At 47.9% G+C, this 144,179-nt stretch overlaps 1 protein-coding gene and 1 pseudogene across 1 annotated transcript; one reads left to right on the top strand and one right to left on the bottom strand.

Annotated features, from left to right (window-relative positions):
• Positions 1 to 18,147: 18,147 nt before the first annotated feature.
• On the bottom strand, positions 18,148 to 18,638 carry LOC115931449 (large ribosomal subunit protein uL23-like; annotated as a pseudogene).
• Positions 18,639 to 35,087: 16,449 nt separating this feature from the next.
• PARD6G (par-6 family cell polarity regulator gamma) lies at positions 35,088 to 130,789 on the top strand. The gene is made up of 3 exons (XM_019014244.4): positions 35,088 to 35,331; positions 84,846 to 85,068; positions 127,449 to 130,789. The coding sequence occupies exons 1-3, from the start codon at positions 35,260 to 35,262 to the stop codon at positions 128,282 to 128,284; spliced, it is 1,131 nt and encodes a 376-aa protein (XP_018869789.1). The 5' UTR covers positions 35,088 to 35,259; the 3' UTR covers positions 128,285 to 130,789.
• The last annotated feature ends 13,390 nt before the right edge of the window (positions 130,790 to 144,179 follow it).

Below are 144,179 nucleotides of genomic sequence, written 5' to 3'. Positions count from 1 at the left end.
GCCACTCACACGGCCACAGAACAGTGGCCCAGACCACCTGAGGTCCAGCCCGAGCCAGTGAAGTCAGGGCCTCCCCTCGCCCCAAGATCCAGGGATCTCACCTGCCCCCCATCCAGCCAGGCACCAGGGTGCGGACTCACACCTTCTGACACAGCCCCTCAGACCGCGGGTGGAAGCCTCTCTGTCCTTTCCTGCCGTGTGGGCAGAAGTCATCACTGCCCTGACAGGACAAAGGAGAGAGTGGGGCTCTCAGAGGGACTGCCACCCTTCTGCCTGAAGGGACAGCCACCTTCCCCCTCAAAAGATGGCGACCTTCTCCCCCAGGAGACAGCTGCCTTCTCCCCCAGGGGATGGCCACCTTCTCCCCCAAGGGATGGACGCCTTCTCCCCCAGGGGACGGCCACCTTCTCCCCCAGGGGACGGCCACCTTCTCCCACAGGGGATGGCCACCTTCTCCCCCAAGGGACGGACGCCTTCTCCCCCAGGGGACGGCCGCCTTCTCCTCCAAGGGATGGCCGCCTTCTCCCCCAAGGGACGGCCGCCTTCTCCCCCAGGGGATGGCCACCTTCTCCCCCAGGGGATGGCCGCCTTCTCCCCCAAGGGACGGACGCCTTCTCCCCCAAGGGATGGCCACCTTCTCCCCCAGGGGATGGCCACCTTCTCCCCCAGGGGATGGCCACCTTCCCCCTCAAGGGATGGCCACCTTCTCCCCCAAGGGATGGCCACCTTCTCCCCCAGGGGATGGCCGCCTTCTCCCTCAAGAGATGGCCACCTTCCCCCTCAAGAGACGGCCACCTTCTTCCCCAAGGGACGGCCACCTTCTCTCCCAGGGGATGGCCACCTTCTCCCCCAAGGGATGGCCACCTTCTCCCCCAGGGGATGGCCGCCTTTTCCCCTGAAGGAGTCAGGAGAGGGGGTGGCTCCAGGAGTTAGAGGCAGCAGTGCTGTTGCCCGGGACACCTTCTCCAAGGGTGTGTGTGTTTGGGGGGAAGCTGGGAACGCTATTTGTACAGCAGTGCTTCTGTGGGAACGCGTGTTTCCAGTTCCAAAAAGCCAACCAAATGTTCAGAACCTCCCCCTGGGCTGGTTGGTGTGATTGAGACTGGTCGCTCCAGTCTGCACCTGTCTGTGGTGACGGCCACCCTTCTCGTCGGCCCCTCCGTGGTCCCGGCCCCAGCCCTGGGTCGAGGGAAGGCTGGGGAGGAGCAGGGACAGACGGGCAGGCACCAGGACTGCTGCGTGAATGTCACCTGTGGTCACAGCCGACGCCCGGCGGGCCTGGGCATGGAGTCAGGACCGGAAAGCGAGGCCGGCAGCAGCACCAGTTCCTCAGCAAGGACCCCGCTGCCGACTGGGCACGGGCACTCCAAGGGGACGCCTGGCACATGCCGGGATCCACGCGCGGAACAATTTAGAGAGGCGGCGTCGTGCGCTGCGGGTGAAGCGGCAGAGGACGAGAGACGCTGTGGCTTAGTGCCTGAATCCCACGGTTTCTTGGCACAAACAATTCCTAACAAGTGTAGGTGTTTATCCCAGTCACACTGCACACAGCTCCTCATTTTCACCATTAGGGAAAGGTCAGGATCTCACACCGATAAGGCACAGGGAGGTTGCGGGAGCCCTTGGGTCTCCGGGGATGGTTCCTCCAGCGTCAAGGTTGGCGGCCAACCCCGGGCCCCTTTCTGAGTGGCAGTGTCTTATCCTCGCAAGTCTGCGTCTCAGCCAGCGGGTTGAGCTGACTGGGGAATCCTCTTTCTACAGTCCCTCGACGGCATCCACCTGTGTCTGGCTCTCCTGGAGGTCGGCGCGCCTGGCTCGTGACATCGTCCCTCCTTGGAACCCCCAACACGGTTGGTCTAATCAAGTTTGGGCGTTCCAGACATTTTGGCAGACATCCGAGCTTACAAACTGTGATAACATATCCACGTTACACCCATAAGCTACACTCCTAACAGGAAGGACCCGGGGTCTACCCCACGTCAGACCTGCCCGCGCGCGATGGCAGGCCGAGAACAACCGTTTACTTCCGTTCCCTCCCCTCCAGTGTCTCAGGGCACCCACCAGCCCCAGCACGGTTCTCTCCGACGTGCGGTGCAGCAGCCTGAAGCATGCAGAGGCACGGGCGGGCGCTGTTCCCACCCCCACGATGTCCTTCGGGGGCGGCTGAGCCCCGCCGTCACCACGAGGAGCTCCGGGCGTTGGCGGAGCCTAAGGGAGGCAGGGCCGGCTCTGCATGGGGGCCGTGGAAAGAGGCCACCGCGCTTGTCTCCGCTGAAGGCCCAGGCGACTCGTCCTGCTCTCCGGAGTCGGCCCTCGGCCTGGCTACGCTCTCCCGCGGACCCCACCAGGGCAACGTCAGCTGGGTCCTCTCTGAGCTGTGCAGAGAGGACCCTCTTTAGAATAAACCGGCGGCCTCCTGACATTGCAGGGCAAAGGCTGATAGCAGTCGGCCCTTTCTGACCTGGAAGTGGGACTGACCCGGCCCCCAGTCCCCCACCCTGTCGTCAGCAGCAGAGGTGCTCACACAGGCACACGTCTGTGATGTGGCCGATCTGCCTCTGGAGCTCGTGGAAAGCCGGGTGCCTGGAGCGGGTCTGAGGCTCCTGGCTCTGGGAGTCTGGATGGACTTTAAACTCTTCAGGACTGTGATCCAAGCACCGCAGCCATGGGTGGCAGAGCTCACAGCGAAAACGGACTTAAACTGCTCTGCAGAATTAAGTTTGAATCATTACCTACAAACTCAGAAACGCGGCTGTCACGTGGGCAACTCTGGGCTTCTAGCAGCTAAAAATCATTTCCACCAAATGATCCGTCAGCCGCGGCGGCTCTAGGCCGGAGGAGGGCTGTTTCCTGCCTCCCTCCCGCCCCACCAGCGTCTAATCAGATTACCCAGCATCCTCGGGAGGCTGGCCTGCCCTCAGCCGCTGGGAAAACAATTTATTTGGAAAGAATTTGCTGAGGTCTTGTCACTGCTCAGGGGAGGTTCCCAGGAGCCCTTTGGCCTTGGGGCGCAGTGGAGATTTTGGCTTCAGGATTGTCTCAAAATGGCTGAGCAGGTGTCTGGGCCTCGCTCCCTCTCCCTCGTACCTCTCCGGCTCAGGCACTTGTATCAGCACCTTTCAACTTTGTCCACCTCAAGCGCAGGAACAGAAGCTGTTGCCTGTGCCCTGTGGGGCTGGTCCAGGCCTCCCCAGGCACCGGCCAGCACCTGCGTTTCCATGAAAGGTCACACCGACCACCCACACTCGCAACCCAAGCCTGGCCGGGCCGTCTGCAGCATTTCTCAGCCAAAATAGAAATCGGGTGACACCAACGTGACCACGGCAAGAGCGAGCTGGAGCGGAGCCTCCAGTAGCCATGACTAACAGACATGGCTCTCAAACACACGCACACCTTCCAAAAACGCCAGGCTGGCCTCACATGACCAGGGGCCTCACCAAGTGCAGTGGGTCCCTGTGTGTCAGGGAGGCTGCCCAGAGCGGTGGCTGCTCCTGTCTTAGCCTCAACCTGTGCCCAGGGCCCTGTGGATGGATCCGCGTGGGGCGGTGGTGTTCCAGGTCCGCGTGGGGCGGCGGTGTTCCAGGTCCGCGTGGGGCGGCAGTGTTCCAGGTCCGCGTGGGGTGGTGGTGTTCCAGGCCACAACGGAAGGAGGTGGGGCCACAGATGACTGTCCTGGGTCTCTGGCTGCTGAGCCTGCAGGTGTGACCACTGAGAGGAGAGCTCCTGCTCCTTCCAGCCCTGGGGTCTTCGCTCTCATTGCCAGGATGAAAGTGTGAAAGACGTGACTGGGGCGGGCACCGTTGTCTTTCCTACTCACAGAAAGGCGGCTCCTCCCGAAGGTGCTTGCGCTGACCTGAGCGTACTCCAAACAGGGGCTGAGACGTGGGGACTGACGATAAAACGCCCCTGGCTCACAACAACCTCATCTTGCCAGAAACACGCGTTCTCCTCTATGACAGCCAAAACCCAAAGTTTCACTTTAAACATTTTTCCAAGCAGAGGTTTTCTGGGGTATGAAACCTCTAGGGGCTGTTTTGTGGTCTCTGGGCTTTGCCGAGGGCCGGGGTGGCACCGTTTTGTTGACTTAGGTCGGACGTGGCTGCCTGAGTCTGCATGGATCCTCCAGCTGGAACAGCATCTGCCCTGGCTGGTTTGGGGCCACTGCCCCTGAGCGTTCCCGAGAGGTCCCTGAGAGCTCCTGCATTGTCTCGGGGGTTCAGTGCGCAGTTTGAAGGCAGCACCCTACTTTTACACTGCTTTTGACTTTTTTCCTCCATGAATTGAACACTTACTGTCTCTGAAACCTTGAAATCGGCTCCTTTGTCTCCAGGAAGCATAAGTCAGTCATGTAAAACTTTGCCCCAAGCTTTCAATCGCTTTTAAATAACAATCGAAATGTCACTGGATCAGCTCTTGCCTCCCGTGAAGCTCTCACTCCTCCCGCCTCAGAACGCAGCCGGTCTGTTCCCTCCCGTCTCAGAGTCACACACCCGACAATGAAGTCAGCTCTGGAGATGCTGGCAGGGGCCCCAACCGAGAGTGGCAGCAGCGGGCATTGCAGCAGGCTTGACGGCCTGTTGGGTGTCCAGGATTTATGGCCACATTATTTTTACCATCTCCTTTTGCCGTGAGACCCGGCAGAGCAGTCCCAGAGTAACACTTGGCGGGGCTCGGCTCTGCGGAGATGCGGCCACCGGGCTCCCTCTGCGTCCCTCGAGGCTGTGACCACTCCCGCTCCTGCCTGACTTTGGGACCACTGGGTGTCACATCCAACGTCTCATTTCCGTAACATTTGGAAAGGTAACAGGCAAGACATGAAGACTAAGGTTTTCGAGGTTAGCCCTCCAATCTCCCTAAGGCTCCCTGGAGAGGCTGGACACCCTGTATTATCTGATCAGCACGAGGGAGTGAACCTTAAAATGGGGCAGCTCCCGTCACACCGGCTCCCTGCCTTCTGTCCAGCAGTTCCCAGCCCTGTCTGGGCACAGCACTGGCGCCCACACAGAGGATGAGGAGGGCTCATCAGAGGTCTTCTCCACACGGCACGAGGCGGCGTCCCCGGGCCATGGCTCCTGTCTGTAGCAATGCGCCCTGCATCCCTTCACACAGCAAGCCCTGCAGGTGCACAGCGGCCAGTGGGCTGGGAGGGTCTTCCTCCAGAGTCCTGAAACAGTGGAGATAATGTGGCATTTTGGCATTTGGGGACACGCTTAATCTTTGGTTTCTGTTTATTTGCCAAGAACCTGTTGCACACCTGTGAAGCCCAGGTCCTGATGGGGGGAGAACAAGGCAGGGGCCCCCATTGCCCCCCTTGCAGGGATGGGCTCAGAGGTGCAGTCGGTGAAGCCTAAGTGAGGGTGGGAGCAAGTGTGGGAGCCGGAGGGATCTGGGGTGACAGAGCCTTTGCCAAACAAAGAGGGAAGGAGGGCCCTGCCGAGCACGGAGCATGGGGTGTGTAGGTAGGGAGGGTCCCGGGTGGGCCTGGGAGGCCAGCCGACCCCCAGGAGAGCGTCAGAGCAGAGGCCAGTGTGGGCAGACACAGGCCCTGAAGAGAGAGGTGGGTGGAGGATGAGGCCTTGCCTCTGAGTGAGAAGCCAAAGGGTGGGACCCACAGCTCTCCGGGCAAGAGGAGCCAGGAACAGGGCAGAGCTCGTAGCCTGATGCAGGCTGGGAGCCATGCAGGGCAGTAAAATTCCCCAGTGAGGAGCTGGGATGTGTTCTGCTTGGGAGGCAGGATTTCCTCGACACACAGATGTTAGGCAAAGAAGGGAATGGGGAGCCCAGGACTGCAGCCTCCATCTCTCTCCTCAGGGGCAGGTACCCTGTGTGGGTACCCACTTGGCTCCCCCAGTGGGGCCCCTCAGGTGCCACGGTGATGCCCCATGGCCCACATCAGCCGCCTCCTCACAGGAATCCCGCAGCACCAGCCTCCTCTGCATCAGCAAGGCAGGCCCAGGCTCCAGTGGGGGCTTTGCAGAGGACATGTCCACCAGTCCCACTCCACAGAGCCAACCCTAGCCCACTCACTGCCCTGCTGGGCCTGCTGCCTGCCACCTTACAATGTGTTCTGGGGGCAAAACTCAATAGTTACCAACAGACCCGCATTTCCTGGCGATTCTTGCCTTTAAAACCCTGATGTTACTTTCCAAAAGTAAATGGTTTAAACAGGCTCACAATTATTAATGATTTACTATGCTGGCTTGGAAAAATTAGCAGGACGTCTCTTGTCCAGCGGCGACACAGAACTAGACACACATGGCTCTCAGCTGCAGCTGAGTGGGGCCGGGTGAGTCTCTGAGTGGCCTTCGACCCACTTAGTGCCCACCCCCTTTCTTGCTTGTAGTTCTCAAGAACCACTGCAGATTCTTGCTGGGAACGCAGCATCCTGAGAGAGGGGGGAGCTGACCTGGCAGCCGGGCTCTGTTCCTGTCCCCCATAGAGCAGGTATGCTGTGGGACCGCAGCCAAAGCAGGGTATCCAGAAGCACTGCGGCCCAGGCAGAGCAGGTGTCCTGTGGTCCCACAGCCCAGGCAGAGCATGTGTCCTGCAATACTGAAGCCTGGTGCATGCTGTCCCCTCGGTGTGGACTCAGAGCAGCACCTTCTGGATCTCTCTGCTGCAGTGCAACATGGGGCACATGCAGACGAGGCCCGTCCTGCCCTGGGCTGCTTTCCTGAGCCTGGGGACCAGCTTGCCGCCAACCCTGTGAGCCTGGGGACCAGCTTGCCATCAACCCTGTGAGCCTGGGGGGCCAGCTTGCCGTGAACCCTTTGAGCCTGGGGGGCCAGCTTGCCATCAACCCTGTGAGCCTGGGGACCAGCTTGCCATCAACGCTGTGAGCCTGGGGGGCCAGCTTGCCGTGAACCCCGTGAGTCTGGGGGACCGGCTTGCCACCAACCCCGTGAGCCTGGGGGCCAGCTTGCCGCCAACCCCGTGAGCCTGGGGGACCAGCTTGCCGTGAACCCCGTGAGCCTGGGGGACCAGCTTGCCGTGAACCCCGTGAGCCTGGGCGACCAGCTTGCCGTGAACCCCGTGAGCCTGGGGGACCAGCTTGCCGTGAACCTCGTGAGCCTGGGGGTCAGCTTGCCATGAACCCCGTGAGCCTGGGGGCCAGCTTGCCTTGAACCCTATGAGCCTGGGGGACCAGCTTGCCGTGAACCCTGGGCTTCTGCTCTCCCTTGCTGCCTGTCTGGGTAATCAGGTTGCTCCTCCTAGCTTGTGTGAGTGCTCTACCTCGCCCAGCTCAGGCAAACACTCTGATCCCCACGTGTGTGAGCTGCACGGTGTTTCGAGCCCTCTCCTGAGGCTGGTACCAGTGCACTGTGAGCCCGCTTCACAGAGCTCACGGACAACAGCTTTGCCTTGAAATCCAAGCTGAACGCATGGCACAGAATGTGGAGCCCGTGACCTCAGCAATCAAGCCGTGAGGGCCTTGCAGGGAGGCAGCCGGCTCATAGTCCTCGGGTGGCGTCACCTTTGTCATTTGAAAAGTCAGCAGCAGGTGCTTTTTTATTCTTTCATGATCAGTTGACCAGTAGTCAGGCTAAGCATGGATCGCAGGACCAGCCTTCCTGAGTTCTCTCTGACGTGGGACTCAGCCCAGATGTGACCTCCTGGGGAGCTCCTTTCTGCTCTCCCAGCCCACCCCTAGAAACAAGAATCTCTTTTGTTTGAAGTACTTTCTCTCTTCTGCACTGACCTTTATCTTGGTGTTTGAGGAGTCAGTTACTTGTGCTGTGCCTGGAGGTTTTGATGCTGGAGAGCAGGAAGTGCATCTGTTTCATCTCTGCACCTCAGTGTACCCGGGAGTCAGAGGGGCTCAGTGTGTCTGTTGAGTGAACAGCAGGATGAGTGGATGAATGAATGGATGGACGGGTGGGTGGGTAGATGGATGGGTGGGTGGGTTGGTGGATGGACGGGTGGGTGAGTAGATGAGTGGGTAGGCAGATGGGTAGATGGGTGATTGGGTGGATGGATGGATGGGTAGTTGGTTGGATGGGTGGGTGAATGGATGAGTGAGTAGGCAGATGGGTAGGTGGGTGGATGGGTGGATGGATGGATGGGTGGGTGAATGGATGAGTGAGTAGGCAGATGGGTAGATGGGTGATTGGGTGGGTGGATGGATGGGTAGTTGGATGGATGGATGGATGGATGGATGGGTGGGTGAATGGATGAGTGAGTAGGCAGATGGGTAGGTGGGTGGATGGGTGGGTGGAGGGATGAGTGGGTGGTTAGATAAATGGGTGGGTGGGTGGATGGGTGGATGGTTGAGTAGACGGGTAGGTGGCTGGATGGGTGAATGGATGAATGGATGGATGGGTGGGTAGATGGGTGGATGGTGAAACTCGGGGGCTATTCCCTTGGGATAGGTAGCTCTGGTGAGGACAGGGGTGTGGGCAGCAGGGTGGCCATGCTCTAGCTGAGGCCTCTTGGGAGGATAAGACCCCTGTTATAATTCACTCATTTAGGATAGAACATGACTGCGTAGAGCACCCCTGGAATTTTACCCAGCCCCTGGGTTCTCTGCCCTCCTTCTAGATGTTGTGAATAATTTGGGAGCTTGGCACTTCCCTGGCAGGGCCATCGCCACCTTCAGCGTTGCCCAGTTCACACTGAGTGAGCCGTCCCAGGATCAGGGCAACACAGTTGCCAACGGACCCGTGGGCGTGTGGTGGGAGGCTGATCTCCGCTGTGTCCCATCAGAGGGCACCTGCAGAGGGTCCAAGGGTGGCCACATCTGGCCCAGCTCCACAGGCGCAGTTCCTGGGCCTCATCCCTAAGGGTGAGGGTCTAGATTGCCCTGAGGAGACTCAGGTTAACCAGGTGCCAGCCAAGCTACGGAGCAGCTGAGCAGCAGTGGACACGTCTCCCTGAGAAGCCAGCAGCTTGCACCGGGTTTGAGCTGAGGCCCAATTCTCACCGGCCACGTTCCCAGGCTCTGGGTTCGGGGCTGCAGAGCTGCAGAACCGTGCAGTCCTTTTAAGTGTGAATGTTTTCACCTTCCTGTTTCACCTCACCAGGGAATGAGGCCATGCCCCCACCCGCTTTCCTCTGACTTCTTTTCAGGGAGCTGATTCAGGGGAGCCTGGATACCAGAGCCTCGGGGGCCAGGGGGTGCCAAGCCAGAGTCCCCACGAGATGCAGAGGAAAAGGCAATGCCAGGAGGCGTCCCTGATGAATGGGTAGCTTAGTTTCGGATCACTGGAGGCTCAGGGCCATAGTGAATAATTCAGCATCCTAAATAAAACATGAGAAAGTTTAGATGAACCAGCATTTTCCATTCTTTTTTTCAACAAAAACTGCGTGACAATATTGAACCAGGATGTCATCCGAGGGCCACACGGCCCCTTCCTGGGTTCTCTCCCCAAAGGCAGAGGCTGCTCCTGAGCCTTGGGCCATAGGAATTCAGGGCATCCCACTCCCAGAGGGCTGTGAAACAGTTGGACACCTCACTGCATGCTTGGGCTGGAGCGGTGTCGCAAGAACAGAGATTGTTGCAACCCAACAACGTGCCGGGAAACCCAAACCACAGGTTCCCCCGTTCCTCCAGGACACCCAACAACATGCCAGGAAACCCAAACCACAGGTTCCCCCGTTCCTCCAGGACACCCAACAACGTGCCAGGAAACCCAAACCACAGGTTCCCCCGTTCCTCCAGGACACCCAACAACGCGCCAGGAAACCCAAACCACAGGTTCCCCCGTTCCTCCAGGACACCCAACAACGCACCAGGAAACCCAAACCACAGGTTCCTCCTGTTCCTCCAGGACACCCAACAATGCACCAGGAAACCCAAACCACAGGTTCCTCCAGGACACCCAACAACGCGCCAGGAAACCCAAACCACAGGTTCCTCCAGGACACCCGACAACGCACCGGGAAACCCAAACCACAGGTTCCTCCAGGACACCCAACAACGCGCCGGGAAACCCAAACCACAGGTTCCTCCTGTTCCTCCAGGACACCCAACAACGCACCGGGAAACCCAAACCACAGGTTCCTCCAGGACACCCAACAATGTGCCAGGAAACCCAAACCACAGGTTCCTCCTGTTCCTCCAGGACACCCAACAATGCACCAGGAAACCCAAACCACAGATTCCTCCAGGACACCCAACAACGCGCCAGGAAACCCAAACCACAGGTTCCTCCGTTCCTCCAGGACACCCAACAATGCACCGGGAAACCCAAACCACAGGTTCCTCCATTCCTCCAGGACACCCAACAACGCACCAGGAAACCCAAACCACAGGTTCCTCCAGTTCCTCCAGGACATCAAACAACGCGCCGGGAAACCCAAACCACAGGTTCCTCCTGTTCCTCCAGGACACCAAACAATGCACCAGGAAACCCAAACCACAGGTTCCTCCTGTTCCTCCGGGACACAGGAGGCCACGCCCACCACGGGGGAGGCGCCGGGGTCTCTCAGTGACACGGGAGCTCTTCGTCCACAAGGGCAGGCACCTCAGAGCCACCTGAGTTTCAGGACGTCCCTGTTCCATTGCAGAACCCATGGGTGGCCCTCGAGCCCGGCTCTGGCCTGGTCCTACCGAACCCCTGGGTGTCCAAGGGCTCTTCACAGACAGACACACCCTCAACCCACCAGGCGTGGGCAGGCTGGGAGACGCACAAGAAGCTTTGGAAGCTGGACTTCAATTCGTCTTTTCTCATTCAACACGAAGACGTCACTCATCCGCAGGACGGACCCTGCCTCCCAGGCCTGGACCGCAGTCACTGGGATTGGATGTTCCAGTTAAAAATACAACTTTAGAAGCACCTCATTTGAGCTGGCCTTGAGAACAACAAAATAGTCTCACACAGAAACTCCAGGACCACTCGCAGCTAGCACCAGTACATGCCGTTCTCGTCCTCTAACAGCAAAAGGTTTGTTAAAAAAAAGAGTCTGCACTTTCCAACAAAAGCCAAGGGCACCTGTCACTGTGCAACCATCAAAGGGAAGGTGGATGCATCCCTCATTATGCGCTGGCCCTCAGAGTCTGCTCCGTTTTATTTGTGAACCACGTATCAAAAGCCCACTGGTTCTCCAGTGTTGAAGGCAGGAATTCAAGAATGCAGCTCAACGGGTCTGCCCACTGCTGGCCAGGAAGCTGGCTCCGAGCTGCCTTTGAGGACGCACCTGCCGCTGGCCGAGCTCCACGGGGCTCTGAGGTCTGATCTCGCAGCAGATGGAAGAGTGGAAGGAACATCGGAAAGACAGGCGCTGCCTCCTGGGATTGCAGCTGGAGAATGCTCCATGCCGTGGAGGCCGCGTTGGAGGCCCAGGTGGCCTTTATAATTGATGGTGGATGAGAAGACTGGGCCGCGGGTGGCATGTAGGCACCTGGCACACACGTCGTCTTTGACCTGCTTTTAAAGCACATTCCCGTGTGTCGTGAACAACGCTGTCCCCGGCGTCTGCTCATCCAGAGGTGCGAGGTGCTTCTGCCGGTTTCTCCTCCGCTGGGGATGCAGGCCGGGACTTTGCTGCTCTTTCACTTGTTTAAAGTTTTCATTGTCCTTCTTCATCCGGAGCCCGCGTTCTGCTCTCCATGTGTCTTCCAGCGTGATTAGCGAGCTGTGGGAATGGGGGTAGTTTTTCTTCCAAGCTCCCACTCCCTGGGAACTGCAGGAACCCTACAGACGGCTGGAGATGCAGGAGGCTCTGCTCTTGCAGTGAGGTGGATCCCCAGCCGGGATTGCCATTTAGGGTGAGATGGAAGAGGGGAGCCACGCTCCACGTCCCCTCTGAGGGGCCCAGCCACTGGCCGACTTGCCCACCTGGCCAGAGGCACCTGCCCAGCCTTGTTCCTCTCCAGCCCCGCAGAGCTCAGGCCCAGCATCCCCATAACTGGACAGGGTGATGGGACTCCCAGCAACCGCAGGCACTCATCGCCAGAGGGGGACCAGCTCCTTCAGGCCTCTCCCTGCTGGACGGGGCCGCACTGGGCCAGATCCAGCTCCTTCAGGCCTCTCCCTGCTGGACGGGGCCGCACTGGGCCGGATCCAGCTCCTTCAGGCCTCTCCCTGCTGGACGGGGCTGCACTGGGCCAGATCCAGCTCCTGTGGGGCCCCACGAGGCTCCTGGCTCCAGCTCCTGCTGGCTGTCCATCATCCCGGCCTGGCCACATGTTCCTGCTCCGATTTCTCTGAGCCCAGCTCTTTCTCACCCTGGGCCTGTGTCCTGGCTCATCCCCCTGCCAGGAATCAGCCTCCCCCGCTCCTGGTATAGGGGTACAGCATGGCCATTCCCCCACGCTCCAGGGCTCAGTTCAAGGCCTCTCTGAAGAGAGGCCATCCTGTCTCCCACACTGTGTGCTCACTTGGGTCCCCCAGCAAGAGCTCTGAGGACAGGGGCCAGTCTGACTTGTCGACGCTGTGGTCCCAGCACCAGCCCGGTCTTTCCATGGAGGCTCCCACAAATGCCTGTCAGATCAATCAGTCAATTGGCCTGGAGCCTGGGAGTAAGGCAGGGGCATCCCACCTGAGCCGATCAGGGGAGCCGGCACCTAGCCCTTGTAAGGGCTCCATCCTGGGACTTGAGATCTGTCTGTGGGTGCAGGTGGCGGGAGGCGTGTGGGGTGGTGGGGGTCACTGACCAGCCACCTAGAAAGTAACAGAGGGGCAAGAGCTAGCCGGGGCATGGAGTAGATAGATAGCTAGACATGAACAGGAGGGGGAAGCTCCTGGAAAAGGGAAAGTCTGGGAAGCCTCACCTGGAGGTACCACCAAAAATTCACATATTAGTAGCATCTCTAGTGCTGGAGTGGATGGGCACTTGTCAATTGTGGGTAGGTGGGAGAAGAGGTACCTAGGCAGAAAGAAACACCCTAGAACTCCTCTGAAGATGCCCCAATCATCATTCATTCTGCAATAAAAATGTCATACATCTACTCTAACAGAGCCCACTATCCTGTGTCTTTCCCAGAAATAGGGAACAGTTAATTGGAAACCATAAGAAATGATATGCGTGTAGATGAAAACTTTACAACTTACACAAATAATCACTCAAAATCATCCTTACACTAAAAATGCAAAACTGTACCATTTCTAGAAGAAACTGTAGAAGAAAAGCTATGTGCCTTTGGGTTTGGTAATGAATTTTAACAAATGACACAAAACGTTGATATACACAGAAAAAATGACAATGTGGATTTCTTAATATTTAAAGTTTATACTCTGGAAGAGACCTTGTTAAGAGAACAAAAAGACAAGCCACATATTGAAGAAAATATTTGCAAAATACAGATCTGAGAAAGAATTTGTATTCAAAATATATAAAAAAAATCTTTAAACAATAAGTTAAACAACCCAATTGAAAATCCCACAGATCTGAACAGAACCTCACCAAAGAAGATCTACAGATGGCAAGTAAACATACAAAAAGATGCTCAACATACTAGAGAACCGAAAACCACAATGAGATAGCACAGCTGGTGTATAGCTCTTAGAACTGCTAAACTCTTTACAAAATGACAAATTGCTGGAGGAAAAACAAGAACTCTTTTCATTGCCGGTGGAACACAGTGCATAAGACCAAAATATGCCACCCCAAAATATAATGGTAGGAAACCAGAATATGCCACCACAAAATATGTCCCTTTGGCTTAAGAATTATTCCAAGCTGATTATTTTGAAAAAAAAAAATGCTAACAAAGGAAGTTGTGAAAACAGAGTAGAAGTTACACTTGTGTAAGGAAAACTTACATCTATAAAGGAAATCCCCATTTAAAAGCTACCTCTCTGGACACCAAGAAGAGAAGGATAGCTAAATCACTACAGAGTCTTATCAATGGAGAATGCGTGGACTTCAGTCTGTATAACATCCTTACCCTTGTCTACTGTGCTTTTGCTGGCTAACTCCCGACTCACCACTGCACCTCAAATCTTCTTTCTTTAAGTTGAAGATAGCATTTATGCTTGAATTGAAAGCCACCTGTTGGAGATTTACTCATTTTTCCCTGAGTAGCTCCCATGTATCCATAAGGTGTACGTGTTTTTAAACTTTTCTGTTTTTCTCATTTTAATCTGTCAGTTTTTACAGAGGGTCCCATCTAAGAATTCCAAAAACATAGAACATTTTTTTCCTCCCCATTACAAATTGGGCAGTTTTTTTAAACAAGTCTCACCTTACAATCCAAAAATCACATTCCTAAGTATTTTGACAACTACTTTGATGTTATTTCCAAACAAAAGCTACCATGCAATTATTTACAAAAGCCCTATTCATAATGACTAAAGGAAAAAAAAGGAATCAGAAAGTCTTACAATAGATGACTGTGTGGGACTCCACTCAGACATCAAAAGTTGTTATAAAGATTATTTAAATGCAAACACCTGAGATACTGAAGATAAAGGAAGAAATCTTACCAGAACTTACTTTATCCAATTAAAGCAGAACTCCCAGAAAAATACAACTGCCCTTAACCCCATCCAAGGAGTTTCTTGCAAATTCGGCTGCCGTGGAGACAGCGTACTCTTTCCCATTAGCAATGATAAATGAAAATGAAATCCTAAGCTCCCGACTGACTGAACAGACCCAGTCTTGGCTGAGGGGAGCCCAGAGTAACTTTGAAAACTGAGTTCTCAGCTTTGCTAGCATGGGATGATGGGGGTCAGATACACATCATTATACCCCCTCCTTTGCTAACCATGATGAGGCTTTCTTCCCTAAGGATTTAACAGAAACCAGCCCTTTCAAAGGCTCCACCACTGATATCAACCTCTCCTTTCTTGCCTGATAAGAGACCACCCATGACGGAGAGATTCTGGCCAGCATATAGAGGATGCACAGAGCGAGTTTTCATGTCCTCGGCTTCACCTGTTAATGTCAGATGGCTGAAAACTCCACCCTGGGATCATGCTAACACTGCCATTTTCTGTACATGGGACCCATGAAGAAGCAACAAACCCAATTGCACATGCATGCATTTCTCCTTCCATAAAAATTCGTGACTCCTCCTAGAGCTTATTAAATAAATGTATTTGGCCATTCCACTCAGCATAAATTACTATTTCCTTTACCTCCTCTTTGAAGCATCTGTTTCTGGCTTCTGGCTGGAGGCTGTGCTTCCCAGCCTGTCAGAAGGACAACCCTTCAGGCGCAACCCTTTATAGGAAATAAATCTCTCATTGGGTGTGGTGGTTCATGCCTGTAAACCCAACACTTTGGGAGGCCGAGGCAGGTGGATCACCTGAGGTCAGGAGTTTCAGACCAGCCTGGCCAACATGATGAAACCCTGTCTCTACTAAAAATACAAAAAAATTAGCCAGGTGTGGTGGTGGACATCTGTAATCCCAGCTAATCAGGAGATTGAGGCAGAAGAATCGCTTGAACCCAGGAGGTGGAGGTTGCAGTGAACCAAGATCACACCATTGCACTCCAGCCTGGGCAACAGGAGTGAAACTCTGTCTCAAAAAAATAAAAATAAAAATAAACATAAAAATGAAGAAATGTCTCCTTTCCAAATTTATGAACCTCATCATTCTTCCTTTGATAGCATTAAAAGGTTCAAAAAGATCTTTCCATACTCTCCCACAGAAGCCCTAGAAATTGTCATTTTGTTAATCATTTTGGATGCCTGGGAACTTGTAATCCAATGAGTAGAAAGTTTGGTACCCCATTTATGGCTGTCAACCTGCCAGTTATCAGGAGTTTGTATAAGCCTAAATCTGAAAGGATCTCATCCCATTAGGACCCTTGTCTCCTTTTCTGTTGCCTTTGCCCACTGGCTCTGGCAACAGGGGTCTTTCTTTCTCCTTGGCTATCTTTGGATATGGGGGCTCCATCTTCTGTGCCACCTTAGGGAATGCCTTTTGCATGCATGGCTAAGTCATTAAAAAGCCTTCAGTTTCAGTAACATTTTGAGTGAGGACTCTCTGAAGCTGGGTTGGAATCTCAGGCTTCTTTGTCTGGAAGGTAACTCTTGGGCTACAAGTTTCTTATCCTAGCTTTGGTTTTGAGGCCTCTCTGTTCTCCTCTTGGGTTGGAAGTTATTCCTGGCTTTTTGTTTCAAGGTGTCTCTGTGATCTTGAACTTGCTCCTTTCATGGGAACTTCTCAGTTGAGTAAATTCTCCCTTCTCACACCTCTGCTATGTGTTCCACCAATATGGAACTAATTCTACTTCCTTTCCTGTTTGCATGATTTTACTAAGAATTATTTAGAAATTTAATCGCTCCTTTGAGAACATTTTTATCTTCCAAATTGCCTCCTTTTAGACTTTTCCTTTCCCAGTTGAGTCTCTCAACTCCCTGTCATCACTGAAACTTTAGGCACCCCACTCCATGCCTTGGAGGCTCTCCATGCTCTCAGTGTGCTCAAGAATCTGCAAAAGCAAACACCTGGGGCTGAAAAATAAAATAGAAAAAATTTTATTTCTCAGCCTCCGTAAGATTGTATGTCCAAACAAAAGAAAATCTTAAAAATCTCCAAAAATATTGGTGAGAAAAAAGCTTTGGCCCTCATATGAAGAAGATAAAAACTTGTTCCATTTTCCAGATACACAGTTATAATACAAATATAAAATGGGGCAAAGACAAAAACCAAGTCTTCTATATAAACTAGTGAATTTTGTATTATTGTAATAACATTAGTCAGGGTTCTCCAGAAAGGCAGAATCAATAGGATATATGTAGATAGATAGATGAGAGAAGACTCATTAGGGGAATTGGTTCACATAATTATGGAGGCTGAGAAGTTACACAATAGCCTGTCTCCAAGTTGGAGAACCAGGAAAGTTGGCAGCGTGGCTCACTCCAGATATAAAGGACTCAGAATCAGGGAAGCCAATGGTGAAACTCCGATTTGGAGGCCTAAGGTCTGAGACCCTGAAGTTCTGATGTCAAGGGCAGGAGAAGAAGGATGTTTCCGTTTCAGAAGGAGATAGTTCACCTTTCCTCTTCCTTTTTGTTCTATCTGGGCTCTCAACCAATAGGATGGTGCCTGTATTCATCCATTTTTATACAGCGATGAAGAAATACCTGAGTCTGAGCAATTTATAAAGAACAAAGAGGTTTAATGGGCTGACAGTTCCACGTGGCTGCAGGGGCCTCACAATCATGGCAGAGGGGAAGCAAAGACATCCTTCTTCACACGGCAGCAACAAGGAGGTTTAATGGGCTGACAGTTCCATGTGGCTGCAGGGGCCTCACAATCATGGCAGAGGGGAAGCAAAGACGTCCTTCTTCACATGGCAGCAACAAGGAGGTTTAATGGGCTGACAGTTCCACGTGGCTGCAGGGGCCTCACAATCATGGCAGAGGGGAAGCAAAGACGTCCTTCTTCACACGGCAGCAACAAGGAGAAGTGCTGAGCCAAAGGGGAAAAGCCCCTTATAAAACCATCGGATCATGAGAACTCACTCACTGTCATGAGAACAGCATGGCAGTAACCACCACCATGATTCAATCACCTCCCACCGGGTCCCTCCCATGACATGTAGGGATTATAGGAACTACAATTCAAGATGAGATCTGGGTGGGGACACAGGCAAACCATATCAGTGCCCATCCACACTGGGTCAGGGTTATCTCAGTGTCTTCCAGAAACACCCTCACAGATATGCCCAGAAATTGTTTTTGACCAGCTATGTGTGTCCCTTAATCCAGTCCAGTAGATGTCTAGAATTAACCATCGGAATATTTATGCCTGATTCATGGCTGAAATTTCAGGATGAAAGCTATGAAATCTCTATTTGTGTTTGTATATCTATTAATGTATGTAATGTATATGTGATATTTTCTTAACTCCGGATAGCATTGCAAAATTCATTTATAAAATCCTCTAAAAGTGCTCTATTCTAACTTGGCTTGGAAAAAAATAAGTATTTATAAATAAATATTCGCCAAACTCCTAGAAATATAGGAACTGATCAAATGTTTTTTAAATTAACACGATTTGGATAAAACTTAGTTAAATAAGATTAATATAATATTTTGGTGTAATAAAACAACTATGTCTTCAAAGTTATCACTATTGAATATAAAACAAACATAAATTCCTATTCTGCTTGAGTTCTAGTCAAATAAGCTAATATTATACTTACTAGAAATGTAAAATCTTAGAGCTTATAGATTTGGTTCTAATTAATTTGTCATTCTTATGAAAAACATCATTTTTTTATGGTGAAAAGATACATATATATTTAGAGTTAGCCAGCTGGACTCAGTTTAGATGATCCCAATTTTGTTGCAACATCCAAAGCATCATAATCAGGAGCCAGTAGAACATAAGCCTTCTTCTCTTTATCAGGACAAATCAGGGTGGTGACCTTGGCCACATCACTGTCATAGAGCTTCTTCACAGCCTGTTTGATCTGGTGCTTGTTGGCTTTAACATCCACAATGAACACAAGTGTGTTGTTTTCTTCTGTCTTCTTCATGGCCGACTCAGCGGTCAGCAGAAACTTGATGATAGCATAGTGGTCAAGCTTGTTTCTCCTGGGGGTGCTCTTCCAAGGATATTTGGGCTGCCTCCGGAGTCGCAGTGTCTTGGGCCACCTGAAGGTGAGTGACATGCGGATCTTCTTTTTTGCGTGTGGCTGTGGACACCTTTCAACACTGCCTTCTTGACCTTTAAAACCTTCACTTTAGCTTTGGCTTTAGGAGGGGCAGGAACTTCCTTCTTCACTTTCGGTGCCATCTTGTGAAAAGCGAAAAACATTATTTCAAAAATAGTTTGTTTACAGTAAATCTGCCTAATAGTAGTTTCCAAAGTACTTTTGGTAATTTTTAACCTTAAAGTTAAGCTAAGTAAAAGATTTGCATTAAATATCTAGACCATTTATAAATAAGATACAATACTAAAACATTAATTACTGAACATAAATGATTCAAGTTTATATAATTTTGCCTTGCTATTTTTACAGAGAGACTAAAGATATTTTGGCCCGTTAATAAACATCTTTTTTTCTGCCACACTGAGAAATTGTACTATGAGGAAACACACCCCTCTAGATGTTGGGAGATGGTATATTCATACATTTTCTAACCTGCTATAGAATGGTAATATATGACAGTTTATAACTCTCTACTTCCTAGTCTTCTCTGGAAAATAAAAGATTACTAAGTATTAAAATTATAATCAATATATGTAAAGAAAACTACTAGAAATAATAGAATAACTAGAAACAACTCTATGCAAAGCATGCAAGAAAAGTAGGGCATGTTTTGCAAGTAAAGTAGGATGTATTTTTTATAAGGAAAACCATACATAAGATACAAATAAAAAGAGATACCTAACCATCCCTGTGTTATATTTGTATGGGTACAATGTTATGTTTTCAGAAATTATATAAAATTCCTGGAAATTTGTCAATGTCCTCCTTATCCATGCTATGTGCCAGTATAGAGTAATGAGTCATAATTCCAATTATTATTTTAAATGTTGTGCCAGGCGCAGTGGCTCATGCCTGTAATCCCAGCACTTTGGGAGGCTGAGGCGGGTGGATCACAAGGTCAGGACATCCAGACCATCCTGGCTAACCTGGTGAATCCCCATCTGTACTAAAAATACAAAAAATTAGCCAGGCGTGGTGGCAGGCGCCTGTAGCCCCAGGTACTCGGGAGGCTGAGGCAGGAGAATGGCGTGAACCCGGGAGGTGGAGTTTGCAGCGAGCCGAGATCGCGCCACTGCACCCAAGCCTGGGCGACAGAATGAGACTCTGTCTCTAAATAAATAAATAAATGTTGTGTGCCACAGAAAAAATCGAATATCCTTGTCAGCTGTGGTATAATGAACTCTCATCAGATCTTTCATCACAGCCATTTCATACTCTTTGTCATTTAGATATTATTTCCCCCGATGCTTTCCTGAAAGCTCCTGCAATCAGCTACAAGTCAGAATGTTCGTCTCCAACACAGGACTCCCTCTGAGACTCACAGAAAAGACTATGACAGGTACTCTGGTTATAGGCTTCTGATGATATTGCTTAAATAACTTTAAGACCATACACTTGACTCAGTGAAGGTCTCCAGAAGTCTGGTTGAGAAACTGATGGGTTCATGACACTGCTAACCCAAGATCCAAAAAGACTGGAATTGATTACATGGCACTGAATGAACTGATGAAAATTGATTGTAATTTTATAGCTTTTTGGAGCATTGCTGGTTCTTTAATGTTCTAGTTTCTGGATTTAAGAAATCTCTTTCTCTTAATCTAACTGTAACTTACAACAAGTTAGTAGATTATATTTTTGTAAACAGAAATGAAGCATTTATCTTTTTTCCCTGCCTGATTTTTCCAGAATTTTGAAATCCTTACTGAATACTCTTATTTTCACGATGATATAGTTGTTAGCAAAAGTCCAATAAGAATTTATTCGCCTTATAACAGGACAAAATTGGAAATTTTGGTTATATTATCAAGGTTTGTACTGGAATATCATATTTAGGAAGTGTACCTAAGATCAGTTATGACCAGCAATTTTAAGGAAGTAAGGTTGACTTTCATGGAGACAATGCTTACAAAGCGCTGTGAGAAATGGGAAAGTTCTTCCTCAAAGATTATGAAGTCACAACTATCCACTGTTTTTATGTGTGTGTGTGTGTGTGTGTGTGTGTGTGTATTCCAAATCACTTGTCCTAGCTTGCTCCAGCATGCCTGGACAGAACTAGACAAGCCCCAGCCCATAGAACTAGACAAGCCCCATGCCATTCCTTATTTGGAGATGCTTCTTTAACTATCCCTGGGCAACTTCCTTTCCTTTCTTTCTTCTACTCCCCTTACCTAATTAAGAAAGTTTTAAACTCTAAGCCGACTGGGTAAAGTGTAAAATGTGAGGTCCTATTCCAGCCAATGGAACCTGGACACAGCACTAGGGTAGACACATCAGGTTATGAGTAACTCTGTCTCCTTTGTTTGGTGTGCTCTTATGACTGGACAGCTATTGAGTAGCACCCTTTCTGCAGAAAGTAAAGCTCGCCTCGCTAAGAGATCATTTGTTCCCATATTAATTCTTTTTTTTTTTTTTTTTTTGGAACACCAAAAACTTCATTCCCAACAGCACTCCGAGAAAAGCCAGCCTGATACCTAGATTACAGGGTTCACAGCCTTACAGCTTAGTAAAGAAGGTCATTTCCTAGTAGGCCCAGGAATTTAGGGATATTTGGGGGCCTCAAGAAGAGAGGAATTCACACAAAGCTATAAGGACTGCAGCTGAAATCTCATAGTATGTTCTTAGCTTGGCTTTTAGCCTGAATAAGGCCTTTAAAAGTCAAATCTGAGATTCTGTATGAAAACTTCCAGCAAAGAAACTTGAAAGCACCTACGTGGTCATCTCCTGTTCTTGCTGCACCTACATAAATAATCAAGCAAAATCTAAGAAAACTAGACTTATTTTTAAAACAAGAATAGTCTTACTTTGATTATGATCAAAAATGATGGTTACTACAGAGATAAATTTTACATTTCAATGGAAAACTATAACATGGCCGGGCATGGTGGCACACACCTATAATTCCAGCACTCTGGGAGGCCAGCAGTTCAAGACCAGCCGGAGCAACATGGTAAAACCCCGTCTCTACCAAAAATACAAAAATTAGATGGGCATGATGGCATGTGCCTGTAGTCCTAGCTAATCAGGAGGCTGAGGAGGGAGGATCGCTTGCACCCAGGAGGTAGAGGTTGCAGTGAGCTGAGATTGCACCTTTGCACTCCAGCCTGGGGGACAGAGCTAGACCCTGTCTCAAAAAAAATTTTTTTAAAGGAAAACTATAGCCATTGTGGGTTATCAGATTCTAGTCTTGTTTCTTGTTTCTGGGCTATTTTTACCTCTTTGTAAACTGGATCCTGCCATCTGCTGAATTTTGTCCCACAATGATACTTGTGGAACAAGAAGCCAAGTATTGTCTATTCTACTGATGTATCTATTGTCAGTTAATTTGAAGGTCTCCAACCCTGGAACAAAGTTAGAAGAGGAAGGTTTTGCTCCCCAAAATGTATAACCAAATTGTGGTACATTCATGTAATGGAATGCTATTTAGTCATAGAAAGGAACAAGCTATCAACTCACACAAAGACATGAATGAATCTTGCATGCACATTGCTAAGTGGAAGAAAACAGTCTGAGGAGAATACACACAGTGTAATCTCATTTAATGAGACACTGGAGAAGGCAAACTACACGGATGGGAAGCCATTGGCTCCAATGGGGTGGGGGTTTGAAGCATTCCATATGATACTTTAATAGTGGGATACCTGCTACAATGCATTTGTCAAAATATGCAGAATTTTACAGCCAAATGGGTAAATCAAACTCTATTCAAACTAAATAAAATTACTCAGGATATGGACTATCCCAGGATAGAATACGTCATGTGAAAAAGAATTTATGCTATAAATGACCATGGTTTGGATGCGGTGTGTCCCTGCAAAAACTCATGTTGAAATGTGACCCCCAATGTGGCAGTGTTGGGTGGTGGGGCCTTGTGGAAGGTGATTGGGGACAGATCCCTCATGAATAGATTAATGTCCTCCATGGGGGTGAGTGAGTTCTGCTCTCACAGGAATGGATAATTCCTGCAGGAGTAGCTAGTTAAAAAGAGTCTGGCTTCCTTGGCTTCCCTCTTGCTTTCACTTTTGCTGTGATCTCTGGTGCACACCTTGCTCCCCTTCCACTTTCCACGATGAGGTGAAAAAGACTGAAGCCCCCCAGATGCAACTGCCCAATCTCAGACATTCCAGCCACCAGTATTGTGAGCCAAATGAACCTTTTTTACTTCTAAATTACCCAGCCTCAAGTATTCTGTTACAGAAGCACAAAATGGACTAAGACAAAAATGTAGGTAAAAACTCAGTGAAGGTGTAGGGAAAATGGTGTTGACCTAAGTCACTTTGAAAATGAATAGAATCTGTAGGCTGAAGGCAAATGAACTATACTTCATCATCGGATTCCATTTTATAAAGTTCTTTCCAACATAAAGAAGCAGTTGTTAACAATTGTAAAACCACATGTCTGTATCTGGAATAAAACAATGACTTACATAAGTCACAGATGGTGGGAGCCAGGTCTCTCACTGGTGAAGTGAGAGGTTACAAATTAGCAAGGTGAGAAGGCTAGAATGACTCATGTGATAGTAGATCAGAGGTGGAGACACTAACGTTGTAGGGAAAAGAAAGAGAGATCAGACTGTTACTGTGTCTGTGTAGAAAGGGAGGACATAAGAAATTCCATTTTGACTTGTACCATGAACAATTGCCTTGCTGAGATGCTGTTAATTTGTAACTTTGCCCCAGCCACTTTGCCCCAACTTTGAGCTCACAAAAACATGTGTTGTATGGAATCAAGGTTTAAGGGATCTAGAGCTGTGCAGGATGTGCCTTGCTAAAAAAATGTTTACAAGCAGATGCTTGGTAAAAGTCATCACCATTCTCTAGTCTCGATAAACCAGGGGCACAATGGAAAAGCCTCAGAGACCTCTGCCCTGGAAAGCCGGGTATTGTCCAAGGTTTCTCCCATGTGATAGTCTGAAATATGGCTTCGTGGGATGAGAAAGACCTGACTGTGCCCCAGCGCGACACCCATAAAGGGTCTGTGCTGACATGGGTTAGTAAAAGAGGAAAGCTTCTTGCAGTTGACCTAGAGGAAGGCCACTGTCTCCTGCCTGCCCCTGGGAACTGAATGTCTCGGTATAAAACCTGATTGTACATTGGTTCAATTCTGAGATAGGGGAGGTGAGACATGTTGGCAGCAATGCTGCCTTGTTATTATTTACTCCAATGAGATGTTTGGGCAGAGAGAAACATAAATCTGGCCTACATGCACATCCAGGCATAGTACCTCCCCTTGAACTGAATTATGACATAGATTCTTTTGCTCACATGTTTTATTGCTGACCTTCTCCTTATTATGACCCTGCTCTCCTTCCCCATTCCTCCTGCTGAGGTAATGAAACCCTAACCCTAATCCTAACCCTAACCCCTACCCCTACCCCTAACCCTACCCCTAACCCTAACCCTACCCCTAACCCTACCCCACCACTACCCCTAACCCTAACCCTACCCATACCGCTAACCCTACCCCTACCCCTACCCCTACCCTACCCCTACCCCTAACCCTAACCCTAAACCCTAAACCCTAACCCTAACCCGAACCCAAACCTGAACCCCACCCCGAACCCTAATCCTAACCCGAACCCTGACCCTAACCCGAACCCTAACCCCAACCCCTAACCCTAACCCTGACCCAAACCCAAACCCGAACCCAAACCCTAACCCTAATCTAATCTTTGCCAAGGCAAGAGACCGAGGACACAAGCTGTTCCACTCCAATAAAATATAAAACAAGAATAGTTATACCAGATATAGATCTTAGATATGATTATATATGAATATCATTAATCATTAGTTGATAGCAATTACTCTTTATTCCAATATTATAATAATCCTCCCTCTATAACCATAACCTAGGAAAAGCCAGGCCATTCAGAGATAGGGGCTGAGGGAACATAGTGAGAAGTGAACAGAAGACGAGTGCGAGCCTTCTGTCATGCCTGGACAGGGCCACCAGAGGGCTCCTTGGTCTAGTGGTGACACCAGCCTCTGGGATACAGTGGTCATGCTCCTAGTCCGCCTTCATGTTCCGTCTTGTACACCTGGCTCTGCCATTTAGTTAGCAGTAGCAAATTAGTGAAAGTACTAAAAGTCTCTGATAAGAAGAAATAATAATGTAAGCTGTTTCTCTCCTTCTCGTCTCTCTCTCTGCCTCGGCTGCCAGGCAGGGAAGGGCCCCCTGTCCAGTGGACACGTGACCCATGTGGCCTTACCTATCATTGGAGAAGGCTCACACTCCTTATCCTGCCCCTTTGTCTTGTATCCAATAAATATCAGCGAAGCCTGGCATTCAGTCTCCGCATCTCTGTGTCTTGGTGGTAGTGGTCCCCCAGGCCCAGCTGTCTTTTCTTTCATCTCTTTGTCTTGTATCTTTATTTCTACACTCTCTCATCTCCGCACACAGGGAGAAACCCACCGACCCTGTGGGGCTGGACCCTACAGTTAATATTTTCCCAAACCCAGTTGGGAATCCAAACTCTACCATTTAGCTCCTATTTTTAACACCTATCAGCTGAGACCTAAGCATCATCCCTGCCCTGACTCTTACCCTAACTGTAACTTCTAAGAATTTTTACCTGAACCCAGTCTGGAACCGGAGCCCTCACTCCAACATGGAATGAAAGGACATATTCACCTGAAAAGCACCGACCACCATTTCACCCTGGGTGTGACACAGGCTGCAGCCATGCTGCCTGCAGAGGAGCAGGAAGACAGGACTAACAGGGCTCCAAGGGAGCATCCACAGCTGTGACATCCACTGTCATTGCAATGGGAAATCAGGACAAGAAAAGAAAATCATGGCTGGGCACAGAGGCTCACACCTTTAACCCCAGCACCTTGGGAGGCTGAAGCAGGTGGATCAGTTGAGGTCAGGAGTTTGAGACCAGCCTGGTCAACAGGGTGTAACCTCCTCTCTACTAAAAATACAACAATGAGCTGGGCATGGTGGCACATGCCTGTAATCTCAGCTACTGGAGAAGCTGAGGTAGAAGAATTGCTTGAGCTAGGGAGGCAGAGGGTGCGGTGAGCCAAGATTGCGCCATTGCACTCCAGTTTGGGTCAAGAAGTGAGGATCTGTCTCAAAAAAAAGAAAAAAGAAAGAAAGAAAGAAGGAGAGAGAAAGAAAGAAAAGAAAGAAAATCATAATTGTGAAGATTATAAATTATATCCCTTTGTATGTTGGACTTAAGTACTCAAAACACAACCAAAGTGTTAAAGTCTTTTGTGGGTTTCTCCAAAGCCTCTTTATTGATTGATTGATTGATTGATTGATTGATGATTTGAGACAGGATCTCACTCTCTTGCCCAGGATGGAGCATCACGGTACCATCACAGCTCACTGCAGGTTGGACATTCTGTGCTCGGGCGATCCTCCCACTTCTGTTTCTTGAGTAGCTGGGACTAAATGCACATGCCACCATGCTCTGCTATTTTTTTTAAAAAAAAATTATATTATTATTATTTTTTCTGCAGAGACAGGGTCTCTCTATGTTGCCAAGGCTGGTCCGAAACTTCTGGGCTCAAGTGATCCTCCCACCCTGGCCTCTCAAAGTGCTGGGATCCAGGACCCCTCTTAAGGAGGCCTGACCCTAGCCACCATCCCTCCTTGGCAGAGCCTTCACAGGACATGAGATCACTCAGGCCAGCACACTTGCATGAGACCAGCTTCAGTTGGGAACTGGGTTTGGTCAGAAAGTCAAAGCGTTTGGTTCCTTTGTTGCTTTTAGCTCAAGTAGTCCCTGGGCTATTTGCTCACTGTCACTACCTATGCCTGCCACACATTAAGGACCCCAGTGCCACATTGATGAATAAGTTGAGAGTGTGTTTTGTGGTGGACGATGGGGTATTTGCTTTGTCAGAAACTGCTCCCAGTTTTTCCCTGCCCATTATGGGCACACTGAAATAAATCCTGGGGATCCCTAAGGGCCCCAGCAATGGAAAATGCTCTGCTGAACCATGGTACCTGGGCAGTTTATTAACATCTTCCACCCAAGAGCCCTCTAAATGAATGCACTACTGCCCCATATACTTCATGGGGTTTCTGTGTATGTATCAGATGAAGTTTTGCACATGAGAGCACGTCGTGACCTTAAAGCTCTTAGAGAAATGGAAGAAGTTATGACCCTAACTCCCCTCCTTTTCTATTCTAGGGGAAAAGGGCTGTGTCACAATACCCTCACCCCAGTCCCACTTTAATCTCCATCGGCCCTTCAGGCACACAAACCCGAATAAATACAATTAAGCAACTGCAATGTGCTTGCTGCATAAATGCAGTCTTAATACACATCCCACCTAATTACCACTGAATACCTGTGCTATCTAGAACTTGAGTCATTACAGTCTTTGCTGCCCTGCACATTGAAGTTCCACAGTCTCCAATCTGTCCTCTGTAAATCTTTTCATTCCAGAGGCATACCCATGGGGAACTTGAGAACACACGTGGCTTCAGTTACTAGTCTTGGATACAGCACAGCTAAAATGAAGCAGCTGAAAGCTCCAAACACACTCACTGTCCAGGCGGAAAGAATTCTCCTGGGCCGACAAGGCCACTCTGCTATCCCTAACCCACAGCTTCCGGCCCAGGGCCAAAGATCCACTGCTTGCCAATCCTAGGCCAACAGGCAGTGGCAAGGTGGGTGGCGGGTAATGGGTAGATCATCATTTCGACTTAGGTTCATTGGCCAGAGCTTGTTTGGGTTGTAACATCTAGCTGCAAGGAAGGCTGTGAGATGGACCTTGCTAAAATTGAGGAAGATGGAGATACTCCATTTCTAAAAAAGGGAGAAATGGATATCGGGGGAAATCACAGTATCCAACATACCACTCTAATCAGGAAAGTTCTATTTGCAGGTGTCTCTGAACACTGCCTCCCTCAAGGTCTTGAGACAGGCCCAGGAGAGCTGGACCCAGATCAATCCCTATCCTGCATCTCACAGTGAGTGGCATAGAGAAGCCTTCGGTAGACTTGGTGAATGCCTCCTACAGGTAAAGGGCCTTTATCCACAGAGGTCCCCACTACCCACATCTGCTGACCCTATCTCACATCAGGGGCCAACCAGCCAGAGGAAGTTCCTGCTTTCCTACTCATGTCTCACTAATTTCAAAGGGGACCAGGTCCAATGCCCACTCCCCACCCTCCACCCCCCTGCCCTGCACTCACATGACCTCCTTCAAAAGACCCCAACCCCCTTCAAAAGACCCTCAGACCTGGTTACCCCAGGCAGTGAGCCTATCCTTCCAACAACCTCACATATGTGAAGGCATGTGGGGCAAACATCACCCAGCCGTCAAATACACTCACAGAGCCCTCCTGTCCAAGGCACAGCTGGGGCTCATGCTGCCTGCTGACCCCCATGCCTCTCCCTTCAGCTCCCACTCACGTTCCTCCCTCAGAGCATCACTCTCCTGAGATGGCTCAGTGACCTCACTGTGAGAGGCAGTGCCACCACTTCACAGGATGACGGCCAAAGAAGGAGACAGGGCTTTAACAGCTGAGTGAGTAGTCGGCCAGCAAGTTTCTCCGTACTTTGCCAAGCAGGACAGCAGGGCACAAGGAACACCTGGGGTGGAGTCAGACCACGCCCACAGGGAGGCCACACCCACAGAGGAGAGGCCACGCCCACAGTGGAAGGCCACACCCACAGAGGAGAGGCCACGCCCACAGTGGACAGGCCACACCCACAGAGGAGAGGCCACACCCATCTCCAGCCCCATCCCCACCCCACCCCACGTGGGGCTATCAGAGTCACATCAAGAAGGGGTGCCTGGGATCCCCCATTCCTGCTAGTGGGAGTACAGCTTAGAACAATGTTTTTGAAGGCAATTCAGTGGTACATTTCAGAAATCAATGTGCCTTCTTTGTGATCCACCAATGCCACTTATAGGGGTTTATTCTACAGAAACAAAGAGGGACGGCTATAAAGATTATGAGAAATACAAAAGTAAGAAACCTGGACGAGTGTCCCTTAAAAAGAAAAATCAGAGATACAGAGATTAAATGCTAAACCTACGTCCTCAAGTTGCCATCCGATGGAGAAGACAAAAAGTAAGCAAGTCCCCCTCCCGAGAGTGAGAATGCAATGATAGAGCCACACACAGAGGAGCAGTCCTTGGACGGAAGCCCCAGGCCTGCAGGAGGAGGAGGAGTTAGCTAGGCAGAAAAGGGGACCAGAGGTCCAGCCAAAGAGGCTGCCTGCTCAAAGACAGGCCCTTGAGACCACCACACACAGAAAGGCCCCCGGGTCACTGGGAGGATCGGGGCCAGGCTGCAGATAGGAAAAGGCAAGTGGTGGGCTTCACAGACCACAGGGGACCAGCAGCCCTGACACCTGCCTGGAGGAGAGGGTCCACTCGAGGGACTGAGTGACCCCTGAGCTGCCTGAGGTGGGGCTGGGAGACAGGCAGTCCGGCAGGAAGAGAGTCCAGAGTGACCGTTCCTGGAGTAGGTGACTGAGCGATGATGTTTATGAAGGTGGAGACAGACGCCTCCTGAGAAGTTTGGGGAGAGAGGAGCAAGGTCAGAAGCGATGAGCTCTGTCTGCGTTGCACACGTTGAGTCTCGGTGACCAGTGACCCAAAAGAGTGCTTGAGACCATGTCCGAGAATCTGTGGATATGTGTTGGCAGGAAAGAGAAGAAGAGGACCTGGAATTCTAGGACTTTCTCACCCCTGGAGGTCACAGGGATGTTAGTGCTTAGCAGGGAGTGAAAGTCCAGGCACTCACTCTTGGCAGTAAAATTGGGAGATCAAGATCAACAAGAAGAAGATATCAGAAGGGCATGCAGAGGTACAGAGACTGGGACGTGAACCAGGAGACTGAGAGACTGGATCAAGGTCGTCTGAGGGAGCCCAGAGGGTTTCCCAGTTTGTCCTTGGGCCTGTTGGCATTATCTGGGGTTTCTGTGGAATGCTCTAGAACAATTAAATCAGGCACATATTGAGGACAGAGGGGACTACATATCAAGCTGGGTACGGTCTGAATCCAAGCCCGTCTTCCTTTGGGGCGAAGGATGGCTCCAGGAAGTTGCTTGTTCGCTGCCTTCTGTGTGATGCTGTTGGTTTTACAACTTGACTGATCAAGCAGCATCTTCCGGGAAGATTTCCCCACATATCTAAGAATAAGGAGTTGATGCATATCCATTTAGAGTGAATGAACTCTTCACGCCTAGCTTCAGGATTCTTGCTTTGGTTAAGACCTCAAGGCCAGAAGACATGAGTGCTTCCTTAATGTTTGTATTGCCAGGGCCCAGTACAGGCCGGCACCATGGCAGAATTTGATGAATCAGAGACATTATCTTGGAGATGGCTGTAAACTGGACCACCAAGAAACCATGCTGAAATAGACAAGAGGAAAAGCATGCGGTTTCATCTAATAGGAAATCAGTAGGGCCTGCAACTACTTTGAACCTCTGAAATGCTTTGGGAGTGTGCACCAGGAGATGAATCATGCTGATGAATGGATGCTGTGTGGCTGAAAACTGACCACGCTTTTCTGCCATAAAATCACATTCTGATACATTCACCAAGTCAGTGAAAAGCTTTACGGACTGACTCTTTTTAAAACAGATCCTGAGACTCTAATCCATGCTTAGTGTAATACTTGGAACAAAGACTGTGCTTCATGTTCTAGGTGCTTTTATTTGTATTTTGTAAAAGTGTCCCAGAGTTTTAATGCAAAGTCAGAGACAGCTGTGTAAGGTTTACCACCTGCCTTTTGTCTTCCACCTGGGGGTGGACATGCAGGTCACACCGCAAGCTGGTTGAGGAGAGAGCCCTTTGCACCAGTCTAGGGGATGCAACCAGGGCCACTTTGTAGGATGTGGGCAGATGGCTCTGGAATGCAGGGAATTCATTCTATTCTGGCCAGTGGTGCCATCTGCTGAAAGAGCTACTGGTAAGTCAGTTTGGGCATGAAGCTTCCATTGAGAGTCAAGATATTACTGCATCAAAAAGGCAGAAGAGGCCAGACACAGTGGCTCACACCTGTAATCCCAGCACTTTGGGAGGCCGAGGCGAGTGGATCACCTGAGGTCAGGAATTCGAGATCAGCATGGACAACATGGTGAAACCCTGTCTCTACTAAAAATGCAAAATTAGCCAGGCGTCGTGGCCCACGACTATAGTCCTAGCTATTTGGGAGGCTGAGGCAGGAGAATCGCTTGAACTCGGAAGGCGGAGGTTGCAGTGGGCCAAGATCGCGCCATTGCACCCCAGCCTGGGCAACAAGAATGAAACTCCATCTCAAAAATGAAAATTTTTAAAAAAGGCAGAAGAGGTCTCTTTGAGCAGGGGAAGAGTAAAGGGTAAAAAGAAGGGATGCCTTTAGATGAGAATCAGGTGATAATGAGGCATAACTACCCTGCCATTTCCTTATTTCAATCAAATATCAGTTCTTTGCCTGCCTCATCCGAAAATATATTAGAATGCATTGCAAATGCAACAGCCTGCTGTTTCAAATACTACAGCGATGCTTTCCTATTACCCAATGAAATTATCTTAGAGAATGTTTTCTTAGGACATATACATCAGTAACAAATGTTCAATCATAAAAGAGCCCGCTCTCATCATAAAAGAACCTGCTCTCATCTTTTTTTCAACAGGGTCTCGCTCTGCTATGCCCTGGAGTGCACTGGCATGATCACAGCTCACCACACACTCGACCTTCCAGTCTCAAGAAATCCTCCCACCTCAGCCTCCCTAGTCTCAAACAATCTGCCCCTCTTGGCCTTCCAAAGTGCTAGGATTACAGGCGTGAGCCACTGCAGAGGGGCCTTCCAAAGTGCTAGGATTACAGGCGTGAGCCACTGCAGAGGGGCCTTCCAAAGTGCTAGGATTACAGGCGTGAGCCACTGCAGAGGGGCCTTCCAAAGTGCTAGGATTACAGGCGTGAGCCACTGCAGAGGGGCCTTCCAAAGTGCTAGGATTACAGGCGTGAGCCACTGCAGAGGGGCCTTCCAAAGTGCTAGGATTACAGGCGTGAGCCACTGCAGAGGGGCCTTCCAAAGTGCTAGGATTACAGGCGTGAGCCACTGCAGAGGGGCCTTCCAAAGTGCTAGGATTACAGGCGTGAGCCACTGCAGAGGGGCCTTCCAAAGTGCTAGGATTACAGGCGTGAGCCACTGCAGAGGGGCCTTCCAAAGTGCTAGGATTACAGGCGTGAGCCACTGCAGAGGGGCCTTCCAAAGTGCTAGGATTACAGGCGTGAGCCACTGCACCCAGTCAAGGAATACATTTTACTGGGTCCACAACATACTTCCTTTTTGCTCCTGATGGTTCAGTTATTAGATGGGTTCTTAGAAGCCGTGATTTGAGGAAGATTTAACCTCTACCCATTCCTATTTTCTCTCTCATTTTCTGTCTGAAAAAAGTCAGCCTCTCAGAGGCTCCCATGACCCCCTGGTTGTATGAAAAGGCAGGCTATCAGGCCAGGATCTGAGGAGTCGTTTCTCTCTCTCCTTTCTTTTCTTTCTTTCTTCTTTTCCCTTTCCTCCCCCACTTCCTTCCTTTTGCTTAGATGAGGTCTCTCTCTGTCACCCAGGCTGGAGTGCAGTGGCACAATCATAGCCCACTGCAGCCTCCACCTTCTGGGCTCAAGCAATTCTCCCACCTTGGCCTCCTGAGTAGCTGGGACTATAGGTGTGTCCCACCATGCCCAGCTAATTTTTTTTTTATTTTTTGGAGAGACAGGGTTTCACCATGTTGCCGAGGCTAGTCTCAAACTCCTGGCCTTAAGCAATCCTCCAGCCTCAGCCTCCCAGTGTGTTGGGATTACAGGTGTGAGCCACTGTGTCTGGTAGGAGAGGGCTTTTGTTTTTTCCAATCTTGCTGCTGTACTGTGTAAAAGCCTTTCCAGCTGAAGGCTCAGTTACTTTTTTTTGGTCTATACCTGCCTCAACCTAGAGCTCAAAGCCCTAGCAAATCCAGTTCAAGTCTCAGCTGGAAACTCGGGCGCCACACGCAACAGCAAGCTTTCCCACCCTTTCCTCCTGCTTTTGCCTGCAGATCATGCCAATCAAGAACTGTGGAGCAACAGATGATTAAGATAAAGGAGCAGCACCTCTCAAACTTCAGTGTGGACATGAATCACCTGGGGATCTTGTTCAAGTGTGGATTCTGATTCAGTGGGTCGGGGTGGGGTGTTGCTAACAAGTGCCAGGTGGAGCAGATTTTGGGCCTTACACCACACTCTGAGCCACAGGCATTGGCAAAATGATATCACTCTCATCAACCTGGTCCAGAAGCCAAGTCTAGGGCTACTTGAAATTCCATAGCCTTCCAGCCTTTCCTTTAAAAGGCGTCTTCCCACTCCAAAGCCCCGAGCTTGCTGGGTGGACCCCACTCCCACCTTCATTGCCTACAATGCTGTTCATTCCTCCACATACTCCTTTGTCCCTGCATTTCTTAAAATGTGACAGTTGGAGCTTCTCCCTCAGGATATTACTGAGCCTCTTCTAACCACAAAACAATGTTGCCCACTGTAATGGGCAACTTGCAGTCAGCATTGAGCCTGTGACTTTTCTCAAATCCAAAGATTTGCATTCAGTTTAGGAAATTTCCCTTGAAAGAATGTCAGCACCTCTGTCCACAGTCTGCTTGCCAAGTGTGTGTCTCTTGGCATTTTTTGTTTGCTTGCTTACTTACTGCGCACGTGCCTTGTTTTGGAACTCTGTTTACATATCCGGTCCTCTGGCCAGCCTAGCATTTCTCTAAAGGGCAGTGATTATAAGTCAGTGGCTTTGTAATGGTACTCCCTGGCACTAAGTCCCAGCATATAACACGGTAAATACTTAGCAAAAATAAAGGAAAATCAGATTTCTGTGAAAGTAATTTGTGTTAAGGCTTTAGAGGTGTGTAGTTTGTGGCCTAGTAGTTCTAATTTTAGAAGTCCATTTAAAACATTGAATATAAGCAAATTGTTAAAACAGTATGATATAAAAGCTTAACAGTGGAAACATCTTAAATATCCAACAATAAGGAAATGATTATAAATTATGCCTATATTCATATAAGCACCTTTTAGAAAACATCTCTAAGAACATTTAATAAAACCGTTCTGGCCGAGTGTAGTGGCTCACATCTGGGAGGCAGAGGTGGAAGCATTGCTTGAGGCCAGGAGTTTGAGACAAGCCTGGACAACATAAAGAGACCCTCATCTTTACAAAAAAGAAAAATAAAAATAAAATTAGTCTGTGTGGTGGCATAAATCTGTGGTCCTCAAGAGGCTGAGGTGGAAGGATTGCTTGAGCCAAGGAGTTTGAGGCTGCAGTGAGCTGTGATTGTGGCATTGCACTACAACATGGGCGACATAGCAAGATCCTGTTTTTAGAAGAAAAAAAGTTCATTATATAGCACAAAGTGAAAAGTGCAAGTTGTAAAACGAGATAAACAGCATGGTCACAACTTTGTAAAATATACAAATATATATGCAGAAAAATAAGTGAAAATAAAATACACCAAAGGTTAATACAGTTGATTGCTGAGTAGCATGACTACAGGCAATTTTTACAGGTTTTTTCACTTCTTTATATTCTGCAGGTTTCTTTTGCAATGAATGTATGGTGAGATTTATAATTATATGGCTTGTAGATTACAATTCATAGTATACTTCACAGTGATTTTTAAAAAACTGTCTTGTCTTCCGAACTTCATCACAAATTCCTCAAGGGCAAGGATTGTATCTTTGGTTTCAGCAAGCCCGTTTCAGAGGCCTCTTCATTGGTAAATATTCATTGATGCTGCTAGTAATTGATTCTTTGTCTTAACAGGTTCTTTTTCTAGCTGCCTTAGAAAAAGTCTCCTTTCGCATCAGGCAGGTGCTTCTGATCCTCTCCCTAGAGATAGGCTATCTAATAAAGCCCTCTATGCCTTTATTTTTATTTTTTATTTTTTGAGACGGAGTCTCGCTCTGTCTCCCAGGCTGGAGTACAGTGATGCGATCTCGGCTCACTGCAGCCTCCGCCTCCTGGGTTCAAGCGATTCTCCTGTCTCAGCCTCCCCAGTAGCTGGGATTACAGGCACCCCCCCACCACACCCGGCTAATTTTGTATTTTTAGTAGAGATAGTGTTTCACCGTATTGGCCAGGCTGCTCTAAGCCTATTTGATAAAACCCTTCTCCCAGGCCATCAGCAACTTGACAATTAGTACTGACAGGTGATGCCTTTTGGGATCAGGTCTCCAGTGGTTCTCGTTAGCATTCTTCACTTGAATATTACCCAAAACAATGGCAAAAATCAACCCCTATCCTAGGTTGCTCGGTGGAGGCAATCAAAACGAGACGCCTTGGGCTGGCCGCGATGCTCCTTTCCCCAGGCTCTGGGATTGTGGACGAGAGGGCGCGCACCCACTGGCGATCCGACGCGGAGCTGCAGCGTGGGGGCGTGGTGTGGCGGGTCCTCCGGAGCGCGGGGCGGGGCTGTGGGCGGGGATATGGGCGGGTCCTCCGGGGCTCGGGGGCGGGGCGCGGGCGCGGGCGCCGGGAGGTGGGGCGGTGCGCGCCGGCGTCCCCCGCGCTCCTCCCGCGCGCGGCCCCTGGAGTCCCTGAGGCGCGCGGCCAGCCCAGCTCGGGCCCGCAGCACCGGGAGCAGCCCGCCGGCCAAGCGAGCGCGGGCCGGGGCCGGGGCCGGGGCCGGGGCCTGGGGGCGCCGCCCCCGGGAGTCTTTCTGCGGCCCCTGAGGAGCGAGGGCGACGGCGAGGCTGACCGGGGCCGAAACCATGAACCGGAGTTTTCACAAGTCTCAGACCTTGCGATTCTACGATTGCAGCGCAGTGGAAGTCAAGAGCAAGGTAAGCCCCCCGCCCGCCCCGGCGGCCCTGCGCCCAGTCTCCTGGCTAATGAATGGGGCGCCCCGCGGAGGGGGACTGGGGCGGCGTGGAGGCGACAGGCGCCGGCGACAACTTTCGAGTTCGGGCGCCGCGCGCCGCTCCGCGGGACGCGCACTGGGGACCCCGGCCGTCCTTCCCGCCCCCCGCGCGGACACAAAGCCCGGCAGCCGCGGCGCTCAGAGGGCCGAGGGCCATCGGACAGTCCGTGCAGACTCTGGACCCGCTCCGCGAGAGCTGCTCTTTTGTTCCACGAGTGAGAGGCGATCGGGGCGCGCCACACATTGGAGGGGAGGGCGGCCTTTCCGGGGCGAGTTGAGGGCCAGGGGCTGCTCGGATTCGGGGCCGTGGGGGGGCTCTGGGGGCCCGGGCCGTGGGATGGCCCTGGCCAAGGCGTCTTCAAGGCTGCAAAGGAGGCTTGTTACCTGCCAGGAGGAGACTTGCCGCCGGCTCCGAGCCCGGCGTCCCCCACCCGCTCGGTACCAAACATCTAGGCACCAGGCGCGCTCCCCGGCGCAGACCCAGAGCACGCACCCGGCTCTCCCCCGGCCCAGACCCAGACCACGCCTCCCCGGGCGCGTCCCCGGGCCAGACACCGCACCCCACCCCCACGGGCGCGCCCCCACCCCAGACTACCCCACCTCCGGACGCGCCCCCGCCCGAGACCCAGCCCACTCCCCCGGGCGCGCCCCCGGCTCAGACCCAGACCCCTCCCGAGCGCGCCCCCGGATCAGACCCGTACCCAGACCACCCCCACGGGCGTGCCCGGCCCCTCCCGCTGCCTGCGTCCGGGCGGAGCGTGCCCGAACTTGCGGGTCGCGATGCGCGTCTGGGTAATTGGCTGGTAGGATCTGGCGCTTCTGCCCTTTGCGGGGGTGGTTCCTTCGCCGCAGATGCTATTGTTTGTGAGGGTCTCCTTGGTGGACCCCGCGGGCTGAGGAGGTGCTGCAGTTGTTCGGGGTCCTGCGGGAGGGGGCCCCTCGAGTCTTTCGCCGGCTACTCTGGGAGTTGAGCGGCCCTTTCGCCCTTTCTTTCTTCGCACCCCGGTTCTCAGAGTTGTGGGAAAGGCTCCTAACGGCGGAGTGGGAGCCCGCACCCCCAACTGTGTGCCTATCTTGGGCGCAGGGCGGGTGTTCCCTCCCCTGTCTTTGGGGAGGCAAGTCTAACAGCCCCTCTCGCTGTGCTGCTCTGACCTTTGGAGTGGGATTTCCAGGGTGTCTGCAGAGGATTGAGGCGGGGAGGTGTCCCAGCAACAGCATGGCTGCCTCTCCAGCCTGCTACAGTGAGTTGCAGGATCCTTCCCTGCTTAGGGGTACACGGTCTTTTAATGAATCCCTCATTTATCATAAGATCCTGTCCTTACCCTTGCCCCATGACCTCGGCCCCACACCCATCTTCTCTGGAGCACAGAAGTGCCCCCAGCTCCCCCAAATCAAGTGTGCCAGCTGTGGGTTAGGTGAGGGGAAGAGCCCACAAGCATGGGCGGGAGGTTTCTTTAGCTCAGTGGGAACACAGCTCTCTGGAGCTGCACTACCTAGTACGGTAGACAATAAGCACGTGTGGTGTGTAATCTTATTTAACTTTTTATTTTGAGATTATTGTACATTCACAAGTAGCTGTGAGAGGGAATATAGAGGTCTGTGTTCTCAGCCTCTGAGCCTTTGCTCAGCCTCCCTGATGGTGGCATCTCGTGTGACTAGCACACTGTCCTATCCTGGACACAGACCTTAGCGGGTCTCAGCAGCGTAACACACTCATTCGTGTACGCCTAGGTCTGTGCGGTGGTGTGACCACCAACACAATCAAGGTGCAGAGCAGTTTCCCCCTTTCATCCTAGGATCCTTCCTGCTGCCCTTCACAGCAGCTCTTTAACCAGGGAGGACTGGTTGGTTAACATGAACGTTAAAGACTCACTTCTGTGCTCATTTGCCCTCTGCAGAGGGTGGCTGCCTCCTCACACACATAGCTCCAGAGAATCAGAGGCCTCAACCAGGCACAGGGTAGGTCTGGAGGACATGCCCTCACGAGGCCTCATCCTGCAGTCCTGGGCTGCTGGCACTACAGAGGCTGCCTCTGCCTTCCCTGGGATTTCAGCCTGCCTGCTTCTGCCAGCTCCACTTGGCAAAGAAGGAGTGCTGCCTTACGCCCCAAGCATGGATTCAAGTTCAGATGCAGCAGATGCTTGTCTGGAGGTGAGTGGCAGCGCCAGAGTTTTGGTTGAACTGGGGTGTCCTTGGAAGGGCCACACTGACCTGGGCCTTACTGGACTTGCTGTTGTGCCCTCCCCACCATGATGGGGCTGAACTTACTGCTTGTCCAGAGGGTCCGTGTGGCTCTTCCTTCTGTGCACAGCTTCCCACTTACCCACTTTATGGTTAATATTTGTTACTGTGGCATCTATCTCCATAGGGAGCCGCTGTCGTCAAAATAACAGCAAAGCCTTATGACAACCTCAATGTAGCACCATAACACCATGGTTTGTTTGGTTTGTGGGGAAAATGGTGTCTGGGGAGCTAAGTCCAGCCTGGGTTCTGCCACCTACTGCATTTGTGAGCTTTTGGGCAAGTTATTTAACTTTTCCAAGCATCGGTTATTTCATCTGTAAAATGGGCATGATACCTTTTCTGCTTACCTATCAAGATGAAATGCATTGAATACAAGAGCGCTTTGAGTTAAATACTGCAGGTCAGAATTCTTTGGCATTTTAAGATATTGGGTTGGAAAACTGCCTTAGGTTCTCTCAGAATTTTTGTCATTCACCATTTGCCACAGATGGTCAGTCCCCAGTGCTTCGGGACAGGATCCTGGTGTGTGTGCGCAAGGGGCCATATGATCTTGATCTTGACCTGTTGGCTTTTCCTCATTTTGCAGCCCCTTATACTTCTCCAAACATTTTTACCTTAATTCCAGTGATTCATCTGTTCCTCACCAAACCAGCAGCAGTATGTACTTCCGATTCCCTAGTTCTGTTCATGGGACCACCCTTTTCCCAGTTAGCTTTGACTTTGGCCTCTCCTACAGGACCTGCCGTGGGGAGGGAGGAGCTACGCAGAGGGTTAGGGTATTTCACGTGGAGGAGAGCAAGAGTCCTTGGCCACCTTAGAATGCAATAGAAAAGCCAGTGCTGGGATCGGAAGGGGTTTACAGGGGGCGGTAAATGGAGATGAATGTTCATATGAGGAGAAGACGGCAAGCAACACGGTGCCACTATGAACTTAGCAACGCCTTTACCTACGTCAGTATTTCGTCAATTCCACTGTCGTCCGCATAAGCTTGAAAAATCCAGAGAAACACAGCTTATCCCCCCTCCCAGCAGTGTGCTCAGCCCAGAGCCCTGAGTTCCTTCAGACTTGAGCACAGATGGCCCACTGCTCATGCCCTCGGCCCATGCTTTCTTTGGCCTGTGTGTCCCTAGTTTGTGGCTTCCCCTACCTGAAATGCTTTCTCTGAGAACCTGCCCTATCCTGAGGACCTTCTTAGACAGCTCCCTCTTCTACAAAGTCATTCTGGATGCCAGTGCCAGACCAAACTTTCTCTGTCCGACCCCTTCTTGGTGTTTCTGGTCATCTTATTGGCACTTGTCATGATGCTGGTGCCACAGTTATGTTCGGCACAGATTGTCTGTCGTGTTAATTATACCTGAGGGAGAAGGTTTTCATCCCATTTGTGCTTCCTGATTAAATAATGTTGGGGCTTTTTTGGATTCTAAGCTAACACCTTGTCATTGTAGGAAATTTAGAAACCACAGCCAAGCACAAAGAAGGGCCAACACCATTGGTAGCTCTCCTGTCCAAAGGTGAGCCACTGTTAAATGTTGCCTCTGGCCTTCTGGTCTTTTGTGTGCATGTATGATGCACGCACTCTTGTGTTACAGAATTTGGGTCAAATAGGCATGTCATGGTGTAGCCAGCTTCCCCTCTAACTTATCATGTATTGCGAGTGTTTTTTCATGTCAGTAATATTTTTAGACGACAGAAAAGACTGCGTCATATTCCTGCTCATGTCTAAACCATGACTAACCAGTATCTTAAGTTAACCCCAATTTTTTCCGTAGTAAACAGTGCTGTAAATAATATCTTTAAGTCTTTATATAAAGATTATATATAGAATATACACATATAAAATATGTAAAGATTATTGATTATATTAAACCAATGCAAAATTCTTACTGATCTTTAGAACAAATTCCCGGAAGTGACATCACCTGGGAAAGGCACATACTTTTACAGGCTTTGAGTGCGTATTTCTACTTTTCTTCTGGAAAGTTTATTTTACCAATTTATAGATGCTGTTTCATATCTATTCGTTCATCTGTTTCTTTCTCCCCATCCCTTTCTTCTTTCCTCCTTCTAGCGCTGGGCATTTTCTCATTCTTTCCCAATTAGATGAGTGAAATGGTATCCCATTGTTTTAATTTGTATCTCTTAAGTTATTAGAGAGTTGAAATTTTCGTATTTATTGGCTATTTGTGTATTTATTTTCAACTGCCTGGTTTTGTCCTGAATCCTTTTTCTCTGTTAGTTTTCTTGGGAGTTAATAAGTTATGGGAGCTTCTTGTTCGCAATGTTTCCAATCAGTGCAGATGGTGCTGAGGGTGACTGGCTCTGAGAGTGTTGTGACCTTGCCCCCCAGGCATTAAACGTGGGCCCTCCAGGATGACAAGGGTATGAGGAGCCTGTTGGTGGGCTGGCTGATGCACTGGCTGGCCAGGTTCTCCTGGGGACAGCCAGGTGTGCAGTGTTTTGTGTTAGCATATCTCCTCTGGTCCCCAAGATCTTACTGCTGGCTGAGGCCGTTGGCTGCCATGGTGCTGCAGGAACATGCCCTTCCAGCTGTGTGATGTGCGACAGCCGGTGGGATGGAGCTGAGGCCAGGCCTCCCCATTGGGTGGCTGACACTTGCCTCCTGTGGGCCAGTTAAGAATTGCCTGGACATGGTTTGACTCACCTGTGTGTGTCAGCTACACCCTTTTAAGACTTTAGTTTTGTTGTATTTGTGCATGTCTGTGCTTAAACAGGTTCAGTGACTTGGTTTGGGAAGTCACATCTTAGGGAGACTTACCAGGAACCCAAGTGCAGAGTCAGCCTGGGGGGCACTGATGGCGTCACTGCCCCTGGAGGCTGCCAATTTCTTGTAGGTCTGTGGCCTGGGAGACTCTGATGGCCTTCCAGGTGGGCACCCCAGCTAGCCAGGGGGTAGAGCCCTTTCCTAGGACCCATGGCATTTCAGATAGAAGGCCCTAATTTTAGGGAAGTGAAGGAATATCAGGGATTGGGAGATGCAGCCATTCAAGGTCTCAGAAGCTCTGGCGTTTGTGAATCATGTCCAGAATTAGTACAAAGGGGAGAGGCATCCTGATCTTTTCCCATAAAGGGGTCTCCATGACCTTTAGAGGCAGCAAGAAGGGAGCCTGGCATGACGGCAGCAGAGCCTCCCAGGTGGTTAGATGTGTTCACCTGGCTGCTTACATGTCAAATCCACTTCCTCTGGGCAAATTTCTACTGCACCATGACCCTGGGGATCCATGGGAGGTAGATGCTCCTGTGTAGCCCCCAGCGTCTTCCCAACACACACCCTGCGGCCCTGCCCCGAGTCCCCCAGGCTGGACGTTGCCTGCTGTGCAGAGAGGTTGTGTTCTGAAGTATTAATAAGATTTACTTAATGCCCCTCCAATATATGTGCATATATGTGCCAGGGACCATCCTAAATACATTGCAATTGCAGATAGTTCACTAATGCCCATCACAATCCTGTAACGTGGGTTCCTTTATCACACCCACTATACAGATGAAGAGGAAACTGAGTCACAGGGTGCTTCACTGACCTGCCGAAGGTCATAAAGCTCATAAGTGGGGTTGGAACCCAGATAGTCTAGCTCCAAAGTCTAGAATGGGAACCACCGGTTGTCCGTGGCTGCTGGAAGAGGGCTCACGCCCCTCTCAGGATCCAATAAGCCATGAAATACAAACCAGGACACAGGTGCACACATTCCCAGCTCACCGTGCATAGGGTGAGAGACTCCCTCAGCTGTCTGAATCTGGAGCTTGCAAGAAACAGCTGGGAGGGTTAGTCTTGTGTTTTGTGGGGAGAAGTTTCATTTTTCTTGCATTGCTGTAGAAGGTTCTTGCTGCATGGCCTCACGGGAAGTCCTCTATTCAGTAGCTATTCTTTCAGTCTGATCTCATCCATACATTTGTTTACTCATTTACTGAGCAACTACTTTGTGGCAGGCATAGGGCATGTGCTGGGGTAAAACGTACAACATCCCTGCCTTAAAAACACCAGTGAAGGTTCGGTCAGGTAAGTGGGCAGATTTGGGTGAGGTGGAGTGTCGTTTGTCTTGATAATCAAGCTATCACCAGATCCACAGCCTCACGTCTCCTTGAAATCGGAGGTTTCCGGTGCAGCCCAGTCATCCCACCACCCAGCAAGACCAGTCAGTGTGCTGAGTCTCCCCTGAAATTGCTCTGATAGTCTCTGCATCGGCAACAGTGATGCCTGTGTGAGGTGGTTTGAGATTCTGGGCCAGGTCTCCATAGCTCCCAGAAGCAGGTAGGGTCCAGTCCCCACTTGTCCTTATTTGGGGCTCTTTAATCCTCCCCACGTTTTCAGAGGCCAGTTCAGAACCCTAGCTGCGTTTCTCAATGGCGTGCTGTGTAAGGAAGAGCTCAGCATTGGAGGTGGGAAGAGCAGTGCCTTGTTTATATTAGGGACACAATCAGTGTTCCTTGGGTCGAATTCAGATGAAAAACAAGTGGGTTTTCCTGACAGCTGCTGGTTCAGAAATGGTCCATTAAGCAAATTTAGAAAATTACTTTTTGAGGAAAGGGACAACTACTTGTACTTTTGAGCTGATGCTGGAACAAGTAAGGACTTTTGGGAACTATTGAGAAGGGATGATTATATTTTGCAGTGTAATAAGGACATGAGATTTGTGGGGACAGGGAGAATGTTATAGCTTAGATATTTGACCATCGAAACCTCATGTTGAAATTTGGTCCCTGATATTGGAGGTACAGCCTAAACAGAAGTGTTTGGGTCGTGGAGGTGGATCCCTCGTGAATGGCTTGGTGCCATCCTCATGGTAATGAGTGAGTTCTTGCTCTATGAGTTCTAGCAAGAGCTGGTTGTTACCAAGAGCCTGGCTCCTCCCCCGTTGCCTCCTCTCTTGCCACATGATCTCTGCACCTGCCGGCTCTCCTGCCACCTTCCACTGTGAGTAGAAGCAGCCAGAAGCCCTCCCCAGAAACATACTGGCACCATGCTTCTTGTACAGTCTGCAGAACTGTGAGCCAAATAAGCTTCTTTTCTTTACCAATTAAAATGTATTGATACATTGATTTGCCAGTTGGCTCATTGCCGGGGCATCCCTGAGAGGCGTCAGTGGCCTTGCCCTCTGTATCCTGTGAAGGTAAGTGGCACTAGTGCTGTAGGTGAGGGGAGAAGGTGAGGTACTTTGGAAATTAAAAGCCCACATAGCTATTTCTGTTGCTGTTGGCACCTCCTGAGTTTCTCGGTGCTCAGAGATAGGCCAGGAACCTGCTTGTTGCCAGCTCAGCAGCTCCAGGGGTGCTTGTGCCCCTTCCTTGTAGACCAAGCTTGTCCAATCCATGGCCTATGGGCCACATGTGGAACAGGATGGCTTTGAATAACGTGGCCCAACACAAACTCATAAGCTTTCCTAAAACTTTATGAGATTTTTTTTTTTGGTAATTTTTTTTTTTTTAGCTCATCAGCTGTCATTAGTGCATTTTATCTGTGGCCCAAGATGATGATTCTTCTTCCACTGTGGCCCAGGGTACCCCTGTTGTAGACCATCAGCCCTACACACTTCCTCTTGCTGGGCACACTCGGGTGCTCCAAGGACCAGCCCACTGGGAATGGGGTGGCTGGACCAGGGCACTTCTGGTACAGCTGTGTCATCAGGTACCTTCGACCCCCTCTTCTCCCTGCTGCTCCCATGTTCCTGGGGTCTAAGGACGAGCTCTCCTGCACCCTGGCCCCTGCCCCACCTCTCCCTTATTCTCCCTTCACATCAGTCACTCATCCCATACTTCATAGACAGTGGCAGAGGAGTCTAAGAGGGGAGGGCTCCACTCCCCAGCCCCAACCAGAGCGGATCTGCTTGGTTTTGAGATACATGTGTAGCATTTTACTTGGGGGAAGAAAAGGCTTTCGCTGATTAAAAAGTTTGAAAACCACTGTAGTGCAGGATGCTTTCAGCCTGGGCACCGAGGCCCTCCCACGTGGCCTACGTGAAACTACTAGTTTATCTGTCACCTCCCACTTCCCCCGCCCGCCCCCGATTCTGTGGCCTCCCAGCAAGCCGATCCTTTCCTACTCTTGCCAGTGGAAGTTCAGCCTTGCCTTCCTGCCTCAGGGCTCAAATCACTGCCTGTTCAGGAAGCTGTCCCAGACCCCCTTAGCCCAACGACAGTGTCTGCTGTGTTCAGTGAGTGTATTACAGTGAAATACACTCATCTTAAGTGTATGGCTTGGTGGTCAAGATGCAGAACATTCCAGCGTCCAGGAAGGTTCCTTCATGCCCTTTTCTAGTGAGTACCTACCCCCAAGGTAACCACTATTAGGGTCTCTATCGCCAGACCAGTTTTTTATTTTTATTTTTATTTTTTTTACTTTTGGTTAAAAAAATAGTTTTTTTTATTATACTTTAAGTTTTAGGGTACTTGTGCACAACGTGCAGGTTTGTTACATAGGTATACATGTGCCATGTTGGTGTGCTGCACCCATTAACTCATCATTTAACATTAGGTATATCTCCTAATGCTATCCCTACCCCCTCCCCACACCCCACAACAGGCTCCAGTGTGTGATGTTCCCCTTCCTGTGTCCATGTGTTCTCATTGTTCAATTCCCACCTATGAGTGAGAACATGCAGTGTTTGGTTTTTTGTGCTTGCGATAGTTTGCTGAGAATGATGGTTTCCAGCTTCATCCATGTCCCTACAAAGGACACGAACTCATCATTTTTTATGGCTGCATAGTATTCCATGGTGTATATGTGCCACATTTTCTTAATCCAGTCTATCATTGTTGGACATTTGGGTTGGTTCCAAGTCTTCGCTATTGTGAATAGTGCCGCAATAAACATATGTGTGCATGTGTCTTTATAGCAGCATGATTTATAATCCTTTGGGTATATACCCAGTAATGGGATGGCTGGGTCGAATGGTATTTCTAGTTCTAGATCCCTGAGGAATCACCACACTGACTTCCACAATGGTTGAACTAGTTTACAGTCCCACCAACAGTGTAAAAGTGCTCCTATTTCTCCACATCCTCTCCAGCACCTGTTGTTTCCTGACTTTTTAATGATTGCCGTTCTAACTGGTGTGAGATGGTATCTCATAGTGGTTTTGATTTGCATTTCTCTGATGGCCAGTGATGATGAACATTTTTTCATGTGTCTGTTGGCTACATAAATGTCTTCTTTTGAGAAGTGTCTGTTCATATCCTTTGCCCACTTGTTGATGGGGTTGTTTCTTTTTTTCTTGTAAATTTGTTTGAGTTCTTTGTAGATTCTGGATATTAGCCCTTTGTCAGATGGATAGATTGCAAAAATTTTCTCCCATTCTGTAGGTTGCCTGTTCACTCTGATGGTGTTTCTTTTGCTGTGCAGAAGTTCTTTAGTTTAATTAGATCCCATTTGCGAATTTTGGCTTTTGTTGCCATTGCTTTTGGTGTTTTAGACATGAAGTCCTTGCCCATGCCTATGTCCTGAATGGTATTGCCTAGGTTTTCTTCCAGGGTTTTTATGGTTTTAGGTCTAACATTTAAGTCTTTAATCCATCTTGAATTAATTTTTGTATAAGGTGTAAGGAAGGGATCCAGTTTCAGCTTTCTACATAAGGCTAGCCAGTTTTCCCAGCACCATTTATTAAATAGGGAATCCTTTCCCCATTTCTTGTTTTTGTCAGGTTTGTCAAAGATCAGATACTTGTAGATATGTGGCATTATTTCTGAGGGCTCTGTTGTGTTCCATTGATCTATCTCTCTGTTTTGGTACCAGTACCATGCTGTTTTGGTTACTGTAGCCTTGTAGTGTAGTTTGAAGTCAGGTAGCGTGATGCCTCCAGCTTTGTTCTTTTGGCTTAGGATTGACTTGGCAATGCGGGCTCTTTTTTGGTTCCATATGAACTTTAAAGTAGTTTTTTCCAATTCTGTGCAGAAAGTCATTGGTAGCTTGATGGGGATGGCATTGAATCTGTAAATTACCTTGGGCAATATGGCCATTTTCACAATATTGATTCTTCCTACCCATGAGCATGGAATGTTCTTCCATTTGTTTGTATCCTCTTTTATTTCATTGAGCAGTGGTTTGTAGTTCTCCTTGAAAAAGTTCCTTCACATCCCTTGTAAGTTGGTTTCTTAGGTGTTTTATTGTCTTTGAAGTAATTGTGAATGGGAGTTCACTCATGATTTGGTTCTCTGTTTGTTATTGGTGTATAAAAATGCTTGTGATTTTTGCACATTGATTTTGTACCCTGAGACTTTGCTGAAGTTGCTTATCAGCTTAAGGAGATTTTGGGCTGAGACGATGGGGTTTTCTAGATATGCAATCATGTCATCTGCAAACAGGGACAATTTGACTTCCTCTTTTCCTAATTGAATACCCTTTATTTCTTTCTCCTGCCTGATTGCCCTGGCCAGAACTTCCAACACTATGTTGAATAGGAGTGGTGAGGGAGGGCATCCCTGTCTTGTGCCGGTTTTCAAAGGGAATGCTTCCAGGTTTGGCCCATTCAGTATGATATTGGCTGTGGGTTTGTCATAGATAGCTCTTATTATTTTGAGATACGTCCCATCAATACCTAATTTATTGAGAGTTTTTAGCATGAAGCGTTGTTGAATTTTGTCAAAGGCCTTTTCTGCATCTGTTGAGATAATCATGTGGTTTTTGTCGTTGGTTCTGTTTATATGCTGGATTACGTTTATTGATTTGCATTTGTTGAACCAGCCTTGCATCCCAGGGATGAAACCCAATTGATCGTGGTGGATAAGCTTTTTGATGTGCTGCTGGATTCGGTTTGCCAGTATTTTATTGAGGGTTTTTGCATAGATGTTCATCAGCGATATTGGTCTAAAATTCTCTTTTTTGGTTGTGTCTCTGCCAGGCTTTGGTATCAGGATGATGCTGGCCTCATAAAATGAGTTAGGGAGGATTCCCTCTTTTTCTATTGATTGGAATAGTTTCAGAAGGAATGGTACCAGCTCCTCCTTGTACCTCTGGTAGAATTCGGCTGTGAATCCATCTGGGCCTGGACTTTTTTTGGTTGGTAAGCTATTAATTATTGCCTCAATTTCACAGCCTGTTATTGGTCTATTCAGAGATTCAACTTCTTCCTGGTTTAGTCTTGGGAGGGTGTATGTGTCAAGGAATTTATCCATTTCTTCTAGATTTTCTAGTTTGTGTAGAGGTGTTTATAGTATTCTCTGACGGTAGTTTGTATTTCTGTGGGATCGGTGGCGAGATTCCCTTGATCATTTTTTATTGCTTCTATTTGATTCTTCTCTCTTTATTAGTCTTGCTAGCGGTCTATCAATTTTGTTGATCTTTTCAAAAAACCAGCTCCTGGATTCATTGATTTTTTTGAAGGGTTTTTTGTGTCTCTATCTCCTTCAGTTCTGCTCTGATCTTAGTTCTTTCTTGCCTTCTGCTAGCTTTTGAATGTGTTTGCTCTTGCTTCTCTAGTTCTTTTAATTGTGATGTTAGGGTATCAATTTTAGATCTTTCCTGCTTTCTCCTGTGGGCATTTAGTGCTATAAATTTCCCTCTACACACTGCTTTGAATGTGTCCCAGAGATTCTGGTAATGTTGTGTCTTTGTTCTCATTGGTTTCAAAGAACATCTTTATTTCTGCCTTCATTTTGTTATGTACCCAGTAGTCATTCAGGAGCAGGTTGTTCAGTTTCCACGTAGTTGAGTGGTTTTGAGTGAGTTTCTTAATCCTGAGTTCTAGTTTGATTGCACAGTGGTCTGAGAGACAGTTTGTTATAATTTCTGTTCTTTTACATTTGCTGAGGAGTGCTTTACTTCCAACTATGTGGTCAATTTTGGAATAGGTGTGCTGTGGTGGTGAGAAGAATGTATATTCTGTTGATTTGGGGTGGAGAGTTCTGTAGATTTCTATTAGGTCTGCTTGGTGCAGAACTGAGTTCAATTCCTGGATATCCTTGTTAATTTTCTGTCTCGTTGATCTGTCTAATGTTGACAGTGGGGTGTTAAAGTCTCCCATTATTATTGTGTGGGAGTCTAAGTCTCTTTATAGGTCTCTAAGGACTTGCTTTATGAATCTGGGTGCTCCTGTATTGGGTGCATATATATTTAGGATAGTTAGCTCTTCTTGTTGAATTGATCCCTTTACCATTCTGTAATGGCCTTCTTTGTCTCTTTTGATCTTTGTTGGTTTAAAGTCTGTTTTATCAGAGACTAGGATTGCAACCCCTGCCTTTTTTTGTTTTCCATTTGCTTGGTAGATCTTCCTCCATCCCTTTATTTTGAGCCTATGTGTGTCTCTGCACATGAGATGGGTTTCCTGAATACAGCACACTGATGGGTCTTGACTCTTTACCCAATTTGCCAGTCTGTGTCTTTTAATTGGAGCATTTAGCCCATTTACATTTAAGGTTAATATTGTTATGTGTGAATTTGATCCTGCCATTATGATGTTAGCTGGTTATTTTGCTCGTTAGTTAATGCAGTTTATTCCTAGCCTCAATGGTCTTTACAATTTGGCATGTTTTCGCAGTGGCTGATACCAGTTGTTCCTTTCCATGTTTAGCGCTTCCTTCAGGAGCTCTTTTAGGGCAGGCCTGGTGGTGACAAAATCTCTCAGCATTTGCTTGTCTGTAAAGGATTTTATTTCTCCTTCACTTATGAAGCTCAGTTTGGCCGAATATGAAATTCTGGGTTGAAAATTCTTTTCTTTAAGAATGTTGAATATTGGCCACCACTATCTTCTGGCTTGTAGAGTTTCTGCCGAGAGATCCGCTGTTAGTCTGATGGGCTTCCCTTTGTGGGTAACCCGACCTTTCTCTCTGGCTGCCCTTAACATTTTTTCCTTCATTTCAACTTTGGTGAATCTGACGATTATGTGTCTTGGAGTTGCTCTTCTCGAGGAGTATCTTTGTGGCGTTCTCTGTATTTCCTGAATTTGAATGTTGGCCTGCCTTGCTCGATTGGGGAAGTTCTACTGTATAATATCCTGCAGAGTGTTTTCCAACTTGGTTCCATTCTCCCCGTCACTTTCAGGTACACCAATCAGACATTGATTTGGTCTTTTCACATAGTCTCATATTTCTTGGAGGCTTTGTTTGTTTCTTTTTATTCATTTTTCTCTAAACTTCTCTTCTCACTTCATTTCATTCATTTGATCTTCCATCACTGATACCCTTTCTTCCAGTTGATTGAATCGGCTACTGAGGCTTGTACATTCGTCATGTAGTTCTCATGCCATGGTTTTCAGCTCCGTCAGGTCCTTTAAGGACTTCTCTGCATTGGTTATTCTAGTTAGCCATTCGTCTAATCTTTTTTCAAGGTTTTTAACTTCTTTGCCATGGGTTCGAACTTCCTCCTTTAGCTTGGAGAAGTTTGATCGTCTGAAGCCTTCTTCTCTCAACTCGTCAAAGTCATTCTCCATCCAGCTTTGTTCCATTGCTGGTGAGGAGCTGCGTTCCTTTGGAGGAGGAGAGGTGCTCTGATTTTTAGAATTTTCAGTTTTTCTGCTCTGTTTTTTCCCCATCTTTGTGGTTTTATCTACCTTTGGTCTTTGATGATGGTGACGTACAGATGGGGTTTTGGTGTGGATGTCCTTTCTGTTTGTTAGTTTTCCTTCTAACAGTCAGGACTCTCAGCTGCAGGTCTGTTGGAGTTTGCCGGAGGTCCACTCCAGACCCTGTTTGCCTGGGTATCAGCAGCAGGGGCTACAGAACAGCGATTATTGGTGAACAGCAAATGTAGCTGCCTGATTGTTCTTCTGGAAGTTTTGTCTCAGAGGGGTACCCGGCTGTGTGCCCCTCTGGGGTTGCCTCCCAGTTAGGCTACTTAGGGGTCAGGGACCCACTTGAGGAGGCAGTCTGACCATTCTCAGATCTCCGGCTGCGTGCTAGGAGAACCACTGCTCTCTTCAAAGCTGTCAGACAGGGACATTTAAGTCTGCAGAGGTTTCTGCTGTCTTTTTGTTTGTCTGTGCCCTGCCCCCAGAGGTGGAGTCTGCAGAGGCAGGCAGGCCTCCTTGAGCTGCGGTGGGCTCCACCCAGTTCGAGCTTCCCGGCCGCTTTGTTTACCTACTCAAGCCTTGGCAATGGCGGGTGCCCCTCCCCCAGCCTCACTGCCGCCTTGCAGTTTGATCTCAGACTGCTGTGCTAGCAATCAGCAAGACTCCGTGGGCGTAGGACCCTCCGAGCCATGTGCGGGATATAATCTCCTGGTGTGCCGTCTGCTAAGACCATCGGAAAAGTGCAGTATTAGGGTGGGAGTGACCCGATTTTCCAGGTGCCGTCTGTCACCCCTTTCCTTGGCCAGGAAAGGGAATTCCCTGACACCTTGCACTTCCCGGGTCAGGCGATGCCTCGCCCTGCTTCCGCTCACACTCGGTGCGCTGCACCCACTGTCCTGCACCCACTGTCTGAGAAGCCCCAGTGAGATGAACCCGGTACCTCAGTTGGAAATGCAGCAATCATTCGTCTTCTGCGTCGCTCATGCCGGGAGCTGTAGACTGGAGCTGTTCCTATTCGGCCATCTTGGCTAGAGCCAGACCAGTTTTTTATTATTAGGTTGAGCACTGTCTGTCTTCTCTAGTTCAGTGTCATGTCTGCACGATCCGTCTGTGTTGTATGTATCAGTAGACCTTATTTCTGATGGAGACTTAGTATTCCATTGTGTGAATGAACCGCAGCTTAGGTGTGTCCTGCTGATGGAGGTGGGGGCTGTTCCCAGCAGATGTTCTGGCCCATGTCCTCTAGTGGCCACATGCACATGCTTCTCTTTAGCACATAACATGCTTGCTGTTTTGACTACTCACATGGACACTCATGCTGATGACCTTTAGCCACTTAGGATGATGGCTTTATTTATGAGATGAGGTCTTGTTCTGTTGCCCAAGCTGGAGTGCAGTGATGCAATCACGGCTCATGGCAGCCTCGGCCACCTGGGCTTGAGTGATCCTCCTGTCTCAGACTCCCACCCAAGTAGCTGGGACTACAGGTACACACCACCATGCCCCACTAATACTGGCTTTCAGTGATGCAAGTCTGCCCTATGGGGGTGATCTCGGTCATTGATCTTACCTATGACTCAGCATTGGGATTGTTCCTGGCTCTGGTGTACACAGAGACTGTGACCCCTGTCTGGATTTGGGGTGAGGCAGTTGTAGGTCCTGGAGGCCTTGAACCACAACTTATTAGCTATTTGTTGATTAATCAAAATCAGAAAAGATCCTTTATCTTACAGAATTTAAGGTCCCTACTGCTGATGTGTGAAGGGCTTTCACAACCCTTCGAATTCTGTGGTTTGATTGGCTGTTCTTACGCATTTCCTGGCTTTCCTTGAGTTCACACCGCAGCTGATCAATCTCTGGGGTCCCTCTGGTGGGCTGGATGTTGTGGGAGAAGCTGGGACCTGAGATGAGAACAGGCCTGACACTGTGCCAGAGGTCCAGGACATCGCTGTGCTGGGGCCCTTTGTGTACAATGAAAGTTGGACAATCTTTCTTGGAAAACGTGCCTGAACTTGACGTGTGGAATGAAGACCTCACAGCAGCTTCACTCATGGTGAGCTGTGGACACCCGCAGGGCCAAGAGCTTCCACTCCACCTTCAGCCTGGGAGGTGTGCCTGGGTTGCCTGGTTGGCAGCTCATCCCTTCTACACTCAGGGGAGGGTGTTCATGAAGCCTTTGTGTCTTGAGGGCCGTCAGAGTGCTGTGTGAATCTCTCTGCTCCTCCTAAAAGCCTGCCTGCTGAGTGGGTGCATTTATTTTCTGTCTTATCACATCAGTACGCTTGTCAAAAGCTGGGTTATAAATCAGTCAGTTCTAAGGTGTGAGATCTCTCTTTTTGCCTTTGCTTCTGAGACAGGATGGACAGTACGCCTGTGCATAAGCCCTCAAGAGGCCCCTTTCTGGGGATCTGGGTGCGGGTGTGAGGCCCCTGAGGTTCCTGGTTAAGGCTGTGAAAGAGGAGTTTGGGGCTGTTACAGCTGTCATTTTTAGGTGGTCAGCTGTTCTAGAGGATTTGGAAACAAAAGCAATGTTAGCACCTGTGTCCCATGGCTCAGGGGCCTCCCTGACTGGCTTTCCACCCACAGTCCTGACCTCATGCCTTGCTGGTGTCTGCAATAATAAGGGGGTGTTTCCTTGGGACAAAATAAACTTCTCTGGCTTCAAAGTGGTCCTTCATGAGGGAGAGGAAGTGGCACTGACCCCCATGGCCTGCAGTCACCTTGGGCCCTTCAGCACCTGTACTGGTGCAGGGATGAGAGGGAGTGCAGGCCCAGCTGTGGGGACAGGCCTCCTGGGTCCTGTGTGAGACCCGCCGGTTCCAGTCACCGGCTATGCGGTGGCACATGAGTGATTGATGCTGAATGTTAAATCCTGTACCTCCTCAGGTGGCTTTGTTTTGTTTAAAAACTTTGCATGAATGTTCTCCTTTGTCAGAGGTAGGATAGTTTGCCTGGAAGGTGACACTGTGTGTCTGCATGGACAGGAGCAGCAGACATCAGAGAGATGCAATTGAAATAAATGGTATGTTGACGAAGCCCCACTCCACTCCTCAGGAGATGAGCAGCTGGGGTCCCTGCATGCGTGCAGGTCTGTCCCTTGAGGGCCTCACTGTTGAGGAGGCCCCACTCCACTCCTCAGGAGATGAGCAGCCCCAGGTCCCTGTGTGCAAGGAGGTCTGTCCCTCAGGAGGGTTTACCTGTGAGCCCACACTCACCTGTCCTGCACCGTGAGCTGGTAGCAGTTCCCCAGGGATGTGGCCCCATGAGTTGTAGGAAGGACACCACTCAGGGATGGGCTGCTTCCTAAATGCCCTCATGCATCTTAGACCCTCTCCTCAGCTGCCTGAGCCTCTGATCCTGCCCATGAATGCTGGTGTGGGCGTGTTTGGCCTTGTGTCCGGTCTGTCTGGTGGAGATGGGGCAGGTGCAGTGATATGGCTTGGCTGTGTCTTCACCCAAATCTCATCTTGAATTGTACTCTCATAATTCCCACGTGTTGTGGGAGGGACCTGGTGGGAGATAATTTGAATCACGGGGGCAGTTTCCCCCACATTGTTCTCGTGGTAGTGAATAAGTCTCATGAGATCTGATGGTTTTATCAGGGGTTTCCACTTTCATATCTTCCTCATTTTTTTCTTGCTGCCACCATGTAAGAAGCGCCTTTCTCCTCCCGCCATGATTCTGGGGCCTCCCCAGCCATGTGGAGCTGTAAGTCCAATTAAATCTCTTTTTCTTCTCAGTCTCGGGTATGTCTTTATCAGCAGCGTGAAAACAGACTAATACATGCAGGGAGCACAGGCCCAGGACTGCAGGCCTGGCCACCTCATCCACTTGCTTCAGCAGCCCCGCAGTAGGCTTTCTGCAGTGGAGGTCAGAGTACTCCTGGTGACCCATCCCACCCACCCCAGTCCCTGGTGTGGACACCACCTAGCAGAGGCCTGTTGAATTGTGTGGCTTTGGGGGGCGGGGGCAGAACCTACCACTCTTTATCTCCACCCAGAGCTGCTGGCTCTGGTCACACTCATGAGCACAGCTTTTCACTCTTGGAATTACTAAAAGGTTATTTCATTTTTTAAAAATGCCCTGAAAAACTGCCACCTGCCAGCAGTGAAGGGACAAGTGTAGGAACGCAGTGGCTTCTACTCAGAGATTAGGGCTTGTGGTTCAGCTGCAGGAAGGCTGAATCTGCCAGCAGCTCAGGCCCACAGTGTGAGCCCAAAACAGGCTTACTATTCTGTGCTATTATAATTCCATACATGCAAGAGGTCTGCCTTTACTGTGCTTGCAACTTTGGGTTTTTGAGAAGGGCTCGGCAGCCATCCCTGTGGATGCCTGTGAGATGCCGAACCCGTCTCTAGGCCTGGGGGAGAACAAACGGCTTGGTGAGCAAGTTGAGCGAGTGAATTGCTCCCATTGGCTAGAGTCTCACTCGCTCACCAGGGCCTATGTTGAGCACAGGACATGTGTTCATATTAGAGTCTCACCACAACCCTGGGATGAATGTTTTTATCTATTTTATGAAGGAGGAACAGGATCAGAGAAGTTTAATAAATTATCCGGAGTTACACAGCCAGTACAGGTGAGGATTGGAACCCAGGTGTGTCCACTCAGAGCCTGGCTCTTTGCAGCTTTGCTATGTTGTCTGTCTGTATTTGCACAACTCCAGTGACCCAGCCTGCATCCCCTCAGCCGCTCCCAGTGGGCAGCACAGCTCGGATGCAGAACTGCCTAATTCCTCCATGTATCATGAGCTCACATCGGAATGGGACCCCACTTTCTTCCACAGGCTGGAGTTCGAGGCTTCTGCCTAAGTGAATTTACCTTTCAGGAAAGTCTTATGAAGGCAGGGACAGATGAGCAGCCTGTGCTCATGCCTCACACACTTGGGCCCAGGCCAACCCCCAGCACCTTTCCCCTGGCCCTACCTCTCAGCACTAGAGTCTCCTGAGCCCTTAGTTGCTTCTGGAGTAACCCTGGCCCGTTCATCCCACTCCCTTGCTGATGGGCCATCCTTGTCCATTCCCTCCATGAGGGGCATCCCCTCCCACCTGGGGTGTTCCTTCTCACAAAGGGCACCCCTTGTCCCTGACCTTCCATTTGGAATTCTCTCTCCCATCATTGTAGCTCTTTAGGTCTTTTCCAAATTCCCTTTTTGAATTCAGCCTCAGGTCCTTCATTTACTAGCCTTGTGACTATGGGCAGGTTATTGAACCCCTCTAGGTTTCAGTCTCCTGGTTTGTAAAGTGGGAACAGTGACACCTCCCTAGGATTGCCATCAGGATTAAAGAGAGCATGCACACAAAGCTTGGCAGAGACTCTGACTTCTCTCCTGTATGGTAAATCCCTTCTGGACGGAGACCATGTTCATAGACCTCTGTGTCCTCCACTCCTACCCCTCCCCCACTCCTACATTTAGCAGTCCTGGGCGCGTTGGTCCACAACACATGCATGAACCAGAATGGCAGGCCCTCTGCAGGGACTGTCTGTGCTCAGAGGGGCCACAGGGTACAGTGGGTTTAGCCATCACCCTGCACAGTCTGGCATGATGCTCGTCTGGGCAGTTCTGCGAGTGCCAGTGGCTGTACCATCATCACTCTGGATCTTGGGTGGACAGCACCTAGGCAGGCGCCCGGCTCCACCTCATCTGACTCATAGGTGTGTGGCCCGATTTTAAACCGTCCCAACGTGTCAGCCCAAGAAGTCATTCTATAGCAAACTACTGCTGAGTCCCACGTTCCAACAGGTTCCTCGTTAGGATGACCGCCTGTGTTTCTTTAAGACCTGTTGCACTCTCTTTTCCTACATGGAGTTCTTTCTGTGTTTCTTAGTTTCCCACAGGGCACAGATGTGCACGGGTGCTCCCTGGCTTGAAGGTCTGAGGCGGCTCATGTTTGCCATGCACACGCGGGAGATCCTTTACAGCTGGAATGCGTCTGGGCTTGGATGGTAGGCCAGCATCGCCATCCCCTCCCAACAGACCCTGCTCTAGGCCAGGGGCTCTGACAGTCTAAGGCGAGTCTCAGCCCCTGCCAGTGAATGGTTTAGAGCTGGGCATGTGACCCCACCCTGACAGTGAGACTTGAGGGTCTTCTTCCTCTGAAATGGTGACACTGTGACCCTATGACCCACCTGGGTGCGTGGGGGAATGTGGGAGACACCTGAAGGCCCCCAGCACGTCCTGGAGCCAACTCCCTGTGTCAACACGTCCCTGGAGCATCTCAGACACACACAGTCCTGTTTGCCTGGCCGCCCACACTGCCCTCCTCGTTCCTGGGGCTGTCCAGGCTCCTTTGATTGTGCCATGGGATGAAATGCTGTCTGTCCTCATGCTTCACCCAGTTATTTCCACTCCTTATTCACTGAGTTTAAATTAGGGCCTGTGTTTTACAGTCTTCATTTGCATCTCTCAGAGTTTGCAATTACATATTTGCATGTGTGGATTACTGTCTAACTTCTGGCTCGAGCAAACCATCAGCTGCACGAAGACAGGTCAGTTGTGCAACCTTTAATGTGCACATGAGCCCTGACTCTCGTGAGAGTGCAGATTTGGACTCCGGGTCTGGTGTAGAGCATTTCCAGCTGGCTCCAGGGAATGCTTCTGGTTCAAGGAACATCCTCAAGGAGCAGGAGCTAGAACTTTCTGAAATGACCTTGCCTGGGCCCAGCCCAGAGGTCCTGACTTCCTTGGCCTGAGGGGGCTCCTGGCTCAGACAGGATTCCCAGCCCAGGGGCCTTGCCCATCTGCTCTGTGTTGTGCCAAGGTAATTTCTGACCTAACTGGGACCTCGCTGCAGATTCGGTGTTGTGTTTTTGTGTGTGTGTTTTTAAATTTACTATATTGTAAAGGCTTCCTTGAGCCCTTAAATCCTTTTCAAATACCACTTCTGGCCAAGTGTGGTGGCTCACACCTGTAATCCCAGCACTTTGGGAGGCCGAGGTGGGTGGGTCACAAGGTCAGGAGTGCAAGACCAGCCTGGCCAACATGGTGAAACCCCATCTCTACTAAAAATACAAAAAATTAGCCGGGTGTGGTGGCGTGCACCTGTAGTCCCAGCTACTTGGGAGGCTGAGGCAGGAGAATCGCTTGAACCCAGGAGGTGGAGGTTATGGTGAGCCAAGATCATGCCACTGCACTCCAGCCTGGGCGACAGACTGAGACTCCGTCTTCTAAAATAAAATAAAATAAAATAAGGCCCACTTCTGTTAGTTTCATCATATCTCGACCTGGAAATGTGCTTTCATGTGTTTGATGCTCTTACTGTTTCCATTTGTCACACTTATAAGTATTTTGATGAGCATTTCCTGTGGGAATCTGTCTGTGTTTCTGATCACCTGCAGTTGTTCACTGTTCTCACCTGTAGGCCTGGGGTGGGGGCCTTAGATGGGAGGCAGGCCCCTGGGGGTGTGAGGCAGGTCCTTGGTGGAGAAGGGCCTTAGGTGGGAGGCGCAGTCTGTGGGCAGGGGATGGGGCCTCAGTGGGCAGGGCCTTAGGTGGGAGGTGCAGTCTGTGGGCAGGGGATGGGGCCTCTGTGGGCAGGGCCTTAGGTGGGAGGCGCAGTCTGTGGGCAGGGGATGGGGCCTCTGTGGGCAGGGCCTTAGGTGGGAGGCGCAGTCTGTGGGCAGGGCATGGGGCCTCAGTGGGCAGGGCCTTAGGTGGCAGGCGCAGTCTGTGGGCAGGGGATGGGGCCTCTGTGGGCAGGGCCTCAGGTGGGAGGCGCAGTCTGTGGATGGGGGTGGGGCTTCAGGGCTGCGTCTTAGGAGGTGCAGTCTGTGGGCCTGGGGGCCAAGACCCTGTGGTGTCTGGGACCTTAGACGAGAGACAGTCTGCGCACCTTGGGGCAAGCCTGGGGTGGGCGGGCCTTGTGGGGGTGGGGACCCCTTGCAGACAACGTGAGCTGTAGGGGCACTTGGTGCCTGCGACTCACCCAGCAGAGCTGGTTGAGGAGGCTGGGGGTCAATGTAGAGGGGCCTGGGTGGCCTTGTGCATGTGGCCCGTGTTCTCCAGGACTGTGTCCGGGAGCTCCCCTCCCCTGGCCTCCCCTCCGCTCACCTCCCCTCACCTCCCCTCACCTCCCCTCACCTCCCCACGGCGGCTTCCGCAGTTTTCACTTGGGGTCTCTCTGCTCGCTGCCGTCTGCCCCGTGGGATGCGACTTCCTGAGCACCAGGTCGGGCCCTTTTCCTGCTGTGCTCAGAGGCGTTGAAACCACTCCTCAGATGAACAAAGGTGGGGCCTGCCTCACGCTGGTCACCTGTCGTTTAGTAAATGTTTTTAGTATGTACTGTATACTGAGCTCTCTTGGGGATAAAATGGAGACCATATTTTTCTTTTACTGTTCAGCCCAGCACAGGAAAATACGGGTTCAATGAGTAAGTTTCTACCTGGCTCAAAGAAGTGAGTTCAAATAGAGACACGGCCACTCAAGAGAACACTTCTGTGAACCTCCTGGCCTTTCTGAAGCCCTGGTGGCCTGGTGGTTCCCGGGGTTGCCGTCTCGTGAATGGGGTTTCTCTAACCTCCTGGCCTTTCTGAAGCCCTGGTGGCTGGGTGGTTCCCGGGGTTGCCCTCTCGTGAATGGGGTTTCTCAAACCTCCTGGCCTTTCTGAAGCCCTGGTGGCCGGGTGGTTCCCGGGGTTGTCCTCTCATGAATGGGGTTTCTCAAACCTCCTGGCCTTTCTGAAGCCCTGGTGGCCGGGTGGTTCCCGGGGTTGCCCTCTCGTGAATGGGGTTTCTCAGATGCTCTTCTCTTTCTAGGGTCTGTTCTGCTGAAGGGAAGGATGTGGGATGGGGAGTGAGTGGGAAGTCCTCAGACTCTCAGGAGAATCCACTGGCCTGCAACAGATGCAGTGCCTGCCTTGCAGTCGCCAGTGTGGAACACTACCCGGTGTGTGTGACCCAGTGGCTGCCACTCAAGTTTGACCAGAAGAAGGGAGCTGGTGAGAGCAATTCAGTGCTTCCTTCTTGAGTCATTTGGAAGCAAAGCCTTTTGCAAGAAAACACAGCCTTGCCTCTTGTCACCCGTGTGCAAGTATTTGAAACATTGCCTCCCTGTTTTTGTTGCTTGAAAACATCTTCACCTGCATGCTGACATTTGGCTCCAGATGGGGGAAGATTATGGCAAATGCAATGTCCACAGGGCCGGACTGGTGGGACTCATTGCTCTATAAGGGACATGCAACACATTTAATGACTTTGTGCTCAAACCTTGTCCTGTCTTTCTGTTTTGTGACATTGTCAGCCAATGTCAGTTTAATAAAATTCTAGAGTTTTATTTTAAAACTGGTCAAGCCAGGCCATGCCTGTCATCCCAACAATTTGGGAGGCTGAGGCAGGAGGATCACTGGACCCCAGGAATTCAAGACTAGCCCTAGCTACATGGTGAGACTGTCTCTACAAATACATATATATTTTTTAATTAGCTGGGTGTGGTGGTTGTGAGCTTATAGTTCTAGCTACTGGAGAGGCTGAGGTGGGAGGATTGCTAGAGCCTGGGAGGTTGAGACTGCAGTGAGCCACACTGCACTGCAGCCTGGGCAACAGAATAAGACCCTGTCTCCAAAAAGCAAATAAACAAAAACACTGGTCAACAGGTTTAATTCATTAATTCAGTGAAGATTCAAGTGCCTGCTATGTGATTGTAGTCAGTGGTAAGCCGCAGCAGTTTCCTGCCACTCGTAATATGGCAATTAAACATTTTAAATTTGTGGCTGCTTGGGGTCTGAGAGGTGACCTGTTCCTCAGCAAATTTTGACTGATAAATTAATGCCTGGGTCTTCAGCCTGGTTCTTTGCTGGCCAGTGTGACAACAGTCTGTCACGTCTCTGGGGGCACATTATAATTAACAGATGTAGTCTTTCTCCGGTTCAAGGTCATCTGTGAATCAGGGGTACTGCCCCAGTAGAACTAGGAACATCCAGCAAAAGACTGTTTTCAAAATATACCAATTAAGTGAAAAAAGCAAGAAGTAGACCAGTGTGGGTAGTGTGCTACCATTGTTTAGAAAAGAGGGAAGATAGAGACAATTCACATTTGTTTGCTTTCGTATGCATAAGATATCTCTAGAAGGGCACATTAAAAGCTAAGTCTCAAGCCTGTAATCCCAGCCTTTTGGGAGGCCAAGGCAGGCGGATCACCTGAGGTCAGGAGTTCGAGACCAGCCTGACCAACATGGAGGAACCCCCGTCTCTACTAAAAATGCAAAATTAGCTGGGCGTGGTGGTACATGCCTGTAATCCCAGCTACTCGGGAGGCTGAGGCAGGAGAATCGCCTGAACCCAGGAGGCGGAGGTTGCGGTGAGCCAAGATCGCACTATTGCACTCCAGTCTGCGCAACAAAGAGAGAAACTCCGTCTAAAAAAAACAACAACAACAAAAAAAAACTGAAGTCATTGGTTACCTGTGGGGAGGGGGCTGGGTAGCTGGAGATTTCACTAAATACCTTTTGAGTGTTGAGCTATGTGGTTATATAGCCCTATTCAAACCATAAAGAAAAATATAACAGTGTATGATCCTAATTTTTAAAAACCATACATGTTAAAGAAGCCTGGAAGAATGTCTTCCTACACATCACAGTGGTTTTCTTTGTGGTGGGGTGATGTGCAGAGTTAGACATCCGTGTGTGGGGCCCTCGTGAGCCGGCCCAGAGATGGCTAGGTGTGCTCTGATCTCCTTGTCCTCTGGCAGCACCTTGGGTGTCACACTAGACCTGGACTTTCCTCTTTGTATGTGTTGTACATGTGGGAGGGGGCATCTACATTGAAACTTGCTGGTTTCCCCAGGATGGCTACTTTCCCAAGCTTCTCCGACTACTTCAGGCAACACTATCTTGATTTGGGTGCAAAAGAGAAAAAGAATGCTTTTAAAAAACAGCAAGAGTATTTTGAGGAAATGACAAAGGACAATAGAAATGCAGTGTCAGAAACATTTGCCCTTCAAGTTTAATTTTGCTTTTTTGTGAAAACCAGCCTGAAGGGGGAGGTGAGTTGGGAGGGAATCGAGCCTGCACTGTGGCAGAGAGTGAGCAGGATAACTGTGAAGGGGACATTCAGTTGTCTGCCTCTATAAAGGGGATGCTACATCTCCCAAGTGGCTTAAAGATTAAAAATCATGTATGTGCATCTCATGCCCCAAGCAGCTATGAGAACTTTAACATGGCAATGGGCCTTTGCATGAGTGACGGAAATGGCCAGGAGCTTCCCTCCCTTTGGTTTGTTGAAGAACAGCACGTGGGTCCAGGCCCTAAGGGTCCTCCCTAGTGTGAAAGGACCTAGGTGACAAGAAAACACTGTTAAAATTCTCCTCTTCGTTATTTTGGACCCTTTGTAAAGGAAAAGCAGACATGAGTCCAACATGCGGGTGATGGCTGCTTCGTGCGTAGACTGAGAAACGGTGCTGCGGTTCCTTGGGGATGGTTCTGAGCCAGAGCTGCACCTTGATCAGCAAAAGCGTGACATCCTAAAGTTTTTTAGTCACTAGTAGCTGACTGAGTTTAAGATGAAACCAGCAGGGGACTATGTTTTCAGTGGTAAGAAGAATGCCTACACAGTTGGAGCACTGGGCCAGAGTCAGGAAATAAGGGTCTTAGTTCCAGCCTGGAATCAAGTTTCTCTGTAGCTTTTGGGCAAGTCTTTCACCCTCTCTGAGCCTTCAGTGCAGGGGCTTGGACCGTCACTTTCTTTTTTTTTTGAAACGGAGTCTCACTCTGTTGCCCAGGCTGGAGTGCAGTGGCACGATCTTGGCTCACTGCAACCTCCGCCTCCTGGGTTCACGCCATTCTCCTGCCTCAGCCTCTCAAGTAGCTGGGACTACAGGCGCCCGCCATCACGCCCGGCTAATTTTTTGTATTTTTAGTAGAGATGGGGTTTCACCGTGTTAGCCAGGTTGGTCTTGATCTGCTGACCTCGTGATCCGCCCGCCTCGGCCTCTCAAAGTGCTGGGATTACAGATGTGAGCCACTGCACCCGGCCTTGGACGGTCACTTTCAATTGGGAAGCTTATGATTTAATTCAGGGCATGAACACAGATATCCAGCTTTGAAGTACACACCAAACATGAGCCCTGTTTGTGCCGACAGTGAGAGAACCTCACATGATGAGGAGGTTTGTCCAGAACATACTGAATCAGGGCCCAGGCAGTCAGGCAGGCCAAAAGGATTTTGGATTTCTGTTTTAGACAGAAAAAAGAGTTTTATACCTTCTAGAGTCTTTCATGCTCTGATTTGTTTAAACGTATGGTAAGTTTAGATAGACCTCTTAGGTATCAAGAAAATTTTATGTTTGTAGTATCTTTTAACCTGGAAGGTAAGACATAATCGTGTTAATGGTGATGAGTTATCCTTCAGTATAGAAGTTGAATAATGAAAATAGGTTTATATTGCCAGAGCCCTGTGACTCCAGAAATATCATTCATATACAGTTTTGGTTTCTGAATTAGAGAAGGAGGACTGAGGACTTTTGTAGTTTGGGGTCAGGGTGGAGACAGGCATGTGAGGGAAGGCAAGTTCTACCCTGTTCGGAGTGCCTGCCCTCTGTCCTCCTTACCCAGCCAACACTGTTGGGTCCATTTTAACTGGAAAAGCCAGCCCTGCCAGCTGGGTTGGACCAAACCTCATATCCTGTGCCTCCTCTGTAAGGCCCAGCAGTGATGAGGCATGAGCCTTCCCTGAGTTCTTAACTCTTCATCTTCTAAATGGGTTGTGTGCTTACAGCAGATGCTGTCCTCCCTTGGTCCCTTGGAACATCCTGTTTGCCTGGAGCAAAAGCAGAGTCTCCACTGTGCCTGCTGGTGCCGTCCTCGGGGTTGTCATGTTTCTGAACATGGCTTCTAGTTAGCCTTCAATTGCTGGGTCACATGGTAACTCAACATTTTAAGGAACTCCCAGACTGTTTACAAAATCATTTGCACCATTTTACATTCCTAACAAAAATGTGTGAGGGTTCAGATTCCCACACGTTCTTATCAGCATGTTATCTTTTTTATTACAGCCAACCTGGTGAGTCCGAGGTAGTGACTCCTATGCTTTCGATTTTTTGGTCATCTGTGTATCTCTTTTGGAGAATATCTATTCAAGTTATTTGACCATTTTTAATGGGGTTGTCCTTTATTATAGAGTTTTAAGAGTTTTCTTTTAATATGCCTTATCAGAGGCACAAGTCCCTTATCAGAGATCTGATTTGCAAATATTTTCTGTCATTCTATCGATTACCTTTTCACTTTCTTCATGATGTTCATTGAAGCACAAAGGTTTTTAAGTTTAATGAAGTCCAGTTTATCTTTTTTTTTCTTTTGTTGTTTCTGCTTTTGGCATCATATTTAAGAAATTATTGCCTAACTCCAGTAATGAAAATTTAATTCTATGTATCTGTCTAATAGTTTTATAATTTTAGCTCACATTTAGTCTGTAATCCAATTTGAGTTACTTTTTTTATATGGCATGAGGTAGAGGTCCAGCTTTATTGTTTTGCGTGTGGATATGCAGTTGTCCCAGCACCATTTGTTGAAAAGACTGTTTTTTCCTCATTGAATTGTCTTAACATTCTTGTCAAAAATAAATTGATTACCAGCTGCAGTAGCCCATGCCTGTAATCCCAGCACTTTGGGAGGCTGAGGCAGGTGGATTGTTTGAGTCCAGGAGCTCGAGACCAGCCTGGGCAATATGGTGAAACACTGTCTCTACAAAAAAAATACAAAAATTAGCCAGATGTGGTGGCGTGCGCCTGTAGTCCCAGCTACTTGGGAGGCTAAGGTGAGAGGATTGCTTGAGCCCAGGAGATGGACGTTTTAGTGAGCCAAGATCATGCCACTGCAGTCTAGCCTAGGTGACAGAGCAAGACCCTGTCTTAAAAAGTGAATAAACAAATAAATTGATGACAAATGTAAGGTTTTTTTCTGTACTCTCAATTCTGTTCCCCTGGTCGTTTATACGTCTCTATGTTAGTACTATGTGTAAGTTTTGAAATTGGGAAGTGTGAGCTCTTCAACTATGTTTTTCGTTTTCAAGATTCTTCTGGATATAGTGAGACCTTTGAATTTAGGATCAGCTTGCTGACTACTGCAGAAGATGCAGCTAAGATTCTGATGGGGTTGTATTGAATCTGTAGATCAATTTGGGGAGTATTGCTGTCTTAACAATATTAAGTCTTCCAGCTGGGTGCCATGGCTCATGCTTATAGTCCCAACACTTTGGGAGGCCAAGGCAGGAGGATCACTTGAGCTTAGGGGTTCAAGACCAGCCTGGGTAACATAGGAATGACTCCATCTCTATAAAATTAAAAAAAAAATTAGCCAGGTGTGGCGGCGCATGCCTGTAGTTCCAGCTACTTGGCAGGCTGATGCAGGAAGATCACTTGAGCCCAGGAGGTTGAGGCTGCAGTGAGCTGTGATTGCACCACTGCACTCCAGCCTGGGTGACAGAGCAAGACTTCATTTAAAAAAAAAAGAAAAAAGAAAAAAATTAAATTTTCTAATCCATGAGCATGAAATGTCTTTCCATTAATTTAGATCTTCTTTATTTTTTCAACAATATTCTGTAGTTTTCAATGTATAAATCTTTCACTTATTTTGTTTATTCCTGTTTTATCCTTTGTAATGCTATTGTTAATGGAATTTTCTTAATTTTTAGATTGTTCATTGCTACTGTTTAGAAATACAGTTTATTTTTTGTGTGTGGGTATTGTATACTAAAATCATGCTGAATTCATTTATTAACTCTAATAAGGTTTTTTTTATGGATTCCTTAGGATTTTCTATATACAAATGCATATCATCTGTGAATAGAGATATTTTAACTTCTTCCATTCCAATCTGATGTCTTTTATTTTCTTGCCTGTCCTGGGTCGAAACTATAGTACAGTGTTAAATAGATGATGTGAAAGTAGACATTCTTGTTTTGTTGTTGATCTCGGGGAAAATCATTGTCTTTTAACCATTAAGTATGATGTTAGCTGTGAGTTTTCATAGATATTCTCTATGTAGGATGAAGAAGTCTCTTTCTATTCCTAGTTTGTTGAGTGTTTTTAATCATAAAAGGGTGTTAGATTTTGTCAAATGCTCTTTTTGTATCTATTGACATGATCATATGGCTTTTGTCCCTTTAATATTGTTTATTACATTGACTGATTTTGGAATGTTAAACCAACCTTGCATTCATGTGATAAATCTCACAGGTCATGGTGTGTGGTCCTTTTTATATGTTGCTAGATATGGTTTGCTAGTATTCTCTTGAGGATTTTTGTGTCTCTATTCATAACAGATATTTGACTGTAGTTTTGTTTTCCTGTAATGTCTTTTTCTGGTTTTGATATCAGGTGAAAGCTGACCTCATAGCATAAATTGGCATCCCTCTTATTTTTTGGAAGAATTTGTGAAGGTTTGATTTTGATTTTGTGAACACTTTGTATAATTGGCCAGTGAACCCATCTGGGTCTGGACTAAGAAAAGTCCAGACCCAGATAATTCAATTAAACAAGAGATAATTCAATATCTTGTTACAAATTTATTCAGATTTTCTGCTTTTTGAGTCAGTTTTGGTAGTTTGTGTCTTTTTCTAGGAATCAGTCCATTTCATCTAGGTTATCCAATTTGTTCGCATACAGTTACTCATAGTATTCCTCTATGATCACTTTTTACGATAAAATTTTATTTTAGAAAAGTTTTAGGAGGCTGAGACAGGCAGATCACTGAAGGTCAGGAGTTCAAGACCAGCCTGGAGCCTGGACAACATGGTGAAACTCCATCTCTACTAAAAATACAAAAATTAGCCAGGCATGGTTGTGTGCACCTGTAATGCCAGCTACTTGGGAGGCTGAGGCATGAGATTCACTGCAACCTGGGAGGTGGAGGTTGCAGTGAACCAAGATTATGCCACTGCACTCCAGCCTGGGTGACACAGAGAGATTTTGTCTCAAAAAATAAAAATAAAAAAAACACAAAGATTGCAGAGAGTTCCCATATACACCATACCCAGTTTCCTTTATTATTAACAACTAACATTAATATAGTATATTTGTTATAATTAATACACAATACTGATATATTATTATTAACTGAAGTTCATACTTTATTCAGATTTCCTTAGTTTTACCTAATGTCCCTTTTAACTTAATGATCCAAGATCCCATCCAGGATAACACATTGCATTTAATTTTGATGTCTCCTGATATGGTTTGGCTGTGTCCCCACCCAAGTTTCATCTTGAGTTGTAGTCCCCATAATCCCCATGTGTTGTGGGAGAGACCCAGTGGGAGGTAATTGAATCATGGGGGCAGTTACCTCTATGCTGTTTTTGTGATAGTGAGTGAGTTCTCACACGAGCTGATGGTTTTATAAGGGGGCTTTCCCCCAACTTTGCTATGCTCTTCTCCTTGATGCTGCCATGTGAGGAAGGACATGTTTGCTTCCCCTTCCACCATGAATTGTAAGTTTCCTAAGGCCTCCCCAGCCTTGCAGAACTGTGAGTCAATCAAACCTTTTTCCTTTATAAATTACTCAGTCTTGGGCATGTCCTTATAGCAGTGTGAGAACAGACTAATACAGTAAATTGGTACCACAGAGAGTGAGGTGCTACTATAAGGATACCCCAAAATGTGGAAGTGACTTTGGAACTGGGTAACAGGCAGAGGTTGGAACAGTTTGGAGGGCTCAGAAGAAGATAGGGAAATGTGGGAAAGTTTGGAACTTTCTGGAGACTTCAGCTCAGAAGACAGGAAGATGTGGGAAAGTTTGGAACTTCCTAGAGACTTGTTGAATGGCTTTAACCAAAATGCTGATAGTGATATGGACAATAAAGTCAGGCTGGTCTCAGATGGATATTAGGAACTTGTTGGGAACTGGAGTAAAGGTCACTCTTGCTATGCAAAGAGACTGGCGGCATTTTGTCCCTGCCCTAGAAATCTGTGGAACTTTGAACTTGAGAGATGATTTAGGGTGGTATCTGGTGGAAATTCCTAAGTAGCAAAGCATTCAAGAGGAACCAGAGCATAAAAGTTTGGAAAATTTGCAGCCTGATGATGTGATAAAAAGAAACCCCGGCCAGGCGCAGTGGCTCACGCCTGTAATCCCAGCACTTTGGGAGGCTGAGGCAGGTGGATCACCTGAGGTCAGGAATTCAAGACCAGCCTAGCCAACATGGTGAAACCACATCTCTACTAAAAAATACAAAAATTAGCTGGGCATGGTCGCAGGCACCTGTAATCCTAGCTACTCAGGTGGCTGAGGCAGGAGAATCCCTTGAACCCGGGAGGCAGAGGTTGCAGTGAGCTGAGATCACGTCACTGCACTCCAGCCTGGGACAAGAGCAAGACTTCATCTCAAACAAACAAACAAACCCTATTTTCTGCGGAGAAATTCAAGCCTCCTGCAGAAATTTGCATAAGCAACAAGGAGCTGAATGTTAATCACCAAGACAGTGGGGAAAATGTCTCCAGTGCATGTCAGAGGTCTTCACGGCAGCCCCCTCTCATCACAGGGCTGGAGGCCTAGGAGAGAAAAGTGGTTTCCTGGGCCAGGTCCAGGGCTACCCTGCTGTCTGCATTCTTGGCACTTGGTGCCCTGTGTCTCAGCCACTCCAGCCGCGGCTAAAAGGGGCCAACATACAGCTCAGGTGGTTGCTTCAGATGGTGCAGTCCCCAAGCCTTGGCAGCTTCCATGTGGTATTGGGCCTGAGGGTGTGCAGAAGTCAATAATTAAGGTTTGGGAACCTCCGCCTAGATTTCAGAGGATGTGTGGAAAGGCCTGGATGTTCAGGCAGAAGTCTGCTGCAGGGGCAGAGACCTCATAGAGAACCTCTGCTACAGCAGTGCGGAAGGGAAATGTGAGATCACAGCCCCCACATACAGTCCCCACTGGAGCACTGCCTAGTGGAGCTGTGATAAGAGGGCCACTATCCTCCAGACCCCAGAATGGTAGATCCACCGACAGCTTGCACTGTGTGGAAAAGCCACAGACACTCAATACCAGCCCATGAAAGCAACCAGGAGGGGAGCCGTACCCGGCAAAGCCACAGGGGCAGAGCTGCCCAAGGCCATGGGAGCCTACCCCTTGCATCAGTGTGACCTAAATGTGAGACATGGAGTCAAAGGAGGTCGTTTTGGAACTTTTAAGTTTAGCGACTGCCCTGTCAGATTTCAGACTTGCGTGGGGCCTGTAGCCCTTTTGTTTTGGCCAATTTCTCCCATTTGGAATGGGTGTATTTACCCAATGCCTGTACCTCCATTGTATCTAGGATGTAACTAACTTACTTTTGATTTTACAGGCTCATAGGCAGAAAGGACTTGGCTTGTCTCAGATGAGACTTTGGGCTTGGACTTTTGAGTTAATGCTGGAATGAGTTAAGACTTTGGGGGACTGTTGGAAGGGTATGATTGTGTTTAGAAATGTGAGGACATGAGATTTTGGAGGGGCCAGGGTGGAATGATATGGTGTGGCTGTGTCCCCACCCAAATCTCATCTTGAATTGTAGTTCCTATAATCCCCATGTGTCATGAGAGGGATCTGGTGGGAGGTAATTGAATCATGGGAGCAGTTACCTCCATGCTGTTCTTGTGATAGTGAGTGAATTCTCATGAGTTTGATGGTTTTGTAAGGGGCTGTCCCCCCCTTCACTCTGCACTTCTCCTTGCTGCCACCATGTGAAGAAGGATGTGTTTGCTTCCCCTTCCACCATGATTGTAAGTTTCCTGAGGCCTCCCAGCCCTGTAGAACTGTGAGTCAGTTAAACCTGTTTCCTTTTATAAATTACCCAGTCTCAGGTATGTCCTTATAGCAGCATGAGAACGGACTAATACATCTCCTTAGGCTCCTTTTAGCTGTGATAATTTCTCAGACTTTTCTTGTTTTTGGTGACCTTGATAGCTTTGAGGAGTACTCTTCAGACATTTTGTAGAATGTCCCTCAATTGAGATTTGTCGGTTATGTTTCTCATTATTATACTGGGATTATGGGTTTGGGGGAAGAAGACAACAGTGGTAAAGTGGTATCTTGACCACATCATATCAAGATACATGCTATCAACATTACTTATTACTGTGGATGTTGATCTTGATTACCTGGCTGAGAGTGTTTGCCCGGTTTCTCCCCTGTAGAGTTACTCTTTCTTCCCCTTTTTTATATTGTAGGTTTTGGAATGAACACATTCCATGTGCCTTACACATAAGAGGTGGGAAGTTATGCTCTACATCCTTGAGGGTGGTGTATCTATTTGGTAATAAATTATTTGGTATTCTTCTGTATGGTAGACCTGTCTACTCTCCCTCATTTATGTACTCAGTCATTTACATCATTGTGGAGTCATGGATTTTATTTGTACTTTGAATTATAATCTAATACTACTTGCTCAAATTGTTCCAGCTTCAGTCACTGGGAGCATTTTCTGTTGGTTTCTATTTCCCTTTGACATACCCACATGATTATGGGCTTTGTTTTGTTTTTGGGCACTTCTTTACTTTCTGGTATTATAAAATACCCAAGGCACATCATGTATATTTCCTGTACCAGCCCTTCAATCAGTCATTTCTCCAAGGAGTCTTGGTTCCTTGCATGCTAGGTGTGATCATTGCTACTAGAATGTTTATAATCCTTGATTCCTTAAGGCCCATAGCAATGTCCCCTTCACCATTACTGATTTTAGTAGTTTGAATCTTCTCTCATTATTTTCTTGGTTAGTTTACCTAAAGATTTGTCAATATTGTTAGTATTTTCAAATAACCAACTTTTGATTTTGTCACTTTCTCTGTTTTCTGAGTCTTCTGTTTATTTCCACCCTAACCGCTATTATTTTCTACTTTCTGCTTGCTTTAGGTTAAGTTTGCATTTCCTTTTTCATTTCTAATGGTGGAAGTTTCGATTATTGAATTGAAATCTTTCTTTTTAAATATAGGTGTTTACAGCTGTACATTTTCTTTTCAACACTGCCTTAGCTGCATCCCATAAATTTTGGTGTGGTGTATTTTCATTTTCATTAATCTCTACATATTTTCTAATTTCCCCTGTGATTTCTTTTTAATTCCATAAGTTATTTAGGGGTATGTTTAATTAGCACTTATTTGTGAATTTCTCACATTTTCTTCTTTTATTGATTTCTAATTTCATTTTATTGTGGTTGGAAGACATACTTTGTATGATTTCAGTCCTTTTAAGCTTATTGAGACTTGTTTTAGGGCCTAAGTATGGTCTATCCTAGAGAATGTTTCATGTGTACTTGAAGAATATTTATTGTGCAGTTGTTGGGTGCAGTATTATACAGATGTCTGCCAGGTCTAGTTGGTTCATAGTGTTGTTTAAGTCTTCTATTTTTTGTTGATCTTCTGCCTAGTTATTATTCATTATAAAAAATGGGATATTAAAGTCTCCAGCATTTATTGTTGAACTGTTTATTGTTGAACTATTTATTTCTCTTTTTAAGTTAGTGTTTGCTTCATTTATTTTGGAGCTCTGTTGTCACATGTATTTATGTTTATAATTGTTATGTCTTCCTGATAGATTTACCCTTGTATTATAAAATATCTTTTTCTCTTGCATTAAAGTCTATTTTGTCTGCTGTTTATGTAGCCACTTCAGCTGTCTTTTAGGTACTGTTTGCATGGTATATTTATTTCCATCCCCTTTCTTTCAACCTATTTGTTTCCCTGAATGTAAAGCATGTCTCCTCATATAATTGGAGAATGATTGTTGTTTCTATTTGTGTTTTGTGTTTTAATCCATTTTGCCAATCTCTGCCTTTTTCTATTAGAATGTTGAATTCATTTACATTTAATTACTGATATAGTAGGATTTGTGCCTGTCATTTTGCTGTTTATTTTCTGTCTCATCATTTTGCTCTCCATTATTGCTTTCTTTTCTATTAAATATTTTTACGTACAGTTTTATTTCTTTGTTGTTTCTTTTACTGTATTTTCTTAGTGATGGCTTTTCAATTAACATTTAATTTCAGTTAACATCTTAATTTAAAACAATCTAGCTCAGATTGATACCAACTTAATTTCAATTATATACAAAAATTTTGCTCCGATATAACTCTATTCCCATCCCTATTATTTGTGGTATTGTCATCATACAAATTACATTTTCATATAACATTGTCAAAACATTTTTATAGTTATTGTTTTCTGCAGTTGTCCTTTTAAATCAGAAGAATGAGTTACAAGCAAACAAAAATACATTTATACTATCATTTTTATATACCTATGTAGTTACTTTTAACAGTGCTCTTTATTTCTTCTTGTAGATTCAAGTTATGTGTAATGTTCTTTTATTTCAGCCTTAAAGAGGAGGCCCTTTAGTATTTCTTATAAGGCAGATCTACTAATAACAGATTATCTCAGTGTTATTTGTTTATTATTAATTTGGGAATATCTCATGTTTCCTTCACTTTTTATTTTCCTTCTCCTTCATTTTTGGAAGGATAGTTTAGCCGGATATAGAATTATCCCCACTGCCTTCCCCAAACTTGAAGTATGTCATTCCACAGCATTTTGGTCTCCATGGATTTTTTTTTTTTTAACAAGAAGCCAGCTGTTAATCTTACTGATGATCTCTTATACAAGAGGAATGGTTTTTCTCTTGCTGCTTTCAGGATTATCTCTCTCTTTTTTTTGGCAGTTTGCATGTGATGTGTCTAGGTATGGACCTGTTTAACAAACTGCAAGTAGGATACACTTAAACTTTTAAAAATATATAGATTAATTTTTCATCAAATGAAAAGTTTAATGGAAAATTTTGGCTATTATTTTTCCAAATAGCCTTTCTGCCTTTTTTTCCTCTTTCTCTCCTCTGGGACCTCCAGATTTGTTTGATGGTATCCCACAGACCTCTGAGGCTCTGTTCATTTTTCTTTATTCTTTTTTCTTTCTGCTCCTCTGATTGGATAATCTCAATGTACTTATCAAATTTGCTGATTCTTTCTTTTGCCATCTCTAATCTGCTGTTGAGTGCCTCTACTGAATTTTGTATTACAGTTTTGTAATTTTCAACTCTAGCATTTCTACTTGGGTCTACTTTTATAATTGTTATCTCTTCATTGGTATTCTCTATTTGGTGAGATATCATTCTTTTTTTTGAAATGTAGTCTCGCTCTGTTGCCCAGGCTGAAGTACAGTAGTGTGATCTCAGCTCACTGCAAGATCCGCCTCCCGGGTTCATGCCATTCTCCCGCCTCAGCCTCCAGAGTAGCTGAGACTACAGGCGCCCACCCCCACACCTGGCTAATTTTTTGTCTTTATGTTTTTAGTAGAGACGGGGTTTCACCACGTTGGCCAGGCTGGTCATGAACTCCTGACATCTCGTGATCCACTCACCTCGGCCTCCCAAAGTGCTGGGATTACAGGCGTGAGCCACCGCGCCTGTCCAGTATCATTCTTATACATTCCTTTAGTTCTTTAGAAATGGTTTCCTTTAGTTCTTTGAAAATATTTATAATAGCTAATTTAAAATCTTTGCCTAGGAAGTACAACATCTGGGCCCCCTCATGGACAGTTTTTACTGACTGCTTTATTTTCCTCTGCATGGGCTTTTTATTTCTGTTTCTTTGTGTATCTCTTAGTTTTGCTCAAAACTGAACTTTTTTTTTTTTTTTTTTGAGATGGAGTCTCACTCTCGGAGTGCAGTGGCACGATCTCGGCTCATTGCAAGCTCTGCCTTCTAGATTCACGCCATTCTCCTGCCTCAGCCTCCCGAGTAGCTGGGACTACAGACACCCGCCACCACGCCTGGTTAATTTTTTGTATTTTTAGTAGAGGCGGGGTTTCATCGTGTTAGCCAGGATGGTCTTGATCTCCTGACCTCATGATCAGCCCTCCTCGGCCTCCCAAAGTGCTGGGATTACAGGCGTGAGCCACTGCACCTGGCCAAAACTGAACATTTTAAAGAATAGGACCTTTCCTTCTCAAGGGTTTTGTTGTTGTTGCTGTTGGATTTTTTAGTGACTTTCCTGGACTAATTCTATGAAGTCTGTATTCTTTGTCATGTGTGACTTTCAACCTTTGCTTAGTGTGCTGAGTGTTCAGCTAATGATTAGATAGAGATTTCCTTAAATGCCTTGAAGCTATAAGTCTCTCAGCCTTTGTAGAGTGGCTCTATATCTGTTGGGACACAGCTTCAACACTCTGGTAGTCCAAGTCTGCTTTAGCTTTCACTTTCCGATTGCACAGAACCCCAGAGTCAGATGTAAAAGATCACAGGTGCCTCAGGTCTTTCATGGCCATGCACAAAGCCCTGCCCCAGTGTAGCTGTCTAGATCTCTGGAATGTATCAGAGCTTTTCAAAGCGTTCTTTGAACAGCTCACTCCTCAGGATTTCTTTTTTTCGTTTTTAAGAATTGTGGTAAAATACACGTAAACTTCATCATCTTAACCATTTTTTTTTTAATTTTATTTTATTTTATTTATTTATTTTTTTTTACTTTATTTTATTTATTTATTTTTTTATTGATCATTCTTGGGTGTTTCTCACAGAGGGGGATTTGGCAGGGTCATAGGACAATAGTGGAGGGAAGGTCAGCAGATACCCAAGTGAACAAAGGTCTCTGGTTTTCCTAGGCAGAGGGCCCTGCGGCCTTCCACAGTGTTTGTGTCCCTGGGTACTTGAGATTAGGGAGTGGTGATGACTCTTAAGGAGCATGCTGCCTTCAAGCATCTGTTTAACAAAGCACATCTTGCACCGCCCTTAATCCATTCAACCCTGAGTGGATACAGCACATGTTTCAGAGAGCACAGGGTTGGGGGTAAGGTCACAGATCAACAGGATCCCAAGGCAGAAGAATTTTTCTTAGTACAGAACAAAATGAAAAGTCTCCCATGTCTACCTCTTTCTACACAGACACGGCAACCATCCAATTTCTCAATCTTTTCCCCACCTTTCCCCCCTTTCCATTCCACAAAACCGCCATTGTCATCATGGCCCGTTCTCAATGAGCTGTTGGGTACACCTCCCAGACGGGGTGGTGGCCGGGCAGAGGGGCTCCTCACTTCCCAGTAGGGGCGGCCGGGCAGAGGCGCCCCTCACCTCCCAGACGGGGCAGCTGGCCGGGCAGGGGGCTGACCCCCCCACCTCCCTCCTGGACGGGGCGGCTGGCCGGGCAGAGGGGCTCCTCACTTCCCAGTAGGGGTGGCCGGGCAGAGGCGCCCCTCACCTCCCGGATGGGGCGGCTGGCCAGGCGGGGGGCTGACCCCCCAACCTCCCTCCCGGACGGGGCGGCTGGCCGGGCGGGGGGCTGACCCCCCATCTCCCTCCCGGACGGGGCAGCTGGCCGGGCGGGGGGGCTCCTCACTTCCCAGTAGGGGCGGCCGGGCAGAGGCGCCCCTCACCTCCCGGACAGGGCGGCTGGCCGGACGGGGGGCTGATCCCCCCACCTCCCTCCCGGACGGGGCGCATCTTAACCATTTTTATGTGTACAGTTCAGTAGTATTAAGTCCAGTAAGTCCTCACTTAGCATCGATAGGTTCTTGGAAACTGTGACTTTAAGCAAAACCACTGGTAATAAAACCAATTTACTATGGGCTGATTGATATAAACAAGAGTTAAGTTCCTGCAACATATTTCTCGTCACAAAAACATCACCAAACTTCTAAATAAAGACCCCAAATATTTATTATATTAAACATTTGAAATAAATGTGAGCTATACATTTAAGAAAGATTGATAAAAACAAGATAATTTTTTTTTTTGAGATGGAGTCTCGCTCTGTTGCTCAGGCTGGAGTGCAGTGGCACAATCTCGGCTCACTGCAACCTCTGCCTCCTGGGTTCAAGTGATTCTCCTGCCTCAGCCTCCTGAGTAGCTGGGATTACAGGCGTGTGCCACCACACCCGGCCAGTTTTTGTATTTTTTAGTAGAGACGGGGTTTCACCATGTTGGTCAGGCTAGTCTCGATCTCCTGACCTCATCATCCGCCCGCCTTGGCCTCCCAAAGTTCTGGGATTACAGGCTTGAGCCACCACACCCGGCCAAAACAAGATAATTATTTACCCAATTTTTGGTGAATCAGTGACTGACAGCGGTTGTAGCAGTGGTGGATTAAATCAAGGAATAACTGTTTGCAAAGTGAAAATTGTAACGAGCACCTCCCACCGCCATGCAGTTCAAAAGCAAACAATAACAAATATGGCCGGCACTTTCATACTGCAGCATTTATCGCAGTCATTTCTTGCCACGTATTTGTGTGATTACAGATTTTTATTTTACAATAATTTGTATTTATTCATTCACTTATTTTCCAACCTGTTTATTCCAGTTCATCGTTATGAGTGACTAGGGCCTATCCCAGCAGCTCAGGGAACGAGGCAGGAACCAACCATGGGCAGGACACCATTCCATCACAGGTTACACTCACATACACACCCACAAGGACTTGGACAATTTAGACTCATCAGTTAACCTAATGTGCACATCTTTGGGACGTGGGAGGGAAACTGGAGTAACTGGAGAATACGTAAATGTGAGGAGAACATGCAGACTCCACACAGACGGTGTGGCCCTGGCTGGGAATCGATTTTTTTTATCAGTATTGTAGTGAAATAACATTATTTGAGGACCTGCTGTATATTCATATTGTTATGCAGCCATCACCCATTTCCAGAACGCTTTTCATCTTGCAGAACTCAAACTCTGCATCCAAACTCCTCATTCCTCCTCCCTCAAGCCCCTGGCACCCACCGTACTACTCTCTGTCTCTGTGATAAAATTTCGAGTACCCTATTTACCTCATATAAGTGGAACCATACAGTATTTGTCCTGTGACCAGCTTATTTCACTCAGCATAATGTCCTCAAGGTTCGTCCATGTTGTAGCACATCAGAATTTCCTTCCTTTTGAAGATGGAATAATATTCCATTGTATGTATGTGTCACCTTTTGCCTATTCATCCATTGATGGACACTTAGGTTTTTACATTCTAGCTATTGTGAATGATGCTGCTGTGGACATGGATATACAAATACCTCCTCCAGATTCCGCCTTCGGTTATTTTGGTTATATACCCAGAGGTAGAATGCTGGATCATATGGTAATTCTATTTGTAATGTTTTTAAGGAACTGCCATATTGTTTTTCACAGCAGCTGCACTGCTTTACGTTATCACCAGCAGTGCACAAGGATTCCAATTTCTCCACATCTTTGCCAACACTTACTATTTTGGTTTTTCGATAGTAGCCATCCTAATGGGTATGCGTCCCAGCATTGTCTTTTAAATGTGTTTGTCCAATTCCTGTTTGCCCCAGTGGTAACCATTCCTCAGGCACTTTCACAGTGATCTCTATACCATAGTGCAGCAATCTTCAAGTATCACATATCCTCTAAAAGAATTTTAAGAACAAGTGTAAAGGAGATAATATATTTTTAAATTGGCATCTAATTTTTATCATAAGAAATATAAATAGCTGCAGAGGATCTAATTTCAAGCATGTTGTAAAATTTTCACTTAAAAGTAAACCTAAAAATACAGATGGCTTTTCAAAACAAAAGCAAAAAATGCTACTGGGTCCCTTTCACAAAGGACCTTTTACTAAGTGACTAAGAAACTCAGTCAACTAGTTTGAACTAAATGTGAATAGTTCCATTTGTCTTTCAGCAGATCATATTTTAACAGAGGCCTTCAATGTATCGACTCAAAGGAATGACTAATGATGTGTGTTTGGGGATGGGGGGTGGGGAGGTTTTGCCAGTCATATCACATAAGCAGCTGCTTTGAAAATATCCCCACTTTCCGTGGTTTTAGGCAAGTAACTCGTAAGTTCATTAAAGTAAATGCTTTGTATCTGGCAAGAGATGTAAAATTGGCAGGGAGTACGCAATAATTATTTGTTTATGATTAGTCGTTCCCTTTGTAGATAACCTATTTTGGTCCTACTAACAAAATAAACTTGGCCCATGGAAAAAACCTTTTTTTTAAACTTTGATCATATTAGCTTTAAATGTTAAACAGCTGATGCTGATTGTGTTCAGCAAATGCCCTGGGGACAAGGCTTTTCCCACTGAACTTGACCCTATGAGTAGGGCTTTTCCTGGAGCTGCAAGACAGGTCTGACGATGACAGTCCTGAGAGTGGGCTTTGGGGAACTTCCAGACTGGTTCTGCTCCCTCCCAGGCTGTGAGGCTGCTGGATTTCACAGTTGAGGAGAGGTGGATAGGAAGTGAAAGCACCGCAAAGCTTGCTGCTCTTACTGAGATTCAGCTGCTTTTCTAGAATAAACACTCCTTGCATTGTTGCAAGCCATTGATTAATTTCCACGGTTCTCTAAAAGTTGGTTTTGACAGTTTTTCCCAGTATTCTGTCTTTAATGGATAAGCAGAGATTTGCAGGTCCTAGTCTTCCATTCTGGAAGTGCTTGGAGATTAACTTAAAACAGCACTGTCCTGTCATCTTTCCTGTCGTGCTTCCCAGGCTCCTAGCTGTCTTGGGTTTCCATCATCTTTTTGTCTCCTTGCTTATTGACCAAGAGCTGTATGGAACATTACTTTTATCGCAACTGGCTCCAAGGTATTATTCATTCAACAAGCACTTCTCGAGCTCTATCCCTTCTTCTGGAAGGAAAAGGGTCAAAATTATGATAAGAAGTTAGAGTTGTGGGAATAGATAGATATGATTAATAGAGAGAGATTGATATGATGTAGGTGATAGATGGACATTTCTTATTTTCTATTTATAGTATAATCATGTTATTATCATTGAATACATTTTAAAGAAAATAAAAATGATTTGCATTTAGAAGCTTTTGATACACTTTGTATTTTTGAGACAGGGTCTTACTCTGTCATCTAGGCTGGAGTGCAATGGTGCAGTCTCAGTTCACTGCAGACTCCACATCCCAGGTTCAAACGATCCTCCTGCCTCTGCCTCCCAAGTGATTGAGACTACAGGCGTGTGCCACCACGCCTGGCTAATTTTTGTACTTTTCTGTAGAGACATGGTTTCCTCATGTTGCCCAGGCTGGTATCAAACTCCTAGAGTCAAACGATCCACCTGCCTTGGCCTCCCAAAGTCCTGGGATTACAGGTGTGAGCCACCACACCTAGCCAGACGCTGATACACTTTTGCTTATTGATTTTGGTATTTTGTATTTGAGATAATTTTTAATAATTTTAAAAGATGAAATCTCCCCCAACCCCATTTTTTACTATCCTGTTGTAGGAATAATAGTTGGGGTCAACTACAAAATAGAATAATCATTATCTAAATAATGAATGAGGGTTCATTTAGCTAGAAGCATTGAAGAATAAGAATTTGCACACCTGTGTATTTCCCAATAACAAATAATCTTATTCTTTAAAAATAAACATGGGATTCGTAGGCTTACATACATTTCTTGCCATATACCTGGAATTAGCCATTTTGCCTCGGAACCATGGGTCCTTTTAAGGGGAAATGATACAGCTCATAGTGTCAGGGTACTGGTGAGGGAAAGGTGGGTTTTTTGTTTGTTTGTTTGTTTGTTTTCTTTTTTCGAGATGGAGTCTCACTCTCTCACCCAAGCTGGAGTGCAGTGGTGCAATCTTGGCTCACTGCACCCTCTGCCTCCTATGTTCCAGCAATTCTCCTGGAGCACCCTCCCAAGTAGCTGGGACTACAAGCGTGTGCCACCATGCCTGCCTAAGTTTTTCTGTATTTTTAGTAGAGATGGGGTTTCACTATGTTGGCCAGACTGGTCTCGGACTCTCCCTTGGCCTCCCAAAGTGCTGAGATTACAGGCATCAGCCATCGCTGGCCAATGTGGACTTTTTGATGGGGTTATCTATTAACTTGCTACTAACCTAGGCCAGGCACAGCAATGCAATCTTTTTTAGGAAATTTGATTTTTTTTTAACATAAACAAGGTCTTGCTATGTTGCCCAGGCTGACCTGGAGCTCCTGGGCTCAAATGATCCTCCTGCCTCAGCCTCCAAGTAGCTGGGACTACAGGTGTATACCACCATGCCTGGCTTGAGTATTGATCTCTCATTGAAATTGGTCACTGGTTTGGAGTGAGGAGATGACCTCCCGGGATAGGATGGCTCCCTTTGAGGCATTTTATGTGCGGGATAGTAGGTGAATGAATGAAGCCCAGCAGATGTTGAAGCAGCCGTCCTGTTGTAAGTCCTGCTGTACGAACAAACACCCACATGAAAAACAATGAAAATATTAGGGAGTGCCAAGTCTCCTGCTAACCTTTAATGGTGGTTTAGGCATTTTCATAGTGATCCCTGAACTCTGATGTAGTGGTCTTCAAATGTCACATGAAGCCTGAAAGAATTTTGAAACCACTATAAAAGGGGATGATATATTTTTAAGTTGGTACCTGAATTTTTTTTTAGTAAATATAAATAGTTTGCAAAGAATATAATTTACAGCATGCTGTAAATATTCCATTAAAAATAAAGCTTTTGGTGCATGATCTTCTAAATACAGCCAATGAAATCTAAATGCTGTAGTGATTTGATACCACTATCATGCATTTTAAAATAGGATAAACAGACTCTTATTTTTGCCACTTTTCTGACTCTGAAGAGCTCTTTTCTAATCAGAAATTATACATGGTTTCTTTTTCTCTTTGATTTCTTCTTCCCATTACTCCCTCAAGAGATTTTTGTCCTAATATTTTATTCTAATAACTTATGCTTCGTTACCCCTGTTACTCTTCTCTGCAACAAAAAATATGTATATAAATTGAAGTTCAAATATTTTTCTCTTGTGGTCCTGGGGCTCTATTTGTTAAAAGTATTTTTAAGTTGTTTACTAATGTAGGGTTCTAGCTTGCAAGATGAAAAGGAATCTAGAGAGTGGGTGCATAGCAGTGTGAGTGTGCACTCCTGAACTGCACACTTAAAAAGGGCTAAGATGGTACATTCTATGTGTGTTTTACCACAATTATAGACGAAATAGATTGTTATAGTAAATTTCTAGATTGAGTTATTGACAAGTATTATCAAATGGTGATTGGAGCATAGTTGTGCAATTTGATAATCACTAGCCATCCAAGTAAACATCTGAAGAATCTTTCATTTACAGTTAAGTATTTATTGATAATCACTAGCCATCCAAATAAACATTTGAAGAATCTTTCATTTACTGTTAAGTATTTATTGATAAATGAGGTAGGCTGGCACCAATTGTTTTGCAATTTTTGTTGTTGGGTGTCAACACTGTGAAGCTTCATTTGCACACTCAGGTAGATGAGAGCGAAGGCCCCTAAGCACAGCTCAGTTCTTTGAACTCTCAACAGGTTGTGTGACAAAAATAATAGGGTGGTCTCTCAAATTTATTTTGATAATTAGCTGACAGTTCAGTTAGGACAACTTTATATTTTGTCAAAAGCAAGTAATTGGAAACTACTTGACTTGCAAGGTTTATTGCCTGGTCATTAGAGCCATTCACTGTTTCAGTTTCTGGTAAGTATACTGAAAGGACTTTACCAAGAAGTATGTGACAATGAATTATACCTGCTAATTCCTTCATTTAGAGGACTCTTGTTTAATCTGATATGACGGGGAAATAAAAATATTTAGTACCCAATACCAATATGATTTTTAAATACAATGCTTTTGTCATGTCACATTTCACATCTCTTTTTGTCAAAACTTTGGAGCTCATTCAACATATGAAGCATGTTTACCATATAGCTGGGTTGGCAAAGTCAGCCTCATCATTAAACACAAATCAGCCTTGTTTTCTCTCAGGAAACAGTCTGAATTTATTTTTCATTTCAAGTTAACATGCTAAGACATATTTTGAGAAAATTATTGAACGTACTGAGAAACTGAGATGTGTTTTAGGTTAGTTGCTAAATAAAGTTAAGACTGAAACATTGTAGAGCTAACATTTAGCCTATGCTGTTTCAGGGAGGCCTGGTGTTCCTGAGGTGAAAGTGAGCTGTATCCCTTTGCGGGGATACTGAAGTGAGAATTACATATAAAATTCAAAAACACTCTTACTAGTTGCATTAGACATGATTAAATTATCTTATGTATTCAGTTAAACGAAAGCCATATAGTGATACAAGGAAATTGCTTTGGAAGTTGATATATGTGTTAGTCCATTCTCACATGGCTGTAAAGAAAGACTGGAGACTGGGTGGTTTATAAAGAAAAGAGACTTAATTGGCTCACGGTTCTGCAGGCTGCACAGGAAGCATGGTGGCCATCTGCTCCTGGAACGGCCTCAGGGAGCTTTTACTCATGGCAGAAGGCAAGATGGGAGTAGGCATCCTACATGGCAGGAGCAGGACTAAAAGAGGGGGAAGGTGCTACACACTTTTAAAACAACCAGATCTCGTGATCACTCACTCACTCACCATCACAAGAACGGCACCTGGAGTTGGAATGGGCTTAACCATTCGTAAGAGCTCCGCCCTCATGATCCAGTCACCTCCCACCAGGCCCCTCCTCCAACACTGGGGATTACAATTCACCATGAGACCTGGGTGGGGACACAGATGCAAACCATGTGAGTATATATGAGATTACAGTTCAACATGACATCTGGGTGGGGACACAGATGCAAACCATGTGAGTATATATGAGATTATAGTTCAACATGACATCTGGGTGGGGACACAGATGCAAACCGTGTGAGTATATATGAGATTACAGTTCACCATGAGATCTGGGTGGGGACACAGATGCAAACCGTGTGAGTATATATGAGATTACAGTTCACCATGAGATCTGGGTGGGGACACAGATGCAAACCGTGTGAGTATATATGAGATTATAGTTCAACATGACATCTGGGTGGGGACACAGATGCAAACCGTGTGAGTATATATGAGATTACAGTTCACCATGAGATCTGGGTGGGGACACAGATGCAAACCGTGTGAGTATATATGAGATTACAGTTCACCATGAGACCTGGGTGGGGACACAGATGCAAACCGTGTGAGTATATATGAGATTACAGTTCACCATGAGACCTGGGTGGGGACACAGATGCAAACCGTGTGAGTATATATGAGATTATAGTTCACCATGAGATCTGGGTGGGGACACAGATGCAACGTGTGAGTATATATGAGATTACAGTTCACCATGAGACCTGGGTGGGGACACAGATGCAAACCGTGTGAGTATATATGAGATTACAGTTCACCATGAGACCTGGGTGGGGACACAGATGCAAACCGTGTGAGTATATATGAGATTACAGTTCAACATGAGACCTGGGTGGGGACACAGATGCAAACCATGTGAGTATATATGAGATTACAGTTCAACATGAGACCTGGGTGGGGACACAGATGCAAACCGTGTGAGTATATATGAGATTACAATTCACCATGAGATCTGGGTGGGGACACAGATGCAAACCGTATGAGTATATATGAGATTACAGTTCAACATGAGACCTGGGTGGGGACACAGATGCAAACCGTGTGAGTATATATGAGATTACAGTTCACCATGAGACCTGGGTGGGGACACAGATGCAAACCGTGTGAGTATATATGAGATTACAGTTCACCATGAGACCTGGGTGGGGACACAGATGCAAACCGTATGAGTATATATGAGATTACAGTTCACCATGAGACCTGGGTGGGGACACAGATGCAAACTGTGTGAGTATATATGAGATTACAGTTCACCATGAGACCTGGGTGGGGACACAGATGCAAACCGTGTGAGTATATATGAGATTATAGTTCACCATGAGATCTGGGTGGGGACACAGATGCAACGTGTGAGTATATATGAGATTACAGTTCACCATGAGATCTGGGTGGGGACACAGATGCAAACCGTGTGAGTATATATGAGATTATAGTTCAACATGAGACCTGGGTGGGGACACAGATGCAAACCGTGTGAGTATATATGAGATTACAGTTCAACATGAGACTTGGGTGGGGACACAGATGCAAACCGTGTGAGTATATATGAGATTACAGTTCACCATGAGACCTGGGTGGGGACACAGATGCAAACCGTGTGAGTATATATGAGATTACAGTTCACCATGAGATCTGGGTGGGGACACAGATGCAAACCGTGTGAGTATATATGAGATTATAGTTCACCATGAGACCTGGGTGGGGACACAGATGCAAACCGTGTGAGTATATATGAGATTACAGTTCACCATGAGACCTGGGTGGGGACACAGATGCAAACCGTGTGAGTATATATGAGATTACAGTTCAACATGAGATCTGGGTGGGGACACAGATGCAAACCGTATGAGTATATATGAGATTACAGTTCACCATGAGACCTGGGTGGGGACACAGATGCAAACCGTGTGAGTATATATGAGATTACAGTTCAACATGAGACCTGGGTGGGGACACAGATGCAAACTGTGTGAGTATATATGAGCTATGTGAGATGGGAAAGACAAGGATTGATGTTAGTGAAATAAATGCTTTGTGATCTGAAAGATACTGCATGAAACTTATGTTGTAGGCTTTACATGTGTGTCTTAAAGTTTTGGAGCCCCTGTTTGTGAAAGAACCTGCATCGCCTACATGCTGTGCCAGCGTCATCTTTGGGTGAACGTTTCCCTTTGAATAACGGGGAGGGATTTCAAGGGTTTGCTCTGCTCTGCACTTCTGACAATAGCAGGAGATAGAGGAAAGCCCTTTCCTCTGCCCCTTCCAGGGTGCAGCTGTGTTCAGAGCATGTAACTGTCCAAATACCAAGTTCTGGGGTCCCACTTCTTCCCTTACTGAGTATGTAGACCGTAGGTTAGAGGGGCTTTGATTAGTCATTGAAAGTGGCTTTTCCCGAACTATTGTTGTTGTTATTATTATTATTATTATTATTATTATTATTATTAAGACTGAGTCTCACTCTTTTGCTCAGGCTGGAGTGCGGTGGCATGATCTTGGCTCACTGCAACCTCCACCTCCCAGGTTCAAGCGATTCTCCTGCCTCAGACTCCTGAGATGCTGGGATTACTGGTGTGTGCCACCATGCCTGGCTCATTTTTTGGTACTTTTAGTATAGATGGGGTTTCACCATGTTGGCCAGGCTGGTCTTGAACTCCTGACCTCAAATAATCTGCCCGCCTTGGCCTCCCAAACTGCTGGTATTACAGGCGTGAGCCACCGTGCCTGCCCCAAGCCAGTATTTTGAATTGTCCCATTGTTGTAAGCCCTGGAGATTTTTTTTTTTTAATTGCTGAGGGCAGTGCACGATGGATGAGAGGTTTGTTTTGCTTTTGGTAACCTGGGGGAAGTGCTGTTTGAAAGGGAGGTAGGAAAGGAGATTTGTTTTGAGCAATTCAGTTTCACAAAGAGTCTGTGGAGGTTAAGGTCTAGTGGCTGATTCCCATAAAACCAGTGGTTCTCTGTGTGTGGTCCCCAGATCAATAGCATCAGCTCTTTCAGGAACTTGTTAAAATGCAGATTCTTAGGCTGTACCTCAGCACAGTCAAATCCAGAACTCTGGGGGGCCTCCAGGTGATCCTGGCGCAAACACGTCTGATCTTAGATGATCTTCCCTGACTCATTCATACAATGTCTAGATGATATAATGACTAGTTTTCCATAAGCATTACTTTATTTGTATGTATTTTGGAACCAATCTAATTAGTTTTCAACTGTATATGTACCACCTGATGAATAAAGATCCCTAATTGCCGAGTGAGGAATGACAGGAGCCAGAACGCTTGGGCATGACCCTAACCTCATGTCCCCCTGGGGTCCTCTCTTGGAGGGTATCCTGGAGCTCTGCGGGCAGCTCATGGGCTTCTGAGCCAGGGTTAGGGTCTGCTGGAAAAGAGGTTAGTTCCTAGATGTTTCCCAAACCTGGACCACCTAATGACAGCTCCGGGGGTGGGGGTGTACATGCCGCCTTTAGGACAGAGACCAGACCATCATCCTGTCTCCCTTGGACTTGTATGATTTTAACCAGGTTCCTTTATTCTTGCAATTTCACGTCTACTTCTGATCCTTTTGAAATGTAACCATTACTAAAGTACAAATCAAATGAAGACACTTCCTAGCTTAAAATTAAGACCCGTAAGGTCTTAATGGTCTTTTGCCTTTGGAAACAGTCCCGAGGTTTCATCCGGCCTTGCTCCTGCCTCTGAGTTTCCTAAGCCCTGCCCCAAGCTGTGCAGATGCCCCCTCAGCAACCACAGATAAGGCAAGGGACCTTGCTGAGGGAGGATTCTCCTTTCATGCCACCCAAAAAATTTACATTAATTCTGACATTGCTTTTTCCTACAACATGAGCTACACAGCCCGTCCTATCCTGTCCTCAGGATATTCATCTGTGTTGATAACTGAGCTGTCCCTCGGTCAGTGTGGACGAGAGGGCCGTCCTGGGTCTCTGTGGATGAGAGAGCTGCTGCCTGAGTCACTACTGCTTTTAATTGTTTAGGGTTCCTCTTCCTGTGTTATAATTTCTTATTTAGTCACTGTGAGCTCTGTGAGAACTGAGCTGTTTGTCACTATCTCCCCAGGCCCTTGTGGAGAATTAAATACTTGTTCTTTTATTTTCTTAATACAACATTTTAAATTCATCAGCCTCTGTAGCAAACAGTATGAGATATCTCAGAGAACTGAAAATAGAGTTACCATTGGATCCAGCAGTCTTACTATCGTGTTTCTACCCAAAGGAAGAGAAATCGTATTAAAAGCATTTGTAGCTTCATTCCAGCACTATTCATAATAGCAAAGATGAAATCAACTTATGTGTCTATCAGTGGATGATTGATTAAAGAAAATGTGGAATATAAATACTTGTTTGTTAAGGACACTAACCACACCTTATTTCTGGATATTTCTCTGGTGTTTATTAATGCCCCCCCCCCACCCCGTCTCTTGCGTTGTAGTTTGGGGCGGAATTCCGAAGGTTCTCTCTGGACCGTCATAAGCCTGGGAAGTTTGAAGATTTCTACAAGCTGGTCGTACACACCCACCGTATCTCCAGCAGTGATGTAACTATTGGCTATGCAGATGTGCACGGAGACCTGCTGCCCATCAACAACGATGACAACTTCTGCAAGGCGGTTTCTAGTGCAAATCCCCTGCTCAGGGTCTTCATCCAGAAACGAGGTACTGAAGTGGTTGAGTGGCTGGCTGGTCTTGTTGAGCAATCATTTTTAAAATACAGTTTTCCATTTTTTCTGTCATTACAGGACTATGTGGTTCGTTTTCTAACCTGTAGTAGGAGATTAAAGAAATTAAAAATTGTTTCATCAGCATTCATAGACAAAATACTAAACTGTGTTTTCTACTTTAAATGATATTGACTTCTGACTTTTAAATACTGAAGAAAGAATAATATTGATACTTCCAGTCGTTTAACTAGAAGCGAAATGACTCAGTGATAAGGAGGCTTGAGTCAGTGGCCTCAGAATGAAACTTGGGGTTACGGTGCATGCCCTCCATCATCTCGTTAGGAGGAGGGAGCATGTTAGCTTTCGATGATAACTTTGGTTAACTTTTAGCTCTGAGGCCCAGTTTCGCTATAACTAATAATATCATTTTATGTTAAAATGAATTACTAACATAGGTTAATGGCTGAAAGGGAAGGGGTGCCCTGCTGCTGAGTTATTGTGGGACCTCATACTGCTCATGTCTCTGAACTGCATTTAGATTTTTTTTTCCATCTCCAAACTTCGGAGAACCTTGTTGTTTCAAAATAATATGCTGAAAGAAAGAAGCACCTGCAGGTGAGGCTTGATATTGGGAAAATGGCATTTTTATAACTGACTGCCTCTCCTTTGGGCGGCCCCGCGGTGCAGGTGGTGAACACTGACCACCTCAAGGAACCAAGCAGCCAGTGGTGACACTTGCAAAGTGAGGTTGCAGTGTGCCCTATCTGCCCTCATGGATCTGCTGCCAGAGTCTCTGGGACAGCTAGGAGAGGTTTCCCGGAGGAAAGGCTGAGCTGAGACTAGAGGAAGCAGCAGCAGGGTGCTGGGTGGGAGGCGGGCTGGGCGAGTTCTCAGACGAGGCCCTCCGCCTCCTTCACCCCAGCGTCCTGCTTTGCAAAACGAGGGTCCTCATAGTAACCCCCATCCAGTTTCTGTGAGGGTGATGCTGAGCAGTGTGCTGCCAGCTCCTCGTCCCTGCTCTGTAAATACTAGCTATGGCTGTTATTCCCATTTGTGGTGATGAAGGGAACGGCAGGAGACTCGTTGACCTCACTTCAGACAGATTCTCTGGCACAAGATCAGAACACTCTGCATCTGCAGTTCTCACTGGGCCTGGGTATCCTGCTGACGGTGCTGAGAAGTCAACACAGCTGTCACTTCCTCACAGTGGCCTGGGGGACGGGCTGAGCTTCAGCTTCCACATCAGTCCTTCGGGGTTGCTGGGGGCAAGGACCCTCGCTGTCTCTGCATGGCTCTGCACAGCCTCCAGCGTGCCACACCTCGGTCCTCTGTATGCTGCCCTCTGCAGTGGCTACCTGCTGCTTGGCTGGTCCTGGAATGGAGGCCTGTGCCCCCTGCTCCCTGCCCTGGAACTCTCTACCCCTTCACATTGCCTGGGTGTCTGTATCTGTTCACAGGCTGCCTTCTCAGGAAGGCCTGGTCTCAGCTGCTTGATCTGATGAGCCCGTGTTCCCCTCTGCCTGTCATCCTCTGTCCTCTTACTCGGCTTCCTCTGGGCTCTGTCCGTTGCTCCCAGAGCTGGTTTGCCGTCTGTCTCCACCCGACCAGGAGCGTAGGGTGGGGGTGTGTTCCTGGCTGTGCCCCTGCCATCCCAGGTCACAGCATTTGCTCACATGGTGTGGGGTGAGCAATGGTGTGAAGAAGGTGTGTAAACTGCAGATGTGCGCACAGGCTTTGTTGCCCATCACGCAGGAAACAAGTCTTTTTGTCCCGCTGACTGTGGAGCTGGGGTGAAGGCCAGCAGAAGGCACTGTGCCCTTTGGAGGTGGGCCCCAGGCGTCTTGGCATCCTCTACTGGGGATGCATCAAAGCTGGGCTGGGACCAGAAAGTGGGCTTGTGTGTTGCCCATGGGAACGTGCTAACCTCCAGCAGCGGCTCGGACACTCTGCCTCTTTCCAGCTTGCTGGCTGGGGCCCTGTGTTCAGTCTTCATCATTTATTTTTCCTTCTTCCTCTGCCCTCAGAGTAGTAGCCCAGTTTAACTAGCTGGCTCAGGGTTTCTAAGTCTCTCGTGGTTATAGCGTGAGTGTGTCGCCAGCAGCCCCTGCCTTTCTCTGTCGTGTTACAGTGTGGAGCTAGGGAGACCTGAACTCAGACCCCACCTTCTCCCTGGCTTTGTGACACAAACACACGCCTCATCCCACAGAGCTCTACTGTCCTCATCTGTGGCACGGGTGGCAGTGCCTGTCTCTGGGGTTGTTGTCAGAGCTTAATAGCGACATCTGCTGATGACAAGCCCTTCACTGGCCCCTCGGTCCTGTCTTTGGGAAAATCAGAGCTGCCTGTCGCTGTCCTCAGTGGATTTGACTGTAAAGATGACGACATTCCAGGTGGCAGTCAGGGGCAGTTGTTTCCGGTGCACAGTCAGGCACCCTCCCTGCATAGTAGTCTGTGCTGATGTTTCATAATCTGTGTGTTTGCGTTTGGGGCAGAGCTGAGGCCCCTGAGAGGCAACACTCAATCCCACAGCCTTTTTACTGCAGCAGGGGTGTCGAGGGGTCAGTCACGGTCATGCTATTTTCAAGATTCTACTGCAGCCGTACCCACTCTGTCATTTACTTAATAACTTTCTGTACACGGACGTATTTTATTTAAATATATGTTAAGAGGGAATTTACTATCACAGAGGAAAAGTCAGCATTCTCCTAATACATGTTGGAATAAACCCACAATTATGTTTTAAAAAATTAATCTGTTGCTCAGCCAGGCATGGTGGCTCATGCCTGTAATCCCAGCACTTTGGGAGGCCAAGGCGGGTGGATCACTTGAGGTCAGGAGTTCAAGACAAGCCTGGCCAACATGGTGAAACCCTATCTCTACTAAAAAGTATATAAATTATCCAGGTGTAGTGGCATGTGCCTGTAGTTCCAGCTACTCGTGAGGCTGAGGCAGGAGAAATCGCTTGAACCCAGGAGGCAGAGGTTGCAGTGAGCCAAGATTGCACCACTGACCTCCAGCCTGGGTGACAGAGCGAAACTCCGTCTCAGAAAAAAAGAAAAATTCATCTGTTGCTTAAAATAATCTCTTCCTCCAAACCATACAAAGACACAGTGATAAACTACAGAACAGCATTCCTTTATGAATGTAGATGTAAAAACCCTTCAGCAAAATACTAGCACATGGAAAAATGCACCCACACAAAAAGTACACGAATGTTCATAGTAACATTATTCACAATATCCATAAGGCGAGAACAACCCACGCGTCCGTCAGCTGATACATGGATAAAAAAGTGTGCGCATGTGCGTGTGTCTAGTCGTGCAGTGGAATGTTATCGAGCCATAAAAAATGATGCGCTGACACATGCTACAGATGGATGAACCTCAGAAACCGTATGTTTAAGAGTGATAGAAGCCGGACATAAAAGTTCCCATATTGTATGATGACTTTGGAAGTTGATTCTCATTATTCAAGGACTGTGTATTGATGAAATGTTGTGACCAGAGGCTAACAGGAACCTAACCCTGTGTCCCCCGGAAGCAATGGTTCTATGCTCAGTAATTCAGTGACCATGTCCATTTTAGAGAACAAACTACTACACGTGACAAGAATCCTCGGTAATGTGAAAAGTCCAGAATGGGCAAATCCATAGACTCATGGTTGCCAGGGGCTGAGAGGTAGGGAGAATTGGGAGGGAGGGGGTTTCTTTCTGGAGTGATAGAAATGTTCTAGAACTAGAGATTTGCATAAATACCAACAACCATTGAATTCTACACTTTAAATGGGTGAAGTTTATGTGAATTATTTCGGAATAAAGCTGTTAAAAATAGAAAGGACTGTCCACCTTACCAGGGCGGACAGGCTGATGAGCAGACCCCTGGATCTGAGCCATGGCCCTGGGTAAGGTTTTCTGGGTTTATCTCCAGCCTTTATTTCCAAAATTCAGCCATTCTCCATATGTGAATACTTTGACTTTTTAATAAACATATTTGTTCAAAACTTTAAAAAAAATCCTCTCTTCCCCTGGTAATAGGAAACTTCCTGTGCTTCTCTGAGAGGGCTCCAAGCCTGGCGAGTGCTCCAGGTGGGTACAGGAGTGTGGCATCCCCAGCTGTCTCCCTGTCCTCACTGGGAAGGCACACAGCACAGCCCAGTGGGACTAGCTGGGCCTGTCACTTTGTTACCAATAGAAATGAGATATTTTCATATCCTGTGGTAGTTGCATTCCAATATCCTAAATATCTACATCTACAGTAATCATTATTTAAAAACAACGGTACATATTGTTATTTAATGCATGAATAAGAAAAGTAATCTGCCACACATTTGTTTTACTATTCTGATAATTGTCTTCAAAATAATTTCCTCTATAATCCCCTGTGCTTTATTTTATGCCTTTAGGAACGTTATTTTGAGAAAGGTGTTCCCTAGCATCATCAGATTGCTAAAGGGCTCTCGGCTTATACCAGGTTAAGAGCCCCACTTGCAGAGAGGCTGCATTTGGGGCTCAGACGACAGGCCAGGAATGACTTGGTTTTCATTCTCCTGGGATGATCCGGACGTTCTCTCCGGACGTTCTCTCAACGACTACATGGCATTTGGGGGCAAAAGGACCCAGCCTTAGGCCTTCACTGCCTTTCTTCTTTATTTGCTAGGCTTCTGCTGCATCTGGCCAGGGACTGTGAAAAGCCGTGGGCTTTTCCCTTGGACACATAACAGCTGTCTTTGCCCTTCTCTGTATGGCTGTGCCCATTCAAGTGAGAAGAACAGCAGTTACCAGAATGGATTGGCCACGATGAGAGGGTCTGGACTTGAGTCTGCGTATTTAGGCTGTAAATACAGAATGTGTTAAGTGTTAAGGACCCACTTCTCTGTTCCCCTGCCTCCCCAAGGGTGCAGGAATGTTTTGGGAAGCTGGCCCTTGCCAGAGAATGCACAACCAAGTTGATACTTGGAGCATCTCTTTCTATTTTTAGCAGGATAAACAGGAAGTGCAAACAGTAACTTTTCCCTGCTTATCCATCAGATAAACTCTGCAAATGCTAGCATACCCTGTAGTGTGGTCACTCACCTCCAGGCACAGCCCAGGACTTGGTAGGGTGTCTCAGTGTCCTCGGGAATATGAAGACTTAATTACACTGAAAGATGTTCAGCACAGAGCACTCTGAACTCCTTACTTTTAAAGCTAACATCAGTATTGCCCATTTGCATATGCCTGTTCACTGTTCTTGGCATTCTGGGCATTCTTTTGGGTTCCTAGAATGAGGAGAACACAGTTGTAAACTATTTGATTTATCAGAATTTGCCCGATGGGGCGTATTTTGCTCTGATTTCACTTCAGTGAGTTACTAGAAAAAGGAAGGGGTATGGAATGATTGAGAATGTTGTTATGGACACTGGCAGGATTTTCAAGTATCAAGCATAGAAATCCTGCTTATAATTGTTTTTCTTGGATTCTTAGGGAAATAGCTAGAGGTATGTTTGGTTTTTAAATTGAGGGTTCACTGCTCATCAGGAAGCCCTCAGTTAAGCCGTCAGAATTCAATTTCTGCATTCCACGCCCCATTGTAGTCTCTTTCCTCGGACACCGCCTAGGGGCTTGAGGTTTTGTGTCTTGGGGGCAGGGAAGAGGTATATTTTTGCTGAATTAGCCTCACTGTGTCCCTGTGCTTATGGGAACAGACAGAACGTGGGCTTTGCCCTCTGGGGTAGGAGGTTTTCCGTGAGACATGTTTGCTGCTTTAATTGCCACAGATTCCTGGAAGTTTGTGTGTTTGGAGGATTTTCTTTTTTTTTTTTTTTTTTTAATAAAAGAAAAAAGTCTCCCACTCCACCGTGGGAATGTGGAGAAGATGAAATTCCTGCAGCCGCGTTCACGCTAGAGTAGGAGTGTGTTGAGGAAGGAGAAAATGTGCTGATGTAGCTTGTCACAAAGAAACAGAGCCAGAGGCCCCCCCTCCAGAAGAATCCGGGGTTGTCCTCCAGGGCGCCCACGTGAAGCCGAGCCCTGCAGGCGCTGTGAGCAGCCGCCCTGCTCTCTGCCTTGATTCTCTTCCAGTTGAGCCAATGGGAACAGAGAGGGAAACAGATGACTAACTTGTATTCTCCGGTAGTCCCAGCAAAACACCTTGTATGTAAACGGTGAGAGTTTATATTGCTTGGAGTCTGTGATTTTCTTACTTTTCTTAAATCTAAACCCATAATGTATTTATAATTTGGATTATCTTTAAAGACCTAACATATCATAAGCATATCCATCATTAAATTCTTCATAAAACTTTGTTGTTTTTAAAAAAGCTCTTCTGTTTAAAACATATTTGTAAAACAAGATTCGGATGACATGGAAGCAATCCCACCGCCCCGAGGCAATGACTTCTGCATTTTGGCAAAATCATTCCAGGCCTCTCACTGTAGACGCGGTTAGTTGGACGTAGTTGGACGTAGTTTTACACAAACAGGGCCATAATATACGTGGCATAGCAATTATGTTAACCTACCACCATATGTTTTGTCTTTTTATAGATGTATGTAGACATACGTCAATGGTGGACATATCAGTTACACAGCTCTAACAAAGTATAACCAAGTCCTTATTAATTGTTATTTAAATTGTTACAATTTTATTATAAACTATGTTGTATATTTTAAAATACTTGTCAGGTTCTGTCTTTAAGGAAAACTGGTAGAAATGTTCTTGCTGGGTTAAAAGGTATGAGTATTTTGAACTAAAATATATATATTGCCAGGCGACCACTCTTTTGCAGGGCTCTAGTGTAACGTTTGAATTGGTTTTTTTTTTTTCTTGAGATGGAGTCTCGCTCTGTTGCCCAGGCTGGAGTGCACTGGTGCCATCTCGGCTCACTGACACAGCCACCTCCCAGGTTCAAGCGATTCTCCTGCCTCAGCCTCCTGAGTAGCTGGGATGAGAGGCACGCGCCACCACGCCTGGCTGATTTTTTTGTATTTTTAGTAGAGACAGGGTTTCACCATTTTGGCCAGTCTGGAACTCCTGACCTCAGGTGATCCGTCCACCTCAGCCTCCCAAAGTGCTGAGATTATGGAGCCATCGCACCTGGCCAGAAAAAAAAGAAAAAAAAAGTATATATATATATATATATATATATATATATATATATCTTTGAAGAGTCTTATTGTGTGGGACAGGAACTCCTGATCTTTGAATTTTCCCTCTTGAATGCTGCAGTGAAGGCCGGCAAGGGTCTGGCCTGAGGTGCGGGGGGAGGCTGTTTTCCTGCCGGAATAGCACCGAGGGGGGCCAGGTACATGGCTGCCCGCCCTGGGAACAGGGATTCCCGCCTGCTCCAAGCACCTGGCATTTTGTATTCATGGACGCTCCTGTCAGCCTGGCCTCGGTGGATGAGGAGCTGCAGGTCTGCAGAGTTCAAGTCTAGCAAAAAGGATGCTGCCCGTGAGCAGATTGTACCTGTCAGTTGGCCAGAGTGTTGTGTGGTAAAAATGGCCGTGTCATTGTTTCTGTCATGTCAGAGTGGCTTGTGTGATGATTAACACATTTGTGTGGGTGCAGTTTGATGGAAATGAGGCCAAGCGTGGAGGCACAGGTTGGGGCTTTCTTTTCATATTAGGCCAATGATCATCTCGAGCTCAAGTGATTCGTAGTCCAAGGTGGGACTCTGGCTGGCAGAGCTGGCTTCGTGTCCCCTCCTCCTCCTGCCGTTTTATTCCCCAGCCACACAGTGAGACGCAACAGTAGCGCTGCTGTTCTCTAGCAGTCGGCCCAGGAGGGTTGTCTCTAGTCATATCTCTGCTGCAGCACAGCCATCCCCTCGGAGGGGCTCACTTGAGCCCCTGGTCTCCTCATGCTGACACCTCACACGCAGGTTTCTCTGTTCCCATGGGTATCATTTCCCCCCTCAGTTATGTCCATCTCTTTTCTAGTTCACATCCTTTACTTCCTAAAATTCACCTCTGTTACCATTGTTACTTCAGGAACCCTTAGAAATAATTCCCCACGTGGCCTAGGATCCTCCTGCACTAGTATTTTGGAGCCAGGATTATGAAATACGCACAGTCCAGAGCTCACCCCTACCCCACGGAACTAAGATCTCGGTGGGGTGAATGTCCATAGCTCATGCACATTGACGTTTAGGAACCTCTGCCTGAGAACATTTAGAATGTTCTGAGAAACACGTAATGTTTTACTGCTAACCAAGGATTTCTAAAATTATCGTGTGACTCTCACAATAAACCAAGTTGTATAAGTTTCCTCCTTTTATACATGATGACACTGAGGCTTCAAGAAAGGTCAAACATTGTGAATATAGTTCTCAGCTAAAGTTTGAAATTTAGTTCGTGTATCCATGAGTTAGGGCCCATTTGGCACCTTTATTTACGTAGAGGATGCAGAGGCAGCGACAGGCACGCACCTCACACTAATGAATTCACATCTCGCTTGCTAGTGCTCAGCACCGAGGATGGATTGAGTGGCGCTGTCACATTAAGGCCGTGTTGTTTTCTGTGGCCGGGAGGATCCCTGTTCAATATACATTAATGAAAAGTAGCTCGTTGTAGAAATTATATACCTATATTAGTTTGGAGTCCAGAGACATAAAAATTTCCACTGTGAACTTTTTTCTTTTCCAGAAACGTAAGCAAGATTTGGATTTCCTCTTGCACAGCAGTTTCTTTTCCTGTTTTTGCCCCATATCTCTGTACTTTCCATCCCCTCCTGTTGGAAAATGATTCAGCCTGGAGGTCACCATGTGCAGCACATCCCACCTGTACTCAGGCTTCCAGAAATCCCAACTGTTTTTGTGGCACTTGACACACACAGGCAGAGTTGGGGTGAGAGGTGCCGTTGGAGTTGGAGCCGTTTACTCCTCATGATGGTGTGTGGCAGGGATGCTGGGCATTCCCGCCTTCCTGCCGGCACTTCCTGCCAGCACTCCTCAGCAGTTCCACTCGGAGCCACATGCTGGGTGGAGCAAAGTGTCAACACCAAGACATTAACCAGTATCAAAGATTAATGACTTACTTTTTATACTGGTAAAATATATGTAATGTAGAATGTTCTATTTTGACAATCTTTAGGTATATAGTTTAGGGGCATTAAGTACATTAGGTGCATTGTACAAACATCGCCATCATCTGTCTCCAGAATGTTTTAATCTTCCCAAACTGAAACTCTGTACCCATTAAAGCATTTTGTATTTTTGTTGCATTGAAGCCAGACTCCAAAAAACAGCTCTGTACCTAAAAGTATAAATTTCTACAAAATGTCCTTGGGGCATGTTTATAACTGATATATCTATGGTCTTGCTAGAAATTTCAAATCAAAGGGTGAGGGATTACACTTTTTCAGAAAGCATGAAAGAATTTTCCCTTGCTGATGGAGTTTGTTGAGTCTCTGGGGAGCTCCTGGACCCTTCCCCAGGCCATGTGTGAGGCCGACCCTCCTCCCCTGGCTGCTTCTCCCAGCGCCTGTGTACTGACCACACCCCAGGCCACAGGCTCCTAGGACCTGGAGTGGGGAGGACGTCGGGGTCAGGAGCGAGCCTTCTGTGATACTGGCATCAGTGCTGAGGAGGGGCTCTGCCTCTTGGGCTTCAGGTGGGTCTCCGAGTTAAGTTACCCTAGGAAAGAATACAGCTCAGAGATCTAAGCCACCATCTGCTTGGGGCCTTTCTGAACTAGGAAGCAAGTTCTGTCTCGAGATGTCAGTCTTCTGTGGTGTGTTGACATGTTGGCAGCAGGGGCCAGGAGGACTTGGACACATTGGTGCTTCATCCACCAGAAGTTGCTGCCGAGCAGCTCCCCTGCAGACACCTCTCCTCCGCCCTCCACACAGGAGTGAGGGGAGGACTGACAGCCCAGCTCCCACGGCCGGCGAGCCAGGAGGGTCCCTGCCCACAGTGTGGGGACTGTGAGGAGGAGATAATGAACAGTGGAGATTTGGGACTGGTTGACCCTCATCTCCAGGCCAGGTGTGCTTTTCTTTCACTCTTATCATTCTTCCCTCCTTGTCTTTGGTGTTCTGGACCACTGTGAGGTTCAGAAAGTACAGTGTACCCTTCAATGTGTCATGACAGCCCCACACAGGTCCCTGGGGCTGCCTTGGCAATTGTGGAGCTTCAGGCTCCCGCCGTGGCACCTGCTCTACCCCGTCCCCTGGGCTCCCGCCGTGGCACCTGCTCTCCCCCGTCCCCTGGGCTCCCGCCGTGGCACCTGCTCTCCCCCCCGTCCCCTGGGCTCTCACCGTGGCACCTGCTCTCCCCCGTCCCCTGGGCTCCCGCCGTGGCACCTGCTCTCCCCCGTCCCCTGGGCTCCCACTGGGCAGTGGCTTCAGTTAGGGTTGGCATTCAGTTGAGGCCTCACCTAAGGGCTCCAAAACAGATCTGCTCCCAAGTGGCAGCTAAACAAGATCCCCTTGAGCTGGAGCTGAGGCCAGAAGGCCCCTCTGCCTGCACTGCACCCCACCTCAGGGACGACTCAGAGACCACCAAAGGAGAGTGTTCACTGATGTTCTTGCTTCTCAGGAATGAACGAAGGGGCCACTGTCATATCGCGTCTCGTAGAGAATGCGCAGTCTGGTCTTGTGACCCCAACACCTTCTAGGGTTTTTAGTGACTCCTTAATGATCAAATGGAAACTTCTTGTGGTTAACGCTGACCTTCTTGTACATTGAAGACATGAAAGTACACGTTTTTGATGTTCAGAATCGTCAAGGTGGAGTTAGACACCTTTGACCAATTTTAGATTTGGCTTTGGAGGCTGGTTTGTCAGCATTAGGAAATAAATCCCTATCTTGGAACAAGTCTTTTCTAACCTAAACAGTTTTCCCAACACGTGATTCTTTCTGGCTACCCTCATTATCACACGTATACATCTAAGCACGTTTAGTTAATAAACATTGAGTCTCCTGCTGCATCAAAATCATAGGAATTTGAAATTGAAGGAGTTTTAAAGGCCCTCCAGTGTAGCTTTCTTCTTTACAGGCGAGGAACCAAAAACCCAGCTGGGCCAAGTCCAAGGCTCCCACTTAGGTGTCTGACAAATATATTTAAATTGTGGCATAGGCCCTTGTAGACTTGGTTTTCTTATAGACCAAAACCTAAATGATTTAAACATTTTTCAAGAAAATTTCTTGTGAGCAGATAAAAGAACCAGTAGAAATTCCTATGTCTGAGCTGCCTGCAATCTGTCATCTGTGGCAGAAAATTTATGTCTCTCCATCTCATTGCCCAGGGACACACATGGGGGCTCCTGGTGGTGAGCTGTGGTCGGCACTCAGAGTGTTTTGAGTAATGACTCCATCCCAATCTGAGTGGCATTTTCCTCTAGGTTGATAAAGCCCAAAGAACCATACAGAGCAGAGGAAAAAAAGAAAGAAGAGAATTTTACAAAGGCATCGCCTCATGTAGCTCTGCCAGGCCTGGGCTGTGGCCACGCATCTGGGCAGCTGCTGCCCCGACATTTTCTTCTGCAGGTCCCAGGGAGGTGGCCGGTTTGAGGTTAACAGGTGATCAGCTCTGGATTCTCTAGAGTTACCTGGAATATGCTGCTGAAACCCTTGAATAAGCCTTCACTGACCTTCCTGCCTATTGCCAGGCACTTCTGAAATTAAAATAACTTCTGCTTTACCCTTTGTTACTGTTAAAATACTCATCCACCCGGTGTTACGGAGCCAGTGAATTCTCACACCCTGGCACTGCCACGGTTGTTTTACCGTTGGATGAGAGGAGTCTAATGGAGCCTCCAGAATGTCTGGCCCCTGGTGGGTCGTTCCCAGGGCTGTAGGTGGAGGGAGATGCAGAAACCCTGCACATTTCACAGAGAATTTAGGCAAATAGGTTCTGGATCTGTTGTTTCAGGCTGGGATTTAATGAGCTCTGTTTCCTGCTCATGGATGGTGATTTTGTTGATTGCCTGGAGACCAAGAAAGAGTTCCAGGGGCTGCAGGGCCTCACAGAGGAGTCAGAGGCGTTCTCTCTGTAGGCCTCCTAAGCCCCCAACAGCTGCCCGCCTGCCCTCCACTCCTGAAATCCATGGTCTCCAATACCTCCTCTCAGAGGTAGGGGTGGCTGCCTTTTTTATGTAGGACAAAACTGAATCCTGGAGAGGCCGTGTGACTTTTCAGAGCCACATGGCCATCAGGTGACAGACCAGGATCCGTGTCTGGGCCTGCTTCCATGCCTCCTCCCCACAGCTGGACTTACAGGTGGAGAAGCAGCTGTGTGCTGAGGCGCTCATGGGTGGAATCACGGGCCTGTGCACACCAGGCCCATTATACAGGTCAGAGGCCTAAAGGGACACCTCCTTGGACTGCAGAGTGCCCACTGGGAACAGACTCTGGACGAGAGGCAGTGTACACAGAAGCCTTCTCAGGCCTGCCAGAGTTTGCCCATCCGAGGAGGCTTTGCCCTCAGGACCCTCCTCTGGCCTCTGGTGGGTTTATCCACCTGAGCCCGGATTGTTGCCGGTGCACAGGACAGCTTCTTAGAAATGGCCAGAAGGTGGCTTGGGTCGTTTCTTTTTTAAAATCCAGGCTCTTGACGATATTAAGCAGAAAACATGGGGTAGAATGGTGTATATGATACATGACCCTTATAATAAAAGGAGAGATTAAGAATCTGTGCTCACTTTTGCTTGTAAGTTGTACGAATAGACCCTGGAGTAATCTGTGAACCTATTGAAAGTCATATTCTTGGGATGGGGAGTGACTAATGGGTTTGGGGTTTCTTTTTGGGGTGATGAAATGTTCCAGAATTAGGCGGTGGTGGTGGTTGCACAACCCTGAATATACTAAAAAACACTGAATTGTACACTTTAAGAGAATGAGCTCTTTGGTAGGTAAATCATATCCTACATGGTATTTCAAACCAGCTGTTTAAAAATTCTTCTGACAGCAGTATTTCATTTGCCTTTGAGCCTCTATCTAGGTGTTTAAAACCTGATGAGTTCTGCTTGGTGCTTGACCTTCTCTCTGGAAGGAGGAGGTCTGGTCTCATCTGGGAGATGAAAGAACAGCCTCAACGACGGACGGGGGGACTCCCAGGGGACGCGCCTGAAGCTGCTTTTGTCCAGAGGGTCTGTGCGCCAGGCAGGGAGGATTGTGGGGCCAGGGTGACCTGCCTGGCCTGGTGGGCTCCTGACGTGGTGTCAGTTAGCGGGTAAGAGAAGACATCTGGAGTTAGCTGTCCTCGTGGTAGACTCAGAGGAAAAAGGGTGTTTTGCCCATTGGTATTTCATGCGGGCCCCTTGAGGAGCCCCAGGAGCAACTGCCTAGCATCCTCTGCTAGAAAGGCTTGCTGTTGTGTTTGTGTTGGACTCAGCTTATCATCCAGAGATACGGTCCCACAGCTGGGGTGGGGCAGCGGCCCTTGGTTGAGTTAGGAAGGAACCATTGGCCAGTCCGATGAGGACCACGTTGACATGCCCCAGGCCTCTTTGTTGGGCTTCTGTGATCTCCTTTAAAAAGAAAGAAGAAAACGGTTGGTTTGATGTGTTGGCAAAATTTGGCCTTGAATGCTGGTCATGGGAATTGCTGAAGGATGTCTGCTCTAAATATGGGCTTTTCTGCCAACGGTTATTTCTGGTTGTTTCAATTACAGTTGTGCTCTCTGGTAACTGCTGTAGTGTTGTATAAATACAGGGTGAATCACAACCAGGCCATGAAGCCAGATCTGGGGTGGAAGTGACACGTGGGCAGCCCCTAGAACTGGGTTCTCTGCCCCAGAGCGTGTCAGGCAGCCCGGGCCGGGCAATGCCTACCTTGCTGCCTCTGCTGGGATGAACACTACTCTTCCCATGTCTGCATTCACCCCCCAGGTCACTCTTGTGTTCAGATGCCCCGGCAAGTCCACACCTCCCTCACGAACGTGGGGAAACAGTAGGGATTGCACCCACCTGACTTCCCCGCAAGCCCGTCTCGTGGGCTTGTCTCTCCCACATGCCTGTCACTTGCTGTACCCCGGCCATCCCAGGCCAGGGTGACTGGCCGAGAGCTGCCCATCTTCTGAGATGCAGACCCCTAAGAAGCCATGTGAACTCTGCCCTGCATCTGTGTGGGAAATTAGGGGCCCATGTTTCCTTTCTTTTTCCTTCATCATAAAAACTCAAGAGCAATAGGTGGGGAAACAGAGAGACCCTTCCTCTGGCGAACTGGGCATCCGAGGAGGGCTGGGATGGTTATGCTGGCACAGTTGGGTCGAGGCGCCTGTACTGGGAGAGTCCTGCCGGGTTTTGGGCTGTCAGAACTTGGGGCAGGGCAACTTCTGCTGCCCAGGACGGGAATTGCAGGTGGAAGGCACCGTGAGGAGGTGCCTAGGTCCTTGGAACTGCATCTGTGCTCCTCAAGAAAGTATTCTTGTTGGAAGAGACACCAGCACTGGAATCCAAGTCTCTGTTCCCCAAGACACCCATGTAGGTTCAGTCTTTGAATCTGAGTCCCTGACGCAGGCAGTGAGATCAGGCCACCTCCAGGCCCTCAGGGAGAGGCCAGGGTGGGGCCAGCCATGGGACCCAAGAAGGGTCACATAATTGAACAAAATTGTATCTGATTAACTGTAGCAGAGACTGAGGAGGGATAGAAATACTGTAAAATGAGAGGGATATTACTGTGTCCAAGGCATCTTACTTCTAATATTGAGCACAGTCACGCACCACGTCACGTCTACCGTCGGGCACGGTCGCGCGCCACTTAGCATTTCAGTCAATGATGGAGCACGTATGCAGCAGTCCCATAAGATTTTGTTTTTTCTGCACCTTGTCTATGTTTAGAAGTATTTAGACACACAGATACTCACCATTGTGTCACAGTTGCCTAGTGTATTCAGCACAGTAACACGTTGTATGGGTGTGTAGCCCCAGAGCAATGGGCTACTCCACGTAGCCTGGGCATCCAGTGAGCTACACCCTCCAGGTTGTGTGAGTGCGCTCGAGGATGTTTGCATGATGACCAGTCGCCAAATGATGCGTTTCTCAGAACCATGGCAATCTCTCCGAACCGGGCCTGACCCTGCAAAGCATCAGGTCAGCAGTGGTCATCCCTGGGCCAGGGTGGAGCCCACAAGTGAACACAGGTGCCGCTCCCATAGTAGGTGCTGTGGGTACCACACAGGGGAGCCAGAAGGTGGATGGGGGGGCCCGTTCACACCAAGAGGGAAGGGGCTAGGGTGTCCTTTGTTCCTCGTGACCCTCCCACAATGCCTGAATTGCGATGATTCACAACTAAATCTAACCGGAGCAGCCCAGCCGCTCTGAGGGCTGCTTTGAGGATGCTGCGTTGTCCCCCTTGCTGAAGCTCGTGGTTACATGTGTCCACAGTGGGTAGAATCCTTCTCACACACACGCCTCGTGTGTAGCCTGAGGGACACAGCCCTGTCTGCTCTGAAGCAAAATATGAGAAACAGTTAAGCCCAGTGTTCCAAGTAGATTTCTCACTAGGAGGGAGTCCGCTGTGCAGAGCCTGACAGCACCCACCCATGCGTGCCATCCCCTCAGCCAGGCAGAGCAGGACACTGACCTTCCAGGGCCAGAGAACAGGTTAGAGCAGGCAGCCCCATGTCCTTAGGAGCAGCCCCACTGGTGTCAGGCCATTAGAGTAACCCTTAGTGGATTCTTCCTTGATTTCTCTTTTTTTTTTTTTTTCTTGAGACAGAGTCTTGCTCTGTCCCCCAGGCTGGAGTGCAGTGGCGCAATCTCGGCTCACTGCAAGCTCCACCTCCCGGGTTCACGCCATTCTCCTGCCTCAGCCTCCTGAGTAGCTGGGACTACAGGTGCCCGCCACCACGCCCGGCTAATTTCTTTGTATTTTTAGTAGAGACGGGGTTTCACCCTGTTAGCCAGGATGGTCTTGATCTCCTGACCTCAAGATCCGCCCGCCTCGGCCTCCCAAAGTGCTGGGATTACAGGCGTGAGCCACCCCGCCCAGCCCTTCCTTGATTTCTTAAGGTGGTTCTGAAGACCAGAAAAGATGAGAAGACACTGATTGGCAGGGAGATTTGGGAGCCAAGGGTAAAATTTTATGTTACTTTTAAAACTGGAGGAGTAGCAGCTACAGACGAAATGCTGATTAGCACTTGCTTGCATATCACGTGTGGTTATATGTAGCCCTCAATTATCCCATCGAGAGCAGCAGCTATGAGTGCATGTGTGCACAGGGATGTGTGTGTGCATCCTTTGGGGGTGTGTGCAAGGGCTGTGTGTGCATGTGTGCGAGGGTGCATGCATGAGGGTGTGCGCGTGTGTGAGGATGCATGCATGTGTGAGGGTGTGTGAGCATGTGTGAGGGTGCGTGTGAGGGTGTGTGAGCCTTGGTGTATGCGTGTGTGGGTGTGCAAGCATATGTGAGGGCATATGCGTGTGTGAGGGTGCATGCATGTGTGAGAGTGCGAGCATGTGTGAGGGTGCATGCACATGTGAGGGTGTGCAAGCATGTGTGAGGGTGCATGTGTGCATGATGGTGTGTGAGCCTTGTGAGGGTGTATGCATGTGTGGGTGCATGTGTGTGAGGATGCATGCATGCGTGAGGGTGTGCAAGCATATGTGAGGGTATATGCGTGTGTGAGGGTGCATGTGTGGGTGCATGCGTGTGTGAGGGTGTGCGAGTATGTCTGAGGGTATATGCGTGTGTGAGGGTGCATGTGTGGGTGCATGCGTGTGTGAGGGTTATGCATGTGTGGGTGCATGTGTGTGAGGGTGTATGCATGTGTGAGGGTGTGCAAGCATATATGAGGGTATATGTGTGTGTGAGGGTGCATGTGTGTGTGGGTGTGGGAGCATGTGCGTGTCCCTTGTGTTCCAGGGCTGCTGGTCATGTGCCTAGAATAATTTCATCTAGGTCGTGTGACATTCAGGTAATGTTGGCTCCAAATTTAACTAGATAAGAAAGGCAACAAAAGTTAATTTCATTAATATTTTTAAATTACTTCTTAATACATTAAAAATTAGACAGGTGTGGTGGTGCATGCCTGTAGTCCCAGCTACTCAGAAGGCTGAGGCAGGAGGATGGCTTGAGCCCAGGAGTTCACATCTAGCCTGGGCAACAGAGCAAGACTTCGCCTCTTAAAAAAAAATAAGTCACCTTCTGAGGATACGTGAGAGACCCTGTGAGTGTGTCACCTGTATGCTCGAGGGAATGGCCCACTCCTCCCAGCGAGGCACATCGCACCAGATTCTACTATCCAAGGATAGAGCAAGGGGTGTGCTGGTAACTCCCCTTAGATTGTATGGGAAAGGTACAAACTTTCAGATTGTAATTCATTAACGTGGATTTTAGTCCAATTTGGTGAAGGAGAGTAGATTAAAAGCAGAGAAGAGATTAGGCTCTCTCACAAATCTCTCTCTTAAAAGACATTCAAGGTTGCAACAACTAGGAGGGTAAGTTCATGGGACTGGCAGTTAGGTTCCCGCAAAGCTGGAAGGAGTCACCTTACTTTTTAGCTTTATTGAGACCTAAGTCAGCGTCCGACCATTTAAGTTGTCCAGTCCAGTGTTTTTAGTGTGTTCACAGAGTTGTGCAGCCATAGTCAGTTGAGAACATTTTCACCGCCCCAAAAACAAGTCTGTGCCTGTTAAGTCGTCTCTCCCCATCCCCCCAACCCCCAGCCCCTGGAACCTCTAACCTGCTTTCTGTCGCTCTGGATTTCCCTGTTCTGGAAATTTCACGTGAAAGGAATCATACGGTGCATGGTCTGGGTGCCTGGCTTCTGTCACTCAGCATGATGGTGCTTTGGTGGCGTGTCCATGGGGTCATCCATGGTGTGGCTCGTCCATGTCATGGCCTGTTTCCGCGCCTTGCTCCCTCTGTGGCTGAGACCCCACTGTATGGACAGGTCACCCTGTGTTCATCGGTTGGTTCATCAGTTGATGGACATCGGGGTTGTTTCCACCTCCTGGCCACTGTGACTGATGCCGCTGCGAATGCTCACATATGAGTTTCTGTGAGGCCACCTGGATTCACTGCAGCCCGGCAGTTCCTCAGAGGCGTCAACATAGAGTTGCCGCAGGACCATCAGTGCCGAGGCTGAAAGGAATAAGAGCGGACACCCTCGTCTTGTTCCTGACCTTAGGGGGAGGTGCCCAGTGTTCCGCATTGAATGTGACTTTAGCTGTGGGTTTTCCTAAATGCCCCTCATCTGGTTGAAGCCCTAGTGTTTCTTTCTCACATCAGAGGCAAATGCATTGGGGTGGGTTCTTAATTTCCTCTGGTTTGGACAATAAATTTCCTCTGGTTTGGACCAAGAAAAACAGAGTTCTTTGACCGCTAACATATATGTAAAAAGAAAGTTTGTAAAAACAAGAGTTAAAATGCTTCTGACAGTGTGGTCATCACTGTGCACAGGACACTGGAACTGGCATTCGGGGTTGTGTCTGTCCATGTGGTTTCGTTGTATGTCATGTGCTTTCAGCTCAGACAGAGACATCCGACTGACTTCTGACTTGGGGAATTTAAACTTTATACCACAGCTTTATTTAGAGGACTTATTGTATTTTCCACTGTTTTTATTTAAAAGTTGTATAAAAATGGTTAGGTTTTGATATAGAAAAATCATTATGACTGGTTTTGCTAAGTCCATACACCTTTGTGGTCTGGGGAGCGGTGAGTGCTGAAGCAAAGGAATGTCTGCAGAAACAAACAAGGGGGTTCTCTCAGCTTCAGAGACTGATGAAGCAGGACGAAGTGGGCTCCCGGGCAGAGAGTACTTGGAGAGAGAGTGGCCGCACAGTGCTCGAGCTGGGGCTGTGTGTACGAGCGGCAGGATCCCGTGCTGAGCCTTGGGGGACTCAGCTGGGACCATTAGAAGCTCTGGGGCCTGCTCCACCCATTCTGACTGGTGCTGCCCTCAGGAAACCATCTCTGCCTGAAACCCATTAGGGCCAGGGAGAGTTGTCTGGCTGGAAAGGAAGAAGACGGATGCTGGTGGTTTTTTGTCTTTCGCTTGTTGTTTTAGAGCCGCTGAGAAGGTCAGCGTACTTTTCCACTCTGCCTGTATGCGGCTTTGCTCTTCTCCATGCCCATCTGCGGCTTGTTTTGCAGAAGTCTCTCTGGCTTTCTCTCTCCCACCCTTTCACGTTGCAAGGCCCTCCACTTCTTCACTAATTTTCCTGCAGACGACGGAGCCCTGCGACCAGGAACCTGACTCTTCAGCTCAAATCTTGGTTTGAAAGGGGGACTTCTCTGTGCCCCTGTTGTCGGCATGCCATGGTAGAGAATGGACGGCCCACGCAGCTGGCCCCTCATGAGACCCCGGCCATCTCATTCCACTGGGAGCCACGTCAGGAGGAAGGAGGGCTGGGAGGGGCGTCTGGCTGCGTGGTGTGGGGCCTGCAGTGTTGTGGAACACGCCGCTTCAGCCAAACATCCAGCCTTGTACCTAGAACTAAGAGATAAAACTATAACATCAGATTTAAAAGTTCTCTGGGAACATTTGTCCTGCCCGAAATAGTAAGTTGTCATTTTTAAAAGAATAAAACAGAGCTTTGATAAGCCCCGTGGATGCACCTGACACGAGAGAATCAATGGTGCAGGTGGATTTGGGCTCAAGGTGGTTGGTTTTAACACCCAGGTGATGTCTAGGTGACTGGAAAGGGTGTCTGTTGGACTTGCACCTTTTTTCCCTGTGGAAGCTATTTTTATGCAGTTTTGTATTTGTTCTCAGAACAAATTGGCCAAAAACACTACCTTAAAGTGTGACTTGATTTTTAGTGTACATTTTCAGATGTTATGGGAAATGCATTCACAGTTGAGGTGTCAAAGCAGGGGAAGATGGCTTCCTTGGCAATAACAAGCAAAGGCAAACATGTTTATTTTTGTATCTGTAAAAGCTGGTCGCTCTTTAAGTGTAGTTCCAGCATCTAAAGTGGACACAGAACCTGTTCTTCAGGGCCTGTCACACCCTCACTGTCCATGTGAGAGTTTGTCCCTCCTTGTGGATACTGGGGGCAGGAGCTGCCTTCAGGCACACAGGCATCAGCTGCCACCCTTCAGGGAGGGCTGGGGGCCAGTGGGCAAGTGGCTGCTGTTCCTCGGAGCAGCTCGTCAAAGGCAGCCCAGTTGGTCACAGGCATTTTGGGAGGAGGAGACAGAAGTTCAAGGTCAAAGACAAGGTCGCAGTTGTGAAAGTGGGAGGGGCCCAGAGCACTGTGGGTGAGCAGCTGGGGAGCTTGGGGTGAGACTCTGCTGGGCCCTACCCAGCTGTGTTGCTTCCCTGCTTTCTGCCTCAGTTTCTTGCGTAACAAAAGCAGGTGGCAAGATGAGGAGTTGAACACGAGGCCTGCGAGAGCTCTGAACTCTGCAAAGGGCTTCTCCACTGGAAACGTGTTGTGTGCTGCAGCCCTGGGTCTGTTTGAAATGCAGGTTCTATCAGCGGGGCTGGGCTGCTTCCCTCCCAGGGACAGGTCTACCGGGCAGCCTTGGGCAGTGGATCTCTGAGGTGCTTCATCCAGGTGCCTGTCCCCACACATGCTCTGCACAGGGGGAGAGGACGTGAGGAATGGGGAGCCGACGCCCATCAGGAAGGCCAGGAGCTGAAAGCAGCTTCCAGCCAGGAAGGAGGGAAGGGCCAGGCTCCAGGTTGGCAGCAGAGAGAAGCTCTTCCCCAAGCAGGAGGCAGGGGCACAGTCACTGATGAGGGAGGATGGGGAGGAGACCCTCCTTGTTGGGAGAGGGGAGGTAGATCCGATCTGCTGAGTTTAGGGGAAGGGCATGCCTACTGTACTTTGGAAGCAGAGATGTAGGGTTGCTCCCTCCCTTTGAGACCTGTCACCAGCTGGCCGCAGCGCTGTGTGGAGATGAGGCCTTCTTGAGGGCTCACAGCGGCATGTCACCGTGTCCCTGGTGACCTGGGTGTGCAATGCACCCAAGCACGCAGGGTCCCCCAGCGCCCAGAGCGTGATGCCTGCCTTGGCGTGTGTGGCATCAGGACCACAGCTTCCGCAGACATCCCAGCTGGGGACATCGGCTGACTTGGCTGAGGGACCAGGGGACAGACACCACCTCTCCTATCCCCCAGGGGCGTGTGACCTGGGGTCCCTGGCATGCTTGGTGCACACACCAGTCTACGGTCAGGGTACGCAGGGCTTGTCTGTGGGTGTCGTTGCCACACAGACTGAGCCTTCAGGGTGGCGCCCCTTCCTGGCCCACCCCCGCAGGCTGCTTCTCCGGTCGCAGCCCATGTTCTAATGTCGAGATCGTGCGTGAAGTTCAGGCCTTTGGGCAGCCTGACTGTGGGAGCCGCCTTCCAGCCCGCTGGAAACGTGCGTGTGAGGCCGGGTTCTTACCCTCAGCACTGCTGACGTTCTGCGCTGGACATTTCTTTGCTGTGGGGCGTCTGCACGTGGAGAGCTATCGGTGCCCCTGGCCTCTGCCGTCTAGATACCAGGAGCTTCCCCCCAACTTGTGCCAACTAGAATGTCTCCAGACATCACCACATGTCTGCTGGGGGCAGAACCACGGGGCTAAGTTGTGGCTGTCCCCTGTGGTGGGCTCTCTGTTGTGATGAGGAAGGGCTGGGCCTGCAGGTGGACGTCCGGCCCCCTGACAAAGCTTGTATGAGGGGACCCAAGAGCCTGTGGTGCCTCTGCCAAGCTCACTGGCGGGAACTGGGGGTCAGGCTCACTTCCTCCAGGGAGTGGGGAGCGGCCCTGCCACTTGGGGTGCCATAGAGACAGTTAAGCTTGAGAATGTGATCGCCGTTCTGAAAACACCCAGAGGCCGCAGTGTGCCCGGCAGAGAGCAAGGACCCCTGACCACCGGCTGGGTTGGTCCTGGGAGGGCCCCCATGATACCTGGGGGGTGTACACCATGGAGCAGAGCCTCCTCCAGTGTAGCCTGGGAGCCTCTGTGAGGCCACAGCCCCCAGGAAGAGCACAGTGCTGCATTCCCAGGTGCTGCCGGCTGCGCCCCTCCCAACTGCGTGTCCTCACCTGCCGGCCCCAGCTGTCGCTGCCCACGCCCTGCCTGCCTCTCCTGACAGGAACTTCCCAAGCAGAGGCCTCAGGTAGCAGGCGCTCCTTGTCCCCTCTGCCACCTGGGCTGCTGAGGGTGTATCACCAGGAGTGAGCTCAGGACCTGGACACCCAAGCCCAGGTGAGCAGCTGACACACCAATGGCCATTCCCGTCCCGGGCCCTGGTTCACCCAGCCAGGCCTCTGTGCCACTTTTCCATGGGACATTCAGCTTCCCCTTTCCTCTCCTCTCTGCAGACCACTGAACTTTCATACTGAGGCACAATGGGGCATTCCCGTCAGGCTCTGCCTCCCTAGACAGAGGCGAGACCAGCTGCGGCATAGCTCTTGGCAGCTGGGTGCCCCTCTCAGATGGGCCAGGCAGCACGCTCATGGCACCTTCATGTGGCTTCAATTCTTTGGCCATTGCATTCCTAACCAAAATATAAACTTCAGGATCGTTTTGGATTTTGCATTACCCAAACCATTTGCTTTTGATAATAATAGTGTCTTGGCAGAGTTCTTGCTCTTGGACTTCGTGTGGTGATGGTGACCGCCACGCACGGAACCCATGGCATGGGCATCCGCCACTGTGCTTGTTAACTGAGGAGGAGGTGCAATCGCTGCCCGGAAGGCACAGGCAGTGGCCAGGGGCAGCAGTGAGACCACACCGTCATGAAACCCATGCTCCTAACAACTCGCCTGCACCTCTCCTCTTGGCTCTGCAAGTCTTTGCGTGGAACAGCTGATTTAACGTGGGCCCAGGGCAGCAGGGGACCCTAAAGCAAGTCTCCTGGGGGGGGGGGAGGCAGTGGCATGTCACAGGGACTCCCCTGTCCTGTTGGCCTTCTGTGGTGGATTTGGGGGCCAGTGGCCCGCTGAGGGCAGGACACACCCTGGCAAGGGAGCGGGCGTGGGCGGGAGGGCATGTTGCTGCAGTCTGGGGCATGTGAGCTTGGCCTCCAGAGATGAGCTCACCCTCGCTGGGCCTTGCTGAGCGTCTGAGGCTTCTTCACCGAGGCTCACCTGAGTGACTTCAGCGCTGGGGGTTTACCAAGGAAAAACGTTCCCCTCCAGTTTGAAAAAAAAAAAAATGGCTGCAGCCAGCCCTCAGGCCCTTCCTGTGAAGGTGCTGTGGACCACACCACGTGGGCTTGGCTGTGGGCGCTGGGCCGGCTTCTGGTGCTCACCAGCTGATGCGTCGGGAGGTGTCGGGGGCAGTGCGTTCCCATTGGTGCTTTGTGACAGGCTCCTCCTCTTTGTGGCCTTGGAAAAAATATAGGAAATGGGAAACTGTCAGTGGTGGTTAGTGCTCTCCCTGGGCTCTGGCGTGTCCTTCTCTGTCTCCCTGCAGGTCGCCACCCGCCCAGTGAGTTCTTCTGCCTGTCTCCTGCTCTTCCTTCCTCACTCCCTCCCCAGGAGAGGAGCCACTGGCTTGACACCTTCACGCTGTTTTGGGTGGACCTGCTCCTACCCACGGGAGGAAGTGATGGGGCAGGGCAAAGGAGGGGACCTTGCCATGCTGTCGGCACGTGTCCATCTGCCCAGATTTGTGGACATCTGTTTTCTGCCTCATGTGTTCTGTAAAGACACTTGTGCCATGTGAAGGTGGCACTCCTTCAAACTCTGTGAGCTTCACCCTCCCATCCTGGCGGGAACCGTCTGGGGTGAGAGTCGGCGTTGCTAGGGAGACTGGGGTCTAGGACATGGTTTTACCAAAGTGCCATGGTCGGAGGCCTTCCTAAAGCAAAAATGATCAGAAAGCCAGCCTGGACACTGGAAATGCGCTTGAGAGAAGATGGCTGCAAGCTGGGATTCTCCAGGGATGCTCCTCTCTATGGGTCCTCAGCATGCAGGCACAGAAGGCTGGAGGATTCTCCCTTTCTTGAGAGGAGACACTGTTGGAAGGGCAGGTGCAGCCAGGAGCAGGAGTCGGCGGTGAAGGAGTGGGGTTCCCCTCAGCCCAGCAGCAGCGGACACTGAGCTCGGAGGAATCTGGCTGGAAGACCCAAGTTTACAAAGCCTGGACCAGAGGCATCTCCTTGAGGAGTCAGACCTGTTCTCCTCTTAAGAGTGCAGCACTGAACCTACCGGGAGCGGGTGGTTGAGATTTTTATAGAGATCACTGCAGCTTTTCCAATGATATCTCCACTGGGACAGACATGGGGATGCAATCCAGGTCTCCCCATCTCACGTGTGCTGGGTGGGTCTTAGGAGCAAACCACAGCTGTATCTGCAAGAATCAAGCACAGAAAAGAAAGTTTCTTGTCTAAGACAATATGTGGTCTTGCTGGACCATGATTATCCCATGCCTCTGTGTGTGTGTGTGTGTGTGTGTGTGTGTGTGTGTGTGTGTGTATGCACACGCTTCCCATTTGGACTGTGATTATCTTGTGCGCGTGTGTGTGTGAGCTTCCCATTTGGACTGCGATTTATTTCATGCATGTGTGGTGGGTGTGTGTGCACATGTGTGTGCTTCCCGTTTGGACTGCGATTTTTCCTGTGTATGTGTGTTTGCATGTATGTATGTGTGTGTGTGCTTCCCATTTGGGCATTGATTTATCTCGTGGGTGTGTGTGCTTCCCATTTGGACTGTGATTTATCCTGTGTGCGTGTTTGCGTGTATATGTGTGTATGCTTCCCATTTGGGCTATTTATCCTTTGTGTGTGTGCATGCATGCGTGTGTGTGCTTCCCATTTGGACTTTGATTTATTCTGTGTGTGTGTGTGTGTGTGTGTGTGTGTGTGTGTGTTTGTGTGTATGCATGTGTGTGTGCGCTTTCCATTTGGGCTGTGATTTATCCTGTGTGTGCGTGTTTGCGTGTATGTGTGTGTATGCTTCCCATTTGGGCTATTTATCCTGTGTGTGTGTGTGTACATGTGTATGTGTGTGTATGTGTGTGTGTGTGTGCTTCCCATTTGGGCTGTGATTTATACTGTGTGTGTGTGTGTGTGTGTGTGTGCGCGCTTCCCATTTGGGCTGTGATTTATCTCGTGTGTGCGTGCGTGTGTGTGTGCTTCCCATTTGGGCTGTGATTTATACTGTGGGGTGTGTGTGTGTGTGCACTTCCCATTTGGGCTGTGATTTATACTGTGTGTGTGTGTGTGTGTGTGCGCTTCCCATTTGGGCTGTGATTTATCCCATGTGTGTGTGCGTGTGTGTGTGTGCTTCCCATTTGGGCTGTGATTTATCCCGTGTGTGTGTGTGTGTGTGTGTGTGCATGCTTCCCATTTGGGCTGTGATTTATACTGTGTGTGTGTGTGTGTGTGCGCTTCCCATTTGGGCTGTGATTTATCCCATGTGTGTGTGCGTGTGTGTGTGTGTGCTTCCCATTTGGGCTGTGATTTATCCCATGTGTGTGTGCGTGTGTGCATGCTTCCCATTTGGGCTGTGATTTATACTGTGTGTGTGTGTGTGTGTGTGTGTGTGCGCTTCCCATTTGGGCTGTGATTTATACTGTGTGTCTGTGTGTGTGTGTGTGTGCATGCTTCCCATTTGGGCTGTGATTTATACTGTGTGTGTGTGTGTGTGTGTGTGTGTGCGCTTCCCATTTGGGCTGTGATTTATACTGTGGTGTGCGTGTGTGTGCTTCCCATTTGGGCTGTGATTTATACTGTGGTGTGTGTGTGTGTGTGTGCTTCCCATTTGGGCTGTGATTTATACTGTGGTGTGCGTGTGTGTGTGTGTGTGCTTCCCATTTGGGCTGTGATTTATACTGTGGTGTGCGTGTGTGTGTGCTTCCCATTTGGGCTGTGATTTATACTGTGGTTGTGTGTGTGTGTGTGCACGCGTGCACGCACGTGCTTCTCTTTTGGGCTGTGATTTATCCTGTGTGTGTGTGCACATGCCTGTGTGTGTGTGCATGCATGCTTCCCATCTGGACCGTGATTTATCCTGTGTGTGTATGTGTGTGTGCGTGCTTCCCATCTGGACTGTGACTTATCCCGTGCATGTGTGTGTATCCTGTTTGTTTTCTAAGGATCGTGAAGGGCTGTTTACATAGATCATGTTTTGCCTGTGGCCGCCGCGGCACCAGGGGGGAGCATTTTTCCACTTTAGTGAGCTGTTTGCCCTGTCGGGAGCTCGGCCTTCTCCACAGCAGGCAACGAGGGGGGAGGCTTTCTTCAAGGCTGACTTGTACTTTTATTCTTTTCCATGTTTCCCTTCCAGTCCCGCACAGAAATGTTTGCCTGCACCCCCTTCCATAGCAAGCTGCAGCCCTTCTCCCCACCCTGGCCAACATTAACTGTCGCCTGCCTTTCTCTTGAGGCTGAGACCTGAGTGGGAGCTGAGACTCAGGACCAGCTGCTGTGTGGTGGCTCCGGGGCCTTTGTTCTGTTTTTAATGTTGAAGGGAGTAGGAAGTATACATTGTAAGTTGGCATTTACTTGGGCATTAGGTCTGGAGTTGAAATAAAGAGGTACTGGTTTTGAAAAACAGGTATATGTTCTGAGTGTAAAGTAAACGTGGGATGTATCCATCAGTCTTTCCTTAGTGGGTTGAGTTCTTTCGGGTAGAGACACAAGGAAAAACTTGAGTAAAAGCACATGTGCGTACTTTAAACCTGATCAAGTTATCTCCTCCAATTCCTACTTTATAATGTCCCTCCTCTTTAATGTGCTTCTCTATACCACGGATACTTTCCAGGAAAAAATGTGAATTTCTGTTTCAAGACGTATCAGTTGCCCCCGACCCCCGCCTTTCTGTCTTCATCCTGGCTCTAGGAGCTCTCTCCTCCTCCACCTCTGGGTCATCTCCCACAGACCCTCCGGGTACAGCCAGCCTCTTCTCCCTTTTGGAAGCCGTCTCCTCCAGGAAGCCCCTCAGAACTTGCCACACTCTTACCAGCATGACATCCCAGCAGGCACTCACCTCCAATGTGACTGGAGCTGGTGGACATTTGGAGTTCTTGGATTTAGAGGTACCACCTGCAGAATTTCAGAGAAACAAGCCTGAGGGTGTCTCTCAGAAAACATAACACAAAACACAGCAGTCGTGCATCCAGGAAGTGGCCACCCCAGATGCTCAGCGGCGGGTCTGTGTGGTTGTTCGCTGTGGTGTTTTTTTGTGATGGTGAACATTTGGCAAAAGCCCGAACACCTAACGTCCCTGCAGTGGTGGAACGAGGGTTGTGCCCTGACAGAGAACGTGACTCAGATACACTCAGCAAGAGAACAATTACGGAACAGTGTGCGTAGTGCACTGAATCGATACGTCACCCCAGGTTCTGATGTCGAAGTCCTGGCCCTCAGTCTGACTGTATCTGGAGACAGCGTCTTTAGGGGGTGAAGAAGGTTAAATAAGATCGTAAGGACGAAGCCCTGACCTAATCAGATTGTGTCGTGAGCAGAGGAGGAGGCACCAGAGATCTCGGTTTCCCTGCCACGTGGGGATACAGGAAGAAGGCAGCTGTCTGTAAGCCGGGAAGAGAGCCCTCCCCAGAAACTGTTACAAGCCGGACCTTGATATGGGACTTTCCAGCCTCCAGAACTGTGAGAAATAAATGTGCATAGTTTAAGCTGCGCCATCTGTGGTATTTTGTTATGGCCGCTGGAGCTAAGACACACGTTATGTTCACACTTCTGCAGCAAAACAATTATTAAAGTGTTAAGTGTTTCCCATCTAGCATGTGTTAGTTGCACTAAATAGTCTGGGGAAGTGTGTACTAGACTGTTAGGAAGAAGGATTATGGGGCATTTTCTTTCTGCTTTGTTTAATCCATTTTCTCCAGTCTGTTTAGTCTTCTGATCCCAGCCTGGCCTCTGTTGGGTGCTCTCCCTGAGCATTGGTTAGGAATGAACAGACAAATGCATGAGAGATCATGTTTTTTTTACAATGAACATTTTTTTTTATTTTTTGAGACGGAGTCTGGCTCTGTCGCCCAGGCTGGAGTGCAGTGGTACAATCTCGGCTCACTCTCTGCCTCCCAGGTTCATGCCATTCTCCTGTGTCAGCCTCCCAAGCAGCTGGGACTACAGGCACCTGCCACCAAGCCCGGCTAATTTTTTGTATTTTTAGTAGAGATGGGATTTCACCGTGTTAGCCAGGATGGTCTTGATCTCCTGACCTCGTGATCCGCCCGCCTCGGCCTCCCGAAGTGCTGGGACTACAGGCGTGAGCCACCGCCCCCGGCCTACAGTGAACATTTTTTACTTTGGCAAAGGGGCATGGGTTTTGGGAGGTTATCCTCCTGCATCACCCAGTGCTGGAGTCAGAGCACCTGGGTAATGCTGTTACCCCTGAGTGTGAACTAAATGTGGGCTGCATCCATCAGTCTTTTCTCAGTGCGCTGAGTTCTTCCAGGTGGACATAGTGGAGAACGTGATTAAAAGCACTTGTGGGCAGGCGCGGTGGTTCATGCCTGTAATCCCAGCACTTTGGGAGGCTGAGGTGAGAGGATTGCTTGAGCCCAGGAGTTGTCGATCACCCTGCTGTCACCTAGCGGCCTCCAGCCTCAGTTCCCCTCTCTGTCAAAGGAAGTCATCATTGGCCTCAAGGTCTGGGAAGACCAAGGAGGAAATAGGTGGGAAGGTTTTATGGAGCCTCTGGGACTTTCCTGAGGAGGTGGGAGTTCAGCCTCCACGTCAGCCCTTGGTTCGTGGACCTGGAGGGAATACAGGGCCTGGAAAGAACAGGCTTGGCTGTGAACTTGCTGCAGCACAAAAGGTGAGGGCTCTAGGCACAGCCCTGGGGTTTTACAGGAGCCCTGTGGAGTGAGGGTAGGACATCCCATTTTATAGATGTTAACACTGGGCTCAGCACTGGTCCAGGCAGTGGGCGGTGGCTCTGGGATAGGGCAAAGCTTCCCTAACTCTACAGACTGAATGCCTTTCCCTGTATCCTGAAGCCACAAAGCCAAGGAAATTCGGGCATTAGTGACCTGTTGTGACCTGGAAACTGCCCCAGGACTAATAACTCAGTGGCTTCTGTGAGGCAGTAGCCATGTGCTTTGAAGCAGGCTGAGCAAACTTGCTGGGGAGCAGCTCCAGAGCCACCTCCAGCTGAGACACCATTTCCTTTTGGCAGAGAAAAGTGTGTCTGGGTTCGCTTTATTTTTACTTTGAGGGGTTTTTAGGAAGGAGCCATTGTTTGAAGAAATTCATTTAACAGAAAAAAGTCAGCATCAGTGTTTGCCTTCTTCCCCTTCCCAGGTGGGGTCTCCCCAGGGTTTGCCCCCTTTTTTTTTTAGATGAAGTCTTGCTCTGTCATCCAGATTGGAGTGCAGTGGCACAATCTCGGCTCGCTGCAACCTCCGCCTCCTGGGTTCAAGTGATTTTCCTCCCTCAGCCTCCCGAGTAGCTGGGATTACAGGCGCGTGCCACCACGCCTGGCTAATTGTTGCATTTTTAGTAGAGATGAGTTCTCACCATGTTGGCCGAGCTGCTCTCAAACGCCTGACGTCAAATGATCCACTCACTTTGGCCTCCCAAAGTGCTGGGATTACAGACGTGAGCCACCGCGCACGGCCGCGTTTGCCCCTTTCCAAGCAGGTTGGGTTGGTATCCAGCTGTGACCCCTGCCCTTGTAGTTCTGAGTCTTGTCTTTGTCCTCCATGACAAACTTTTTCCTTAGCCCCAAGCAACATGCTTCCTAGTGTGCGTGACACGCTCATGATGTTGGGAACCTAGTGGCTGAACATGGTAGTACTTAATTTCTTAATAAGGACTTTCTACATTGGGTAGTTGGTTTGTTCATTTTTATATCATGCTGGTTCCAGACAACTAATAATGCCTGATATTCAGGGCTCACTTCTCCAAGGCCGATGGAAATGTTCTCATAAGCCTGGGTCCAAGCATATGGTGACATTTATGTTTCTGGTTTTTTGTGTGCTTGTTTTTACCAGAGCAACAGATAATGTTATTTGCTACTTTACTTAGAATGGCACAGGGATGTGACTTCACATTAGGCAATGATTTCTTAAATATAACAATAAAAGCACAAGCAAAAAAGAAAAATTAGATAAATTGGACTTCATCAAAATTAAAACCTGCTGTACATCAATGGACGCTGTTGAGAAAACAGAACCCCTCACAAAATGGACAAAAGCTTTTGTAAGTCATGTTTCTTAGAAGAGACTCTTATTCGGAATATGTAAAGAATACTCGCGTCAATAGAAAAGACAACCCAGCTGGGCATGGTGGTGCATGTCTGTAATCCCAGCACTTTGGGAGAACGAGGCAGGCAGATCACTTGAGGTCAGGAGTTCAAGACCAGCCTGGCCAACCTGGCAAAACCATCTCTACTAAAAATGCAAAAATTAGCCAGGCATGGTAGTGGGCACCTGTAATTCCAACTACTTGGGAGGTTGAGGCACTCAGCCTCAGAAATGGCCTGAGCCTGGGAGGCAGAGGTTGCAGTGAGCTGAGATCACCTCACTGCATTCCAGCTCGGGCAACAGACTGAAACTCTGTCTCAAAAAAAAAAGACATACAACCCAACCCAGTTGAAAATGGGCAAAGGATCTGAATAGACATCTCTCCAAAAAAGATATTCGAGTGGCCAATAAGCACATGAAAAGATGCTTAGCACCACCAGTCATCAGGGAAATGCAAACCACAGTGAGACACCGCTTCACACCCACTGTGATGGCTGATAATGACAGACAGAAACAAGTATTGTCAAGAATGTGGAGAAATCGTAACCCTCAGAACTGCTGGTGGGAATAGAAAATGTTTCAACCGCTGTAGAAAACAGTCTGGCAGTTCCTCAAACAGTTAGACATATGAGCAGCAATTCCACCCCTAGGTGTATATCCAGCAGAAGGGAAAACGTGTCCACACAAAAACTTGGTTCTGCGTCTCTGGAAAGCCCAGACTGAACATCCAAACCAAAAGAGCAACACGCTATCATTCTTCGCCCTTTTCAAATGAACATTTGATATAACATGTATCAGATGTACATAAATGTTCACAACAGCATTATTCACAATAGCCCGAAACTAGAAACAACCCAAATTAAATTAATGGATGAATAAATGTGGTATATCAACACAATGGAATACTGAACTCCTTATACAATGTGGATGACCTTGAACACATGATGCTAAGTGAAAGAAAGCCAAACACAGGCCACGTGTTGTAAGATTCCATTTATATGAAGTGTCCAGGGCAGGAAAATCCACAGAGACAGAAAGTAGATTAATGGTTGTGGGGCTGAGGAGAGGAAGGCATTGGGAGAAACGGACTTTTTTTTTAGGGTGATGGAAATGTGCTGTAATTAGCGGTAATGGTTCCACTGTATTGTGAACACGCTAAAGCTACTGAGCTGTACACTTTAAAATGGTTAAAATGGTTAATTTTATGTTATGTAAATTTTCTCTCAAAATTTTTAAACAAAATGCACAGGGAACGAGCGTGGGCCGGTGATGCCGGCAAGCAGGTGCCTGTTGCTGGACTGCTGTGGCGCCCCCTGCTGGCTGCACGTGAATTCGGGGAGGGATGGGGCCTGGACGCTCCGGTGTCTCCTCCTGCTTTCTGTTCCGGAGACTTCCCAGGAGGGTGGAAACCCCCACCCAGAGTGACTTCCCAAAACGCAGCACTACCCGACGAGGGACGCCACAGGAGCAGGGCTTGGAGGGAGGGCCGTGGGCACGGTAGAGTCTTCTTTCCTGAGGCGACCCCAGCTTGGTGGACAAGACAGCAAATGCTGACTATAGTAATAGAAGAGTGAGTTATGGCTTCAGGGATTTTTTTAATTATTACTTTTACTTCCAGTTTTTCTATAGTGAGTACAGATTACTTGGGGTGGTATTTTTAATAGAGAGAAATAATAGAGAACCAGGACCAACATGAGATGTTTCTTAAATACTTCCAATGAAAATTTAAGCTCAAGTCTGCTCATTCCTTTCCCGTCTCTCCTCCTGGGTCAGGGCCAGGAATAGCCTCCTCTCCTTGCCTGCAGCCTTCCCCAGCAAAACTGGGGAAAGGGTGTTGGCAGAACATTCCAGAGGCAAGTGCACAGATTGGACCTGGCTACACTCGAGTCCACTGAGTCCAGAAACAGGACCCTAAAGTAAGTTAATAATTATACACCATAGGGTTCCTTTTTCCCCACATCTGTGGAAATAAAACGTTGCTTAAAGTTCCAGAAAACACTTCTTAGATGGAAACTAGGACTTTGTGTGTGGTGTTTTCGTTGGCTGAGGCTGCCCCTCACTGCAAGGGTGCAGGGCCCACCTGGGCAGGGCTGTGTCTGTTGCTCAGGCCCTGGCCTCTGGCACACGCCCTGCAGGCTGCCTGTTGCAGTGCACACAGGTCCTGGGGAAGGCACCATCACCTCCCTCATCAGAATGTGCTGGTCGCCTCCAGCTATCAACCTGGGTGTCCTTGGTGACTGACAGCCGACAGTCCTGGTCTTGGTAGGAAATAGATTTGCTCTGGCAGATGGGGGTAGACGGTGATCTTGAGCTGTTCTGTGCTGGGGATCGTGGCCAGGTAAGCCTGGAAGAATCCCCTGAGGATGCATGCTGTAGACCAAGCCTGTGGAGGATGCCACAAGGAGACAGGTCTTGGGGTTTGAAGACAGAGTTTTCTGGAAAAGATAAAACTGCCAAGAAGTTCTGAGACTAATCAGTACACAACATGTTTTGTTTTTCACCTTATGTGGCAGGCTTTTTAAATGTTGACATTTATGTTGTCTTTTAAAATGAAATATTGTTCTGGCATGTGTTTTGACCCAGTGGTGTAGTTCTTCTGCGGTATTTTTGTATGTGTCTACATGCTGTTTAATTATGGGGAGGGAATTTGGTCTTAACCACCCTTGGACAAGCGGGGACTGGACGAGGCCCTAATAGGCCATGCTCATCTGGCAGCTGAAGTCTCCGATGTGGTGCGTCCTGATGCCGTCATCGAGGGATGGAGACGTGCTCTCCCTTCCAGCTTCTTCCCTCCTTCCTTCCTTTCTTTACTAATTTCTTACCATTTAAGCTGGCAGCTGCTTTGCCCGTGAGCAGGTGAGGCCATGGCATTTAGCCTGGGCAATTCACCAGGGGACCATGGTGGCTCACAGCAGGGTGACTCGCAGCCACTCATCTCCTGAAATCAAGTGTGGCGGATGCGTGAGCTCTGAATCCTCTCCATGGTGACCTAAAACCGACTCATTGATCCTGAGAGGGAAAGAAAGAAGCTGTATCTCTCACTTTAGGTAATGAAAAGTTGAATCGGAAGCAGTGAAGCGAGTGGTTTGAGAACAAGGAACACTGTGAGCCAGGAAACTCGGAAGATCAGGAATTGGGGTGGGAGTGGCTGTGAAGAGGACCCCACACTCTGGCGCCCGAGGGCACCATCTCCCGTCCAGGCCAGATGTATCAGATTCTGAAGAAAAAGCAGAGGGGCCGCTGAGGGGGTGTCTGTGTCCTGGTGGAGCGCCTTGAGGCAGAGGGTCCCCCGCAATTCCGAGTCCTTCTGCAGCCCTGTGCTGCCAAGGGAGGCAAAGCAGTGCTGCCGTGCCTAAATTTCAGCATCTGTCTGGTGCTTCCCTTGTTGAGCGCTGGCAGGAATCAAATGCAATGTTGAGCGCGGGCCTGGTGCGTTCTTCAAATGCCCATGAGTTGTCATTACTTCTGCAGCTGCCACCATGAAGACGATTGGGCACCCCAGGCGTCCGGCCAGGCTGGTAGGGAGGTGTGGGCAGAGGGCGTGTCTCGGGACCGTGGCTACCTCCACCCAGGCGCAAGCCCGCAGGCATGCACAGCCACCTTCCTGAGTGACCGGAGCGTGAAGGCGACGGCTTTCTCTCTCTCTCCCTTCCCCAGAGTGCAGTTGGACAGGCTCCATCCGAGAGAAGGACCCTGGAAACCTTTGGAAGAGGCACCTTCAGCAGTTCCCACCCTTCCTCGCCAGAGTCAGGATAGTTTTAATAAATCAGGTCAAGCCCTTATGTAACAGAAGGGGTTATTTGTAAGAAAATATTTCTTAGAAAATCTTTAGTTTGAAAACTTGTAACCGTGAGAACTTCATAGGACCAGACTTCAATTTCCCCTCTTGTTACGGATACTTCAAAATAGAAATGGAAGAAGAAAATATAATTTAATTTGACGGCTGGGTGTGGTGGTTCACATCTGTAATCCCAGCTACTCAGGAGGCTGAAGCATGAGAATTGCTGGGAGGTGGAGGCTGTAGTGAGCCGAGATTGCGCCACTGCACTCCAGCCTGGGTGACAGAGCGAGACTGTCTCCAAAAAAAAAAAGTTTATACACACACACACACACACACACACACACACGCGCGCGTAATTTGACTGAAAACAGGATATGGGGAGAGAGGGTGGTTAGACAGTTGCCTAAAAAATGTGACTCCTTGAATTGTTTACTTTGTGGAAAATACCAGATTTAACATATTGCTTGAGAAAGAAGCAGTGACAATTTTTTTCTTGTAAAAAGGTATTTTAGAAATCAAAGTTGGAATTTTAGAAATGGGGTATTCTTTAAAACAAATTTTATTTCTAAGAAAGTTTGGAATTTTTCACTAATGAAGTCCATATGCAATGGTTCATATTTAAAGAGATGGACAAATGGATTGTTGTCTGAAATTCAGTCACCTCGTCCCCATGCCACCGCAGCTGCATGCGGGCAGTACTTCCTGCACCTCCCACTGCAGACAGGCTGAGGTTGTGTGTTCTCTCACCTGAGCTGCAGCTCACTGGAAGCAGGCGGGGTGGTTGGCACCAAACGCACCCTGGGCCCTTGGATGCTGGGGAGGGGGTTCAGGGTGCAGACCATGGCCGGCCCATCTCTTCAAGAGTTCAGGAAGAACCAGAGTCGCATGCACTTGCCGGCCCTCCTCCAAGTGGGGTGTCGGCCCGTTTCCTCCACGGAGCCGCTTGCTCTTTTGCCCCCTGCCTATGAACGTGTTCATCTTTCAGCTTACACAGCCACTTGACAGTGATAGACATTACTTAGCTCATCAACCTCCTGTCATTCAGAATTAGTTTATGAACCCATGGCATCAACCTCACCTGAGTGTCCTCGAGCTGCACCCCAGGCCCAGGGGTTCAGAACCTGCCTTTATACAGGGTGGTCTGTGTGCCTGCTGCTGAGAGGTGCTGCACCATGAGGGGATACACTCCCTGCTGCTCAGAAATCCCCTGGGCGTTCATCTTAGGCCGTGTTCCCATGGTCGTCCTCCCTACGTGGCTCAGAGCATCAGAGACGCTGGGGGAGGAAGAGAGGACAGGCCTGGGCACATCTCATGGCCCCAGCTCCACCCTCTGCAGTGCCTCCTCCCAGGACCCCAAGTCTGTCTGGAAACATGGTGAAGCGTTGCTGCTGCCTTGCTTGTCATGGGGGTTACACAAAAGACCTTCCCCGTCCAGGCCATTCCGGGGCCCTGAATCCCTGAGCCTGTGTCCCTGTCCCCAGGAGTACCTGCTCCAAGCTTGCTGCCCTGAGTGAGCTGCTGCATGAAGAGCCGTGCCCTGTCCTCAGCACTGCCCATGTGTTATCCTGCAACACGTCCACATGCAACACTGCCCATGTGTTATCCTGCAACACATCCACACACACTACTGCCCATGTGTTATCCTGCACACAGGTCCACACGCAACACTGCCCATGTGTTATCCTGCAACACGTCCACACGCAACACTGCCCGTGTGTTATCCTGCAACACGTCCACACGCAACACTGCCCGTGTGTTATCCTGCAACACGTCCACACGCAACACTGCCCGTGTGTTATCCTGCAACACGTCCACACGCAACACTGCCCGTGTGTTATCCTGCAACACACGTCCACACGCAACACTGCCCGTGTGTTATCCTGCAACACGTCCACACGCAACACTGCCCGTGTGTTATCCTGCAACACGTCCACACGCAACACTGCCCGTGTGTTATCCTGCAACACGTCCACACGCAACACTGCCCGTGTGTTATCCTGCACACACATCCACACGTAACATGATGCTCTCAGGCAGGAACCACAACAGAGGACCCACAGCGGGGATGTGGCCCGTGAGGCCCAATGGGTGTCACTTGTAATTGTGAACTGTCACTGTTTTGATTGACCATTGTCTTGCCCTGAAAAGTGGTAATTATTCCATTTGGCGACACACGCAGCCCTGCACCTTTAGACGCGCTGAAACTCCCTTGGAGCACAGGGCCAAGGCCAGAGGGGTCAGCATGGGATGTTAGGGTCTGGCCAGCACGACGGAGATCAAAGGGGGCTCTGGTTTGTTGGATCCTCAAGTGTTTGCAGTTGTGGGGCCCCAAAAGAGGTGGCTGTGGTGTGGAGAAGGGGCCCTGAAGGGACTTCTGTGAGAACAGCCCCCTTACGGTGGGGGGAGGACCAGACCTTCCTGGTCTGCAGGGAGGGCTATGCACTCCCCTGAAGTTCCCCGGGAAGGGGGACATGGGGAGTGAGGACCCTGTGGACTGTCTCGTGCTCTGAGGATGTAAGGAGCCAGGACAGGATGAAAGGGGCACGTAACCTCCCCTGCTTGTCTGACGCGCTCTACAGAGGACATTTACCAGAAACTTGAAAATGCTGCTGTAAAAAAGCTGCCACGGAGCTGTTGTGTTTGGGGCTACTAGATCTGACCACGGAGGACGCTGTAACTGATCGCTTTCAATGAACTTGACGCCTTTAGATTCTAAGGGAGGTGGAGACTTTCCACTGAGACAAGGCGTCCTGATGCCTCCATGACTGAGGGTCACACCAGCAGTGTCTGCCATGGCACACGTGCCCCAGACTGTGTCGCCTGCTTGGCAGAATGCAGTGGGGCTGCCGAGAGACACTTACAGCCCTGCATCTGGGCCTTTGTTCTGCTTGGGGTGCGGCGGAGAGGAGGAACACGCTCATGATTGGGGTGGTGTGCTGTGTTGGTGCCGACCTGACCATACGGTGTCCATGAGCTGAGGCTGTGTGCCACTGACATGCCTGCCTTCATCTCAGAAGGAAAAATACAAGGGAACAGTCACATTTGTTTATAGGTCCAAATGGTGACAAAGTGGTAGCTATGTTAGGAAATAAGTGGAAATGATAATTTTTTTTTTTTTTTGAGATGGAGTTTTGCTCTTGTTGCCCAGGCTGGAGTGCAATGGCACGATCTCAGCTCACTGCAACCTCCGCTGTCCGGAAGCGATTCTCCTGCCTCAGTCTCCCTACTAGCTTGGATTACAGGTGGATGCTACAACGCCCAGCTAATTTTTGTATTTTTAATAGAGACGGGGTTTCACCATGTTGGTCAGGCTGGTTTTGAACTCCTGACCTCAGGTGATCCACCCACCTTGGCCTTCCAAAGTGCTGGGATTACAGGTGTGAGCCAGCGCACCCAGTGGAAATGATAAATTATGTTTTCTGGCAACTTCCTGGAGGTTAACAGTTCAACACCATGTTTTTTAAAAACAAACCTTTACTAAAATTTTAGAGGCAAAGACATATCCATTGCGGGAAGTCAGGGACCCTGAATGGAGGGACTGGCTGGAGCCACAGCAGAGGAACATAAATTGTGAAGATTTCATGGACATTTATCAGTTCCCAAATAATACTTTTATAATTTCTTATGCCTGTCTTTACTTTAATCTCTTAATCCTGTTATCTTCGTAAGCTGAGGATATACGTCACCTCAGGACCACTGTGGTAATTGTGTTAACTGTACAAATTGTAAAACGTGTTTGAACAATATGAAATCAGTGCACCTTGAAAAAGAACAGAATAACAGTGATTTTCAGGGAACAAGGGAAGACAACCATAAGGTCTGTCTGCAGGGTCAGGCAAAAAGAGCCATATTTTTCTTCTTGCAGAGAGCCTATAAATGGACGTGGAAGTAGGAGAGAGATCACTAAATTCTTTTCTTAGCAAGGAATATTAATATTAATACCCTGGGAAAGGAATGCATTCCTAGGGGAGGTCTATAAATGGCCACTCTGGGAATGTCTGTCTTATGTGATTGAGATAAGGACTGAGATACGCCCTGGTCTCCTGCAGAACCTTCAGGCTTACTAGGGTGGGGAAAAACTCTGCCCTGGTAAATTTGTGGTCAGACCAGTTCTCTGCTCTCGAACCCTGTTTTCTGTTGTTGAAGATGTTTGTCAAGACAATACGTGCACCGCTGAACACAGACCCTTATCAGTGGTTCTGCTTTTGCCCTTTGCCTTGTGTTCGTTGGATGCTTATCAGTGGTTCCGCTTTTTCCTTTTGTCCTGTTCCCTCAGAAGCATGTGATCTTTGTTAGACCCTTATTAGTACGTCCGCTTTTTGCCTTTTGAAGCATGTGATCTTTGTACCCACTCTGTTTTACACCCCCTCCCCTTTTGACACCCTTAATAAAAAACCTGCTGGTTTGAGGCTCAGGTGGGCATCACGGTCCTACCGATAGGTGATGTCATCCCTGGTGGCCCAGCTGTAAAATTCCTCTCTTTGTACTCTTTCTCTTTCTCAGCTGGCCGACATTTATGGAAAATAGAAAGAACCTACGTTGAAATATTGGGGGCAGGTTCCCCCATTACATATCTTCAAAAGGTTTAATTTGAGGTTGGCTAGGATTATATTTTACATTATTGTTAGGTGGGTAAACAAGGCTCCCCTCTGCTCAAGTCCTTGAAGGCCCAGGACCCCCCAGTTTCATCCTCTTACTATGGGCATGACATTCAGTTGTGACGTGAAGAGCAGTGTGGACCCGGTGGAAATATCCAACCATGAAAGTTAAAAGCTGGAGCCTTTTAGACACATGGAGAGCACATCACAGAGGCAACGCCCCTCACAGGTTGGAGGGTTTGGAGTGCAGGGGAGGGATCTGCAGTAGTTGGGACTTGGCCAGGAGGAGGGGCTGTTAGGATGGCCCCTAAGTGTTTTGAGGGAGGAGAGGCCCACTCAAGACTGTGGGGCCCATGGACAAAAGACAAAGGCCAGGTCCTCACTCCCTGCTTAGTCTCTCTAGCACCAGAGCCAGGGGCTGTTGGGCACCCATTCTAGCCTTGAGGAGGTGAGGGTCCAGGCTCTATGTGTGGGGTGCAGCAGGTGGGGTAGTTATTGTCCACACGTGTTCCGTCCTTTTAGGCTGCCTCTTTCTGATCTTTGTACAGACAGAGCAGACTTTTGATGGGGCTTTTTGGTCTATGCCTGTTGGTGCATCCAGGTTGCTGGTGCCTTCAGCTCCAAGTCTGGGATGACGAGGCTAAAAGAAAACCCAAGGAGCTGCTGCCATGTTGCTTCTCCGGTCCTGAGGCCCCAGCTAGTGCAACTTCTCTCCTGCGTCATCTTATATTTGTTGTTTTGTATGTAACATCCAGAGTTTTTGTTGAACTTAGGAGGGATGGGAAGAACTACATGACTTCTGGGAAGCAGAGGTCCACACACTTGCTTTTATTGGTGCAGGGAACCCTGGTCTACCTAAGTGATTTATAAGCCCCTTACAAGGAGGGGCCCGGCCCATTGTGCCCTTCTCTGTATCCTACAGTTCTGGGCTTGAGCCTCAATCCGGTCCACCGTGCACCACGGCCAGAGCACTTGCTGCCCTGTGGGGATGGCTGAGGTGCTTCCGCCTGGCCCTTGTGACACAGACAGGTTTGTGCTTTTGGTGGAAGGGAATTCACCATGCGGAACAGGGGTGGGGCTCCCGGGATGGGTGGCCGTGAACTGGGACTTGAAGACAAGCGGCTCTCGGAGGGAGGTGAAATTGAACCTGAAACTCTGTGAGTCAGTGGTAGAGAGAAAGAGGATGCTTGGAACAGTAGGTGTCACCTCTCCCGGGCCAAGCCTCACTGTACTCTGCCCGTGTGTGGGGCAGGCTGCCAGGCTGTTTCACACATGGACACACACCATTTCTTACTCCCCTACCCTCAGCATCTCAGGCCTCACCTGCCCTGCATAAAACCTTAGTCTCTTCTCCTGGGCCCTGCTGCTCGTGGCCCTGTCCCCAAGGAGGAGCATGTGGATGGCCACCTGCACCACGATGTTCTTGCAGGCATGAGTTTGCCAGAGGGGTTGCCTTCTTGAAAGTGCATAGATTTGTCATCCAAGGAGACCCCTTGGGAAGAGCCCATATCATGGAAAGCAGGCAGAGCACTGTGCCTTGGATGCTGCCACACTTCCCTCTGCGGCCCCGTGGATCCACAGTCCCTCCCACTTAGAATGAGCAATCATGAGGCAGATGCCTTCATTGAGGTTTAGCTTTTAGTCCAGGGAGAGCCCACTCTGTCCCAGGCCCTTGGTTGGTCCAAACCTGCGGCAGCAGCCAGACCAGATGGACTCTACAGGTAGTCTCTCCTCGTCACAGGAAGAGGGGTTCTGTGCCACTCACCCTCCGGCGTCTTCTCTTGAACTTTGTGTTGTTGATCCCCACACCCCAGGCAGCATAACTGCCACCTCCCCAGATGCCCCCGCACTGTTCCTATCATATCCTGTGCACGTCCAGTCTCACGGTGTTCTCCGTGTGGCTGTATATAAAATTGAGTCTGTATCTCTCCCACTCGCTTCATGGCTACTTCAGGGCAGGGACTTTATCCACTCACCTGTATCCCTGAAGTCACTGAGTAAGCATTTGCAGCATCTTTGAGGTGCAGAGAGGCCGGGTGCTGGCCAGGAACCGAGATCCCATTTCTATAAAACAAGCACAACCATAGCCACGTGTACGTGTGAGTGTGCAGGAAAGGACTTGACAGACATGCACACCCAGCCCTGGTGGTCACAGCTGGGAAGAAGTATTACAAGTGTCATTTTATTTTTTTATTTTTGTGGGTACATATTAGGTATATATATTCATGGGTTACATGAGATTTTGATACAGGCATACAATGCATAATAATCACATCAGGGTAAACAGGGTTTACAGGTATAGTTTTTAAAAGTCATCTTATTTCAAAAGTCCTTCCAGACCTTACTGTGTCAGTAGGTAATAAATTATGCTGATAACTGATGATGGATGGGTTCCGTCACTGAGCAGCATGTGTTGAGTGCTGGCCAGGATGCCAGCTCCCAGGAAGACAGTCCTTATGCTGGGGCATCCCAGCTCCAGGGTGCATTAACCCTGCTGCCTGGAGCATGTTCCAGAGCCTGTGCTAGGGCCTTCTCGTTGTCTAGGCAGCCATGGGCTCTGCTGGGTTGAGAGATGTGATGCCTGAGCATTGGCCTCCTCTCCAAGCTGCCTGAATGTTGCCTCCATGGTGGAAGTAATTTGTCTTCGAGTCCTTTCCAGAACTGTCAACCAGCATTCCCCATCTCCAAAGCAAGTCATAATGGGCCCTGCCTGCTCACTGAAATGCAGAAGCCAGACTGACCCCTGGAGCCTGGAGCTCTCTGCTCTGAGGAGCGCCTGTTTATGGCATTGCTTCTGCCTGGGCTCCCGGTCCTCCTGGCTTTCACTGGCAAAGCAAAGATGTGAGCCTCCCCAGCCCAAAGAGCAGGCTGCTGTGGATGCCACCAACTCCACAGGACCAAGCCTCACAGAGCAAGCCCTTCCCTCTGCTCCCCGAGACGCCTGTCTTACAGAGTCTTGTGTGTCAAGAACAAGAGGTTTCATATAAAAATTAATGAAACAAGATTTTTTTTCTGACATGAGGAAAATGCATTATTCAGAGTTTCCAAATGCCACCAGTCTCTTCACTTAAAATTTTTACTTTAGACTAAGCTCCTTACGTTTCTGCTTGATTAATTCAGTGGACTTTCATTTTATTTTGCAGTAGCCCAACTTTAGGGTAAAGTTTACACACTGCCACAAATGTGTCATGCCACAGGCTGGCAGGTGTGACCAGGCGGATCCCACAGGGTCCCTGGGAGACCCGAGGAAGAGAGCTGCGCAGCCCCCATGTGAGGCTGGGCATATTGGTGAGCCTTGAGGCTCCATGTGCCTACAAATAGCACTGACTGTGCGGGACCTCACAGAAGGGAAGCAGCCATCCTCTGATCCCAGTCCTTCCTCTACTCATCTCCCCTCATCAGCTGCTAACCAAAAACGCAGGGAAATGCTCACGCGCCCGACTGAGCGACACATTCAGGGGCCTTGAATGCTGGCTAGAAGACACTGTTATGGGGCTTGCGCATAGAAAAGAAGAAAGCAGGAAAGGTCTCTCTTAGTTGTAATTAACCTTAGAAAAAATGAGCCTCCGTCTTACAGTTGAGAGAAGGAAATATGGGAGAATCGGCAAAGCTTAAGAAGTCCCCAGTCCAGCCTGCTGCCTTCCAGAAGGCTGAGGCACTCGCCAGCCCTCCAAGCCCTAAACCCTCCACTGCCATTGATTCTCTCTGCTGCAGCTGCTTGCTAGCACCTTTTAATTTCTGAGTTCTTTGGTTTGGTGCCTGTGGAGCTGTAAGGACAGCGCTAGAGAGTTAATTTTAGGGGATTGCACTTGAGCTTGCCTGATGTCAGCTCAGCCTGCAGGTTTGGAATGCTCCTGTGCACCCTGGGTGCTTCGGCGTCACGCAGATGGAACAGCAGTACCAGGTGTATGACGGCCGAGGGCTCAGGCGGGGCTCGGTTGTGTGTCCCCTCTAACTGTCCCCTCTCCCGCAGAGGAGGCCGAGCGTGGCAGCCTCGGCGCGGGCTCGCTGTGCAGGCGGAGGCGGGCGCTGGGCGCGCTGCGTGATGAAGGACCCCGGCGGCGTGCACACCTGGACATCGGCCTCCCGCGCGACTTCCGCCCCGTATCGTCCATCATCGATGTGGACCTGGTCCCCGAGACGCACCGGCGAGTGCGGCTGCACCGGCACGGCTGCGAGAAGCCGCTGGGCTTCTACATCCGCGATGGCGCCAGCGTGCGCGTGACCCCGCACGGGCTGGAGAAGGTGCCCGGCATCTTCATCTCGCGCATGGTACCCGGGGGCCTGGCGGAGAGCACCGGGCTGCTGGCTGTGAATGACGAGGTCCTGGAGGTGAACGGCATTGAGGTGGCCGGGAAGACGCTGGACCAGGTCACGGACATGATGATCGCCAACAGCCACAACCTCATCGTCACCGTCAAGCCCGCCAACCAGCGCAACAACGTGGTGCGCGGCGGCCGCGCGTTGGGCAGCTCGGGACCGCCCTCGGACGGCACCGCGGGCTTCGTGGGTCCCCCCGCCCCGCGCGTCCTGCAGAACTTCCACCCCGACGAGGCGGAGAGCGATGAGGACAACGACGTCGTCATCGAGGGCACACTGGAGCCTGCACGTCCCCCCCAGACCCCGGGCGCGCCCGCAGGCAGCCTCTCCCGGGTCAATGGCGCGGGCCTGGCGCAGCGGCTGCAGCGGGACCTGGCCCTGGACGGCGGCCTCCAGCGGCTGCTCAGCTCCCTGCGGGCCGACCCACGTCACAGCCTGGCGCTGCCGCCAGGCGGCGTGGAGGAGCACGGGCCCGCGGTCACGCTCTAGACTCCCGAGGCCCCCAGATCCTAGCTCCAGTTCCCCGGTAAGGACAGGGACAGGACCTGCAGACTGCATCCGCTCATTTTTTGTTGTTTTTGTGACCACAAAAACAACCCTGCTCTTTGTTTCAACTTCCGGATATAAAAACACAAGTATTGCCTATTTTTATAGAATTTCGCCACAGAACTTAAAATGAACGCCTGTAGACACACTCTATACCAGGCCTGAGTGCAGGTCTTGGCGCCTTTGCAAAGTGATAGAAAAGATTCTGACCAAGTGCAACAAAACGCTTTTTAAAATTTTTACAAATACTTTGTTTTTAAAGTGAAGCTTTAAAATTACTTTTTAAAAATAGTCAAATTCATGTTTTTAAGTTGGCCCATGCAACATGTCTCAGCATTCTTGCTGTGCTCTCTGCTGACTTGCAGGTGAGGCCGACTGTGCTGATGTACGTGACAAGAGGCTGGTTTTTAATAACGAATGCAGCCAGGTGCGGTGGCTCACGTCTGTAATCCCAGCACTTTGGGAGGCCTACGTGGGCTGATCACGAGGTTAGGAGGTCGAGACCAGCATGGCCAACATGGTGAAACCCCGTCTCTACTAAAAATATAAAAATTAGCCAGGTGTGGTGGCAGGCGCCTGTAATCCCAGCTACCTTGGGAGGCTGAGGCAGGAGAATCGCTTGAACCCGGGAGGCAGAGGTTGCAGTGAGCTGAGATCGCACCACTGCACTGCAGCCTGGGTGACAGAGCAAGACTCTGTCTCGGGGAAAAAAAAAAAAAAGAAATACACCCAAACCTGTCCATGTACAACCATGGAGATGAATTCCAGATTTTCACACTGTTCGTAGTCATAATTCGGTTGGGACAGGAGAGCACCCACCAGCACACTTACGGCACCCGCAGCTGTGGAATTGTTCCGGGGGTGTTTTTTTTTGTTGTTTTGAGACACAGTGTCTTGTTCTGTCATCCAGGCTGGAGGGATCTCAGCTCACTGCAACCTCCGCCTCCTGGGTTCAAGCAATTCTCCTGCCTCAGCCTCCCAAGGAGCTGGGACAGGCACATGCCACCATACCCAGCTAATTTTTGTATTTTTAGTAGAGATGGGATTTCACCACATTGGTCAGGCTGGTCTTGAACTCCTGACCTCAGGTGATCCGTCCCCCCTCAGCCTCCAAAAATGCTAGGATTATAGACGTGAGCCACAGCACCGGACCAGGGGCTATTTTTGTGACCCACATAGGTGGCCCATTCAGCCTCAAGGGGAAATCCAGGGTAGGAAGCAGCAGCTCTGCTGGACTGGGCTCAGCAGTCCCATTTGGGATGTAAGCCTCTATTGCCTCTAAGATGACCCTTTTCCTGTGGGTTGACTGACTCTGAGGGCGATTTCGGAAATGTTTTCAGCAGAAATAATGAAGGATAAGCATCGCACATGTCCAGCAATGGCTTTGAGAACGCAGTCATTTGCACGTGAGTTCTCATCTTTGTTTTCTGAAACAGACGTTTCTTTTGGTAAGTCACAGTACATGCTAATTTTCATTTCTAGAATGGTCACTGGCAGTTCTCACTTTTAACTATAAGAAGTCATGTGGAACTTAGTGATTTTTTAACAAATACTAAATTCATCCTCATTTTATGTTGATCTTCCAGCAACATTTATATATTTAGTCATTTTAAAAATTCCTATTTGATACAATTAAATTTTATATAATGTGTTTTGCTTGAATAAAATGTTACATTTATACTTTGAGAACTCTGACCAAATCTTTCATACAGATACAGGTAAATAAATATTTTTCTAGGTTGTCGGAGCTGCGTACCTCCCGCTGCTTCTCCTTGTGGTCCATCACCACCTGCTGGTCAGTGGCAGAACTGTCCTGACTTCGTGAACATGGAACTGCTAAGAGGGAAAACTGCATCTCAGCATTTTCATTTTTTCTGAATATTAAGTGAAAAGCAAGTTCTATTTGTAAGAAATAGCTTTTGCTGAGGAGTTGTGAATTCCTGCACCTGTGTTTGATGTTATTTGTATGCAATGGATTGCTGGCCCTTTGTTCCTAAGCACAGAGAAGACCAAAGATGCTTCCCCATGACCTCTCCAGTGAGGATCCGCACCCCCTGACTTGCTCTCTGATGAAGGGCATGTCGTTCAGTGCCCCAGCAGTCAGAAGCGGTTTTTGTGGAACTAAAACTAATAATGTTACCCTCACAAAGGAAATGTTCTTTTACTAAGTTATTGCTGATTCTTGAATGTCTGTTATATAACTGGGTCGGCTATCAAGAAGGAAGGTTATATTTCTTATCACATTTTAAGTTGTTAAGCAAATGTGAGTTTTTTTTAAGAAATGAGGCTTTCACTGAGATTTGTGTGCTATTCATAATTTTAGGAATTACTGCTTAGAACAGCTGCTTGAGTGTATTTTTCTACACAGGTCTGTACTTCTGCCACTTTCTCCTTTTAAAAAAACAAAACTATGCATATTATGTATTAAAGTTTTCTTGGTTTTATATATCAGAGAATAAAAACTTTTTTGACTTTTGAGTAAACAAAATGCATGAATATTTCAGCTGTGTTCTAAGTGGAAGAGAATACCAGAGATAAAGTAATCCCTCAAAAAGAGAATGACAGATTTATCAAGTGCCTATCATGTGCCATCTTTCACTGAATCTGCACACATTCTCTGAGGAACGTAGATGAGAAAATGGGCCCAAGCTCATCAGATAGACAGATGACAGTCCAGAACCCTCTCTCGAAGACTTTTTGAAAAAGCTTTTCTGAATATTTATACAGCATACAGCCCTTCCTAAATATGCCCTGGTTGGCGCGGTTTTCATTAACACTGTCGTTCTGGCAGCCATCAAGATTCAAATTACAATTACAAATTCAGTTACTCAGCAAACTACAGATGTGATCACATTGAGCACCAGCATCCTGGAAGCAGCACAGGTACCCTACTAGGAGCTTCACAAGTACTCACCACCTGCTGAGTCCCCACAGCAACTCTGGACTGTCGGCAGCTGGACAGTTGACCACCACAGTCTGATGAGGCAGGAGTCAAGTGCCAACACTGGGTACACTCTCCAAAACTAATGTCCGGTTTCAGCAGGATGAGATACGAGGCTTAAGTGTGAGCAGAGGCCACATGTGCCCCTGGCTGCCGGCCGGGTGTGGCCTCAGGCTTGGGTTTCCCTGACCTGATAGTCCACATCATATGGCAAATTTATTCACAATTTGGTGAGGGTATTTAATATTTTATGGTTTCACATAAAATGATCACAGCGAGTGAGAGTTTTGTGGCAAGGTGCAAAGGTATCTAAAAAAATGCCATGATTGTTGTGAAATCTATATTAGCGAAAATCTAAATTTTCCAACAGAAGGACATGTAAGTTACCTGCACCTCTGTGGAATGTTTTTAAAGGATGCAAGTATGAACTAAGTGTGGTAGGGTCAACTTTTGATCCTTGCATTTTAAAAGTTGGCACTAGTATGAAGTTTTTTATGGCAGCACTAAAACTCACACGGTCTGAATAGTTTATTAAAATGGTGTAAGGCTGCACTAATGGCCAGTTCCCAAATGCACTAAGATACTTAATGTGTACCATTCCTACTGAAAGTATGAAAACCTACTTAGCTGCCCATTTCTGGAAAGGTAAGCTGCTCAGCGTGAGCTCAAGGACCTCCTGTTTCAAACAAACCGGAGGGTGAACCCTCGTCCCCTCGAACAGCCTGTTTAAAGAGCACCTGCTGGTCAGGCACAGTGGTGCATACCTGTATTCCCAGCACTTTGGGAGGCCAAGGCGGGCAGATTGCCTGAAGTCAGGAGTTTGAGACCAGCCTGGCCAAGATGGCGAAACGCCGGCTCTACTAAAAATACAAAAAAATAGCTGGGCGTGGTGGCGTGCACCTGTAATCCCAGCTACTCTGGAGGCTGGGGCAGGTGAATCGCTTGAACCCGGGAGGCTGAGGTTGCAGTTAGCCAAGATCACACCACTGCACTCCAGCCTGGGCAGCAGAGCAAACTCCATCTCAAAAAAACAAAACAAATAAAAGAGTGCCTGGATTACCCCAGAGGCTCTGATTTAAGGAACTTGGGTGGAGTTTGAGAATTTTCATTTCTAACAAGTTCCCAGTAGACGCTGATGCTGCTGGTGCAGGAATCACATTTGAGAACCATTGGCTAATCCCCCAAGCTTATAGGACTTGCCTATAAACTTGCACTTGATGACCAAGACCTTATCCAACACACACATAGGATTTCCCTCTAGGATGTTATGTGCTGGTATCAATATTGTAATTTCACATCAGGTAACCTGCAAAAGTATTTCCTAAGTGCACAAATACTATTTTTTGAATTATCTCCCACCACCACCATTCTGGTGCCACATCTATACACCTAGTCTTCTTAACGTTCTCCTTTCTGCTTTGAACATCTCCTATTTATTCCTGAAGACACTCCATATCAATATACAAATTCTTTTTTCCCTCTTACCTTTCCTCATTTATCTTGTGTTTTATTCTCCTTTATCCTCATGGGGAAAAAAAAAACAACTTGAGGGTATTGAGAATGTTTTCAATACTGAGCCATGTTCCCAAGGAGAGACATAACTCTATAACAGTAATAAAAAGCAAACATGATTCATCATTGATCTTGCAACCCAGAAAATGAGTGCCATTTTCCAAATTTGCTTTCCCAGGGAGCTTTGAAGATATACACATTATTTCTTGACTTGAGTCCCCTTGCTCTCAAGACAAAGTGCCAGGCAAGAGCTCTTTTACAAGAATTGTACTTCCAGTAGACTGTCAGGTGAGCTATTAAGCAACATGGCTGTGATGACAGAAAAGTCTGTCTTACCACTTCAGAGTCAAATTACACACCCTATATGAAACCCATCTGAGGCCAGACTGCAGAGACCCAAACGTATAGATGAGAGGATCAGAGTATGGAACCTCCTTTCTCATAAGACTGCAGCATAAGAAGGGCACAGTGCCATGTGATGGGACTGCAGAATGCCAGATGTATGACAGGATCAGAATCCAAAATCGACTTCCACAAAGCCAGACCACAGGGAGCACCACACACGAATGAGGATAATATCCAAAATCAACTTCGAATTAATTAGACTCCAAAGACCAGCATACACTGATGAGAGAATCAGAGATGGAAAACCACCTCCACAGAACTGGGCCACAGAGATTACCAGTCATAAAAAGAGAACTGCACAGAACCAGACTGCAGAAGGCACCACATACATGGATGACAGGATCAGAGCCCCAAATCTACTTTCAGTAACTGGGCTGCAGATCCAGAACCAGGCCGCAGAGGGCACCACACAAACTAATAAGAGTACCTGAGTCCCAAATCTACTTCCGTGTAATGGGTGGTAACAGGCAACAGGCGAAACACTGAAACCCCGACTTCATGCCCTCTGCTTGCCACGACGGTTTTGCATTTGTTTCCCATGCCAGCATAAGCTCTTTATTCAGAGGCTGTCATATTCTCTCTGATGTTCAGTTACTAACGATTACTAACGATCCTACTTAGTGTGGATGAGTAAACCAATGTTTCCTTGGAGTTTATGCTTCAGAAACAGGCAACGAACAAAAGATAACACATAATTCATTTATCAATAAATGACAAGAAAAACAGAGCCAGAAGGAGGATATTGTAAATTTTTACCATTTACCATTACTTTTCAGATGAGAAAATGAAGGCACACTAATATTTCTAATATCACACAAATACTTTTCAGAGCCATAATTTGCACCTGTATGTTCTGGCTTAAGTGTTTTTCTCACCCCATCCATCAGTTTGTAGAAATGCAGGCTGGGTGCAGTGGTTCATGCCTGTAATCTTATCAGTTTGGGAGGCCAAGGTGGATCTCTTGAGCTCAGGGGTTCAAGACCAGCCTGGGCAACACAGATCTTGTCTCTACAAAAAAATGTTTTTATAATTAGCCAAGTACATTCTCTTTGCCTAAAACAAAAAAAGTAGTCCCAGCTACTCAGGTGGCTGAGGTGGGAAGATCGCTTGATCCTAGGAGGTCAAGGCTGCAGTGAGTTATGACTGCACCACTGCACTCCAGCCTGGGCGACAGAGTGAGACCCTGTCTCAAAAAAATAAATAAATAAAAATGCAATGTTTATCCACACAGTCTGGCTAAGGAAAGACACCATCTACCACCTTTGATTTATTCGGGAATGCACCTTCACTGTCTATTCTAGCCAGCAATAGGCAGACTCTGCCATCCAGTGTAAGTGACTTCATTCCTCGGTCAAACATTGGAATTAGGCCAGGCGCGGTGGCTTATGCCTGTAATCCCAGCACTTTGGGAGGCTGAGGCAGCTAGATCACCTGAGGTTGAGAGTTCGAGACCAGCCTGACCAACATGGAGAAACCCCATCTCTACTAAAAATACAAAACTAGCCGGGCGTGGTGGCACATGCCTGTAATCCCAGCACTTTGGGAGGCCAAGGCGGGCGGATCACAAGGTCTGGAGATGGAGACCATCCTGGCTAACACAGTGAAACCCTGTCTCTACTAAAAATACAAAAAAAATTAGCCAGGCATGGTGGTGTGCGCCTGTAGTCCCAGCTACTCGGGAGGCTGAGGCAGGAGAATGGCATGAACCTGGGAGGTGGAGCTTGCAGTGAGCTGAGATCGCACCACTGCACTCCAGCCTGGGCAACAGAGCAACACTCCGTCTCAAAAAAACAAACAAAAATTTGGAATTAAAAGTCTGCTTATATGTAAAGGGTCACTCAAGTTGCTGTTGAAAATATTGAAGGGAATATTCCCTGCTCAGCACCACTGACCCATAGAAAGACAATCAGTGAGAAACGGGCAATCCTTTCTCTGAGCATCCTGTTTCTTCACTTTCTTGGAATCATGATTTTTGTATTTGAAAGTATTTTGGACAAAGAATGTCTTAGGTGAATGCTACTACAATAGTAATCTAAGCAGAAATCTTACAGTCATCCTTACTAGTAACCATTTTTTTATTTGTATAAATCCGTGGGGTACTAGTTTTGGATACCCTATTCAGCATGCATACACTAACGATAGCTGATGATCTTTAAAAAAAAAAAAAAAAAAGGTCCGTGCATAATTGGATATATGCATACAACGTGCGCTGGTCAAGTGAGGGCTTTTAGGGTATCATCACCCAAATAATATAGATTGTACTCCTTAAGTTCTCATCACCCACCCACTTCCTACCCTCTCACCCTTCCAAGTCTCCAATGTCTGTCATTCCACTCTCTACATCCATGTGCACACATTATTTAGCTACCACTCATGAGTGAGAACACATGATCTTTGTCTTTTGGGATCTGACCTGTTTAAGATACCGACCTCCAATCTATGCATGTTGTCACTAAAGACATTTTTATTCTTTCTTAGGACTGGATAGTATTCCACTGTGTCCATATATATCCCACATTTTCTTTATCCAGTCATCCCCTGATGGACACTCAGGCTAATTTCTCTATCTTTGCTATTGTGAATAGTACTGCGATAAACATAAGAGTGCATGTGTCTTCTTGATATATTGATTTCTTTTCCTTTAGGTAGATGCACAGTAGGAAGACTGCTGGATCAAATGGTAGTTCTATTTTTAGTTCTTTGAGAAATCTCCACAGTTTTCCATAGAGGTTGTACTAATTTACATTCCCACAGTGTATAAGAGTTCCCTTTTCTCTGCATCCTTGCCAACATCTGTTTTGGGACTTTTTAAATAACAGCCATTCTAACTAGGATAGGATGAGATCTCTTGTGGTTTAATTTGCATTTCTCTGATGATCAGTGATGTTGAGCATTTTTACATATACCTGTTGGCCATATGTATGTCTTCTTTTGAAAAATGTCTATTCATGTCCTTTGCCCACTTTTTAATAAGATTATCATGAAAATTATGCATGGACTTTTTTTTTTTTTTTTTTTTTTTAGCTCATCAGCTATTATTAGTGTTAGTGTGTTTTATGTGTGGCCCAAGACAATTCTTCTTCCACTGTGGCCCAGAGAAGCCAAAAAAGTTGGACACTGTAGCATGACTGTTTTGCACACTTAGAAACATGCATCACCTGCACCCTTTTGTCCAGACAATTTCTGAACAATTCGTACAAATGATGTGACTTACAATGAACCCCCGATTTTCTTCCAGGGTTCTGTAGCCTCCTGTGTGCCTATGGGACCAATCCCCCAAACCACACGCAGGACTCAGGCTCAGGCAAGCATCCTGGTGGACAGCACCTCACACATCATCACAGCTCACTGCTGGAGGAGTCAGGAACATCCCTCCTGACTGCCCTAGGAGAGGATGCTCACAACTCACACAGGCTTCCTGCAGCCTTTGCCTTGTGCCTTTTCCCCTTACAGTGTCCCCTTAGGAAGACTGTAGCCATGAGCAGAATGACTTCTGAGGCCTGTGAGTTCTTTCTGAAACTCACTAAACCTGAGGGTGGTCTTGGAGATGATCTTTCTCTCTCACATACAAACATACATGTGCACACACGCATTTACATCTCTATTGATTCTTCCTTTCCTTGTTTGTAAGAAACCTGCTCCCGTTATCCTTAGTATACTTATGTGCTGATCAGTCCCCTGAATGTAACCACCAACCTCCCGTCACCACCACCACCCTCTTCCCCACACAGGTGCCCTCCCCCATCTCCAGGCCCGATGCCCCTTCACAGCTACCTCTCAGCCTCCCAGCCCCACTCACACTGACAGGGGCCATTCTCACCTTCCCCAGGGGACCCTTCCTCACCACCCTGCTTGGCTCCACAGCCAACTCCAAGCCCCACCAGTTCTTCCTCTGCCAGTTGGAGCCCTCTTCGCTCTGCCTCAGTTTAGGGCTGAGAGGGAAGGAAGAGGATGAGGAGAGGAGAAAGGACGGCTTCTGAAGCTTCTGCACCTGTACTGCTGCACTGTCTTACCACATTTATTTATTTACTAGAATTATTTCAAGAACCTTTAAACTTATCAGACTCTGATCCCAGGTCCTGAACTTAACCCTGAAGTCCAATTCTGTGCCCCTAAACTCTTCAATGCTCCTCAAACGAGCTGTGCCTCTCATATGTCTATGTCTCAAAGGTATTTTGTGCTGTTGCTTGGCCTGAAAGGGACTGCTCTGCACTTCCCCTGCAGCTTCCCTTCACACTTGAGGTCGGCTGTGCTGCCTCCCTCTGTGAAGCCTTCTCTGCTCCTCCCGGAACATCTGCCTTCCCCCTTGCTCCTGTGTATTGATGGAGCACAGGATCATGGCTTTAGAGCTGGGAGCTCTTTGAGGGGTAACTCCATTTCATTCATGTTTTGTCCCCAGCATTGGACAGGATCTGATGGACATATAGAGACTAAGCCACTGATGGTATCAGAACTAGTTTCAGGAAAGAGGAAGGAGAAATGATGGCTCACCATCCCATCTCTGCAGGCATAATGGCGGTCACTGGTCAGCCATGAGACCAAGGTAATCAGAGAACTCTATTAAAACTTGCTACGTGTGGTGTTAAGGCTTTTTTCTTCAACAATTATTAAATATGAGTCTACACACAGGAAAAATAATACTTGTTTGCTCTCTCCTGGCCCCTTGCCTGCCCCAATGCAGTCTCCTCACTTCAGAGTGCTGGTGCAGGGCAGCATCACCTCCGTGAACCACTCCTGTGGAGTACACACCCCAACACTTTCTGCTTAGCAAATGCAAGTGGTAGAGAAGAAAAAGCAAACTTCAAGAACATTGTTATGAGGCCAGGGGGGAGGAGCTGTCCCTGTCCCACACACTTTTTGTTAATTCCTCCCCTTATGTTTCAAAAGTAACAAAAACATTAATTGCCTAGAACTTTGCTGTTGCAGTGATCAACAACAATCAGATGACCCACTTTTTTTGAACTTTGATACTTGCACAATCTAGCAGCACCTAATTTCAACAATGACAGCAACAACTTTATATACAATAAATTGGGTAAATAGGGTTAATCACTTTTTCCAACTGGTAGCACTGTTAAATGGGACACCACTTATATTTTTAGAAGACTAAATGCACATTCATTTTAGAAAATTTTTAAAATATAAAAACACAACAAAATCACTCCTAGTCTCACCACCCACATAAATACTTCATACTTGGGTCCTCCTGGCACCCCATTCATTCCAAATATTAATTAAAAGCAAATCAGTACTCACTTCTGGGTGTAAGCACTCTAGAAATATATTCTGGGCTCTTAGTTGACCTGTTTACCGAGATTTCTGGGCACAATCATTCTTTTGCACACACACACACTGTCCTGTTTACCTATGATTTGAAAACGCCTTATGACCAGAATATGTGTAACAATAAATCATTTTGGAGGTCTGTGTTTGAATGGACCTTAAAAGATTGCATGGTTTGATACCGTCTGCTGACCACACCCAGGGAGCATTAATTTCTCACCATGAATGAGACTGGTTTACAGTTGAAAACAGAAATGACTAGAGTGTTCCAATGGGAGGGAGAGGGCAATAAGGTCTGACTGACAAGCAAGCGTGGATATTCATATCAAAATACAAAAGAAAAGCACAGAATAAAAAGTCCCAGGCACAAGGCAACAAGCCTTTCCAGGTAAGACGAGACCTGTGCTGATGGGACCTCAGAAGGGCTTAAAGAACGAGACTGACACTGCGCCTGGAGACAAACGGAGCTGGCGCAGCGGGAGCAGAAGTCTCAGCTCTCACCTGGCACCTCAGGAGAGGCACAGCAGCCATCACGGGGTCCCGGCAACCCTGAGCCAGGAGGGGCTGGCTCTTCTGTCCTCTGTCCTGGGGGCCCAGAGGCCTTGAGCTGGGGGAGGGAGAGGTTCGCGCTGCTATGGCTTGGATGGACTTAGAGATGTAAACTTGGAGTGAGTCTGAAATAATGTACTTGTGAACGCAGGCATGGCTGAAGGCCGCGTGCTCCAAAACCACTGGCGTCCTCTTACCCGAAATTCAGTCCCCACCCTTTCCGACCTCTTTCAGCAGCAGTTCCCCATTCCGGGGCCGCCGCGCGATTCTGAAATCACTTCTGCAGCAGCTTTCAAACTGGATCTTGTAATTCATTTGGGCTTCAAGACTGCATCTACTTTGAAATGATCTCATTTTTTAACTCTCCTTACCTTTCTTTAATTTTCTACCCTTCCCAGATTGAAGAACATTGCTGGAGAATGTGAAAGTCAAATACGAGTTGAATCACTGCCTGGTTTCTGTCACCTGTGGAAATCACAGCCACGTTTCACCCCCGGAGTGAGGGCAGCGCCAGCGCGGCTCAGCTTCTCCCATCTGGGATCGCTGGGGAGTTCTGTGGGGAGCACCGAGTCTCCTCAGGGGCATCCCCTTTCCTTTCTAGGAGAGTTGTTATCACACGGTTAAACATTTTATAGCATTTTCGTCTCCGTCCTGAGGTAGCAGATGCTAGGAACGGAGTCCGGATCCCCAGCCTAATCTGCCTCTCCCGGCAATGGCCTCGCGTCCTAAGAAAAGCCCTTTACCCTGAGGCCACAAGTACTCACCCTGAGGAGACGCAGCCTGATGCAGTCCAGTACAGGACTCGGAATGATCCCAGGCAGGTGAGCCCCCAAACTGGAGCTCAGCCTCGGAGGGCTCATGGCTTTGCCCAGAAAGATTTCTTCCCCGCTGCTCGTGGGCGGCAGCTTCTAGTCCCGCTGAAGCACAGGAGCAACCACAGTGACCCGAAAGGCAGTGCGCCCAGGGCAGCAGCTGAGGACAGGACAGGGCTGCACTCACATTTATACCCACTGTTAATTATATGCAAACTGACAGATTATGCAGAGATTTCTGGAATAAGGGTAGTAACTTTCGGCCATCAGGGTGTTGCCATGGAAAGGGGGCGGCAACTTCCGGGTGTTGCCATGGCAACGGTAAACTGACAGGGCAAGAGCGGGCGGGTCTTACTGAAAGCTGCTTCCCCCGTCCCGCCTCCACCTCAATAGCGGAATCAAAAGATGAGCACCCCCTCAAGTACCAAACATGCAAGATACATAATCTTAGAAACAATATTCTGTTGAAACATCAACAGCATCACGCATTTCTCACTGAAACTCGCCTTGTTGAAAGAAGCCTCATCCGCCGTCCAGCCACAGCGCAGTCCTGGCCGCTCTCCTCCCTCGGCCGCCTCGTCCTAGGGAGGCAGAGAGATGCGTTCGGAGGCGGCGGCCCCTGCCCAGGGCGGACGTCCAGGGGGCCCGGGCCGAGCTGCGGCCGTGAGCTCGGGGGTGGCCAAGGCCGCGTGGCTGCTGGCTGCGCTGCCATTGTAGACGTTTCCAACACGCTTTAAAACGCACGCACACAGGCACCACAGCGCGGGGCTCCACTCTTCCTGTCGGGCTTCACAAATGACACGAACGAAACACAAAACCCACCAGGTTTATCGAGTTGAATTACTGATTACTTCTACTTAGCAACTTATACCAACTAAGAAACAAGCCTTCTATAGGATACTCAGTTTTGCTATTGAAATTATCAAGTTGGCCAGGCACAGTGCCTCACGCGTGTAGTCCCAGCACTTTGAAAGGCCGAGCCCGGAGGAGCGCTTGAGCCCGAGAAGCGGAGGCTACGGTGAGCCGAGATCACACACACCACTGCACTCCAGCCTGGGCGACAGACTGAGACCCTGTCTCAAGAAAAAAATTTAATGAAATTATCAAGTTAATAACCAATGCTATTCTTTGCAGAGTTCTTAAAAACTGTTAAAGATTCTATTCATAAATGCACAAACTTAATCCTATTTATTACAAATCAAAGCTTTAGACAGGAGTCTTGAAGACTTTCTAACTAGAATTAGAACTGATGAGTTTTGGGGGATGTTAGATAAGGTATGTTTGGTTTATATCTCTAATACTGCTGTAATTTAAACACTAAGATGTAGCAATGAAGTTGCCAAGATACTTGGATTTTTAATTGGTCTATTCAAATATCCAGAGGCCAACTGAATTCACAGCAGAAAAAAAGCTATCTGATTTACTATATTTTCATTTTGGGTTATGATTGTGTCCATCAGCGCCTGGCAAGTAAATATTAGAATTTAAATATCTAGGGCAGTTCAGGCTTTTGGTCAATAGCAATGTAACACCAACTCATAGGGGCTGTAGAGAAAATGGACAAAATCATTAGAAAGGGCTTGGAAGCAATCTAAACAGACTCAAGCCAGCCATACCCCCAAGAGCCCACAGTGATGACAGATTAATCCACCTGAACTCTTCTGGTCCAGCGTTAACGACTGATTTCAACAAATTTTAGAAACCTATATATATGAAAGTAGTAATGAAGATCACATTTTACCCAAAATGATGTAGAGTCAGAGTAACATGCTTTAATCTCACCCTTTATTCTTAGGTTTTAGATTTGTGGTACTCCCCTAATCTCGTAAACGAAAGGGTAATGCACACCTCTGCTAAGGCCACTGAAACAAAGCAGACACACAGGGTCAACTTGAAAGATTCAAATGAACTCAATACAAATAAAATCACAAGGGACATAACCAGCTCATCAGTTACTTCACTGTGTTCAACAGCTGAAGCACCTCATCGTGTAATTTTATCAGACTGCAAGTTGCCCTTTATATGTCATTAGCATCTTTCAACTACTGGAAATGTTATCTAAAGTCAATATAAACTTTAATAGGAGATAAATGTATGTGGTAATATAACCAGGAAAATTTGGTCCAAGATACTTCACTGCTTTAGGAAGAAAGGTCTGCAGTATTAGCCCTATGGTAAAATATGTATACTATTGCTGATGGAGTAGGTATACTCTATAAATTATATGCACAAACATTTTAACAGTGAGAAAACACTGTTGGAAGCATATAACATTGCCAAATGTAGGTGGCAGCTTAACCTTTAAGTTAATGGATGGTAGATTTTAAATAAAAGCAATCATTCTGCCACGTTCTTCCTGATGATCTCTTCTGCACATCACTTCTCCGGAGGGCTACCACAGGCAGAAAGACCTCGTTACAGAGAGACGTAAAGAGAGCAAACTTATCAAGACAGTTATGCTAATCTCCGAAGTCTGAGTTCAAATGATCTGGACTTTATATTAGAAAGCAAAAAGACATCTAGTCCCGCTCAGGAATATGCTGTTTTCTGAACTCTGAATCTGCCTGTTCAGTCTTTGCCTGCAGCCACCATGACAACCCTTCAGGAGAGCAAGGTGTGGCATCAATGAATTTGCAGATCACTGCAGGTAAGCAGCTTGCTAATTAACTGTTCAGGAAATGGCAAACATCCAGTCCCCACTTCTAGCACATGGAAAATAAACATGATTATACTGAAAACACCTTTAAGAAACAGAAGGAATCATCCTACTGCTCCCACCCCCACTTTTTGTAAACGGAAAAGCAGGCCAAGGGAGCAAGAACTTGGCATGGGTTCTCAGATGTAGAAGCTTACGTAGTCATAGTCAGAACTTCTTTAGTGTTGAGAAATTAGATTCAGGACATTGTTAAATTATACCAAGTCCTTCAGACATTATGGATAAGTATTTTGACCCTGGAAACTAGAAGTTTAATTTAGACAAAACCATGTGCATTCTAAAAATGTTTTTAAGGATTTCTAAGTAGGACTCAAATAGGTAAGAACTGACAGACATGGTGATGTCCCTGGACAGTCTAACTTTATTACTAAACAGATTTCATACTGAACTTTGCTTTTCGTAAGATACTGAACTGAAACCATGTTTAGCATTTTAGTAGCAACACATCTATTTTTAGTATCTCAACTTTTACCCTAATTTATCAAACCAGTTAAACATGGAATATTATACCAAAGCAAAAAACAAAAACAAAAAACCGATGCTATAAATAGCTAGGAAATGGCTAGAAAATGTACAGCACTGGGAGTTGATACATATGTATTCTGCTCACTTCTCAATTAGGAGCTTATTAGACAAAGATGATCACTACTATCACCTATGAATAAAAAATGAAGTCAGAAGTGAAGTCGTTTGTGACTAGGAAATGGGGGTACAGAGAACCACTGTAAATACAATGTGCAGTTCTGGGATGAGGTTATCAATTTTCTAACAACATGTGAGACATAGCCAGAAGAGTGCCAGCCTCAGAACCAACACAATTAAGACACCCAAGCTGCTTCATCCCAAAGGGGTCGTGGGGCTGGAAATGGGAGCAGGGGACAGAGCAGGGGAACAGAGCAGGGCTGAACTTCGAATTCCCAAGTGCATTCCAAAAATGCTTGCCCTCCCCTTCAATTCCGTCCTCTCCTTTCGTGTAGTCTTATTGATATATTTAATCATTTGAAAGCACATATAAAACCTAGAAAAATGTTTTAATAGCCAAAAATGACCTTCCCTAAAAAATCCCTACTCTCTTTAAAATGACCTCTTATAAATTCCCAGTTATTTTCATAAGTTGTTTTCCACAATATAATAACAAACGGTGGATGAATCTCCCATCCTTTTCAGGACCAAAGATCACTTTCCCTGTTGTAATGAGACGTCCAATCTGGGCCTACACAGGGACTCTTTCAAGCATTTGTAGCTTATAAGAGTCCAAATTTGGGATGCTAATTATATATATGTGATGCTTGGAGTTTGAATTGTTTTTATTTTCAGCAAACTGTCTTGTGTGGTTTTTCCATATATTCAGTCTTCCCATTCTAAACAAGCTGCTTGGTAGGAGGCCAGGAAGTCCAACGAGCGAATGTATCTGTGACTCTCACAGGATGTTTTTATGAATTTTATGACTCTTTCGAGATACACATTCATCTAACACAGAAAGATTACTGTCAGAAGAACCACTGAACCACTAAAGCCTTACGATTCATTGCTAATGTTCTATTTTTTCTAGTGCACTTTTAGGTGAATGACAAATTATTTAACATTAAATTTTCCATATCATGGGTTCAAAACTGTAGG

The sequence above is a fragment of the Gorilla gorilla genome, chromosome 17 (assembly GCF_029281585.2).
Source record: "Gorilla gorilla gorilla isolate KB3781 chromosome 17, NHGRI_mGorGor1-v2.1_pri, whole genome shotgun sequence".
Lineage (NCBI taxonomy): Eukaryota > Metazoa > Chordata > Mammalia > Primates > Hominidae > Gorilla > Gorilla gorilla.
Note: the sequence above shows the minus strand (reverse complement) of the source record. Positions and strands in the feature narration are given on the sequence as shown.

Excerpts from the sequence above, each read along its gene's own strand:
- PARD6G (XM_019014244.4), top strand. The coding sequence starts at position 35,260 with ATGAACCGGAGTTTTCACAAGTCTCAGACCTTGCGATTCTACGATTGC. Across the intron at positions 35,332-84,845 it reads CAGTGGAAGTCAAGAGCAAG|TTTGGGGCGGAATTCCGAAG; the intron begins GTAAGCCCCCCG and ends CTTGCGTTGTAG. Across the intron at positions 85,069-127,448 it reads GGTCTTCATCCAGAAACGAG|AGGAGGCCGAGCGTGGCAGC; the intron begins GTACTGAAGTGG and ends CCTCTCCCGCAG.